This window comes from Gasterosteus aculeatus, chromosome 20 (genome assembly GCF_964276395.1).
Source record: "Gasterosteus aculeatus chromosome 20, fGasAcu3.hap1.1, whole genome shotgun sequence".
Taxonomy (NCBI): Eukaryota; Metazoa; Chordata; class Actinopteri; order Perciformes; family Gasterosteidae; genus Gasterosteus; species Gasterosteus aculeatus.
In genome coordinates, this window is record NC_135707.1 from 6,233,837 (window position 1) to 6,372,836 (window position 139,000).

The following is a 139,000-nucleotide window of genomic DNA, read 5'->3' on the forward strand; positions in this document are numbered from 1 at the left end:
GGTCAGATAACTGGTATTTACATACAAGTGACATAACAAAACTAAGGTGGCTTAATTTTGACTTGGTATCAGATGAGACACGATCAGCGGTCTCCTGGGTTTGGCCCGACCGGTCCTCCTCCGCTCCTTACGTAGAATTTATAACGTCTAATGATGACGCAGATGGCTTTGCGCCGGAGAGACTTGAGGGGGCGCTGAGTGGGAACGGGTCGTAACATTCAAGGAGACCTGATGTGTGTCCACATTCTGCGTTTGATTTGATTTTCCTCGAGGCAGTCCTCTCAGAATGGACAAATATTCTCCCGTCCTCTTCCGAGGCCGCTCTCAGGATGTCATGGAGTGTGGTGGGAGCGCCGGGAGGTCCGAGGGGTAATTGGCTCCGTAAAAACTTCAAATGCAAATCTGTGTCAACACTTTCGCAGGTGTTTCTGCTTTTACAGAATAGCTTGCAACAACCGTGTGGAAGAAACTGCAAAGTGTGTCAGGTCTATAAATAATAACCGTGTCTTGACAGCAAACCAGCTGATGGCAAACATGAATAACATTAATGAAGCTCTGCCAAATGTAGCTCTTGTTTGGAAAAAAAAGCATATAGCAAAGGGTCAGATCTCAAATCTCCCTCTCCCTGTGTCTCCTACTGTACCCATCAATCTTTTCCGTTACACGAAAATGTGAAATGACGTTAAACAAATAAATGAGCCAGTGATTAGCTCCGGATTCACTCTTCTGTGACAAATCTAATTAATTGTGAATAATAACAATTATTTACAAACAAATCACACACTGTAAATAATGCTGGGCCTTGATTAGATGATGCATTAATCAGTCATTTTCTCATCTCTCATCCTAAGGTATGCGCTCAGTTTATCACTTCTGTCTGAACACCATTAATCAGCATACCGTTTGTTACTTATGATCACAGCAATGGCAAAGCTTGAATTGAATATTTCAGGACTAAACATAAAAGTTGTCACAAGAGCTGGAGAGAATAATCTCAGACCTACAGTAAACATTGCAGCGAGTGGACCCGGTGGGCGTATCGTGAGCTTCTGACCGAGGAGGTTTGCTGACGTGATGGTTTTTCATGCCCGATGCAGCGTAACGGCTAACATGTTTATAAATGGCCCATTGGTGCTTCTGCATTTTATAAAGCGTCTCCCTGCATGGGTCCACGTCGGCACTGTGATAAACTCAGATGTGTGGGGGCTGGAGGGGGGGGGGGGGGGGGGGCTTCCATCAGTGCTGTCACGATCTGCTCTGCACACTCTGGTGTAACTTCTCCTCTGGTCTGACAGAATTCGTTTCCAGCAAATTGAGTAGCATCTGCTTATCTGCAGCACATCCTGTCGTTGCACCTCGTTCTGTTGCCATCTATCGTCTCCAAAAAGCCCACGCGGCTCCACACCTGCCCCTCACTCACCCTTTAGTTATTATTCCCTCCTGTTCCCCCCAGTGGAATGTTTTCTCGGAGTACTGCAGCAACCCCGAACTGGCTATAAATCACATTGCATTATCACCGCGCTGTGCATCCTCCTCCCCCTCCTCCTCCTCCCCCTCCTCCTCCCTCAACCGCGCAGCTCCGATTGGCCGGTCAGCCTCCTCGAGCCGGCCTCTCCGAGCGGGACGTCGGAGCGATCGTAAATCCCGCCCCCTTCCTCGGGGCCGGTGATTGGTGAGAAGCGGGTCTCTACCTTGAAGCGTCAATCAAGCCGCTTCTCCGTGCTGCCGCGCGCTCTCTGCTGCTCCCCGCGACGCGCAGCATACCGACGGACACACGCGGGAGCTAATTAAGCTCTCCAGCGACGAGCGGCCGGGACGCGCGCAGACGTTTCTCGTTCTCTGACAAACAAGATTATTACAAAAAATATATATATTGTCGCGTCATTGGGCAGTTTATTAACAATATTGTTCAAAATTCTTCCCATGCGTTTTCAGAAATATTTTCCCTCCAAGCCGCTGAGAGCCGAACTAAGTATTGGGGGACATTGTTTTTTTTTTTTCTTTTTTCTGCTGTGATTTTTTTTTTCCGCTCGGGAGAAGACGAACATCCATCTCTCTCTCTCTCTCTCTCTCCCCCTCTCTCTCTCCTCTCTCCCCCCCCCACCCCTCTCTCTCTTTCTCTCTCCGGCCATCAGAAGGAAAAGTCCAGTGGATACAACTGATGCCTCCGTCCTGTTCCACGTAGAAGCGTCGGACTATTGCCGTTGACATTCATCCACTGGTTCGGGCTGGGTTCTTCCTTATTTATTTATTTGTATTAAAAGGAACCATATTTCCCCGCAAAGCACCGCAGAAAGGGGGAATACCGAGGCACCCATCCGGCTGCAGAAAACAAGCGGAGAACCCGTCGGAACTCCATCATGGGCTGCCCCCTGCTGCGGAACGCGTTCGCCGGTGTCCTCCTGGTTCTGCTGTCTCAAGGTAAGTTCTCCCGAGCCGCACTCCAGCCCCGCGCGCTGCTGCTGCTGCTGCGCCACGACGCGTGCACGTTCGCCTTTCATTTTGTGGAAGCGGGCCGTGGAGGTGAATACTAATGACCTACCTGCCTGCGAGTCACGCGTGTCTGCCGTGCCACTGCGTTGCTGCACGCGGGCGTGCGTGCGTGCACGTCCCTGCGTCCCTGCGTGCGTGCGAGCGCAGCGCCAGGTTCATCTCCAAGCCAACCTCGTGTGGTTCGGTGTGATGCATGTTGAGCGCATTTCAATGAGACGTGTAATACATATTTAAAAGAAGAAGAAGAAGAAGAAGAAAGACTTGCATCCCCGGGCTTGTGTGAACATTCCTTTACGTGACTTGCGTGGCCTGGTGCCCCACGCACACGACGTGCGCCAGTGGCGCAACGAGGGAGGGGTGGATGGGGGGCTTGTTGGTGGGGTTGAAGTACGGGTAAGAGGCAATGCAGAGAGACTCCGGAGAGAAAGACGGTGTTTTGTTCTCTCTCTCTCTTTCTCTCTCCATCTCTCTTCAAAACCAAGGTCGAGAGAGACGCGGGCAGAGAGACGAGCAGTGAGCAAAACACGCAGTCGGTAGTGGAGCTTAAATTAAATCCTCTTCCCCCCTCAAAACATCAACAATTAAAGACAAACACACTTCATTTGTCCACTCGCGCCAACTGTCAGATGACAGAAACCCCCGAATTAGAAATACAGTGCTTTTATTTTGTAGTTTCCCCAAAGGGAATGCTGACCTGCACTTCTCACTCACCCCAATATGCTCACCATGTTATGGGATGTCCCAGCATGCATTAGTTTTGATAGCATTCTCACTAATTTCCCAGAGCATGAACACACACACACACACACACACACACACACACACACACACACACACACACACACACACACACACACATATACACACCTGGCTCAATTAGTCCTGCCTTCATCCTGTGAGAAATCATCATATAAATAAATCACTCTGGCCCTTGATAACAATAACTGATGTGTCAGTGCAATAAGATGTGGGGTTAACAACGCACACATGCAGACGGGCCGCAGCCTCTTGGCCCCGCCCCCCCCCCCACCCCTCCTCAATCCCCCGTGTCCACTGTGGGCAGGAGAAGCCCAGCTGGTCACGGTGGGCTTGCCACATCGAGCCCCCCCCACCCCCCTCTCTCCCCAGACAGACGGGCGGCCCTGCAGGACGTGCACAGCCCACCGACACGAGGGGGTTCAGACCCCGTTCTCCTTCGCTGATTCCCGTGACGCTGTAACCTGTGGGTTTTCCTTTCCTTGAAGTAGTCACCAATCATGCAAGCCGCAGTGGGGGAATGATTGGATATTGACGGGAATTGTGCCCATTGCAGCACGTGTGAGGCTGATCCGATCCGATCAGACCCCGGGGAGAGAGGCTTCGTGCATTCGGCCTCGAGCTGCTGTCGGCCCACAACAGGTTCCCATCTTTTGAAAGTACAAACCGTGCATTACAAAGTAGAAAGGACGTGGCTGTTGAAAGGGCGCCGTCCGCCACTCGATAAATGCTACAACTGCGAAATAACACCTTGCATGTTGCCTCCGGGAGGAAGGCCGTGCCGTGGTCGCTCGAGTTCTTACCGCCGTTGTTTAGCGGATTGCGCGCGAGTTATTATTTCCTGGTTAACGAGGAATGAGACGCATCCCCTCGAAAGGCGACAGTATTTCATTAGCCGGAAGATGTTTCTCCTCGACAGAGATTACCGCTCATCTAGCAGCCTCACAAAGTGCACGACACACATTAATTAGCAGGGAGCAGCAATATATTTGCCATGTGCGCGTGTTTGTGACCTGGGCCCACGGCAAGCAAGCCGGGTGGAAAAATGTCATTTTCTTTTACCTTTTTCTACAAAACACAATTAGGCTTTTCAAAGGTTTGGTACTGGCTTTGGGGTGCGAATGTGCAAACCAATGGCATTCCACCTTTTTAGTCTGGAAAGGTTGAATGTCCAACCCCCCCCCCCCCCCCCCCCCTCGTACGTACGATTAAACCATCACCGTATTTCTGGCACACGAGCTGTCTGCATGAACCAAAACCTGTTTAATCTACGAGACCAGGCCTCATGAAACATTTAGTCTGTGAGTGCATCCTCACACACCTCCACACAAAATCAAACAATTTACCCTCCAAAGGATTTCTGTTGTGACAGAAACCTGCAAGATGTGATAATGAGAATAATGCCGTCATTGATTCAGGGAAAAGTGAAGATGACAAGAGAAATTGCTTCTACCTTTGTGGGCCAGATAAGTCACAGCAGAGGACGTTTAAGGTTGTTTATCAAATATTCTGCAATAGAAGTGTATATTTCTGCCGTACAGATATCAAGTGATGCAATTATTGCAGTGAATCACGGCCCCTCACACTGTGGCGTGCGCCGTACATGTTGCTCACTAATGTTGAAACGCTGTGCAGATGGCTCTTCCCACCAACGTGCATCACCGCGATGGAGGTTCTGGTTGCAGGAAGTGCTCGGGGGCAAGAACACGGGGGGCGGGAACAGGTGGGGTCGCGTTGTTCCCTCGCCATCCTTTTTGTTTCAGCAACATATGGGGGGCCAAGTGGGGTCAATGCACATTGGACATTTTAGCATGTAGCCACCCTCCGACGTCCCTGCCCCCTCTCACACACACACTGCCTCACACACACACACACACACACACACACACACACACACACGCACACTCAACTGGATCCCCAGGCTTGGCTTGGGGATGAAGAGAATAGGGATGCCAGCATCAACAGATGCCTCGCGCTCCTATTCTGGAGGGGGAATCTGCTCTTTCTCCCTCTCTTTGAAATCCATGGTTTCTGTGTGCTGCTGTTTTTCCGCGTATTGGGCTTAGAAACGCTCGGCCCCATTTTGGCGGGTTTCATATCCCTGCAAGTGTTGGAGCGAGAGGGGCTGGGTTTGGTCTCGAGAGCCAGGCGGGGGGGGTGGGGGGGGGGGGGGGGGGGGGGACCAGAGCTGGAGGTTTAACCAGCCTCGAGTGGGTTTGCTCTGCGGTCGGAAGGGTTTTCCTTTCGGGTTTTCACTCGTTTCTATTCGTCTTGCTGCTGTGTGGTGGCCTGTGGTGCTGAATCTATTACTTCTATTACGTCGTGGATCCAAGATCGTAACCTTTTGAGAAAGTCTTGGCTGCGTTTTGACCGGCTGCTGCTGTGACGTAAAAACAAATTGGTGCTGAATTGAAATGTAATTTGAAATAATGGTCCATCCATCGTCAAACCGCTTATCCTGCACACAGGGTCGCGGGGGGGCTGGAGTCCATCCCAGCCAACCTCGGGCGATAGACAGGGTGATAGACGTGGTTAGGAATTGATAAATCAAAAACCCAAACAGGTTGTCAAATGGACAAAGGCGGCAGTTTAGGATAAAGTAGTGGTGGGCTGAAACAGAGTTGTGAGACATGTTTAAAGTTTGGTTTATTATGGATGTATTTCGGATGGAAAATGTAGTTCTTGAGAAGAGCTTACAAAGCCAGATTCAGTGGAAGAATGTTTCTTTATCTGGCTTAAATTAGCACGCTGACTAACAAAGGAGTGAAACGTCTGTAGCACCATGGAGCTCTTCCGATGCATTGCAGACATTCATGTAGATTCATTGGATTTCAAAGTGTTAACGATCCCCATAAGAACAAATAAAATACTACATTATATCAAGTGTTCTGGGAAACTCTTCTACTCCGTAGAGTGTGTCCCTCCACCCTAAAGGGAGCAGCTCAAACCGCCTCATTTAACGGGTGGCAACACGAAGCAAACCGGGGGGGGGGTTGAATTTTATTCATTACCGTGCCCTCACTTTGTGGATTTCGCAGCGTTTCCAATTACAGGCTAGACGGAGATGAATAACCCCAGCCGGTGACCCCGCGACCTTCCGGGCATAAGCTCAACTCTGCACCTCACAGTGTAAGCGGCTATCTGGCTCCGGCGTGCTGAGAGGTCACCGGTTTAGATCCTCTGAGGGCGGAGGCCCAGCTCGGCGAACGGCGCGCCATCTCGCCGCCCTTGAGATTTCCGCTGTCGCGTTTGATAAACACTTCACCGGGCCTCACATATTGGTTCGAGGGGTTTGCCAATTACACATAGCGTCAGTGTCATAAATAATGATTACAGCATGGCCTGTTTGCAATTTTAATTACAGTTCTAATATACGGAGTTTGGTGTAATGGAACTAGGACGGCACTCGGCTCGGGACAGGTACTGTGTTTAATCACTGTGGTAATTTGCTTCCTTACAACGCCGCCGCCGCCGCGTCCCATCTCAAAGACAAGCGGCGGTCCGGGTGTGCGGATATGGACGCTAGCTCTGGGTTATCGCTTTAACAAATGGAAAAAAATGTTTTATTTAGTGCAGAGGAAGGATCATTCAAGAGGGAGCTGAGTGGCTGTAGAAGCAGGAATAAGTAGGGGCTCGTGTACTCGCATCAACGGGCGCCCACGCACACAGACACACACACACACACACACACACACAGCTCTCACATAGAAATAAACCTATGCATTCATACACTGTGCAATCGCTCCTTTACTGGAAAGATGAATTTCAACAGTTCCCCCTCCAAAGGTGTGAGCGGTAAATCAATGGAAAGCCGATAGAGCGATAGAGCACGAAGTAGTCGAGGGGATCTGAATATTTATATACAGTATATCGTACATGCATACATATATGCACACTATCATGGATATTAAAAACTCTCATTCAATTTCCCCCCCCCCCATTTAGAAGGTTTGGAGAGGTCAATAAGTCTCTGGCTCCCTCTGGTTTCAGGCTTCGGTCCACGCTGCAGGCAGAAGTACAGATGTTCTCTTGTTGCCTGATGTGCAGATGTTACGAGGGCGAGAGAGAGAGAGAGAGAGAGAGAGAGCGCCGTATGCTTTCTTTGTGTCTCGGTGTGCGCACGGGTCCATGTGTGTGACCCTTTCCTTTTGTGCGGAGGTTTAATCATTTGAGCTGTACAACAGCAGGCTGGGGAAAAACGTTTCAGACGAGCGCTGAACCTGAGAACTCCCGGTTAAACCGCGGCGATGATGACCGCGGGGACGCACGGGGGCCCCTTAATGAAGCCGAGATAACGTCAGATTCATCCAAGAATCCATTAAGGCCGGTGCCAACACTGTTACCATTGTAATTCTAATTGCTCCGGGTATTGTCGCCATGACAACTAGCTGCATCAATAGCCTCCAGTTGTGTACAACTTCCTTGATGCTGAAAAAAACAAACAAAAACAGCATCAATGAAAACGTTGTTGTCCTCACAATTACCGCCACGCCGCCCCTCGCGCCTCTTCTTCACGTGTCCACGCAGGTAATTCCACCGGGCGCCACAGATGTTAAATCGCGCTTCTCGCTCGGGCCTCCTGCAGCGCGTCTGGAGCTGGAAGTGTTTCTGGGTCTGCGTGGGAAGAGGGGGGCTGAGAGAGAGAGGGGGGGGGGGGGGGGGGGGAATATATAAAACTGTGGAAAACAGATCGATAAATATTTCAGCAGCTGCTCCCTTCACAGACTTCTCCCGAAGCCATAAGAGGCAGAGAGAGGGACGGATGGATACAGTGTTAGAAAGGAGAGTGGGGGGGGGGGACAACAGGGGTAATTGTGTTCCAGACTCTCATTCACAGTGGGCGAGAGAGAGAGAGAGAGAGAGAGAGAGAGAGAGAGAGAGAGAGAGAGAGAGAGAGAGAGAGAGAGAGAATGGGGATAATTGTGTGCGAGACTTAAATAGAAGGCGAGAGCAGGAGGCGACACGCGGACGCGCTAACGAGCTGCGCACGCTCTCGCTGTGTGCTATGGGAACACAAAAGGAAACACGAGAGGCTGACGGGTCCCCGGACTTCGGCACTACACTGACCAAAGGAATCTCTCCCATCATTGTAATTCCTGTCAGCAGCCGGCGACATGCCGGGTGGGTGTAGCGTAGATCTAAATGATAATGAGCCGGTTCAGACACCGAGACGGCTCGCGGTGTCCGCGCCGCTCTGCCCCGGTCATTAGCCGACGCCTTCTCCCCGTGCCGCGTAATAACGCACGCAACACACACACACAGTGGCTCTTCACACACTGCGTGTATGTTTAATGCAGAGGGTGAGAAGCGCGGGAGGGAGGTGAGGAGGGGGGGGGGGGGGGGGGGCAGAGAGAGAGCACTTATGAGGGTGGAAGGGCTGGAAAGATGGAGGAGTTATGAAAAAAAAATGATTGAAGCGGTGCTGCTGCGACCGAGAAGAGGAGGAGGAGGAGGAGAGAGAGACAGATGGTGCGAGGGAGGAAGAGGAGGAGGAGGAGGATGGAAGAAAGACCCGCAACAGGCGGCGGTGATCAAGATGGATCGATTTCGCGGGCTGATGATTAGGTGCAATCAAAATAAAAGAAACATGGCTGCTTTATCCCGCCAACGCAGATCGTGTTTGGCTGGTGTCCCTGTGAGGGGGGAGGAGGATGCTGGGGGTCCTGGGGGGTGGGGGGGGGTTGCTGTAATGCTTTCAGGGTCACTCCTTGTGTGATGTTGCGGCATTTAGGGAGCCGGTGCTAATGTGATATGCCACTAATAAGAGGCTCATGTAGTGCGCCCACAGCCGAGTGGAGGGAAACCGCAGCTAGTGTAAAACATTACATGACACCCTTTAGAAGTGAAATCCAATGCGAAGGCCGGTTTGGGTTGTGTGTTTTTTCCCACGCATGCGCACGCTACGAGTGTCCCGTAATGAAGTGTCCGTATGAGCTTGACGGTGAGACTCGGTTAAGCAGAAGTCAAACATTTGGGCTGTGAGGGCCCACACAGGAGCCCGCCGGCTCCCATTTTGAAGCTGAATATAATGTTTGTGATATTGCCGCTCTAATCTAATCTAGTAATTGGGACGTTAGGTGTGATTTCATCAAACATTTGTGCAGCAATGGAGCATTAATTGGTTTTAGCGGAAGGCGCTGCTGCGTTATTGTGTTATGATATTTCACTAATGAGAGTTTGGGGAGAATAATGCTGAAAACCGGTGGTGCTTCTTCCTAGTTTTGTGAGGCAGTGAGCGCGTGGACCTGCACGCAAGGATAGTGTGCTTTTAAGTTGTGTTCGATCACATTGGGTTCCCGTTATTCATTGGAGGGATGTTGGTAAATAGTGAAATTCTAATTTGTTTTCAAATTTCAATGAGATTGCCCTCTTGCACATTATATACATTATTATATATAGTACAGTTATCCTGTTTGTTCTGTCAATTCAGGTAAGTTTTAAATGTTCTCAAGGTTGTTCGTGCCTGAGGTCCACGTCCTTTTTTTCTCTCTCACTACTTAGAGAGGGAATAAATACGAAAGAATTTGGCCAAAACGCACTGAAATGCAGAATATGGTTCCAGAGATCCAAGTCAAACTTCCAGTTAACGTTTCTCATTCAGCTCGCAGTTATTTCAATACTAGAGCGTATGATGTGAAATGATTGCCAAAATAGTTCTCATGTTTGATGTACTCAAAAATGTAGTGCTGCAGGAGCTTATCACAGAAACCAAAATATGTTTTGGATAATCTCCCCTCAGACTGTGTGAACACATTTCACTCTCTTTCCATCCAGGGCGCACTGAATGCATCAACGTGACCTTTATCTGGCCAGCAGACCTCCACTTCCATTAGGAAATAATGGGAGGGGGGGGGGGGGGTCGGAAAAGGGCAATTAGTTGCTTAATGTAGGGCAACAGTACCCTTATACAACATATCTGTGCTGACAAGTCAATAGCTGTACCTGGAAAATACTGCTGAGCTTTGAGACACAGGAGGAGTTATTGGAATTGTTGACATCATGGAAATAGATTTGTTGATTTATGTTCTGTTAAACCGCTTTCAAGACCCCTTTAACGACCCAACGCTCTCTGCTGCAGTTGACTTGATAGAGTGATAGAGATGCCTTTTATATGGTACTATGCAATACAAATATAGACATAGACTGAGTGATGATCTGACGAGCGGCCACCAATTCCATATTGAACGTGAAGAGGTTTCAGATCTGAAGGAAAACCAAAAATAGTTCAGCAAAGGAACACAAATTAAATCAGGCTGTCGTCCGAGCAAGACTTTATTGAAAGCTCGAATCACATCTGAAGCGTAGAAGATAAACAACCCAATTCAACACTTGTTCCATGTTGGCCTATTTATTGCAAATATCTGCTTTATCATGCTGCAAGTAGCCTTTGTTTGCTATTTAGGGTTTGACAGCCGTAATCAGAATTGATCTGCAGGCCGCAGCGAGGCAGCTAAATCAGACATGACAAATGTGGGGGACCGTGCAGGTGTTTTCTCAATCAGGCCGACGTCATTGATCCCCTCTCGAATCCATCAGGATCAAGCCTCATTGACGTTGGCCTTCTATTAAGGTTTTTTTTCTTTTTTAAGTTGACGGGTGGAGAGAAAATAAAGAAATCGGCTAGTGCAAAGAATTGCTTTTCAATTCGGCCGTAGAGAGCTTTTATTAATCCAAATATGTTGGGAGACTTCCACTGGTACGATTGTTTTTTCTTTTTAATTGCACTTTTTTAATGAACTGGTTTTGTGTGGTGAATTAATGAGGAGTTATGATAGCAGGGGGAGAGTTGCCTTCAATTACTTCATACAGCTAAAGCAGCGACATCGTATATTAATTGGATTGCTCTTGATTAAAGGCTGTTTTGCCTCTTAAACTTGGTATCGGGCTGAATAAGATGCACTTGAGCAAATATATATGTGATATCACGCACTGAATAGGAGACGCTTTTGCCGATGTGTGTCATTTAATGCCTCATTTACACTCCCTTCATCACAAAGGGGTTTTTTTTATTCTCGAGCATATAGATGGCTGTTGTCAGCACTTTGACAGGCCAGTTTGATGTAGCGCAGCGGCTTTTTTTTCTTTCCTCAGAAGCGGGGCTTCTAAATGAGCGGAGAATCTTTTTCTATAGACGTTCGCCGCTCTGGCTCAACACAAAGATGGCGGAACACAAGTTGTCAAACCACAGAGGCCGATCTGTGAAATACACAGTCTCTGGAACGGCGCAGGGCGGTAATTATCCAGACAGAAGCAAGTTATACTTATAATAATGTAAAACCCTGCCAACTAGTGATGTAAAAGTTATGCTTTGGTCTCCAGCCCTGAGGACCCCCCCCAAGACTCCAGACTTGTGGCTGTGCCCACTCGACCGTAGCAGGTCGCTGCTCTCAGCTCACACTTAAAGACACGAGCGCGCTTCTGCAGGCCATCTGTTTGCTGTTTCTGGGGCAACCGGCCGGCGACGTGGCCGCGTGTTTTAAAAAGCACCCTGGGAGTCGTCGACCCTTCCGCCCCGACTGTCCGGAGGGGGGGGGGGGGGGGACGCGGCATCGCCTCAACTTGTGAGGCAATGGGAGCCGATAGTAATTGGAACCTGATTCATGCCTCGCTCGTTAGAAGGTGGCACCGTCTAACAGTCTGCAGCTCACAGCAGGTGTTGGCGGATAAAGTACACGGGGCTAAAATTAACCTAGAGCACGGTAAATGTGGCTCAATGTCACAATAATATTAGAGAAACTCTCAAATAACTGGAAGCCTTTCTATAAACTGATTAAATTATATTCCCCTTCTATGCGCACAATCCCACAGAATGCCTCGCTAAAGGTAAGGCAAGTTTATTATAGCACATTTCAACAAGGGAAAGTGCTTTACATCAAACAATTACAGGAAAACCCTGTTATTTGCGTGGCTTAAATGGTTATTTAACAATTTGTTAGCTCAAAATGCAATGTAAAACATATTTTCAAGGTCCGATTCCAAAAGTTGCGATACAGTAACGTTGAATTCATGGCCAGCCTTCAGTCACTCACTGACAAAGCAGTGGCTGGATGGCTTCCCTACCAATCAGAACCAGGAACAAACCCCTTTTTAAAAAGATTTTACCTCATGCTTTGATAAAGCTTGGCGCATTTTTTTCAACGATCGGTATCAATGTTTATATTCCTGAGCAAAAGTATATGAAGTTGATGTTGACAATTGATGTGGTCTCATGATTATCATCACAGGCTTGATCCCTGAATGCGGCGATTCCAGCTTGGCTCTAATCTGAACATGTTTTAATATTGCTGATGAGAAGCCACTGAGGAATTGGGCGGAGGAGTCACATTGTGTACTTCTTACCAAGGACAAAATAGCGCTTTGGCAGCTGCAATAACTAACAGAACGAGGACAAAAACTGCATTGCTCAGATTCCTCATTTCATACATCTCAATAATTTGATTGGTTTCAAACCGCTGGTGTTGGGCCGTCATTCCAATGCATTCCAGGTAACTGATTAATCCTGTTTGAAAGGAGGTTTAGGTGGAGGCAGGACCTGTGATCACTCGTGCGTGTAAGGAAGAGCAAAGTGAGAACAATGCAGCATCACAGGAGGTAAACACTGGCAGGGCTTGAAAGGAAGAGCTGCTCCTGGGATGGGCCGTCCTCCACACAGAGGATGGAGCAGCCCGATGGAGGTGGGTTGACACAGAAACACACCATATGGAGGGCGGTGTCTGGCTGTGGTTGGTTGTTTTATTTATTAGCTCTGCCAGGTCGGTTGCCACGTTCATTTCATGCCTGTGTTACTCCACCTGCGACGTTGGTTGAAGCTGCAGGTTTTAAGTAGCTCCATAATCGGGAAATCTGCAACAACAACAAAAAAACAAAGTAAGCAGAGCTGGTGTAACATCTAAGGTAACTACAATCACTAATATGCCTATTTTTCAACAGTAATGCATTCATGTTTTTGATCTTGTGTGGATATTGAATACAGATTTGCCTAAAGAGCCACGACATCTCGACTTTTTTTTACAACATAAATAAAGTTGACGCATCAACTCAGCAGCAGAATACTATTAGCGTACATCATGTTTCTTTGCATATTTATTTTCACGCCAGCGTTCCTTAGTTACTTACTAGTTACTCATCATGTTGAACCATCTCTTAGTCACCGATTGTTTGAAGTCAAATTTGTTAGATAAAGAAGATAAAATACGACAGCCTTAAGTTTCCACAAAGAAAATATGTGGATGTTGAATCTCAGTCGTAAAATAAATCACACTCGCACATCTGTTGCGTCACCTTTTGGGAAAATGATAGATCAGGGCAAATTGGGCCAGAAAGGTGAGTTTGTAGATTGCCAGCTACAAACCAAGCTGATGGGAGGTGCAGTGTGGTGGCTGCAGAGAGCAAAGCAGCAAAGTGATGTGTGTGACCTCTTGGGCAATCAGTGAGGAGGGAGGCAGAGGCTCTCAGCGGAAAGCTCCTTTTCAAAACAAAGAAATACCACCATCCTCGAGCACCCGCAAACGAGAGCCGTCTTGAGATTCAATCTGGACCAGAAATCAGTCGTTTCTCCTTTGCAGGTTTCTATAAACAAAAAAGAAACCACATGAAGAGCGTCCTGAGGGACCTGATTCCCCTCTCGGCGTCTTTCTGTTTCGCATCAGGAGGACGGACCTGTTCCAGGTGCTCAAACCTTCAAGCCTCATCTCGCTCTCCTCTCCTTCTCCCCGTTATCAAACAGACAGCCACTGCTAAAAGATTCATGCATGTGGACTTTGGGTCATTAAAGAATGATCCACAGCAAAGCTGTTTCTTCACCCTCATAATGAAATCCAATATTCATGAAATGGATTTTCCTCTCCCACTCACTCTGTTCGCAGATGTGTGTGTCTGCTGGTGTACACAGTCTGTGTTTGCACAGCCTTGTTAGGCTAGCACGGGTTAATGGTGTCCTAAAAGGCGCATTTTCAGGCGAGCCAGTTAATTACACAGGGTTGACGGGTGACCTTGCCATACACATTACCTGTGTACGAACGCGGAGTCAGGGCATAGCTGAGCATTTCTAAGATTGGGGTCAGAGGAAAGACCACTTAATCAAAGTTGTGTTAATGCACGTGCGTTCCGTTAGAAGTAGCACGGCAACGTAACCAGAACGCTACACAGGTACTCAGGGATGCAAATTCTGGTATTAAAATAACAGAAAAGGATTATCGTACATGTTCGGTTTGTCTGTGATTGTGCTCGTCCACATTTTTAATTATGTACGATTTAATATATTGGATTAAAAGGAAAATGGATTATCGTTAATATTAGTAATACCGTTTTCCCCGAAGCACATTTCACCCAATCACACACACACACATACACACACACACAGTTTCCATTTTCAACCTCGGACGAAGACGGTTGAGAATAAAATGGAGGCCATGTCTGTGTTGGATGGTGTGATCCTCCGCAAGATGATCTTTAGTTTCTAAAGTTAATGTTCCTAAATGTGCGTCTACCCAAATAAACCTTTTATTAGGTGGAAATAAAACCAGACCTTTTAAATGTTTTTTCAGTTGTGAAAACTGTCTTACAGACTCTGACGTGTTACCAAGGGACCCGAGGAATCATCCTCCCTCTAATCAGCCTGTAATACTGCTCTGGCACTGGAGTTTTGGATGGATACGTATATAACTAGATGACACTATTTCGGGCCCTTGGGCAGAACTGAAACCAAAATGTGTGAAATTTTATTTTCACACGTTTACACGCGTTTTTATTTCATCTATTGATGTTGCAAATTTCAATATTTTTTTATGTCCCCCCCACCCAACCTCAGGCTACACGCCGGACAGCTCATCAGTAAAGACAAACCTCACCAACTGATGAGAAAGGATGGAAAAGCTTTATTGAAAAGTTTATTGAATCCAATGATTCTTCACTTCTGTAGGTATAAAATGCTCATGTAGTCTTAATTTAATTTGGAGGTTGGGCAGGAATACCAGATGTAAAATAAAGGCAAATGAATGACACCAGTGTTGATACCTCAGGGCAGCATTGGTGGCTGAATATTCATGAAGGAATACGGAGGAGTATGTTTTAAGGGAATTATTTGATGTAAAACAGCTTTTCGCTATAGCTCACCAGATTATGGCACAATGTGTAAAATCAAAAAATCTCTGATTAAAATTGCGCCCAACAAAACGCCGCTATCGTCGCTGGAATCACTAGCAATTTTAATCAAGTTATCTTCTTTTGCTCATATCATCAAGATATTATGCCACGTTTGATCCCCGGCACCTTCTTCATGATAACCACCAACACTGTTATCATCGACGCCGATAATCAGCCGAATCGTCCCTCCCCACCTCTCCCCGTTATCTTTATCGCCGCCGCATCGCACTCGGCTCTCTGCAGCACTATTGTGTTTTGTTGTCACGGCGAGTCACTGTGTCTTTAACCACAATTACATACTCCACTGAAGCACAGGAGGTAATCCTTTCTCTCACTGTCTTTGATTATATTTCCTCGCGCTCATTCTTTCTCCCCCCCTCCCGACCCTGCCTCCCCAGTCTCCTCCATCTGGCCTGACCTCCTTTTGTCGGTTGTTGACTCTGCATCGCCGCTTCATCCACGTCGCGCGTCTCCTCTGAAGCCCGTTTCCGCCTCCCCCTGGTTGCTCTTGTGAGGTCTGTTTCTCGCTCTCTGCCCATCTGCTTCCCCGTTTCTTTTATTTCAATTTGCCTCTTGTCTTTTTCATGTCTGGGACTTCAGCTTCTACTGCGTCATTAACGCTTTGCTGTGGAGCACGGGGCTCTGGGCATATCTCGTGGAACAGGCCTACTGGTATTTGAATGCCAGGGTGGTGTGTGTGTGTGTGTGTGTGTGTGTAGTTGTGTTTTGCCTTAAAGCACATGTGTACATGTGCCTGGGCCGATTCCCAGTGTGTATCTAAAGCCCCTTCCACACGCGCACCGCCACCCTGAAATCATCTCGACATTCCCCCGGAGGAGCTCCGTGCGAGAACGCAAATGTCACAATCGCTCGGACGGGCGTTAAACAGCGCGAGGGAGCGGGCGGTGTAAAGTCCCAGTCCGCGCGGCGTCCAACCGAGCTCAGGTGTGAACGGAGTTGCTCATTGTGTGGAGGCCTCGCAGCGAGCGAGTGGGCGCGCTGACGACGCTTCCAAGGAAAGATTAATCGCACAAGATGCCACCGAGAAAGTCCAGCTGGAGGCACCATGAGATTCAGGCAAAATCACGAAGAGATTCAAATCCAAGAGACTCGGTTGTTTGAGGCAAAAATCTGGACCAGAAATATTTCTGTAAATTATAAAAAAAAAAAAAACATCCAGGTGCTCATAGCTTCACGCCTCAAACCACCAAGCAGGACGGGCTCCCAACGTGCAGGCTTGATTATCCACAAGTTGTCCCATGATTTCAGATGAGAACGTGGCTTCACTGGAATGCTGGAAGAAGGGCTGCGCTGCCACGTGCACGCTGCATGTGCCCGTGTTCATGCGTGCGTGGGTGGGCGTGTTTTCGCGGCTGCGTGCCACGCGCGCCAGTGACCAGAAGAAGAGGGAAAAGGGTCACGCCTGCGACGCCCGAGGCTTTGAGCTCAGAAGGAGGCCGGGTTAAAAAAGGTCGACACAGGGCAAGCGCTCCCCCCGCTGTAAAGCGTGAGTCACCGCCCACCCCCCACACCCCCCCCATACCCTGACCGGGGGAACAAACGCCTCGTTATCCCCTCCATTGTTATCTCTGTTGCTGTCGTTCTCACCTGCGTGGCCGCGTCGCCACGGGGGAGAATGAAGTCATCACACCCACACACACACACACACACACACACACACACACCGTGCGGGGGAGAGGAGCGCTTGCTCCATTAACAAGTGTTTTCTAATTGGCCCTGAGCTCTGACTGACAGCCGCGCGGCGAACGGGAACAAGAGCTTTTTATAAATACGGGCTCGCTTCGCCCCGGCGTGAAGTGTAGCGAGAGTAATGCACACCTGCCGTCTGACACACACGTGTGCGCAAACACCGAGCGCGACTTAGACGAGTGAATCAAATCAGAGCCGCTATGAATCGAGGGATCTGGATATGTGGTATTTTTTTTCTTTTCTTTGCCTTTTTTGCCTCCTCTGCTTCCCGTCTGATCTTTCAGTCTCAACAGGGAAAGAGATATTGAATTAAAAAGCGCCTCTGATACCTCTTTCCTGCTGCGGATAAATGAAATGATCAAACTGTCAAAAGGACGACTTCCGCTCCTGTTTCACCCCCCCGCCCCCCTCCTCCCCCCTCCCCTTGCATCTCTTTGCCCCCACCTCCCACCCCTCCTCTCGCCTCTGATTGGAATCTGGAAACCCATTTGGTGTCGTACTCTCAGACCCAACTCGGGCCGTGTCAGGCAGTCTGTGCACGTCCCTCCCCCTCTCTCCCCCCTCTCTCCCCCCTTTCCCTTTTTTCCCTCTTATTGCTCTCTCCTTTCGTCTTTATCCCTGCGCCGTCTGCTGCAGGCTCTGTGGAGAATTTGCCCAAATTACCTGTCATACTGGCAGCTACGTGTAAATAAGCCCGGAAAGTGTGTCGCTTTCTCAGCCTCCCCCCCACCCCTCCCTCCCTCCCCCACCACACGCCTCCCCTTCCCTCCACCCACCTCGACGCTATCTCGACTCGCTTCAAACCGCCCTTCGCCTTCTTTTCAATCTATCACATCTTTCCCCTATTTTCTCCCTCTTCTTGCCCTCAACCTCAATTTCCCCTCTGTGTTTTTACCGACTTCTCGCTTTCTCGGCGCCCGTCTGCAAACAAAGGCGTTGTGGTTTTTTGCGGGAGGGAAAATGAGTTCGTTGCCGTCTCAGTGGAAGATTTGGCGGGCAAAGAACGAGGCCGTTGGCTACCCGGCGTCTGGCCGCGGGGGGATCCGTGAATTGGAAATTGCCGCGTTGGTCCACTTTGTGGCTGACTCCAAAGCACTTTGGGTGTTTGGTGGATCGGAGTCCTTATCAACGGTCGGGGAGCAGGTGTACGTCTGAGAACAGGGTGCTCAAGTCAAATGTTAATCCTATTTACTGTGCTTTTTTTTCAACCCTGCAGGTGCACGGTCCCGTTGAAGGGTTCTTGTTTTGGTGTTTCCGAGTCAGGCAGCTGAGGTGTACGTATGAGCTCAGGGGCCGACCTCTCAGTTCAAGTTCCGCTTTTGAAATGTGTAATCATCTCTCACCCGGGGGTTACAGGTACTAAGACTGTAATTTGGAGGGAGGGATGCGAACGCAAAAACCTGGAGGAGGATGTTGTAGAGAAGTGGAGAGAGCGGCGAGATGGTGGTGGAGGCGGAGGAGGACGTGGCGAGTGGGAGCTCTCAAACCTCGTACGGGTTACAGAGCCAAGCTCTCACCAGCCATCTTGTAGAGTTCCTCGAGCACCCGCTCCTCTCAAATGTAAGCCAAAAGAGATGTGTCATCCTGACATACCAAGAGGCTTCAGGGCTATTTCTGGGCTTTTAAAAAAAGAAAATGAGCCCGTCGGGAGAAAACACTCTTAACACTCGTCCTAATTCAAGGGCAGCAGTATTTCAAAGTTGTGGATTTCATTTCCTCAGAGTAATCTGCATGGACTCGAAGGTCTGCCTCCGCGAATCCAGAAAAGCATCCTTGCCTCTGATATTCAGCCCCTTTGCTTTGCTCTTTCACTGAAGTCCAGATCTCTCGATGACTTCACTCTGGGATTTCGCGCTGTGCCTCTCTTTGTGATCGAATAATTCATACATTTGTTCTTCCTTTGTGGGGACAATGAGCGCGCGCCGCCGACGGACGTTTGCAGAGATGATAGCACCTGTTAGCTAAGGAGGGCTCAATCATGAGCGGTCGCGTATCACCTCGCTGCCATCCCACCGTGAGAGGGGGAGATATCCGCACCGGGCTGTGCGGCTCCTCTAATTGGAGATTTGCCTGCAGCTCCTGCAAATATATAAGGAAGAGAAGGGGAGGATGGAATATATGCAGGTAGGACATCAAGACCTCAGAGCATTTTCTTTCTTTGAACTTAGGCAACACAGAGCTTCTGCATAAATATCGGAATGCAAAAGGACATACACACACATATTCTTGCACAGACTCCACCATGTGCAGCCGTGTAATATATGCATTCCAGGCCCCCTGTGGCGTGGCACACCCACGGGGAAAGAAAGCTAAGAGACAAATTCCTCCTTCGAGTGAATCTTATTAGCATACCTGTTGGAGCCGCGGACCTCAGGGCCCTTTTTTTTTTTCCACATATGCAGTTTTCTCAGAGGGAGAAAGGCGAGAGGTGGGCGAGCAGGGTGGAGGTACTTTTAAGAGAAAGCAGCAGGAGCTGGTTGCAGGGATGAATCCACCAGGTGTAGAAAAAAGGGTCTTACGACGCCGTAGAGAAGAGGCGGGCGGTCCGACGTGTATGAAAGCGATGTCAGAGTGCGATGTGAATGAAGCCGGAGATGTCGCTCTCGCACCTGCATTTCACACCTTGTCCTGCGGCGATGTCCTGAACCCGAATGAATCCACCTCAGCGCTTGTGACAGGCTCGCTAGCGGCCCGCTAGCGGCCGACCTCTTCACACAATGAGGAGCATTTCTTGAAAAGCCCGTCTTGAAAACGGCGCCCGCGCTGGCTGATTCGGAATGCCGTATATAGGGGCGGATCTCTTTCGCCCTGGCAACGCATGACACGCGGCGGCTGAAATGCCGGACGGGTAAAAGCTCGAGCATGAAGGCCCGGCCACTCCGAATCTCCACCTGAGGCTGGAAGCCGCGCAAAGCAGGAGGAGAGCCAGTAAACGAAACGACTGTGGGGAATAATCGATTACGTGTTAAAAATGAAATTGACATTCTGAGGATGTTCCTTAGAAGCCCTCGCCGGCTCCGCCCCCCCTCGACTGTAGAGGCGGGCTGCAGGACGCTGTGCAGCCGCTCCGTATTCCAGCCACACACATCTGGCTCCTGGGTGTGTGTGGACGCCCACCTCCACTAGTAGAAATACGGAAGGATCCCGGATGGACGCTGGCGGTTTATTTTGTTAAAGCGTGTTTTGCTTTCGTAAGATAGACCCGGTGTTGTGTGAGGGACAGATTAAACCTTAAATCCAAATATTACCCACCGCTTACGAGTGCCTCGTGATTACCACCAGCCGCCAACATCTTTTCATTCTGCAGACAAACATGTCTACATTTTAGATTTGTATGTTCCACTCGCATGACTAAAGCACTCAGTTAAGAAGGAAGCACACAAAAAAGCCCTTTGCTCGGAGAGTCAGTGACAATTCATTCGGACCAGAATTGTACTTTTATCTCAATTTCCCAGCTTTTCACTAATTCTTTTACTGGTTTTGACCTTGTCCTTGAATTGGTTTTCGTTTTGGAACATTTGGATTTATAATACCACTATTCAGCTATTTGTGTGCCACAACAATAAAATATTTTTGAGTTGAAATATCAACCATTATTTTTCAAGTGAAATTGTTTCAGCGCCGATATGCCACCCCATGATTTCTTTCTTTAGATTCGTCCCCAGCTTTAGAGTCCTGGACCATGTCTTACCTCTTTCTTTAAGCTGAAAAAGGACAACAGCAGCTCCTAAAAGGCAGCGCGGGGAGCAAAGCTTCACCTCCACTCACTCACTCACACACACACACACACACACACACACACACACACACACACACACACACACACACACACACACACACACACACACACACACACACTGTTGCAACACAACGTGCAATAGTGTGTCGCCTTCAGATGTCCTTTCGGGGGCCATCCTCCGGTCAGCCTGCCAGACTGGGCAGAGGAGCAGCAGAGAGGACACCAGAATCTGTGACAGCAGACAGAGAGCGAGGCCTTTGATCGGGGAGGGGGGGGGTCTCCGTGGCTCCACACAGGGCCTATTTACTCTGGTCCCCCCCGACACACAGCCGGCCCATTGTCACAGCAGAGCTCCGGAACCTCTTCCATGGTTTGACAAGTCAAAGCCCGGCTTGATTCCTCCCTGCAGGCCGGTAAAGCCAAAGAAAATCTGCAGAACAAAAGCCCAAATAAACATTCCCAGATATTTCCTATCAGCATATTACGGCGCATGAATAAGGAAACGTGCTTTTCCTAATGAGCTCAGGGTAAAATTCCCCACCATGCCGTGTTGGCTTTTCATGGCTTGATTTCACATCCATTTAGCCGCCCCCTCGCAGCAAATGGGCTTGAGAATTTATGCTTTTCCACAACAGCGGTGCTATCGAAGCAGAAAGCTGCCTTTGGATGGAAGAAGAGATAATAAAAAGAACCGTACAAGTGGATCAATACCACAGCACTCGCTGGTGTTCTGCCGACAGCATAAAGGTGTAACAAAGATTGAAACGATTAAGCCAGATGGCAGGAAAACATGGTCTTGTATGAAAAAACATATATATATATATACAGTAAGTGTTCCATTTAGATGCATGCAACCAGGACGACTGGCTTTTTTGAAAGGGCACCGCATTATATTTATGCTCTGCTGCAGTTTGGTTAAATGTTATTCGTTTTTTTTTTCTCCCTGTTTGATCTTTATTTTGTTAGTGTTCTTTTCACACGTGTACGCAGGACGGCGAGGCGAGGCTGGATCACACGCAGCTTTAGCTCTCCAAAGCTGATTGAATTCCTAAGCCCGTGTCGCTTCAAAAAGAGAGCGAGCGAACGTTTAAAACGATGCATCTCATGAGTGAAGGAATTTTTAGTTTAACTGTGTAACCGCGACCCGAGCTCAGATTGAGTAATACGACCTTTTTATCCGCTCTGCTGTTAAACTTAAAAATTAGCCGGAGCTCCTTCCCTAAAAAAACTAAACTTTCATTTGATTTTCCTCTGTAAACCTAATATGAACCTCAAGGCGAGGGAGGGAAAGGTTTTGAGTCATTGATTTCTGCATACATCCTCGAAGAGAATCCTCTGCCGCTGTGCAAATGAACACATAATAGGATGCCCACGATGCATTTTGATTGGATTACGGCGGCGTCCACCAAGGAGCTTGCTCAATGCGTTGGCGGTGCAGTGAGAGGCGAGTAAACGGACGTGCTCGGACCGGGATTGATTCCGAACGAACGCTAATGCGCCCGTAGAGGTTCGCCCGGCCGTGTTTGTGCAGCGACGCCGAACACACGTGTCACCCGTGGTTACCCGTTGCTCGTTGGCTGCACCGTTTAATGACAGCGAGTCTTCGACGGGAAGTCAAGGAATTATCGGCAATGCTACTTGCTGGTTTTATTATTCCAACGCAAATGACACACGACAGCAATTCCGTTTGATCCCCCCCGGCCCCTCCGGGAGGATCAGCGCTGCAGCTCAGAGGGAAACCGGAGCCGGTCCAACCGGAGACTTCCTACGCTGCTGAGAGGGGTCGTGGACGCGCCTCGGAGAATGGGGACAACCAACCAATGGATGGGGACGACCAGCGAAAAACAAACAGCGGGAGAAGGGAGGGGATCGGGCACAGACAGACGAATAATGGAGACAAGAAGTCATGCCAGTGGCATGGAGGGATAACGAGGTGGTCAGGGGGGCAAAGACAGCAGCACATTGTGCTGTGAGAGTGAGAGAGAATCAGAGACGGGAGAAGCGGCTGAGACACAGACGCGAGCTCCACTCATGTATTATTGCCGGCCGTATTGATTGAACTGCGAGGTGGAAGAAGTAGAAGAGAAAAAAGCGGCGGAACACTGGCAGTCTGTCTGGAAACTAATGGATAGGAGCGACGGATGGGAGGACAACGGCGTTATTTAGACGGATGGAGCCTTCTGGGCCGTGCGTATAGTTCATCCTCACGCCGCAGCCTCACATCAGAGAGTCGCTGTTATCCCTCCAGGTTTAGAGGCAAATGATCGACCAACACAACGACAGTCATCAACACGCCGAGGGATGGCGCGCTGCATGTTTACCACCGCTGATTGTTTTTTGAACAAATAGTACCGGCAAATACAAACTGGTTGTTGTTGTTGTTGTTGTTGTCGGCGCCACTCCCGTAAGCCACAACCTGTCGCAGCGGCAATTAGACCAGCTAGCAAGGCCGTGGACATGTGAATAAAGGGAATTGCAAGCCCCACCCTCCTACCCTTTCCTCCCCAGGGGGGGGGGGGGCGGGAAACCACTGTCTGTGACCTTGAGAGAGGTGCACCACTTTGAGGCCGGCGAGCACGTGCACGTGCGGCACTGAGCGTTCCCACGCCGACGGGAGTCGTCTCATCAGGCTGACATGCAGATAAGGACACGAGACGGAGTGTTTGTGTGGAAGGCTTTCAGCTCAGCGCGTCAGTCTGCCTGCCAGCTCTCGCCCTTCATCCCGGGAGGCGGGGGAGGGGGGCGCTCGCCTGTGGCATGCCGGGTGTGTGTGTGTGTGTGGGGGTGGGTGCCCCTGAACGGGTGAGCGATCCACGGCTGGAGCCGTCCCTCAGGTGTCTGATATCTGATCGCCCCCCCCCCCCCCACACTCCCCCGGATCGATGGGCCCAAGGAGAGCGTGACATTCAGATGGTATCGCGCCGCCGGCTCACCCGAATCGAGGCCTTGGAGCGTCGGTGGTTGAAGCCCTTTTGTCACAGAAAGTTAATTAGGGCCGCTCGAAAAACCACTTGGGTGAAGAAAACGGAGCGGAGAAGACCTGGTGGCCACCGAGGGGGGGGGGGGGGTTCCTCTGTCTGCTCTAAGGCGAGTTCCCCTGGGGACGCCATCTCCGTCTTCTGAAGAGACACGGGGGCTTTTAGTGGGGCTCCAGGCGGCGCAGGTGGTGCCCCCCCCCCCCCGCATGCATTGATCTCCCAGCGCTTTTACTAAAGAGATCGTCGGCGCTGGCGGTGGAACGACAACCAGGCGAGGCTCCGCGACTCGGCGCGCTACGGAGTGCACGCCATCGATGTCAATACAGCTTTGTGTCCGATGAATAGTTTGTGGGAAGCTGACTTTACTAATGGAATTAAATGGCTTACAGCTGTCTTTCACCGTAGTCAACGTCTCACGTCTCTTCCCCCGATTCCAGGATGGCAGGCGTTTTGCAGATACTACCATTTGGTTTTTGAGTAAGTAAAATCCTTTGGCGGGCTTTATTATATGATACTTGTAAAAAAAAGGGACCTCCTTTCTCTGAAATGATTTATCTCATTCCTCTAATTGAATTTGTGCTTTAAAAGCAATTTTGTTGGATTTCATCTTTTCTCCAAGCTCCTTGAAGGCACTTTGCATTCAAAATGCATTGCATTTCAAATTCTCTTGACCTTGCCTTATAAGGAAGTTCTGATTTAGTGTTATGGGATATAATGTTCCTCTATGTGAAGGCATTTAGGACGGTCGATTCAATGAATCTTTTCTCATGTGCTCCACATCTATTCTCCCATTTTCTTTCTATTCCTATGAGATCCCTCCGACAGACAGAACGCTTCCTTCTCAGCTCACATCATCAGACAATTGTACTATGAAAAGTATTGAAAATATTTTTTAAAAGAGTTGAATTGTATTTAAGAGGAATTAATAATCGCAGATATACGCCGCTCCAAAGTGGGGCCAGAAGTCGAATCCCCCGGATTTATATCAAGAGTCCCTCTAGTGGAGGATCCCAGTAGACATCATTAACATTATCTTGGCTGACTGGGTGGAGGGACATATTCTTTCTCTCTAATTCCACAGCAACGTCCTGAGTAATCTCCAACCGACAAGCCCTCTTTAAGATGTGCAACCAAAGAGAGCTCAAACCCGAGGCCAGGAGAAGCAGACAAAAAGCATTCCGTGGATAATTGATGAGACGTTGTCCATCGCTGGTCTGTTGTGGTGCCAGTAAGGACTGATTCTGCTCACAGCTCCATCGTCACGGGGCACCTCGCGCGTTCGGTCCGGCCAGCAGCCGTGGTCATCAGAGGCAGTTATGCCCGTCTTTGATCATCAGCTGGGAGGGACGAGCCTCACACATCACAGCACCTGGTAGCCTCTCACGCCCCCCCCCCCCCCCACCCGCATACTGTACACCTACCGTCCCTGTACGCCCCCTGCAGTCTGGCGTGTCCTTCCAACCTCGGTTAGAACTCCAGATGGAAGACAGGACGGAGGCCGTTGTGGAAATGTTGTGAAAACAGTCGGTCGTTATTTGCCACCACGACACAGCCCACAAGATGCTTGTGCTCCAAATTATTTCCTGAAAACCTGAAAATTATTTTCCTGTGAAAAGACTATGAACAATTCAGGTGGAAACAGCGTGTGCCTTGAACCTGTCCTTCCTCTGGTTGCAAAATGAAATGTATAGTTTAAATGTCTCCCTTTCACGTGATTTGTTAGCTGTGTAAAGACAAATCTACCTTGATACCTCAAAGGTTTTTGTTTTTTTCCCTCTTTCTTTAACCTCTTCTCACCTCTTGTGTTGCTTCTGGGTGCAAAAAAAGATGTCCTCAGTATTGAATTGAGACCAGCTAAAAAGTTCCCCACGGCAACATTAATTTGTGTATTTTTTGCCGGTGATACGTCCCTTTCTCAGCAGTCGTTTTAAGCAAGGCAACCACCAGACCTTTTCTTAATTTGATAATACAGCTCTTCGGTTCTGAGGTCAGCCATAATGACGCATTCCTCCGCTTCATCGGGACTTTTTGCTCGGAAAGCACTAATAATGTTCCATTCCAATTTGTTATTGGTAAACACTGTGAAATTGCACGAGTCAACAGCCTCACTGTGGACCTGATTTGCATGAGTTTTCCTTTCGAAACCACATCCTCCCTCTTAAAGTATGTTTTAGTCTGCGCCATCTGGTCCTCAGTTCAGTGCCGTATCGAGCGCTGAATAGTCGCCCTCCCACCGAGAACGCAAGGTTTCAATTTAGCTCTCACTATGGCCGCCTGCGTCAAAGACCGGAGTAAATTATATGACATAAGACTGTATTTAATGTGCTGAGGAAATCCCAATGACTATTTTGTGGAATGGGCCGACATCCGCTTTCTCTGTAGATCTTCTGATTTCTTCTGTCCTTTAAGATTTCGCCGCGAAGAGTGTTCATTTTAGAGCGTTAACTTTAGAGGCCATGAAATGCTCTGCTTCATAGCAGTGGCACTGAACGCACCTAATGTGTATTTTCATCACGCCTTTGAAAATGGGTGGCTGCCAAGTGCAAGGATAATAAGATGTGGAACGTGCGGATGAATTTTAAAACAATTCCAATTTTGCCCTCCGTTCCCATTATCATAATCTTCAAAGATGCTTGTCTTGTTCATTTTGCTCATGACCCCGGCAAGCAAGGCATCGGATTTCCTGAAATAACTGCAAATAAGAGAGCCATCATTAAGATCCCCAGCGTGTAAGAGTGATAGGACAGCAGAGACTTGGGATATGAAAGGACAGCCAGTTGATGGCTTTGCAAATGATCTGAACTCCACCCCTGCCAGGAATGCAAATCCGTCAAGTTCTCCTCTTCCTCGTGCAGTGCCGACTGACCCCTATAATTAGATGAGTGCTGGGAGACGTTCTCAGACTGAGGCAGTGCTAATGTGAAAGTGTTTTTCATACACGGCTTAAAGGTTGTAAGACACAGGGCTACTGTGGTAGGTTACATTGTACCTCCAGTTGACTCAGCACAGCTGTTCCCATCTCAAAGGACGATTTCATTAATAGGAAACGTTGGACTTATATTGTTCTACTCTCAGGCTGGTAGGAACCGCTGTTCTGCCTGAGAAAAAAGACAGGGGCGACAGAGTTGACACACATACAAGTCATGCGCCAAGCCTGCTCAAAGGTTTTCATCTTTGGAGCAGGAATATGTACTGCAGGTATGGCATCAAAACACAGGGATGGTTACGCACGTACATTGTTTACCCTCATGGGACGGAACGTCCGTCCCGAGGCCAGCGCCCCTAATCTCGGCTGACAAGATGTCTGCCAGCTGAGGGAAGGAAAAACCTTGAGTAGTACAGCCTTATTGATATCATGACCCACATCCTTTGCAGTTTTTCCAACAATACATATATGCATATATATATATATATATATTTCAGTGCAAACAACACTCAAACATTACTCTAAATGAATGCTAAAGTATGTTTTACTATAAACTACTACTACTACTACTACCTTGACATTTGACATCAAAGAGTAAGTAAATGCAACAAAGAATCTGAATGGCAAGAATTCTGAAATTGTTTTTTTCTCAGGAGACTCAGATGCATATTAGGTAAATCTACAAAGAGGGTTTCTTGGCAAAAGCTCCGAAAACGGGACAGCAGCCGACATCCCGTCAGGACGAAGACGCATAAGGGGGTGGAAGTACTTAGTCCGGTGGGGGTGGATGAGAGGTCGAGTGGCTGGGGGATGCTGGGAGGATCAGGTGGGCAGGCCGGGGGCTGAGATCAGGTGACTGCTAAGTTCTGAGACCTTTTGGTGGATATAGCGAGGTTGAATAGCTCAATTAAAAAGGTCTTGAAGCAGAAGGGAGGAGAGAAGAAACAGGATGTTAAAAGGTCCTCATGGTCACAATGTGCGTTTATCATTTTCACATTAAACCCTGAAATAGAGAATTCATCTCGTTAGGCTTTAACAAATCCCCTCCTCGTGTGCATTTTAAAAACCTCCTCGTAAATAAACTCTACATAACACAACAAAACAAGCTAAGCATTCTTACGTCCATATTCATGTGGCTTATGGTTAATTTTCTATGTAAAATATCTGCTGGTGCACAGGAAGTCTTCTGGAGGCCTTTTATGGAATGTGACGCAGAGTAAGGAGGAGCTGTGTGATACAAGGAGGCCACTCAGACTTTTGTATCCAGCCACACACCCAGTGTCGTCACGACAATGGAGCATGCGTGTGTTTTCTTTTTTTTAAATGCCAGCGTGCAGGATTGAGCTGGTGGCAGCCGGATAACTAGCTTTGCCTTTCGGATCATTACGAGGGGATCATTAGGAAAGGATCATCTCTGATCATCAAGGGGAACCGGCCAATGAGCTAAAGCCGCCCCACTTGGGAATAAATGAATGATCACACTCAACTCTGTGTCATTGTGTTCTGTTTAATCAGCAGATAGTGTTGTCTACGGGCGGGACTTTGGCGTCAGATGAATGGGCGGATGTGCGATTTGATGAACTACTTTTTGTACAAATGTTGACTCGGTTGATTCGGTACTTTTAAACCGGTAATAACATATTTAGAGAATGTTATCAGAAAGTAAATATTGGAATAAAACCGCATGATAACCACTGCGGAAGCATCGGAGAATATGATCATGGGAATCCGATTATGGTAATTGCATTGTTTGCTTTTGGTGAAAACCTTTGGCAAATTATTCAGAATTAAAGATACGGCAGTGTTTATTCGGAGGTCATTACCCAGCCACGTTGCTCTTGACGTGTCACACACATGTTTCTGGTTTTTCCTCTGATCTTTGGCAGACACACACACACAGGAAGCCCCGAGGTGAGCTGGAGCGTCCACGCTCGGCCTACTTAACGCAACTTTCCTCCTCCAGCGCTGCTCTCGCCAACACTTCTCTCCCTCAACGTCTCCGTTCCCCCTCGCGACTCCTCGCGCCTTTTAACTTTTAATCATCAAACGGAACCGAGTGATCAGAACTCGCGGGTGGCTGTTTTGTCTCAGGAGTTTAGGACTAATATTTAAATGTTGCCCTCTGAACTGCTTTCCTCTTCAGCCTCTTTAGATGGATGTAAAGCACATTGCAAGCTATGAAGGCAAACAGTCTGATTCTGGTTCCAAATGAAGACATGGGAATTAGTGACGCCTCATTTGTTGATTAAATTGGGGATCTGCGCTAATGAGTGTACCTACTACTCTCTGTTTTCAGAATTATATTTCTCAGTCGTAGGCCGCTTAAAACGTGAAACTAGATATTAAACCCCCACACAGGCGTCTCCAGTTATTCCAAGCGATCAGACCTCTGCTCAGGTGAAGACAACAATGTCAAGACGTCACTCAATTACAATCCTGAGAAGAGTTTTAAATCAGCTGTCCAGGTAAAGTGTTTCACGTTGTCCTTCATTGACAGAGGCGATGGCGACGTGACCGTCCTCAGTCTTCACATCCGTGCTGTACGACCGTCTCGGCACATTTGATTTGTTTGCTCTTATTTAAAACCCGCTCATGCTGACACTGCGCTAATGAAGTCTCGCTGTAACCCGTCTGCAGCTCCGACGGTGGAGTGGAATTTGTCCCGCGGCTTTTCCTCCGTGGAGCATGTGCGACGACACAGAGGTGACACAGATAACAACAACGTCTGTGAATTCTAACACGCGTTTTGTATGAAGTGATTTTAACCAATAAGTGGACCAACGACTTTGTGCGGGGGTCTAGAACGGACTGCTCTTGCCCTCGGGGTCCCCGCCTGTTATACTTGGTGCATAGCGGCTGGAGATCAGGGGACGGAGTCGGCTGGGATTTGCTGTGTTATGTGCATACCGAGCACAGTTCTCACTAGCGCAGCGGAAAAAACAAAAGCGATTGGGGGGGGGAAGAAAAACCTGCGATACAGCACTTTGATCCATTTTCAGGTGTGTCGCGCCTCTGTGATATAAATTGCCACCGAGGCACAGCAAATAAATAAAGAACAGAGTCGCTAGAGCACGGGGAGGGTTCTGGGATTGTAATCCAACTGAATATTCACACAGAGGACAAGGTAACAAGCATGAAATCCCCGACACCTGGTGGCGGCGCGTGTCCGACCGGCTGCCGGCAGCAGCAGGCCCGGGGACTAGAGCGACACGCCACATGCTGCTGTTACTCCCATTGAGAGTTATTGTTTTATTCTGACAGTTATTCGCTTCACGGCCGCCTTAATCTAATGCAATTTAAGCCACTTACATTTCTCATACAGTGCACATTAGCGAGTTAGTACTGCCTGAGCGGGCCAGGTTAAGGACCTTCCTGAAGGGCATTGTCACCGTTCCACACTCCCTCATCCTGGGTCTTATTCGCTGTCTTATGCACTTTCTACCCCCATGGCGCGGTGGATGAAAGGCCTACTTAACGCCGAGGCTCCTCAATAGGTGGCTCAAAACTCATTTGCAGGCTTGAATGGTTCTACTCCAAAACACAGTCCTATGATTTCAGGACCTTTTCCCGTCTATTGACTGGACAGTGTATTGCTCTGTGGGGGGGGGGGGGGGGCAGTGAGGTGGTCCTGGAAATGGAGACAGACGTAAATCTCTCCGTGACTCCCAAGAACCACAACGCATAATGGCAGCTCGTAAACGCCAATAGTTGTGGCTAAACATTAGCATCGCATAAACAGTATCCGTCAGAGCAGAGATTAGGAATTGCGAGGGTCTATTGGCGTGCGTTCACGAGCGCGATCGCCCCCCCCGATGAGCACGCAGAGACACGCGCTCACATAATACAGCTTGTTAACTCCGGGGCTGGCAGTCCAAGGCCGGGCTTTACTTTACATCCAGGACTCAGGAGTTAATAGTCGAGCTTTGCTTACGCGCCCAGGTGAGATTCATCCATCAGGAAGAGGACACGGATCATGAAGCAGACGCGAGCTTGACTTTTAATCGTTAGCGCATTAAGTGCATTTCGCATTAGGCAGTCAATTGATTAAGATAATGAATCGACACTAATTGAATGATTGGCTCTGGTTATTTGATCAGTTGTTATACTAAATGTACCTTTTTAACAAGAGATTTGTCAAGTATTTACCTTTTTACAGCTGACATCATCAATGATGTGCCAGTAGTCTCAACCAGCCTATTGCAGCTTTAAACTGTTGAGTATCAAAAACAGAATTTATATTCCATCAGCAGACTACTGCACAAAGTTATCAAACATACAAACACTAGTCTGATCAAAAATACTTTTATTTTAGGGCCAATTTTGAATCTCATTAAATGCAAAACTCAAAGTCTGTCCTTGTTATTATTTTTTTACATGAACAATGTTGATGTCTGAAATCAGAAATATACCGTGTGCATCTGCCGAAATTGCCTCTTGAGGGATCAATAAAGTATCTATCTATCTAAACATCGGCCTACTTGCTATGACGTCATCGCCTTTTTGTAAAAGTGGGAACAAAAATGAATTTAGGTTATTTAGATGATTAATTTCCCACCGGCTCTGCATTTTATAAGATCTCATGTGAAACACATCATCATTTACGTGAACTCACCGCGATGTAACTGAGCAGAGCCTCCATCCGTCGCCCCCCCCCGTTGGCTGTTTACGATGTCACATTATCAGAGATCCTTAATTCATCTATGGTGTACATGCATGCAGAACAGTGGTCCGGTACGCCTCTGGTATTTTTTAACCCTTTTTTACCGAGGGGGGTTTATGGGTGTTGCACTCCATCAATCTTTTCCTCACCTTTTGCTGCATCCATCCTTCTCCTCCACCCCATTGGCCTATTACGCCTTCACGATGGTTGTCAGAGATGGAAGAGAGTCTTCCGGCTATTGAAACTCGCATCGATCCGCTCGCCCGCAGTCCACACCCAAACCTGCTGACTGTGGGCAGAAAATAAAGAAATAAAAAAAGCAAACCATCAGCTCTTTTCCCTCCAGTCCCCGGGCCTACGTTATCGCAGCCATCCACTGTGCCGGTTGCTCCGCCCTCTCTTTGGTCCCGCTTCCTTCCCCGTGATGATACCTGCCATTTTCCATCCCACACTTTTCTCATTCGACAACACTTACGCGACATCAGATACGACTTCCTCCCCTTGTTCAGCATTTCTTTTTCCCCGAGATCCAATTTTCCAATTTCCCTTTCCAATCCCTCACATTTCCACATCCGCCCATCTGTCTTTCACGCCGTCCTCTTTGCATCGGCTTCTTTTATGCTTCGCTCTGCACATCTATTGGCCAGTGTACACCGACGCAGACAATCAAACACACACACACACACCCACAGGGCCGGGGCGGGGCGGGGCATTAGGATGCAACGAATGCCCTACATCAACCTCCAAAGAAAATTCCATTTCCAAGTAAAAAAAAACAATTTGACAGATTAGAAGTTGTTTCATTTATTGAAATGTATGAAAATTCACCTTAGGTATTAATGGAAATTTTCCCCGGCTGCTGTTGATTGATGCCCCATGCACGTACGAGGAGGGGTGGGGGGGCACATTGCCTTCTATCCATAACACCCCACCTCTGCCTGTCCCTGTCCGTTATTTTGACTGCTAAGAGCAGCTCAAGCCTCCCAGATGGTTTCTTGAAGTATTGTGTAGTGTCTATAGCTTTATTGATCTGTTGTGGCAGGAGGGTTCGGAACAGATTCAGTCAGCATGAATAAAACATGGCAGAAGTGTGTTGCTAAAGGTGCTCTTTGGCGTGGTGGCCGCGCTGTGTAGGTGGTGGGACTTGTCATCCACGAACGGCTGAATTACAAATGCACTGCATGCAGGGACTAAGAAGATCCCATTGCATCGGAAATACACTGGGAGTTTTGCATAAGTATCCCAATACAAACAGCTTTGCACAAAATGAAATTAACTTCATCAATTCGTCCCTGAATTGAATGGAATATATGAATAAAAGGGCCCGCCTGGGGTTTAGAGACACACACACATTTCTCACTTGTTCCTCCTGCTGTTTGTAGCTCGTATCGGAGCCTCAGTCATGAGGAATTAACCGCAGACCTGATGAAAGTCTCTGCGTTGGCCACGGTTGAGTCTGCAGGATGAAGATTCGCTTAATGACACAGATGTTTGGGTCTTAAGCCTGATGTGTGTAACGTCAGCGTCATGGGGCTGGCAGTGCTGCTCTATCCTTAAAGTGTCCTTTATTTAACACATTTAAGTAGTGAGAAACCAGCACATCAAAATTCAAGAGGTTCTGTCATTTGCCAATTATCTGATCCCATCATCTTCCCTCCAGTTTTCGCGTAATTCAAGTCGGTAGATATCTCAAACCTCTAAATAAAGATCCAATTCATTTTGAAAAAGAGACACCTGCTTGTACAAGTAAACAAGTATTTTTGAAGATCATCATCTGAACTTCTTAACTTAGCATTTCTAGATACTAGGTAATCATACGTTTCAGATCATATTTGCTTATTCAAAAAAGGTAAAACTTTGGAATAGAACAAATGAAATATAACAGAACGAAGGAACGATAATGCATGAATCATTTTTCATGATGGATGAAGAGCCAAACCACTACTTAGCAATGTTGGATCTTGCGCCCTGGAATATCGAACATTACTTATGCCTGCTGCAAAGACAGCCGTGATATACACCTTTTTTCTTACCAACCTTTAAGAATTACCCCACCGGCCCTGTGATTCAATGCATAGTCACTCTCCATTAACCAAGGCCTTCAGTTTTCCATCATACACTCCAAATTTATAGGACATTTTCATCAAAGCCTGTGCCAAGCTGTGAGATTAATGGGCGTCATGTCTCCTGATATGGCTTGATACCGGACGGCAGTAGAATCGATAACAATTCAGCTGGCGTCTGTTTACAATTTGGTATGCAGCCATGCTATTATGATACAAAGGCTGCCAATGAGTTGACAGTCAGGCTAAGAGCTTCCCTTCTCCCAACTGCGATAAGACAGATCTGATCTGCTTCTCCGCTTGGCTGATGTCAGCAGTATCATTAGAATAAATGAATGAATCACCATATTGCACCGTCTCTCCTTCCCCTGCTGCATGCATAGAGGAGGAGGCGTCTATTGGCAGAAAACCTGTGTTGTTCTGTCTTTCATTTATTGACCCCTTTTTCGTAACAACAGACATACTTGAGGTCTCCAACTGCCATCGGATGGGAAAAACAAAAAAAATCCCTGTTTATTTACACAAATGAGTGTCCGTGTTCCTCGTTAAGCCTCCAAACGAGGGCTTAATTAGTTAATTGGCTTATTACGCCGATTGCTCCCAGGGCCGCCGGTGTGGGCTGGCTGTCATTCATCGTAGGGCCTCTGCAGGCACCGAAAGAAGGGGGGAGTTGCCCGGACCAATGAGAGACACGGAAGGGAAAGTGGGTGGCGGGTGGAGGGTGAGAGTAAATGTGGGCAGTTGCCGGTTGATTTAATAAACCGTGGCAGTTCAGCGGCTCTGCGTTCCAGAGTGGGACGGTCGCAATCTCTCAGCGATGCCCTCGGTCTCGCAGCGGAAACAGCGGGTGAGGGGTGACTCTCAATTAGCGCAACGAGCCTAATTAATCAGCGGAGGAGGAGATATCCGTAATGGGAACCAGCAGCAAGCGGCGGGGCCCCGTCACCGTGACGGGGGTGAGAGGTTTCCGCCGGCCTCGCTGTAACCTTCAGCGCTGCAGATGGGCACACTTGAGAGCCCAGAATCCCCCATCGCCCCCTCATTACCCGGCAGTACGCTCCAGGTTTACTCCGTTGGCGCACGTGTTGTGCGGGTGACCCGTGCCGGATGTCGGCGGCGAGGTTTGGAGCTTGAAAAGGAACGTTTCCAAGGCAACCTCTGCGATTTATATTGACTCATCGAAATGGACGGATCTGACACCTGCAACGGGGTTTTCCCCAAAAGATGATACCGGCTCTCAAAATATTGCAAACATGTTTTAACGAGAGCAGGTGAAGGGTGCAGCATGTTTTCGCTGTTTCACTCATTCAACCGGTCCCGCAGAGGACTGAAGGAGATTTATGTTGATTTGAGGAGGCGTCAGGGAGCGAAGGCTCGACTGTCAGAGCCGGAGAGTTTATTACAAATCTCAGAAGAAATAGATGTTGTCATCATAATCCAAAAGGGCTGACTTAAAAATAAATAGGATGCTCAAGGTCCACCTATGATTGGAAAACAACCACATGGGGGATTTATTGAAATGGAAATCTAAACTTTACGTTTGTCTGTCTGTTGTAGCTGACGGGGAGCCAGCAGGTGCGTCTCCAAGCGTTTTCGTCGGCACTCTTGTTCTTCTCATCTAAATCAAACAGCAGATAATGTTCATCTCCAGTTTTCTGAGGAGCAACCACTCAACCCTGACCCGGCAAATGCAGATTACTCAAGGAACCCGAGGTGGATACGTCCAACAGTCACGGGGACTTTCACAGGGGACACCGCTGTGTCCGTCTCACAGAGACGTAAAAGTGAACATTGAACCATTTTAGTCGTTGTTCAGATCAGTTAAACACCACATGCTTTTACTGAACCTTACGAAGCTGAAACCATCATTAAAATAAACTGATGAAATCCATTTATTGCCCAGCTGTAAACACAACATATATACAGATATATTAACACTGTGTTTTTTGAAACACAGTGATCTTCTCCCATCAACAGAAATGCTAACGCAGGATGGAGTTTTCTGAGGAGAGCATTAGTTTTTCAAATGTACTTAGAGATCACAAGGACGTATCAAATAGGAGGATCAAACTCATTGAAAAGTATTAAATCTATTAGTTGCATTAAGAAATCAAAGGGAAAGTTTGATGCAGTGTTTGTCTCTCTGTTAGCTCATAGTTAAAAAATATCAATATGTTTTTAGTCTACAATTTATATCTTTCCCCCAAAATTGCTTTGTACTGTATGCTGTGATTTCACATTACCCTGATTACATGTTTACACAATGTGGGAATTCACACAGTGGTAAACACAGAGAGCTTGTTTGACGCTGGTGTCGCCGTGCTCTTCGTCTGTATGACGTGTGTGTTTGAGGTGGCGGGAACGGCGTGGGAGTCCATGCCGCATTCATGTTGCTAGTGGACGCCGGCAGATCTCCCTCTTAAGGCTAAAATGTTTGCACTCGACTAAAAGCAGAACACCCACACGCGCCCCGGCTTTTCATAACTCGCTGGCTGTTACACAAGTGGAATGCTGATGCTAGCAGCACCGTGGCGCCGGCTTTTTCCTTTCTGCTTCTACTTCTTTCTCCCCGCTGTGAAAACAGCCATCGTAAATCGCTGCGGAAATGGAAGTTCACCAAATTGGCTAGAAGGGCGAAAGTGATCCATTTGCGTTTAATTCATCCCCTTTAGCGTCGGGTTTTGTCTATTTAACTGTGGATGAATCACGCAACTTGCATGCGCTGCAGCGTGATGCCTTCAGGGCCACGGTGGGATGACGCCCCTTGATGGACAGCTGGAAAAGATGAACAACAAAAAAACGACATGTTTGTGAGGTGATCTGATGGCGACATCACGTCTTCCCTCACGGGATCGCTGCTCCTCTTCCCTTTATTCTGCTCAACACTTCAATTTACAGAACAAAACACAGCCTTTCTTTTTTTCAGCCCGTTGCTTTTCAAAATCGGGCTCTGAAAGACTCGTGACGTGGAAATGAATTTGCAAAGCCTCCGAGTGCGAGGGTTGGGAGACGATGAGCGAGGGAGGAAACACACTGTGCGAGTCACTGCAGATGCTCAGGATTTCCTTGATTTGACTGTGGCCCCCAGTGAATCCCGGGGATCCTTAAGAGTCTCTGAGTATCTCTGAAAAGGCAACCAGTGACACGGAGTGGCAGTGAGGTCACAGGTCACTGGGTTTGATCCCAAGGCCACACTGCTCTACTTGACTCGGTCAATATGTTCGTACGTGTGTGTGTGTGTGTGTGTGTGTGTGTGTGTGTGTGTGTGTGTGTGTGTGTGTGTGTGTGTGTGTGTGTGAGAGAGAACGACAGCAAGGCGGAAAATAAGTGCAGTTTTCTTCTGACCTACTCTCTGTTTTAACCCTGAACCAGTCAAATGTCCTATCATGTTATCATCAGTCCGTCCACGACGCAACTCCGGGGGGCTGTTTCATTAGCCGCTTCTTTCAGCTGCAGCGTAATTTAACTTCCTTAAATCATATTAGTTATGAGTTATGATCCAGCCAACGTCAAGATTCCTGTCAGGATCTCAGTCTCGTTTGACCCTTTCCCCAGAAGGTGGCCTGCGCAGTGCAATCATGCGTCCACTCCGGCTTGCCGGCTGTCACTCATGTTGACAGTTGTTTTTTTTTAATGTCCTCACACTATGTGGCGGCCCACTGTGCATTTTTATACCTCCTTCAGATATAAATGAGCGTTGATTCAGGCATCTGAATGGTATGAGAAGTGTCCCGAGCCAGCAGGGTGGACGCACTAAAAGGCGGCTTAGAACCTCTTTGGACAGTGACGGGACGCGACCTCTTTGTGCTTTCGGGGAGCCGTGGAAGTGGCCTTTGCTGTTCAGATAATTAGCAAATGGAGTGGTTTCTTCATATCATCCCATCACGTTTGCCTCCTGGCGAGCTGATACTGACGGGCGTGCATTTAATAACTATAATTAGCAATGTCCCCTTCTCCCTCATTCTGACGAGAGATCTTCTGCTCACAGGACGATGTGTTGTTGTCCGAGCTAATCCCCATTATCCATAAAGGGTATGGCAGAACTGTGATATCATTCCATCATTAATCTTATTACAAATCATCAACACTATGACAACAATTTAGAGAGCCGCAAACTGCCAAAACATTTATACCCAGGTGATGATTCCTGACTCATATCTCTTATGTCATTAGGAATCCCCAGGATACCACTCAAGTATTGTTCTTTAAGTGTTGCACACAACCATATATTTGAAGTTCCTCGCAGCCTAATCTCAATTCAAACTAAACCGAGTCATTAAATTTCATTTGTCAACACAGCTGGTTGGGATTATTCCCAGACAACCATATTCAAGTTGTTTTTTTCCACTGAGCAATGCACCACCTGGCCAGAAAGTCCGATACCAGATCGTCTTGCATCAGGCCGAGCTCTGCCAAAAGCTCATTAGATCCTCCACCGGGCAGAAATGGGTGTCCCGGGACGGAGGGAGCAGGGAGACACGTGAGACACGATTGACTTTCATTGATTTGAGCGAGTGGAGCCCACACGTCCATACAGAACCAGAATATATATATATATATTTTTTTTTTTTCATCACATGTGGAATTGGATCAGTCACTTTGAATCGGAGAAGCAGTTCACAAGGGAGCGCGTTAGCGCGGTGGTGTCGGGCTTAGCGGGCAGCACCAGAGACCGGGAGCACCGTGAGACACCAGCTTTGATGGATGAGCTTTAAACCCCACGCTAATGCTAACTCCTGGCAGAGCGGCACGGCCAGTCCAACGGCCGCCCCCAGCTGCACGGGGGGGGGGTGTGTCAGCGGTTAGAGGAAGGAATCTCGACGAAGCTCGTCTCCACGCGTCCTGCAAATCCAAGCCAGCCGCTCACTGGCTCTGCCCGTCCAGCGCATGTATAATGAGTCAGCTGCGGTAGGAAGCGCAGTGACACACGCTTGGGTGGACTAATTAAAGGGATCACTGTGAATCACCTCCGTGGATGCCGGAGGCGGACCTCTGACCTTCAACCTTTAGCCAGCCAACTCCGTTCACTTCAGAAGGCCGCTGACTGCTCCGTTGTATCCGGGCTAACGAGCTATTAGACCAGCCAGATGGTCACATGCTCAAAACAAGGTGGCTCCGTTGTGCGCGAGATGTCTGCAGCCACTTTGCCTCACCGGAAGCCGTCTCATCCTCACAGACGCCGGCCGACGCGAAGTGGAAAAAAAGACAACTCCTCGCGGTTTTTTTGGCCTTGATGTCACTTCACAGGCACTTAGAATCTCCGTAGAGGGAGGAAGAAGAAAGCTGCTGCTCCTTTTTGTTTCCCCCCCTCTTCCCCATCAGAAGAGTTCTGGAAAGAAAGCAAACTGGAACAAAGAGACGACGGGGACCAACACAGAAATATAACTCTGCCGATTTAATCGCGCTGTCTCTGCAGCGAGAGGGTTTACTCCCCGTCTCCGAGACGTCAGGGAGCTGTCGCGGCGACAACCAGCATCTCGCTGAGATAACGTCACGCAAGTTGGGGTGCTGTTTAATTTCCAGCTCATTAGGGCATGTCTGCGAGACTATAAAAACTGGATGAAACAGCCGGGGTGAGATATTACCCAAATGACCGTTTGAATTCGATGATTAAGGGCGGTGGTGGAGAGGAGATGAGCGAGCCAGTTGGACCTCTCAGAGGGATGTCGGACCACACCTGGTGCTTGGCTAAGCTGCGAGATGCCCGAGCCCACGGAGCCTCAACATGCTCCCACAGCTGCAGTCCCAGTAGGGGATCCCGGCACTAGAAGACCAATTTAGAGCCAAGTTGGATGATTGAATCAATGAAATAATAAGACCGGCTGAGCATATGAAACACATCATTTCTTGCCATTCCTACTCCCTGATCTCATCATGAAATCCTGCAGGAGGGAAACTGGGTCTCCATGTGCTATGCAAGCACTCCAACGGCGCCTTGATGTAAATGCATGTTGGGTAATAAGGGGGAGGAACACAACAGAGCCAAACAGGAGGCGCGTTTTCCAGCCTGCGGGGAAATCGCAGCGACAAGCGTGCAGCGTAGAAGCCCTCAAATCCATCGACGAGGCTGGGGTACTTAGGCGGAAACGGAGAGCCGGGGGCTTTGATTTAATCTGCATCAATGTCAGACACTTTGAGACAGCTGATGGGGAGATATACAGTGGACTGTGTACCGTTTAACCCGCGTGACATACGGCCCCCCCCCGATTCACGCCGGCGGTCTGACAGACAACCGAGTGAGCAGACTGACACAGTGACTCACAGCAGCACAAAGTCTCATTACAGGGGGTCGGGAGGGGAGGGGAGGGGAGGGGCGTGAGGAGACCCAGGAGGCTATTCCTGGAGACACCTACTCTCCCCGCACTTCTGGAGGCCAGGGTGCCACGGCTCAGACAGAGAAGTCAGTGCGAAAGGATCGCCCGTCCCCGGTCGAGAGGGGAGGCGATCGCAGTGAAGGAGCGAGGGTGAGCGGCGACATCGCCAATGGAGGCAACCAGCGGCTGTCTCCCCCCCTGACCAGGGGGGGGATGTGTTTGTCTCTTTTAGATCAATAGTCACCCACGATGATGCCCTGAAAGACAATTTTTGAGGCATAAAGGACGGACACGTTGGTTCGGCTCCAACTGCCCGCCCCCGGAGATTTTCAGATTTGGATCTTTTTTTTTTTTTACCCTTTCGCCTGTGATTTTCCCTCATTGTTATTTGGTTTGCTCTTTCTTTGCTTATTTCCTCATTTGCCAGTCCCGTTGTCCAACTACCGCCTCATCTTCTCGTCATTTTCTTCTTTTCACGCTTCATCTTGAAAAGTCCCACATTTATCCCTCCACGGTTACATCTCTCTGGTCATTCTCTCTCTCTCTCTCTCTCTCTGTGTCTCTCTCCCCCTCTCTCCCCCTCTCTCCGTGCCAGCTGTGTGATGAGCCAGGGGCTGATAAGCGGTGGTCAGCCTCTCTCCAGATGGCAGGCTGAGCAGCAGCTGCCCGGGGGTCGGGATAGTGTGTGGTGACGGGGTGGAGGGTGGAGGGTGGGGCTGTCGGGTAGGAAGATGGGCAGCATGGGGATGATTACAATTTTGTTGCATTTCCAGGTGAAAGTGGGCACACGCAAAATAAAATCAATTGTCGGCAGCGAGATAAGGGCTGCCTGCTGAGCCGTAGGGTGACACACACACACACACACACACACTGCTGTGTGGTTTCCGCTCCGTCGCCGGAGGTGCTGTGATGATGATTTGGCTTTGTGGACGTCGCTGGAGAGCGCCGCCTCTGGTCCTGGAAGCGGCAAGCATGCCTTCCCATGTGACATCCCTTTGCCATGGGAGCCCCGGTGGAAAGTCTCAATGGGGAATCGCCTCCAGATGGGGGAGAGGCAGCGCGCAACGCCAATTCGTTCAGGTTAAGGGGACTTGTTATGCAACCGCACAAAAACAAACGTCTGCAACAAAAAAAAGCAACAACATCCTCCCACAATATTTGTGTCGATGTGAGTCACCGACGTGCCATTATACCCTGGTATGTGATGTAACTCTAATTCCTTTCATCTGCAAAGCCGGATATGAAATCAGCGGGCTTTTGTTCTAGCCGGTGTGCTCGGTCACGTCTGTGGGGATTCACAGTGTGGGACTGAGTGAGGGGCCGTAGCAGGGGAAGAACACTTAAAACAGTCAATACTTTTTAGCAGTTTCAGCAAAGCCTAAGTAGAATTACTCACATTACTCACATTACTCACTTTTGCAATCAATAAACTCATACATCTTTAAAATAAAAAGGAAAATTCAATAGAAACTCTAGTGTAGGCAGTCTTTTACTACCTACCACAACTTATCACACGTTCTTTATTTCTCACGCACACTTGTGCATTTTCACCTCACTCGCTCTGTTAAACCATTTCCTTCAAATCCTTCACTTTCCTCAGACCCTGAAATTTGGATCCAAACAGGGGCTAAACTCTCCCAGCAGCTCCTCCATCCACTTCAAACAAGGCTTGTTTTCTTAGAGCTGTCGGTGGGAAAAGCCAGCGCCAAGGATGGAGGGTCTCCAAGGGACTTGTATGAGAGGCATACAAGAGAAGAGGGGATGGGAGAATCAGATTGGAAAGGGAAGGATTGGGAGGGAAACGGAGTGAATGGAGATACTCCCACTGCATGACAATGAGGAGACCATTCAATTAGCATCGCTTTATGGCCCCTGATGTTGATTACCTCAGACAGGCCAGCAAGTTCCGTCCTTTTCCTGATTAAAACCAAGAGCACAGCAACAAGACACTTGCAGGGATCGGTGGGACAGCGGAGGCTTTCTAATTTTGGGTTTCATAAGCAAGGAGAATCAAGGTCAATGTATCATTGCAAACAAAGCCCACTTATGTGTGTGTGTGTGTGTGTCTCTCTCTCTCCCACCACCTCGTAATTGGATGTAAATGGAACACAAGCTGGCAGTCACTAGGTGTCTTTTTTTTTTTTGTGTACGTATGTCTCGCATGATTCACATCTGCCAGGGAAAGTGGCGCTTGATGCGTGATTGATTACACTCAGAAATGTCATTACCCCCTGCGGGGTAATCAGGCCGGCCTCCAGAGGAGCGCTGTGCTGATTGCCAAATGTGTCAACAGTGACAGCCTTTGATGAGGGTCCGGTTGTGCGTTGCGCCACGGACGATGATTCTCAATTTCGATGCCGTCGGCGGCTCTGTGAATCCTCCATCCACCATCATCTTGTTTATCCTTGCAATGGGTCTTTTTTTGTTGGTGTACTGTACTCGGTGTTTAGCATGAGTGCCATTTTCCTTCCTGTGCATGAACAGTGATGTGATAATTGGTTCCGTCGTGTTTTATTTTGCCAGAAAAACAATGTCAGGGGCCATAAAGCTGTGGATGTGTGACCGTTGGAAGAGCGGCGACACTGTTGTCTTGTTCGGAGTTTTGCTGCATCAGTCAGGAGGCATCCGACGGCAGCAGGTAAATCAGGGAGACATTCATTCACCCCAACGTCTTGCCTGTGACTAAAAATATGCAGTATTTGTTTGATTCATCACTGGCTTTCATGTTTGAAACCACTCCCGTTTTTTTTTTTTTAAGAGGCGTAACTCAAGGTGACGGCGTCAACAAATATTGTGCGCCACAATCGTGGGCGCAGATGAAATAAACACTGACATTAGCGCCGCAAAAGGCCACTTGCAGTGAAGTCGGTGTCTTGTCTGCCTGCTGAAAAGAACTCTGACGGACGGCCGTGACATCCCATGTGGGGAACGGGGGGGGGGGGGGGGGGGGGGGGTGAGAAGCAGGGGGTGGATGCAGAGGGAGCGTGTGATGTTTTTAATCACAAATTTACCAGTGCGGGTCGCCTGCATGTCAGCGATGTTTGTTGCTTATTTAATAATTCATCCTAACGCCACTGACCCACTCAATTAAATCCCCCTCCATTCCCGCCGTACTTCTTCTCTTTCCTCCAAGAATATGAAGTGGAGAAGACAAATAAATATTGCAATTGCAATATTCAAAGAGTTGCGGGGAGGGATAAACAAGGGAGGGAGGTTGGGGAGGGGAGGGGGGGGGGGTTGGTAAATATGATTGCCTCGGTAATTAAAGAAAGACAGCCAGAAAGGAGTGGAAGAAAAGAGAGTGGATGGGAGGATGTGTTAGTCATATCTGAAACGAGTTAGCGACACGATTACAGAGAGGGAAAATAGGGGCGGATTAAAGATGGCCGAGGGGAGAAGGAAATGGGAGAAGGAAGAGGCAGGAATTGGATGAGGTCTCGGAGGCCCCGAGGTGTCGACTTAGACCGCTGTGACCTCACCGCCGAAGCCCAGCCGGGGGCCCTGTGTGTGTGTGTGTGTGTTTTTGTGTATTTGGATTTGCGCGCTGAGGAATTTGTGGATGCTCGTGTGAAACAAAGAGATGAAATGGAATAAAGGTGAAATATGAAGGCGTGTGTACAGAGAGTGGTAATGAATATCTTGTGATTTCATCTAAAGGTTTGATTGAGTGTGACACAGTTTTTAGTCTTCAAAATGAAATACCTCACCAATGAATCCCCGGTGGCCTTTGCTGACACAGCTTTGATGGGGGGCATATGGCTGCGTTTGTGTGTGTGCTGTGGGTTTGCCCGTGCATTTTGTGTGTTTTATGTTGCGGTGGTGGGGGGGGGGGGGGCACCGTGGTTCACCGCTCCTCTGAACCCCATTCAGTGGGTGGACGTCTGGCTCGAGGGAGAAGGAAAAGGACGGAGAGAGAGTGGATCGGTGGGTCTGTCTGTTTTGTGTATGACGCTGACAGCGGTGCAATAATAGTTGGGGGGCGCATAGGATGAGGAGCCGCAGAGCAAGCGGCGATCCTGATCAATGACCTGGCGGGCGCGGTGAGAACAAAGTGCTCCGGCCCCGTGTGTTGATGTGGTGGAAATTGCATCTTCAAGGAAACAGGCTAGATGAGATGGGGGATCAATATGGGCCGGGGGGCGGAGGTGGGGGGGGGGGGGGGGTTACTTACCAGGCTACTGAGCCCTGGAAAGGCAAAGGAGAACGAGGCTGAGCCTGAATGAGAATAGGGGTGGGCGCACACCGAGGCTCCGTAACCTTCCTGTGATGTTTTAAAACATTATGTCACCTCAGTTACAAGAGGGGCAGTGACAGAAAAGTAAGGGGAGGGGCCTAACAGAGAGGGCTATTAAGGTCTTTGGGATCCTCAAGCAAATGGAACAGATTGAATTCCACCAAAGCAATTCTTGGAGAGGCTTTAATCGGGCCATGGCGCTTAATGAGCCTGCCGCGCATGCAGCGAATGTGATGTCACCTGTCTCATTTACAGTAATGATGTACATTAATGGGCTGGGTACGGGACCGGTTACACACACTTACATGTTTATGGATGCGCGCACACGCACAAACACGCAGCATGCAAAGTGGGTTGATGGTTTGACTTCGCCCCCCCGTTTCTGTCTGTCTGTTTCCCTCAAATAGCCGAACATAAACACACAGCATCCCGTCCCTACAAGTGCCTGATTCATCGGGTCTCTATCAGAGAAACACACTCACTCATCCAGGTCGAGCAATGCGGCAGAGATTTTTTTTTACCCCCCCACCCCCTCCCTCCTTCAATACAAGGCTGTTTCTATGGCAACAAGCTGCAGTTTCTGGCACTGAAAAGTGGAAACTTACAGGAAGTACGAGCGGCCTCCAGGGGGCGGGCAGGGGGTTGTTTTTTTGGGGAAGTGGAGTGGAAGAGTTGGGGGTTCCAGAGGGTGTCTGCAGGGGGGTAGGTCTTAGGAAGTCAGATGCATGCTAGTTAATTGTACAGTCACAATAGCGACCAATTATTCCCACTTCCTTCCACGCATTAAATTACACCTCCCTAGTGCTCTCTGTTTATCCGTCTCCCTGGCTTGTGCTCCTCATTCAATATAACCAGTTTATTTAAATGAATCGAGTACAGCCGATTGACATCAAACCATCTGCTGCCAAAATGTATTGCCATGCAAATGAGGGCGGTGGGGGGGCTTCGTGGCTCAGCATCAAGGCCTGACATGTAGGTTAAGGGTGCCTGGCGACAGATAGCTCGCTCATTTCTTCCAGTGGTTCTGTTTTCCATCCCTCGCCCCCTTTTGCAACTCCTGTCTTTGGGGTTGTATCATTATTCTGCTCATTTTTCTGCTGGTTTCATGGAATATTGATCAATGTCTCACCTGCAGTACCATGTTGACAGAGTAGTGACCAAGGCTGCGTTACTGTTTCAGCATCCTCGGGTCCTGAATTATAACCCTAAACAGGGAAAAACCCATAACAAATGCAGCACCATGCAACTGCAGCTTGATTATCTGCTGCAAGAAACAGGAGAATTCCTTCCATACGGGTGTCTGTTTTTGTTTTGGATGGTTTGCCTGAAGGGGATACCCTGATAACCCCGCAGTTGAACTGGCAAAACAAACTGGAGGCCTTTTTCGCACCATGCGCTGGTTGACTTGTGCAATATTAATGACTGTCATCACTATCCTCTCCTCACCTCCCTTTTCCTCTGGAGAGATTTGCAATGTGACTGCGACAAACATCTGAGCTTCCCTTTTCCTCCCGTCTCGTTGCTTCTGCTTGTGTCTCTCTCTCTTTTTCACCCCCTCTTTTTGTTCGCGTTCCCCTTCATCGCCGTCTCCGTACTCTTACTCTACGCGGGGGGCTTTCTTTCTCCAGCTACTCTTCGAAATTTTGATTGACGTCGCCAAGAGGAGATCCACAGCACATACGACTTTAAGTAATGAAGTTTTGTACATTAAAGCACACGTCTGAAGACATTTCGTTCACAGCTCCTACACTTGATCCCGGTGGATTCACAGGTCGGCGCACTTATCTGCCGGCTCACAAGGTGAAGTATAGAGCGTGTGGGGGTGAGCCGATTGTATTTGTGAAGGTTGAACTCAAACATCTCACGAAGGTAGACGTTTGGGACGCTTGATAAAGCTGCTCGCTGACAGTTCACGCAAGCGTTGCACATTGAGGAAAGACTGCAGACGCACGAGGCCGGGCCGATGGAGGGGAGGGGAGCTTTTTTCCATCATTGACCTCAATCTTCATCACACAGAAAGACCCTCCTACAGCACTCCAATTCCTTAAGGCCCTGGGGGAAAAAGTCCAACAAGCTCCTGGCCCTTTCCTGCTTAAAAAATGTCAACGCTGTGCTGTACTATTTGGAGGGAGGAAAGATTGGGGTGAATTGGACTCGAAAATGCGCCGCCGCTGTCTGAGTCAACAGAATGCAAAGAGGCATCTTTCTCTCAGTGGACCAGTATTGGGAGTGAGCTTTCTGAAATACGGCTGGCGAGTCGGAAGTTCTTAGATGGTCTCCAAAACGTTGAAGAGGTCTCTGACCGGCTTCTGGATTATTATTCCCCTTACTCTCCTCCATCAGCACACTTCCTCTACCACTCTCTCTCTCTCTCTCAAGCTCCGTGTTCTTCTCTCCTTACACGCCCAATTCTTCTGACCCTTCTTCTTCTCTGTACCCTGTCCGGCCTACATCCCTTCCACAGGATTAAACGAATCACATTGTTCCCACAAACCTGTCACCTGTCCCCACCCTCAATCTATTCCCATCCCCTTCCTCCGTTTCTATCACCTTTAATTACCCACGGTTACCAAAGTTCCCCTTCCTGCAGCGCGAGGACCGTCTGTTGTCTTACACCTCCAGCAGCTCCATCATTACTCCAGCACCGGAGTACCTTTCCAAGTTAGTTTTTTTTTTCTCTCAATCCAATTTTTTCTCGATATTTTTCATCTCTTTCCTCTGATCCCGTCCAACCAAAGTCCCCGCTGATCCCGCTCCCTGGTCTTCTAGATGTTTCCCGCTCTGCTCTAATTAAAGGCTCTCTGATATGAACACCACTTTCTGTTCCTCTGTCCTCATCCTTGAGCGCGTGGCAGCCATGCAGTGTGATCTAATTAAATACGTATCCGTTGCATAATGAGTGCCTCCTGCTTGCTAACGGGTATCTCTGTCATTTAGTCTTAGTTTAGTCTTATTGTACAACACTGGAGCAATATTTTCCTGCTCAGCTAAATTACTTGCATTTTAATTTTCTTAATCCAACTGTTAGAAGTTAGCCCAAATTGTGTTTCCTTTGAATGTATATGTTACAACGCTAAGTGGTTTGGAAATCCGGGGGCTGAGAGTTTTTCTTTCAGCAGGTTTGTCTAGACGGACCAAATCAATCTGGTCTTTTTTCCTAATCCTCTCCTTACCTTCCACTGTGGCATCTCATTATATAAGAAATATTTTTGTACTAGCTTTTCCACTGCAGCTTTCAGTTGGGGGCCTCCAGTCACTCTCCTGGTTTATCGCCTAATTTGTTTGGCCTAGTGTATTTGGGTTGGACCTGCCAATCTACTACCAGGCACCGTGAGCCACAAGGTCATCGGTTAACAGCTCCCAAGAAACTATCCTGCCTTCTCCCCGAGTACACATTGTTCATTTGAAAGGTGTATTAAAAGCTTGAGGAGACCCACGGGCTTCGAGGTTAAGGCCGTGTCAACCAGTTGGAGTTGTTTACACTGGAGCGAGCCTTCAGGAGAGCAGGCAGCTTGCACAGTGAGGTCTGCACGGACGCCCATCACAACTCCCAAAGAAAGAGAGGAGAAGGCCGAAATGCCGCCCCCTTTTCTGCTCATTATCCGCGTCGGGAGACTTTCTTGCTAGTTATTTCCCCGCGAAGGTGCCACCACTTTACGTTATTACTCATCATGAAAAGGAAGAGGGTAATGCTGTTTCGTGGCAGGTAATCAAAGTGTATCACACAGAGCAGAACAAATGCAGCGGTGGGGGAATGCTGTTCAGCCCGAGGGCGGTTTGTCTCTCGCTGGAAATCCCTTGTAGGAGGTTGGGAACGTTTTGTTTCTATGAAAACAATTTATTGACAATACCTTACCAGTCTAACCGCTCCGTATATAGTGGACTTGCATCGCCCCTTTGCTTTTTAAATTCAATTTGGGCTGCTATCCAAGAGCCTGACAGTGCACCAACCGACCAAGCGCTCAGTGTGACATCGGTGGAGGAAGAAGGAGGTGGAGGGACACCGACGCAGCCAATATCTCTGCTTCCTTCAAGAGCTGCTGTTAAACGGAGCCCGGCCCCCGGGCCAAACCATGCATTCGTTTTCAGTGCTTACCACTTTGTAGCAAAATTGTTTCTTGATTACAGTGTTTTCTCTAGACGCACCGTGGATGAGTGTAAAAAATGAAAAACAATAAACACACGAAAAAAACAAATCATTCTTGGTAATACATGATAAAGCAAAACAAATTATGATTCCAAAAATCCTACTTCCATTCTAATCTTGTTTGACGAACCTCTGTTCAGAGAGTAATAAAACCGCCGTGTCGAACAGCAATTAGCCTCCTGCGCGTTGCGTTAGAAGCACACAACTCGAATGTCCCACTCGTATCCTCCATCCATCGGCCTGCATTCTCCCCGCTGTCTCTTCACCTCAATTTGACGCCTTGCGTCCACAAGGCCGAGGCTTCAAAGTCCTCGGGACGGGTCCGTCAGTCTTCTTCCCCGTTTCACAAAATCCCTTTGAAGTAAAAGTTCAGACCGGAGCATTTCACGACCAACTTATTTTCCGTCTGTTTCCTTGATTTTCTATTGATTCCCATCTGCCTCGGTCGGGTGGAGAAGGAGAAGAAAAAGAGAAAATGAAGAAAGACGGGGAAGGAGGCGGCTGGATCGATGTTCGCTTGACCTCCCGTGGGGGGAGGGGTCGGATGCATTAAGGATGAAAGTCATTAACCATTGCTGCTTTTCCAACCTCAGCTCAAGGAACAAAAAAAAAACCTACCGTTTTCCCTTTAATTCCAAAAGCGGCCTTAATCACCTCAGTGTCGTCATGGTTTAGTCAGAAATGATGAAGGCTGTGTTGATCTCCTCTGCCAATACAGTACAACAGTGACGTGGAATCTACCACTCAGAATCACTGAGGTTAACCCTCGACAAGCTGTTAAGGCCCACGTAACCAGGAAAGCCACTCACTAACTACGGGGGGTGCGGTAGACCTCAAAACCTCGATGCGCAAATGGCTGTGCCGTATGCGGCGGCCTCCTATGTTCACTCCATCTGCACACTGTATTCCTGGAGGGACTCCGTCCGTGCAGCAGTCGTCCTCCGCGTGGCTCTGGTCAAGCGTGCAAATGGCAAATGGACAGCGGGCTCCCCGGCAGCCCTCTCGCCCGATGTCTTATTCATGAGTGGGGGGGTGGGGGGGTCGTCGCACGCCATGGCGGAGAGACATTCTTCCACTTGCCACCCCCTCTTCAGACCCCCTCCCCAACCCTCTGGAACCCCCTGGGACATTTTTCACTTTCTGTGCCACCGCGCTCCCATCCTGCCAAGCACGAGAGGTGATAATAGGAATAGACGACACGCTGCTGAAATGCAATCCAACGCAATGTCCAGCTCGCAGCCCTCACAGATGCTGCGTCGAGGTAATAATTGCTGATGGCAATTACGTCAGCGAGAGTAACGAACAAACGTAGCGTTGAAGAGCAGTGGAGCAAAGCGGTGGAGGTGGAGTTGAGGGGGGGGGTTGGATCACGGGCGTTGCTCTACGGTTTCATGAAGCTGGCTCCAGCGATTATGACATCAGCAATCTGACATTCGGGATGAAGTGTCTACTGGCACTACCGGCCCGGTCAAGTCAATGAAGTAATAAAGCCGTATCGAGCAGGAGGCTTTGCTTAAAGGTCGGGTCACTTCTGGTTGCCAGGTGAAGGTGTTGGGAGGTTGCTGGCATTATTAACAATGATGTCAGAGTTCCAAAATGGACTACAACACTAATTGGATTCATTTTCAGGGAAATGCACATACAGAGATCTGTCTCACTCTGAGCTGTTGCTAAATCAAAAATAATAGCGTACAAGAGATGAGGAGGTTTCCCCTTAAGATCATCCTCAGATGAAGGGGGGCAGAATTTAATCTTTTTTTAAGATCCGGCAGCTTCATCAAGGACCAACGGATCAATTAAAATTCCACAAATGATGGGCTTTCTTCGTGGTTTAAACATCCAATCCATCATGGCCAGGGGCCCCTTTTTTACTTTCCACTCAGGTGTATCCATTTATTACTTTTAACCGGTTTTGGGGAAGGGTTTATTATCTCTTGATTGAAATTTAATTAAAATCCCTTTCACTTTTTCTTATACTCCTTAACCTCCTTTTACAGACGCAACTTTTCCCTCCGGATGAGGAGCCTCTCATTTTGGTGGCTGAGAAACCCCTCAACACTGATTATTTCGCAGTTTATTTTATTGTTCCTATATATCAAGACAATTAAAGTCCTAAAAAGGTGCTAGGGAACGTTTTTTCCCCCCATGGCCACCTTTTGCCATAGAAAAACAACCACTGGTGGTCTAAATGAAGATCTACTGCCTCACCAATTATACACGGTTATCTTCATCCTGTTGCATTATCCTGTTCACGCTACCGTTTGAGTCCAAGTCCACAGGAGCAGAAATCAGCTCTGATCCACTTATCTCATCGATTCATACAGCTGTGACTAGGCGTGGGAATCTCTTGGCACCTCACGATTCGATTCCGATTCAGAGGTCAACGATTCGATCCTAAACCAATTATCGATTCTAAACTGATAAAACGATTATCGATGCATCTTGATTTACTAAATTTTCTCAAATCTGAGTTTGAGTTTTTTTTAATTAATATTAAATATAATTTTCTATCAACAATGCAAGAACCAATGCAGGTTGCATTTCAACACAATATGGTAATGGTATGGTAAGTAGCCTATGTAAAAAAATATTAAACAGATTCATTTTTCTTTTAAATTATTAAAGAAAAAGCCTTCAAACACAAAATGCCCCTTTTATTATGGGTAATAAGCAGCATATCCCTGAGACAGAAATTAAGTTATGCTACACAATAATACGCTACTTTATGGCGTTTGCATTTCAACACGTTGTACAGCGTTGGTAAAGCTGTGTCGGTGAAGTATCGCCGAGAAGGTATTTTGTACTTCGGCTCCAGTGTATTCACCATTCCCCGAAAACTCACGTTCTCCACAACTGAATATGGCCTTAAATCCACTGCAATAAATCTGGCAATTTAGTTTAGTAATCCGTTTTGCCCTCTCTGAGTTGTGTGGCAGTTGTACCAGTGCCGGTTCAATCGTCACTGCCATCAGGAACGGGTGCCTTTTTTCCTCCCAACTCTGAGTGGCGTTGGGAAATGTGGCTCTGCAGATTTGTTGTATTTCCAAAGTATTTTATTTTACTTCTACAGACCTTACAAATGGTGTAAGTCTTGTCCATCTTGCCGTCAATCTCATAAAATCCAAAATGCTGCCATACGGCAGCTTTTAAAGATGCCGGTGCAGGTCGTGTACGTCTCTCCGTTGCAGCCATTTTGGTGCCGCTTCAACTTTGTTTATAAACATTCGCGCATGTGCGTTCGGTGCGTTTGGTGCGCATGCGAGCTGGGCGCAGTCGACGTGCATGCGTGCATAGCGGGCGAACAAAATGTTGCAGCAGGCAAACTAATTTCATTTTTTAAATTCCGATTATTGACTTTTCTGAATCGATTCCGAATCGTTCTGGAGAGAGAAATCGAAAAATGTAACCCTCCTCGCTTTGACTCTGGTCACATCTGGGGCCCCGTCCCGAAGCCGCCTGCGCGGCCTCAGTGACATGCCGTGGCAGGGGTCGGGATTTACATCGCCGCCCGGCTCCCAGCGAGGATCAAGTCATCTCGATTAGCCTCCACCTGCGTCTCCCGAGGGCCTCTGGGTCTGTGGATTTAATTTAGTAATTGAATAGATGATTCCTGTTTGGCTGGCTCTCCCTGTGGATATCACATGCGGTTAAAGGGGACTGGAGAGATAGATACGTACAACAAACAGAAAATATTTGTGCGCTGATGTGTGCCAGTGTGCTCGATCGTGTGTGTGTGTGTGTGGGGGGGGGGTCATCCTCCGGCTGTGCTGCTGCTCCTTAATGGCCCGTGCAGCGCCTGGGAGCTCGGGGTGTCACAGCGTCGTGACTAACAGCTGGGGCAGATTGGCTGCCGTCGAAGCCCCGGCCCCAGCCGAGCCCCGTGCGCACAACCCGCACACACACACACACACACACACGGCGGTTTCTGTTGCTGTGGATGGCTGCCTTAAGACATTTTCATGAATGTATTTGTCTGCAGGGCAGCGATGCGTGTGCGAGTGCAGCCAACGTGTGTGTGTGTTGAGTTTATCTCTCTATGAAACGGGGAGATCGATTGTGCAGCTGGGAAATAAATCTAAAGCAAAGACCATTTATTCTAAATCAGGGGCTGTAATACCTGCAGGGGGGCCCTGGGACAGAAATGAGGTATTCAGCCCCCGTTATGACCCCCCGCATAGCCTGCATCCTGTTCCCTTTGAATATCCAGCAGGTACAGCGAGCATAGCAGACTACAGCAGATGAAACTCACGGCTGTACTCTGGTGGAAGGATCGACCGCCTCTGGTTTACTTTGTGTCAGGTAGTTTGTAATTTGACACAAATACAAATATTTGCATGTGCTTGTGGGATTAACATCCTCTGATGCAGTATTTGTACCTGAGTGGGATATTTTAATAGTGGTTTGTATTCAAACAGCGTGTTTGGCGTTACTACTTAAGCGAAAGTACTTATTCAAAGTGTAGAAATAAGTAAAAGTCTGTTAAGACTTCCGTCCCGGGAATAAATAGGGCTAATAATAAGGCTTATCTTAACCTTTAGTATATATTCAGCATTTATTTGTTGATGTAATATTCATTTTTATTGATGTCAATCTGCAAAATTGAAAAGAAGCTAACTTGTTAAAATAAATGTAGAAGAGAGAAAAAGTCTATATTTGCTTCTGAGTTGCAGCGTAGTCGAGGCACACATTAATCTGCATTTTCCCGGTTTGTGTCTGGGGGACGAACATCTGTAAAACCCGCTCAGCCCTAAATTGTCCTGGCGTAGGCGTGTGTGTTATTACATCCCTCTCTGGGTTCACGTACCCGTGTGTTGTTCGCATGCCGGGCCGCTGAAGGATGAGCACTGCATTGCTTTGGCACGAGAGCGTGTGGTTAGAAATCACCGGGGAACACAAGTGACTGCGTCTCATATAGATGCCCTCCCCCCCCTTCACCCCCCACCACCCCCCCCCCACACACACACACCTCTGAGGATACAAGAAAAGAGAGAGAGGTGACGGGAAGAGAGACCCCTCACATCCTTTTAACCGTGTCTCATAAATCACAGACAGCAGCATGGCAGGATTACGTTGTCGAGTGAATATGTGAAGTGTGTGTGTGTGTGTGTGTGTGTGTGTGTGTGTGTGTGTGTGTGTGTGTGTGTGTGTGCGTGTCCTGTGCCTAAGGTAGGACAGGTGGCGCGGCATTGACACAGCATTTTTCAGTTGCTGTTTGTTGAAAAGGGGACACATAAAGCCACCTCCCAAGACGGAGACAGCTGAGCGACTCGAGAAGGCTCATCTGAAAAACTGAACAGGTGGATGAGAAGCTGAAAAAGAGATGAGGAGGTTTCACAGCGGGAGAGGGGTGAGGGCGGGAGGAGAGGGGAGGGAGGGGAGGGCACAGAGTGTGTGTCTGTGTGCGCAAGAGAACGAAATAAAGAATTAGGATGGTTCAGTAGATTCATCAACAGAGAGAGAATGAAGAAAAATGCTTGAAAGATGCCTTTGCAGAGCACGGGGGGGAGAGGCGGGTGAGAAAAGATGGAACGAATGAGAGGGAGGGGAGAGAGTCCATCGTAGATCCAACTTCAATCAATTATTAACGCCGTGCAGATTAGCACCCGAGCCGACAAAAACGATGCGTCGACGGCTGTCGACGCCCCCCCCCTCCCTCCTCCCTCCTCCCTCCTCCCTCCTCCCCGCACCGCCGGCCACCTCGGGATGATGGAGAGAGCGGAAACGACAGCAGAGGGAAGGTGGGGGCGGGGCGGGGGTGAAAACTTGTTTGCGGTTTGTTTGTTGCTGCGGGAGCGAGGAAGGACGCGGCCTGCGTGTGAGTGGCGAGCGTTTCCTCCGTCTTCTGCTCTCAGGGTGCGAAGAAGCGGCGATTAAGTTCAGAGTCGAGAGACGCGACCACAGAAATCCGGAGGCCACGTGCCAGAACACATTATGTTTCATCGCGTCCCATCAATGCAAAGGGAATATGGTTGGGGTTTTGGGAGTTCTGACGATTGTCATCCTCACAGAGAATACAGAGAAAATGATTTATTTATTTATTGATTGAAAACATTTGAATAGTTAAAGGTTCGTTCAGCTGTTCGTTCAAAGCGATGGAGGCCATTTAAGTATATTTGTTTTAACTGTCTCTTGTAACTTGTTTTGAAATGGGCAACGTAGATTATTCCTTCGGGTTGGCTTATTATCTTTACTTATTTATTCACCTCATCACACAAAAATGTTTTCTGATTAAAAGAAAGCACCTCAAGACAAGAGGTGCAAAAACTTGTGGGACAAATTCAATAATAAAATAAATTTGTTCAATGTACAATGTTTGCCATTGTTCCAGAACAGCATCCACACCCTCTTTAATCACACCTGCTCCGTCTGAAGTGTGCAAAGATTCAAAAGAACGGCGAGGTGAAGCTTCCCCCGAAAAGTTTCAGTCGGCGGGCAGCTTGAACCGAACGCAACCATCTCAGTCAAAGGAAACGATGGTGATGACTGAGCGGTATGTTTGCTGACAGGAGGAACAGGAGGGGAGCTGGGGGGGGAAGATGGGCGGGGGTTAAAATGTTTCATGGTAGTCCTCCGTAGTGCACCTGCTGGGACGCTCTCGAGTTGGAACAATGAACCTGTGCACCCGTTGGTGCTATACACAGCTCCCCGTAGAGGCTACCAGGTACCGCTCCTGCTTGTTAAATCGTCCAGAAATCATTCAGTGTTACCACAGGATGTGCCGACCATATACGGACGGACACACAGGAAGTGCACACGGCCCGCTCGCCGCTGCGCTTGCATACAGGACTCTCAGTATGAGGGTCGGGCCGCAGGGCGTGTTTCTTAATGAGGGACCATTTTGGTTCCTAGGGGCCATTTTGTTTTCTGTCAACTCAAGTCAGGCACTGAGGGGCTTTTCTACCTGAAAGTGCTCCCATTTAACCATTATGCCAATGTGGTTTGGATTTGAGGTGGCCCCCAAAACTTTGAAACAACAATAATATACTTTCTAGAGACACGTACGTACGCACACAGGCGTACTCATGTCACTTGTTGACGTTTGCATTTGTCCCAAATAACCTTAGTAAGAGAAATATTACAGAAAATCAGATTGAAGCTGCAGTAGATAGTAATAATGCCGAGGATTTCTCGGAGACCTCGGATGTTTCTACATCGACGGGGTAATTGTTCCAAACTCGCTCCCTCCGTCATCTTGCAGGGAGAAAACTTTCTGGTTCATCCGCTATGACTCTCTTGTTTTTGGACTGGGATAAACAGGACCTGAGAGGTGCTGCTGTGGAAAGATGTGGAAAGAGGCAGGACTTCAGAGTTGTTTTTTTGCCCCAAGGCTCGCTCGGAGAGAAAGAGGTTACCGGCTTGCCAGAAAGAAACAAGGTTTTACACTTAATCAGAACGCCTGAGAGATAGGCAGCGGGCAAAAGAGCAAAAAGAGGAAGTACATTAAAACAGAGGATGCGGCCTGTGGGCTCTCGGTGGCGGTCTGGCTAAAGCCCGTGTTTCCGTATTTCCATGCAACCTGGAGGAAGTGGGGTTTGGTCGTTATGCGGCGATGTGTTGGTTTCCATCATCTATTTAAAAAAAAAAAGAGGTAGCAGCAGAAGGTTCAGCGCTCTCATTCTCCAACTCTCCCTTTCCCTCTTTGTCAAGGCCGGGTCCCTGCCGCCAGCGGCCGCCTGCTGCACCATCTGTGACAGCAAAGTGCCCAAAATTCATTAGTGGAAGGGGAGACACGGACGAATCCAGCAGGAGAGTCACGCGACGGGAGGCAGGGGGGACGGACGGACGGACAGACAGACAGGCGGCCGAGAGGGCAGCGGAATCGCACTTCTGAAGCTTTCTCACGAAGCACTGCGCTCAAAAAAGGAACGCAGAGCAAGTTCGAGGAGGTGGAGGTGAAAAAAAATGAATGGAGTGAAGCAAACGGAGAAATGAGGCGGGAAATGAGAGGAATTGACAACAGCGAGAAGCTTGTTGGGGAGGTGAATATGGGGGAGGACTAATGGAGGGAAAGGGGGTGAGACACATCTCATCCCTCCATTGTTTTTTAGTTTGTATTAACCATGCGGCACATCTGCCGTAGTCGGCACAATCTGCAGGCCGCTGCGTTTACCTTGTGCCGCCCATTTCTACTATTTTATTTCACACTTCTCATATTTGTATCACCTTCACCCTCCGCGCTGCACTTACATCTTCCCTCGCCTCCCACACCGCCATCTTCCCGGCTCACGATGGCCTGCGCCAGGCTGCGAGGTGGCGGGTGTCACGGCGCTCTGTGGAACTCGCATGCCCCCCCGATAAGTGGCTGAATTAAGAGAGTGGAGACGATCAGCTGTGGCGTCGCAGGGGAGAGGAGACGAGACGAGCGAGCAGCCGAGGAGATAAGGCGGGAAGGTGCATGGAAGAGAGGAGGCGATAGAGACAGGAGGAGGAGGGGGGAACAGCGGCCGGGTTGGGATGAGTCAAGTACCTGGAAGGGAGATGCGGTCGCTACGCGTGTCGAAGCTCCACGATAAACGCTGGCAAATTTCTCTCAAAATGTCATTTTTGAAAGCCGGCCATGATTTCTCCGGTAAAAAGGCTGGCTGCTCCGTTCCAGCCAGCTACGTTGAGTTTGTGGGTTGGAATCTGAAATGATTGTTAAGTTAAGGTTTAGTAATTCCAATTGGTTTTAAATGTTTTCTCCTGGCGTCTAATCTTGCTAACGGGTTCTTAAATGCGCACTTCATTTCTCTCTAATGGCGCTAAAAGGCTGCGGTTAAGCTAACAACCAAAAGTCCAATTACATGTTTTCATTCGTTCTAATAAAAGCCAGTTTGGCTGCTTAGCTTACGTGCTTTTCTTTGTATTTAAGTATACGTATTTTTTTGCATTTAACAAGAGGAGAAGTCATCGATGCTTTGCAGATGTAATGATACCTCACGTAGCGCTGGACTGACCTTTGACGTTCTGAAAAACTTCCCGATGTTCTCACTCCATCCCCAATTACACGGCCTCAAGGTGTGGAGAAATACAGTTCAATTCATGAAGTCAGATAAAGAAAAGGATCATTGTTTATTGTTAGCGGATGATACATCATTATACATTCTTGACCTGCAGATTTGCAAAAAAAAAGCTGATGGACATTTGAAGACATTTGGCTTAAATAGACTGTGAAACGTATCACGCTATTTTCTGCGGCTGTGAAAATAACACATGTGCAATACGTGGGGGACGTGATCGTTCCCACCAAATGATCCATGCAAGTTTGACGTTAAAGTAGTCAATTCAATTCCCCCTCTGGTAACATTGATGGCATCTTTTTTTTCGCAAAAGCAAAGCTCAATAAATGTAATAGAGATGGATTAATCAGGTTAAGTCAGGGTCAATGCATTTTTAAAGAAATTATAGACTGCAGCAAAGAAGCTTCTTGTGTTGCAGCACTTTATAAATATATTTGAACATTTGTAGTATATTGGTGGAATAGTATTAGGCAGCCGTTTTATTGTGTGGACTATTGGAGTTTAGTTTTTACTTCATCAGATCCTCAAATTGCCGACATGCTCCAAGGCCAACTAAATCTAAAGGGAGAAGTTCTGTACGGCGTATTTCTCTACTCACAGTAGCTTAGATAGGAATAATACTAAATCAGTTTAAAAGAATGTTAAGATTCAAGGACATATTGTATTTTGAGTAATACTTTCTCAGTCGGACATCTCACGCTCTTGCTCTGACAGAACAATTCCAGGAACCACATTAATAAAAGTGGATGAGGCGTATTGCGGTAGAGTTGGTACACCAAACAAAGAAGTAAATTACATTACAACAGAATAACTCCGTGAACACGTCGGACATCACAGATTGATGATAAGTTACCTTACAAGAGAATCCAGGGGAGGATTTTTCATTGAAAATATGCGCCCAATCTTCTACATTCAATCATGCTCGTACTGAGTCGGGCACAATGACGCACAATGACGTCCTGTCAGAGGTTAACTGATGTCTTTGGGAGGTTGATTTCAACCTTTTTTGCTCAGAACAAACATCTGGCTCACGTTTTACCGGGTCTTTGGCAGACGAGGTCGGTGCCGATGCAGTAAAGTGTGAGTAAAGATAATTAGACAGCTCGTTAAAAAAGGTTAAAAACAATGTGCTAAAAAGCAACACTATCGCTTTCTCACTGGTCTAAATTGAGGAAGCTGATGTTTTTGTGTGTTTCACACCACCGTAACATGAGCGTCCGCATACAGCTTTTTACACCCAATAACCTTTATGTTTATTTTGTACACAGAAAAAAAACGTTCCCCTGTGCAAGACTTATTTCCATGCACATTTACATTTTCAATAAATCCTGGTAGCTGTGCTTGTTATTATATTATTATAATTATTCATATATCTCTGGAAGATGTTTGCGTCGTAGTGTGTTGTGTGCAAAGGGTGGAGACACCTCTACGTTTTATAACGGCCTGCGGTTTTAGGAATAAAATACTTCATGAGCGTATGTGTAATATTATGTGTCTGTATCTTCATTGCACTTCTTGGTTTGAACATCAATGCTGCAATTAGGTACAACTAGTTGACCTGAATTGAATAATAGTGGATAAAAACATTTATCATTGGATTGGATTGGATTTAACATCTGCGTAAAATGCTTGAAATGAAAAAGATTCTCCCGGTTTTCTCAAGTGGGAATGAAGGTGCATACAGACAGTCTGTGTCTATATTTTGATGTGTTTGTATGCAAATGCGTCGTAAAGTCTGCAGTCTTTGCGTGCTTGTTGCACCGTCACATTTCCGCAGCTCCTTCTCACAGGAGAGATAAAGGAGCCTGGGATCGTTTTCAGCGCTCCACATGAAGGCGCATTAATCCCACTCAAACAGCTCCGAGGAGAAGGGCCCCTAATAACTTACGTTGGGTTAGAATTGTGTGTATGTTTGTTACCGAGCACCGAAAGATTAATAACCCTACACAATATGAGTCATGCAGCCCTTCCTACGAGAAAACATAAAAGAAACAGCAGAGAAACTGATGTGTAGCGATAGATGAAAAGCAAATGAGCTAGTGGCATTGTATTTAATTACACATTACTCCTATCACCGATTTAGTTATGCCCCTAATTTCCTCAATGGCCTCAGGCTTTAGTGAAACAGCTTTATCAGTAAGATGAGCCAGCAGATTCATCAGTGGCTCAGTCCACCAGGAGTGACATGAGCACACCGCTCAGCTTCGCCCCGAGCACCTGGCTGCATGCTTGTTTCCTCCTCAAACAGACTGAGACACTTTAATTCACCTTTTTAACTTTCTTCTCATATCTGTTTTCTTGCTTCTCTGTATTTGTCTTCTGCATTGTCATACAAGAAACCCTTCTCAGTCGTGCTCAGCTGCAAAGATTAAATGGGCTCTCCATCGATTGCTTTTTAATACACCGGCCTCTCTTGCGCCGAAAAAAAAAACAAAAAAGCAAAAGCGTGTCATCACCCAGGCGGAAAGGAGGGGTTGGAGGGGGGAAAAGGGGAGGGGGGGGGGCTGGTGTACCAAGTTGAGGAATATGTTTTACTCAACAAGATGAGCAGGGAGCATGCGGGCAAGACCATCCGACTGTTGAGGGAGCGGGTGGCTCGCGGCTTACCTCCGAATGAGGAACGGCAGCCGAAAGCTAGCCGGGGCGTCATCTGCCCTCCATCTGGTGTGAGAAAGCCACAGGGACACAGAGGAAATGAGTGCATGTTGGAGAAGACGGCCCTCCTGGCCAACCAGCAACAGCCCACAAAGAAACGAACCCCCCCCCCTCCAAACTCCCTCCGACTTCACCAGTCGGAGGCCCCGAAACGCGGCGGGGTGGTTGTGCTATCGGTTTGAATGCCTGCCACGAGCTCTCCAGCGCCGGCTGTAGCCAAACACAACTGGCACGGCGACTCTGTGAGGTATGCAAACACAAAAACACAGTGAAACGCACACACACACACACATTCACAAACACGCACGCAGCAAATGGATTTACACAAGCTTGCAGACGCACATTCACTCACCCTTTCTGCACACACAGTCACACACACACACACACACACACTGATGCTTGCCTTCATCTCTCCTTGCCAGTATCTCAGTGCACGGCACCGTGCCTCTCTGCTTTATCCCCCCCACCTCCCTCCCCGTCTCCCATTCGGTCCCTCCGGAGCTTCCTCCTAAGCAGGTGTTAGCGGATTTCTGTTCCCTCAGGTAGTTCTGTTTTGTTCTTCTCAGCGAGTACCGCTGCTGTGAATTATCCTGACAGCACCTCACCCTCTGGCCCTCACCGCCACTCGTCTGCCTCCAACTTTGTTCCCTATCTTTGCCTGCACCCTGCTCCCCTCCTCCATGTCTAGATCTCCTCGTCCTCCTCCCAACCCCCCTCTCCCCAACACACACACACACACACACACACACAGTCGTGGTGCAGGTAGCGAGACCCCTGGACGAGCTGCCCAGTGGTGCTGAACAACACATAACAAAAAGGCCAACCAACACGTACAAGCATGCTGAGATGGTCCTTCACACACACACACACACACACAATAACCCCCCCCACACACACACACACGAGCACGTGGATGCCCACATGCCGAGATGTAACCCAGGTGCAGTTCAGTCCGCCCCGTTCCAGCAGTACGCCGCCTGCTTTCGTTCAGATGCAGAGTGTTGATATGAAAATGTTCCAGCTCCCCTGAAGCCAGAATGTTGCTCCCTTTTGTTTTGCTGCTTGCAAAATGCACAGACAAAGAAGGACTTATTTTAGATTGCTCATTAGCACGGCGGCTTCAGACAGCAGCAAATTGCCCCTCATTCAGTCATCACAATTATCTGCTCTTATTACTCTGTTTGAGTATATTATATATTCTGCATATTTCCAGAGAAATGTGTCATTATCAGTATGAAACAAATTCTGGAGGGGGGGGGGGGGGGGTTAATAGGCAGTCAGTGTTGATGCCGTAAAGGCTTATGTATACACACAAAAAAACACCAAAACCACAAAATTTGATCTTTTATTCAGCCCCATATTGAGTAAAAAAGTATTCAAAATTCACTGAATTTTTCTTTCGGGCACATGGTGTTTTGGCTTATTTTTGTTTTGTGAATGAATGTCCAGTAATTCTCAAGCTCTGTTTTTTATTTTTCCCCATTAGTTCTACTTTTCAAGTGTGTCATGGACGTCCGTGGCCTGCTCAGCTATTTCTCTCACACACACACACACACACACACACACACACACACACACACACACACACACACACACACACACACACACACACACACACACACACACTACCCAACACTCAACAGACTTGATCCCTCATTCTTTTTGACTCCCCTTTCGATCCTGTGGTCCTATCGAAATCACTGCTCCTGTGCTATTACACTCCTTTGTCTCCTGTCACTGTTGTCCAGTAATTGCTGTTTTTATTGTGGCCTCTTAGAGGCTTGAGTGTAAACTATAGGGTAAGCCTGCGCTGGAAGCTTAACCGCATGGCTGGAAACATTTGTTCAGTCTCACAGCATCTGACGGAGCTCTTCTGGCGCACCAGAACGTATACACAGTTTAATTACAGTTTTATTTATTTATTTTGAAAAATGACACAATCAGTTGTTTTAGCAAATGCCAGAAAACTGTACAATTTGTGCAAAAGCGCTCTGTAATAGTTATATAAAAGACACTAATGCATTTTGCAGTCCCACATGTCTGATCAAACACTTTGTTTCGTTCAGAGTTTTGGCAATTTGTTTTGTTTTTTTTCATTCTGCCATATGTCCCATTTATCGGGTCCTCGGGCCAAAAATGGTCTCGATCGAATGCCAAATATCCGCAACGTGGTCATGAGATGGATGGCCATATGGTTGACGTTGCCACGGTAGCAGTCCAGTTAACCACAACATATTAATGGAATGCATGTGTCTGCACCAGTTCCGATCACATCAGCCACACAGGGACGACCTTTCCGAGGACAAATACTACTCTACAACCGCCTTTTGTTATTTATGTGTAAATGATTTCCCTTCACTTTGGACATGGGAGAAATTAGCTTGAGGGCTTTCTGCCGGCTTTAGTATACCGAGGGACAGAGGTTCATGTTGACAACTGTCTTTTTGGATCTATATTTGGACCAAAACAGGGACGTGGCAATATGGAGCAAACATTAGAAGAGCAGGTCCCAGCTGTGTTTGTATCTTGTTGTTTTCTAGGAGCCGCACAAGCTTCCAAAACATGCTCCTGCCGAATATTTCACTGTTATTTAGCTGTTATTTAGCTATTGAGCGGCCTGTTGCAGTTTGGCAACAAGAAGTGTTTGATTGCACCAGAAAGCGCAAGAGGGGAGAAGAATTGGCGGCATTCAGACACGTATGTAAACTATAGGCCATCTTAAAAACATCAATGCAAAGGTTCTCCAGGGAGAGGAAATTAAATAGAGATGTTCGTCAGACCTTAAAGGATGAACAAAACAGCATTTGGGCGGAGACACTTGAGTATGAACATAATCTTGTATGTAACATCTCTCCTTACGAACCCTCAAGAGGACCTTCAATACAATACATGATTTCCAATAGTACAATAGACACGATAGTGAAGGGACAAACAATATTTGTCCGTATTTACATTTCTGAATGATTGGACTTCAGAGGCAAAGTTACAAACAATCTTTTTAAGATTTGTCAGCACCGAGAGCCCCTGACATTTAGTGGAGGTTTTAGAGGAAGCGTCATTCAAGTATGAGCCTTCATATTTCACACACTGCTTTTTTTATGCCACAGCATTAATATGTGAAGTCAGTTACCTTTATCACTCAAGACCCGCCGCTGCTGTTAAATCACCCACCTCTCGTTCCGATGCTTAACAGGTGTTATTGTCCGAGGATGTTATAGATGCTACAAGCTCTGCTGTTTAAAGCTCCACTTTCAAAACAGTGACAGCACTCGCTCGCAAATCTGTCAAATTACCCGTGCAGGGGGGGGTATTTAGGGATGTCTGCAGGGCCTCGTGTAAGGCCGGCGTGTGGATATACTCACTGGGAAAGGAAGTAACAGTTTAACTACTTTATCGATTTCAGGAGTGCTAAGGGGGTTAGGCGTCAGTCCAAGGAAAGTGTGGGGGGGGGAGGGGGGGTAAAAGAAAGCGGACCGGGGCTCGCCCCCTGGTTTTGGCGCGCTCGGCTTTTCTCCCCAGCCACACTCGATTCAATGGTAAAGATCTGTGGCCGCCCATTGAAGTTGTACAACCGCTGCATCGAGTACTGTATGGCTCCGTGCACTCTGCAGTGCTCTATTGATTGATGTGTGAAGAGGGATTAGTGAGTGGGAGGGAGGGGGTAGAGCCATGGGCTCGGCGACCAGAGGCAGAATTGTGGATTCAGCATGTCTGCAACAAATAAAAAAAAAAAGGGGGGCAGATGTCACATCGGTGGCACGGGCCAAGTCAGACACCCGAGGGCGGCGCTTTTCTGTAAATGCTGATGGTTTCGACACGCTTCTCAGATCAAGCTGTGATTGCACTCGTGTCAGACTAGTCGGTAAACGAGTGCCAAGAATACTGGCTGGATTTGTTTATGACCTCGAGTGACGAGCGGCGAAATGTGCAATCGATCCTCGACTCGTTCCACCCCGTTCCTCCAACCTCTTCGCTCTGAAAAAAAATGACCTTACCGAACAGATTCAAAACAATTCCTTCGCCGTGACCCCTCTGACATTTCTTAGATTTTCTGTCGAGAGGGATCCCGCTGACATCCATTTGGCTGCGGCAGCGCTTGGTGGAAAGCGGGCAACCTGTGGATCCATCGCGTCGTGCTGCTTTTTCCGAGAGCGAAGGCGCCCAGATGCTTTCTCACTCGCTCCCGTTGCTCCGTCCCTGACAGGTGGTGCCGAGGGTGGAAGGAGCCAGGAGAGGGGGGGGGGGTCGAGGGATTTTCATCAACACAGTGTAAGGGGGGGGGGGGGGGGGGGGGGGGGCAGAATGAGTAGCGGAGAGGATGGGGAGGAAGATGAGGCTCCGGGGAGGTGGACACAAGGTTGGGTTTGGGCCAGCCAGAGTTAATGGGATCAGACGAGGAAGAGGAAGGGATATCTGTGCCGGTTAATGTTTAATCCCACACCCCCAACCCCTTGTCTCCCGCCTCAGGCTCCCTGAGTCTGATAATCCTTGGGCTGCCTCTGTTCGTCATCAAGGTGTCGGGAGGAAGGTGCCTGTGTAAATATTTAATTGGTTGCAGCATGCCGGTGTTAATTATGTGGGTGTGTCTTTCCTTCTGCTCTGCGCTTTGCCCCAGCGTAACTGACTGTGTCCTTGCCCCCCCCCCCCTCTCCCCTCTACATTTTGAAGCCACTTCCGTCTCGCTACTATTAACGCCATTGCCGCCATTATCACCTCACATCACTGCTGCTGCTACTAACTACCTCTAACTGTCGCAGCATCATTTATAGTTCCATATTCCACCACAGGTCCCAAAGCGCTTTCTCTTCAGGACCTCAACTCGCCCCGTTTTTTATACCTCCACCTTCCAACCTTGTGCTGTGCCTCTCTCCTTTTCCTTTCAATTTCAATAACAGATTGTTGTTACGGCTGTCATTACGGCCTCCGCCGTTATCCGCCTTGACGCCATTCGTGCTCTCTGAAGTAGCTTTGCCTCCTCTCTGTGTATTTGATCGTCAAGGGCAATGCAAGAATAGACGAACGGTACAAAAACCCGCCGTGCGAGAGGACGACGCAGGCTACGGTTGTACAGCTCGGAGCGCAGCCCGTGAGTATCTGCCAGTGGCAAGTGCAATTACAAACAAGCAAAGTCAAGAGACAAAAAAAAAAATCCCATAACAGATGTCTCATGGGTGCGGAGTAGACAGCCTTGCAATGCTGTAGAGACACACAATGCAGGAGAGCACAAACAATGAAGCGCCGTTGGCGAGGGTTTTCTACCGACGTCCACCTCCAGCAACATATGAAGGCTTATCCAGGGATGAGTAAAAACAGATTCCTGCCTCTGCAGTAAAAACTGACTGACGGAACAGTTCCAGTAGCTGTGGCGTTATGGTGTGCGAGCGCACTCTTTTCCTCCGTGTGTTCCCTCAGGCGTGGCCATCAAATTTCATTTCTCTTAAAAATACGGGATAAATCTAGCCCCGAGGCTCAGTGCTGTGTGCAGACAAAGGCTGCAAGGGGGGTCATTTGGACAGAATACAAGCACGTGCATTTGTGTGTGCGCGTGTGTGTGTGTGTGTGTGTGTGTGTGTGTTATGGAGACAGGGTGTCCTTTTATGTGCCAAAACAGCCGGTCGCAGCAAGGACAAGAGATAGGGGGAGCCATGGCGGACTGTATCAACTGTAGACAAGAGTAGGACAGGTAATACGTAGGGGGGCGGGGGGGAGGGGGGGGGGCACGGCAGTATTCAACACCAGTACTGTTCTCATGCACGGTTATTTATCGGCCCCACTCTATTCATACTCTGCTCACCCGCGGTCTTATAAAGGCTCAGAATTCGTGTGTCTCCTCCACAAATGCATCTTTGTTTTTGTAAAGTGGGCTACTGAAGCACCGAAGAGGAAAAGCTCCCTTTTTGGGATTCACATTGTGTCTCCACATTTAGAGTCGGCGGGGTAGTCGCTGGTTTGTTGGCAGGCAAACTGACGTTTCTCGAGTGTCAACGGGCGAGACTTATGAAACCTCCCGATGAGCCCCAGGAGGGAGCAAAGACAAAAAAAAAACACAAAATTGAGATCGAGATCAATAAAACCAAAGTGGCCGAGGACTTGGTTGTGATGTCGGAGGATTCTGGATGCAGTGCGGACTCATTATTGCTCCGTTTGATCGCGTCCGCTGTGTTGGGACGACGGCTTTTGAAATAATTTCTTGAATAGGGACGAATCACGTGGATTACATCAAAGGCTTGGCGACGCGCCGTCATTCAGCCAGATGAGGTTCACACCCAGAACACTCCCTGTCCGGTTAGTGGGGCACAATTTGTACTCATTCATCTGTAGAAGCAATGACCATTATAGTATTTGATTTGACTGCTGTGGCCAATTTTGAACAAACAGAACATCCAATGTGAAAAACCCTTCACTCCCAAATTCTGTGCCGGAAACACGTGGGGTTAACAACAGGTGCATTGGATGTAGGAATACACGGTGTTCCTATTCCTATTTCATTTCACCCAAAAGAAAATTAGCCTGTCAAACGAATCTTTGTCCAAATAGTAGAAAAAATACTTTATCGTTTGCAAGTACAGTGCTGCTGCTTTTTAGTATTTTCTAAACATGACTCATTACATTGCACTCATATATAATGAGTGAGTCTCTTTGATCCTAAGTAGAGCCAAAGCAATCATAAAATACCATATGGAGATTGTTCTGTTCCCATCGATGTGCATCTTTTCACGACTGTTGTTATTGTCATCAACCTTAGTAATTCTGCAGGCAGTTCACAGCCAGCCCACATTTCTCTGGCAGCATTCTGTTGTACGCGTCGGGGTCCGCTTTAGATTTTCTTTAGTGGCGAGTACAAGACAGTTTAGTTGTCAAGCAAATATTGAAATATCATATAAAACAAGGAGGGTGAATGCCGGCTCTCTTGTCTCAAGTCTGTCTCTCATCTCTGGAACACACATCCCGCTCATGATTATCGCTTCTATTTACAGGAAGCTGCTTTTTTCGCGGCGCGCCGAGCATTCGCCATGACTGAGGGGTCACAAAAGGTTCCAGGAAGAGTGAACGCTGGGTATCTGGGTATCTGTGTCTCCTGGGTCTTTGCTCAGATTGTTGTCCCGACTCGCCTGTCAATGAGTGCCCAGGCCCGCGATCCGTCCCGCGCCGCGGCGCGCGGGAGGAAGTATCGACCGTCTGCGTGGGCCTAGTTATCGTGCTGCGCGGCGCGTGGAAGCGGAGGCGGGGTGATACTCGTTTTTAGAACGCAAGGTGACAATCAAGCTGTGAAAATGGGATTCGAGGAGGGAAATGGGAATTGCTCCCCGCTGGTTTGTGACCTTCGCCGTGTTGTTCAGCGCCATCATTCATTCAATCAAAATGTGTGCGGCGCGCCTGAGTCCCATTGGTTACATTATGCGATGGCGCGAGAGAGAGAGAGAGAGAGACAGCGCCTCTTCACTGCTGGTGTGTGTGTGTCTGCATTCATGACGCCGTGTCACACCCGTCTCCGAGCCCCCGAGCCCTGCAACTGAATTTAATTGACCTAAATAAAGTCTGGTATGTAGAGTACAGAGCACTTGAAAGGGAACAGCTGAGCTCTTGAGCCGAGGACAGTGAGTCTAAGACGGCGAGCATTAGCACAGCGATGCAACATTACTCCGGGATAAAAGCCACAGATGAACAAAAGCTGGTGAAAGTTGTTCAACATTGGGCACAATGGTGCTATGCCCCTCCCCCCGAGGCTTTTACAGAGGGAGAGAGAGAGAAATGCGACCAGTTCTGTCATCCTTGGCCGGCCTAGATAGCAGCAGCAGCAGCAGCAGCAGCAGCACCCATTAATGCGATTACAGCTTTTAGCCGGAGATTTTCAGGGACACTTTTCTTTTGAGGCGTCGTTAGTTTGTCCTCCTTTCTTGTTCTCCTCCGGCATGGCAGCAAACAAAACGCACACATTCACAGAAATGAGCGGCGGACTGCTACTGTGCGTGCTGAGCAACACACACACACACACACATGAATATATGACTGAACAACGTAGCCTATATTCGCTGTGAAACGCTAAACTCCACTGTATGCACAAACACTCATGCATGATTGGTCTTCATTTAAAGGATGATTCATTATTATTTAGGGATGTTGGCAGTTCTCGGGACTTTTGGCTGTGAAGTTTGGAGACCTTTTGATTAGGAAACGCACGCGAGTGCATCGTAATTCCGAAGCCTCTGTAATTATTCTCTGTAATCAATCCATGATTCCACAAAGGCCCTCCTTTAATTCAAAGCCCACGTCCTTCTTGTAGTGCTGCATCGCCCTCGCCTCGGGTTCCATCTCTTCCCGGGTCTCCTCATCGACATGCTTAACATGTCCTCGTGCGGTTATTCGACAAACCTCGAGGTGCTTCTAAGCGGTTCAGCGCACTGGCTTTATTTCATAAAGTCACCATTTATTAAACCTCTGGGCGAGAACACGGCAAAGGCCTGCTGGAGATATTGAGGTCATTCTGCAGGTGCGGGGAGAAAGAGGCTGTCCGAGATGGCGGGGAGACGCAGGCCGAGGTTCCTGGCGTCGTGCTGTGTGAGTCGGGATGGGCGGAGCCACCCAGTCGCCGTACGCAGAATCCCGGCCTGCATATAAAAGGTCTTTGTTTGCAGTCCAAGCAAGTTGACGGAAAATGACTTGAAACTTCTTTAAAGTGACCCACCTGGAGCACATCTCGCAGATGCCAGGCTGGAATCTCCTCTTCAACTAATGGCACCCACTATGTGTGTGTGTGTGTGTGTGTGTGTGTGTGTGTGTGTGTGTGTGTGTGTGTGTGTGTGTGTGTGTGTGTGTGTGAATTGGTAGGCAGGATGAGCATTCCTTCTGTTACTCTCGCTGTCCCTTCATTTCACGCTCCGGCGGCTCCGCGTGATCCTCTTCCCTCGGCTCATTATCAGCGCTGTTTGACGAGTGCGCATCCCGGCAGGATGCAGGGGGAAAACCAAATCATTATTCAAGTACGGGGGGTCAGCGCAGACGTTGTGACTCTTTTGTTTAGTGTATGCATTACTTTCCCTTCAGGATACAGAGCCCGACCGGATTGGGCCGATGCCGCCGCCTCCAAACAGCAACTGACCCCGAGATGGATGGAAGCCGCCATGATTGGATGCTTAATGTTCTCCGTTTTCCTTTCGCAGCGTCCAGCGCGCACGGAGGAGAGTTCGGACACCTGCCGGACAACATTACAGTGTTGGAGGGAGATGGAGTCACTTTGAGGTAACTCCTGCACCTACTAATTGCACGAAATTCATGTTTGCGTTCCCTCCCCCCCCTGCCCCCCCACACACCTGTCGTGCCAATTTAATTGCCAATTCTCCGTCACATAACTTCAATTAGGCTCCTGATATTGTGCCATATTTTTCAACTCCGTCTGTCCCGCAGCTAATGAGAATGCTAATAACTGTCACATGTCGCTGGAGTTCCCCCGTCTGTGAGCGATCACCTTTCACCAGGTGCAGCGGTAACGGATAAAAGGAGAAATCACAGGCAGAGGAATAGACAACTTGCTCCCCCCGTCTTGTGGATGTGACCGGGCTCGCCGGTGCATTTAGCAGCGGGAAAAAATAAATCCAAAAGTCAACATGACTTTCATCACGTTTAAGGCTACACAGCCCTTCAGGTCTCTTTGAGTTTCATCTCTCTCCTGCAGGAAGAGGGGGGCCTTCCACGCAGGTCAAACAGATCTACAAAAGGGTCTGTCAATATTTGTCAACATCCACGAGTCTCTCAAAGTTTGGATTCAAGCAACCGCGAAGGCCGATCCGTAACGATGTCAACGTGTAGCTCGAGGCTCTTCTATTGACACAGTAGAGAAATCAGAAACTGGGTGTGGAGCACCTGGGATTCAGAAAACATGCGCGTTCAATGTCTCTATTTTATTCCTTTAGGGTTTGGTTATCTGGGAGCTGTGCGTTGGCAGATTTAACATGTTTGTGTAAACTGGTGGTAATCCCTTTCTGTTCTTTAAACCGGCCTTTTCTAACCTTTTGGACTATTCGGTGTAAAAACAAAAGCTGTACTTAATGTTGTTTAAGTGCACACTTGACCACTTCAAACAAAAGGCAGATAAATCCTTCAGCGCGTGTTTTGTTTGAATGCTTAAATAAAGAATTATCGACTGACTCGCAGGACAAAAAACACCCACAAAGATGAGATCAAAGTCCGAACGACTAATCCTGTATTTAATCCTGTATGCCAGGAACATGTTTTCTTGAGTTTCCTTCTTGTCGACAGTCTCCCGATCCCTCAGGTTTCGGGCCTTCCTCTCTGTCCAACCATCGCTTTAAAACTGTACCTGCTGCTCTCCAGACGTTATCCTGGAGGTTAGATTTCACGCTATTAGACGAACGCTCATTTTGCAATCAAGAGTTTAGTTAAACAGCAGACTAAACAGCTCCATGAATAATAACCATGTTTATGTAAAACCCCCTTTGCCCAAACGGCACAAATACTTGTGTTGCGCTTGAGAGAAAGCTGTTGTGCTGCCGTTGATGCGGCCCATTAAGACAACGCACATTTGATGCTATTATGGTGCTTATTTCCTCCGGGTTCACAGTCCTGCAGCAACATCATCAGCGCCGAAGTGATTTGTTTTAAAAACAGATTATTAGTTTGTACACAGATAATAACCTCTTTTTTCATGGTGGCTTTTCTTGCTTTAACGTCTCTCTGCCTAAATCAACGTGAGGCATCTTCTTCTTCTTCCTGTTTGGCCCTCGGGTCACTTGACCACCTGAGCATCATCGGCGCGGTGCCTCGTAGCTCGTCGAAGGCTCGTCTGCACTGTGGCTCTTATGCGTCGCAGTGTCACTGGCACTGGGGGATCTAAGATCCACCTTAACCTTGATGTTTGTCCAGGTCACATCGATTAAACATGAGGACAATGGAGGCCGGTGCTCGTTGAAGCTGGGTAAGGACATCTAGTGGCCAAGCCAAGAAATTAAGAGCCACCCTTTAGATAGATGGTGGTTCCTGTTACCAAACGGGCCACTTCCTCTTGAGAACAATGTCAGGGATTTAATGCCCTTGGATCACACTCGCTCATATCCTCATATCTGAAAGACAAAAACCAAGCTGTGGAGACAATAACAATTTACAGCCACTTCTAATGCAACGCTTTGCTCACAACCTCTTGGATTTTCCTTTAACTGACCTCTGCCGTATTATTTATGAATCCGACCCATTTCTCTCAACCTGTGTAAGTGATGGGAAATCATTAGTGCAATGTTACCAAAGCGGTTTGTCTATAACATCTTGACCTCCTAATGATGAAGAGACAAATATAGGAGAAGTGAGATTAAATGAGTAGAGAGACATAATTAATGGAAGATGCTTAATTCAGGGCCTGCATGCAGGGACTTTTGATTAATAGAAAAGGAAGTGAATCTTGTGCTTTGACCTTTGCAGTCTCTGCATTTCCATGTATTTGAATACTTGTGGGAGATTTTGGATGAGTAACAGAGAGCGGTCTGGTGTATTTCCCGCTCCATTGAAGCCCATCACCTGTATGCAACACTTTACTGGTCCACTTTGATTTTGACATTTCACCCGTTTGTAGATCTGTATGTAACGATGGGAACACCTCTCAGCCTTATGTAGCGTGTCTCTCCCCCTCCGGTCCTCCCAGATGTCGGATCGATGAGGAGGTGACCCACAAGGCCTGGCTGAACCGCTCCAACATCCTGTTCACGGGGACGGATAAGTGGTCGCTTGACAAGCGCGTGACGCTGGCAAACAGCAACAACAGCGACTTCTCCATCCACATCGAGAAGGTGCAAGTAACCGACGAGGGACCCTACACCTGCAGCTTCCAGGCCAACAACAAGCCCCGCATTGCCCATGTCTACCTCATTGTCCAAGGTGAGCAGCCGAGTCCGGACCCAACAGGGACCTCTCAGAAGACACTTATGAACTGTTTCCTGGAAAGATGCCGATGTAATGCAAAGAAAATGGTAGTAATTCAGATATTCCATGGTTACGTTTTACTGTTTCTTTCCGTTAAATGTATCATTGAATTGTAGTTATTATTATCAGAGTTCTTATGATGTTTGAGCATACACGGTTAGTATTTATTCTTTATTTGGAAGCTTAGTTGGCCTTCAGGAAAGCAAGCCAATGCAGGTGACACGAAGTCCGTTTCAAAATGAAGGCCAAGTCCAACCTGTTATTTGTGTGTAGATGTGTGTTGAGGAAATGTGGTGCACAGGGGAGAAGGGGAGGATGGAGGGGACGGGGGGGTCTCCAACTGCCTGACTTAACAACTGACAGTGCAGAACCACCACTGCGGCTCAGTTATCAGGTCAGCAACTAAGTGATTGAGAGTCTGACTGATTCGGAGTGACATGATGTGTTGGTGCGAACCTTCCAGACGATGGATCTCAGACGTGTCCCCCCCCTCCACCTCCCCCTGGATGTGTCCATTTTTATGCATGTTTTGGATAGTGCGGAAAGCAGATTTCACCAATACGTCACCGACAGGATGAAAAATGCTGCATTCTGCTGGAAGGGAAACAGCAGGTCACGGCGGCAGGGACGGTGTCCGCTTTGTACCAAGAGTTTTCACACCGTACTGCAGCCAGACAAACAACTCCTTTCTGCGGGGTGCAGTGCTTGGCGAGGATGGCCACACATACCTAATTCCAAGTCCCCTGCAATTCCAGCCTTAGCTTGATATAACACTAAATAATTACACCCTCTAGTCAGTACGTCAAGCAGGAGCGGCTTCACCTCCACTCCAATCTGTGCTGCAAGTGTTCAACTGCAGCAAGATTGAAAAAAATGAGCTACTCGGTGGATGTCTCGGTGAAAAAAGAAGCAATCTCAGGCCCGGGCTCATTAAAAGCAGTGATAATGGGCCATTTAAATTCAAGGGGCCATCTTATTATCAAACTAAATACATGCATAGCGCTCTAACCCCCTTTGAGTTTGGAGCAAAACAATATCCAGGAGTGGTCATTCTCCCTAAAGAGTAACCGTCTGACAACCACTTGTTTTTTCTCTTCTTTTCTTTAAAATGTGTTAGATGCAAAAAGAAGGATATTTTTATTCCCATTTGCCGCAAATTGAAAATTCAGTGCGTTTCAAGCATATTACTCCATAGTTGAGTGAGCACAGAGCATTAATCAGCTGATTGCCCCTCTGTCTTAGGAGCACGGATTTGCATCATACCTCAAGCACCTTAATAAGCAGAGGCCATACCTCATCAATAATTTATGAAAAAAAAAAAAGAGATTTTGGGGTCATATTTTAATGGCGTGATCTTGTTTTTCAGTGGCGGCGAGGATTGTCAACATCTCCAAAAACGTGTCGGTGAACGAAGGGGAGAACGTGAACCTGTTCTGCCTGGCGGTGGGTCGCCCCGAGCCCACCGTCACCTGGAAAGACCAGAAATGTGAGCTACGCCTTCCGCCCGCTTGTCACCCGATCCACAGATATCCTGTTCACCGCTTCGCCTTTATCTCCCAGACTTCCCATTCATCCCGATCCTCTTTTATGCCCCCCACCACCCCCAACCCATTTACTTCCTAAACGCTTATCAGCATTCAGCTCATGTCTTTATCCTACATTCCTGTGTCATCACTCTTAAACCCAGCTGTTAAGTCTGTCCACATCTTAAATTCAACACTCTCCCCATGTTGCAGTGTTTTCTCCCAAATGACCCCACATTATACGTAATTATTCCCACCGTGCCACATGTAATCATCAGCATCCGTCTTCATCCACCCCATCAACCAGTGTCACGATGCCAGCCCACGCCATCGGCCCCTCAAATACACTATTTTTAGCACGCATCGTGGTTTGAGACCAGGATGCAGGCGCGCTGCATCAAAGTGCAGAATATTTGGGGTTATCATTCACGGATAGATGCTCATCTCGAAAACATCTTTCATCTTTGATGCTGCCAGGACCGTATCGATACTGCCAACGTTGCCGCTGGCCATCTGGTTGCTCGGAGCGTAATTGCATGAATGATGTTATTGTAGTGTAGCACATCAGCTGGTTTATCAGGACAATGACACTATGATATGGGTATGTGCTTACAATGGACCAACCCACTTATGCAGTGGGCCAACCGCGAAGCGGGATGCCACTCCGTGGCCATTGAATGCCTGAAAGAATTATATACATTAATTAAAATATTCTTCCAGAAATGGCTTCGGCAGCGTTGCGGTCGGACCGTTCCGGTGTCCCTCTGGCACTCGGTGACCTACAGCTCAATGTAAAACACACACAGCCGGCTGCTTCGCCACGGACGGTTATTCCAGCCTTTCCATTGGGCGTCGACCTCACGTTTAACGTGCAAATATTGAAAAGAGAAAAACTGAAGCCTAAATATTTGCTCGATGCTGTGATCACGCCTGTGAGACGGAGTCCAGACGTGCACCGGCACAGAGCCAGTGCAAACATCTGCATGGAATCAAAACGGGGGATCTGCCATGCGAGACGTGGCGGGGAGAAGAAGTGTGATACTTGCAGTCCTGGTGGAGGGTTTGTACTTTGACCGACAACAGCAGTGGTTGTTGCAGCCGCACTCAGTGGAACTCACCACGCCACTAATTCTAATAATCTAATTCTAATACTTGAAATATTTTAAATTGTAATATTCTTAATGTAACTTATTACAATAAGAATCTGTGTTCAAGCAAAGAATGTCTTTTTTGACTTATATTTTACTGTTGTTTCTATTGTCTAACATAAGTATCATACTTGTGTTGTACACATTACCACCTCCGCCTTACGTATAGTGTTTTTATATTCTATATATCTTTCTAATGTTTTTTCCTAGCTGTTGACTCTGACGTAGTCCTGCAACAGATTTGTCTGGACTGTTGGTCCAGGGACAATAAGCAAATAAAAAACAACCTTGAACTTCATGAGCTCCTTGTTGAAATATGAATGGAGTTTGTTCTGAGAGCTGAATGCTAAAAAGCTCCAGCTTCACTTTTGAAGGAGGTATTTCATAAAGGTGAAAGATACACTAAGTCAATGTTTGTGAACACAACCTCAGAAAGGGTGAGTCAAGTGGTCATAGGCACCTAAAAAAATTAATGAACGCACATGGACACGTGCGTCCCTACATCACGGACCACGCGGTGGTCCTCACTTGCGAGCCGACACCATTTGTCCACCGTCAGCAGTAATCCTCCATCTCCAGCCCACCCCAACATCTCCCACCGCCTCCTCTCCCCCAATAACCCCCTCAGCTCGCAGCGATAGGGGCTGCATCGCGATTCCGTGGCAGTGTGCGACCAGGGGCACCGGAGGAAGAGGTGGGGGCCGACTAGCCAGAAGAAACAGCGAGAAGCTGCCAGCCATCTGTCTCCCCCATTTGGCTGCATGGAGGAGGTGGGGGGGGAGGGTGACGTGGAGAGCAGTGTAGGTTGAGTGGGAAAGATGGAGAGTTGCAACACCTTATAGACCTGCCTGGTCCTCGCCCCCCCCCCCCCTTCCCACCGTGTAACCTGAACACACACACACACACACACTTAGCGACTTGCTACGTACAGAGAGCGAAGGCGCCGCCTCCTTCATCTGCACCGAGGCACAGACACGATGTGTCACTCTCCCTGGCATCCGTCGTCCCGTACGGTTGACTACACCGGCGCATCGGGGCCTTATCGTTTGACATCCCGTCCATTAAAACACTCGCGGGCAAAGCTTCGGGCGACTGAACGCTTGGTTGCTTCCTTCTGCGGGCGGGCAGAAGGAAGCATGCACTTTTCACTAAGAAGTAAGGAACACGAGCCAGCGGTGAGCATATATTTAACGGGGAATTCAGTTTTTTTTATTTTTTTTATGGTTATTAAACCTTTTGGGTGTTGCGTGGAACAGAAGTGGGGTTGAAAGGGAGGAGGTGGAAATCAGCAAGAGACAAACAAATCCAAAATAGAACATGTGTAAAAAGACGCAAAACAAGAGAAAGTGACATGAATCGTGAACAGTGACTCAAATGCTTTGCTCCAGTTATGGCGCCCAGGCCTGATGTTTTGTTACTGGGTGTTTACACTGAGTGGAGACGACGAGGGACGGGCGTGTCGAATCATGAGATAATGAATAGCAGGTGTACCGGGTGAGTGTGGAAGTCGTTTGAGTGGAAAAGGAAGGCAAGTTTTGCTAGAGAGCGCTCGCAAGTTTATTTTTGGACAGTAAAACGTCCAGCTCAGTACGCATCACAATTAACCAAATACAAAATGTAATGGGTCCCAATGTTCATGTGCCTCAAGTTGAAGGTCGGCCATATTCTATATATTTTGGACACGGTTAACAATCCTCTGAAAAGAACAACAGTGCGTTAATCCGTGTCTGAAACTTTTCTCCCCTTTGGGTTTCCTCAGCCTCAAGCCCATTTCACACTTTGAAATACACAACTTTTTAAAAACGACAAATGATTACAGTCAGGCAGTGTAGTTTCAGCAAAATGTTACTGAAGCAGTAAGTAATGTGTTTCTTGAGAACAGTTTTTCCTGACGTGTATCAAGACAAATTACTGCTGCAGGAAGGTGGATGGTGGATTTAGTTTATGATGGAAATAAACCGGTGTGCATGTTTATGGAGACGAAGAAGCCATTAACAATGCATGTGTGGAAGGTGTGGCTCATTGGTGGGTTTTTCTGGATTTTAATGGATGTCTATGGCCAGACTCAGTCAGAAATATGACTTTAGAAGTGACTTTATAAAAAAGAGATTTGAAACAGCAATGCCCTGAGACATCGCTTGGATTTAAACCTTAAAGTTTGCAAACAATCATTGTGTTTTTTATTCCCTGAAGCTCTCTGGGTGGGAGACTGTAGACTCATTTCAGCTGTAGTTTGTGCGTTGGGAGCACTGGGGCAGTTCATCATTCTGCTGTAGTTCCGTTTAGCTCGACTTATCCACCCTTCAGCGCGCGGCCTTTCAGGTGTTTTTAGCCTGTCAGACTGTCCGTCCTGCTCTGCTTTAACCCGACATCAGACCTCTCTGCCTGGATGGTGGTTTTTTTTTTTTGTTTTAAACGGAAATGGATCAGAGGAGCAGAGGAATCAAGCGCGCTGATGATCTAGACAGGCTCAAAGGGCTGCTGGGGAAATAGAGCACAGTTTGACTGCAGGGCAGGACGGAGCCCCTGATCCCCCCCCCGCCCACACACACACCTTCCTCCCATTCAACCACCCAACCTCCCCGCTTTGCCTCTCTCAGGTGCAATCCAACTATCTCTGGTGGTCGGGAGTCAGGCTCCTTCAAAAGCCATAAGTGGTTGATGGAGATGTCTTTTACAGGCCATTGCAGGAGTGCCAGGGGCCGACTGCAGTCAGATATGATCTCCCACCAGAGTGTAGAGAGGTGTGCAATGCCCATCCAGAGATCTCAGGGGACAAAGAGGGAGGGGGGGGGAGGGAGTGTGAGAAGGCTGCCCGGCACTGTCATATTACATCAAGTGCCGAGGACGAGAAGTCCATGAAAGAACGAAGCACAGATACTCGACGTGACGCCTCAATGTTTATGTGTCTGTTTCTTTCTTTTTGCTCCATCTTCATGTCTGTGTATCTCGTTCAGTGTCTTTAATAAACTCTCCAGCACTCGATTGTTCTCCTCCTTTTAGTTCCTGGAAGTCATCTTCACCAGTGCCGGTTGTCTGATTATATCTTTCTCCCCCTCTACCACCTCCGAGATACCGGCTCAGCCCCCCCCCCCCTCCCTCCCTCCCTCCCTCTCTTCTCTTCCCTTCGGGCAAAGTTGGGTGCTCTGCTGGCTTGACAGAGATGTCGCAAGAAAGCTTTATTTATAAAACCAACAGAGTGAGCGAACGCCATTGTACCCCCCCCTCTCGGCTGGCACAAGCAGCCGTCAACCGCAGCCGCCACCGCTGCAAATAATCGTCTCCAGCTCAGTAGCCACACTAATAATCCGCCAGCATAATCTTCAATTAGAACCGCCGTGCTAATCTCTGACAGGAATACTCGCAGAGTTTAGCGCCTTTGTAGTGTGTTTTGTGTGTGTGTGTGCGCCATTCGTGTGCTTGCGAGGGCACGTAAAGGTCCACTGATTGACTGACAGGGGCTGTGTGTGCATGTTTAGGAGCGCTTTGCAGGGGGAAACTGAGCGGCAATGCAAGAGCAGGATTTCCTTGTTAGTGGTGAGATTATGTATTGTGTCGTGTTCCACAGTCTGACTTCTTTAATGGGGTAAAGGGGGAGAAAAAAAAGGGCCTAATGGATCCGGAGGCTGTGAGACATCTGGCTGCTAAGACTCAGGGAGGAGAGAGGGGGGGGGGTGCAACCCTTATCCGCGTTGTTCTTCTTCTCCGTCGATCCACTCCCAACATCCATTCCCTCACATGATGGAGCAATAACTTGTGTCCCGTCTCCTCGACTCTCGCCTCCGAAGACGCTGCGTGGTTGTTTGTCGCTCCGGGGGGAGAGTGTGAGACAAACTAATACGGTTTTGGTGCACCTGGGAGTTTGTCCACATCAAATAAGAGGCGGATATTCTTCTCGGTGCGTAACGTAGAGAGGAGGCCATCGCCCCGGTGTGTCCGATCCCTGAAGAGAAGCTCACAAGTCCCCCTGACACATTAAGAGTAATGGGGTCACTGGTGCCGAATCATATTTTTCATTTACACCAAAATTCACCATCCGACCCTTAATGAAAAACAGTTTGAGGCACCAAGCCAAGGTCATAGGGGAAAAGTGTTTAAAATGTAATACATTATTCTTACAGATAATAGACTCATTTTCTGAGGGTTTGTTGATGACTCAGGGTCATTTTATTTGATTATTTAATGGTGTTTTCTGCTATGCAACTAACGAATAATGAATCGCACACGCAATGTAGAAAATCTAATGAATATCATGATGAGGATTCCCGTTGTATATCTGCTGCCTCCCCCGTTCTCGTAAATCCTCTGATCCATGAGTTTGTTGTCAGTCCACCTCGAGCGGTGACCCTTATTACCGGCGTCCCGAGTCCCAGTGACCCATCTGCCTGGTGTCCACAGACGGGTTGGTGAGCGACGGTGAGTTCTTGGACATCACGGAGATCAAGAGGCAGCAGGCCGAGGACTACGAATGCATCACCAACAACGGAGTGGCTTCCCCCGATCAGCGCAAGGTCAAGGTCACCGTCAACTGTAAGCAACCCCCCCCCCCAGCCCAATGGGGATAATTCAGTGATGCATAAACCATTTATGTTAATACTAAAGATGCATTATTATGTATGAATTAATCCATGTTAATGTTGCTCGCTCGGTGGTGGGGGGGCGGGGGGGTTACCTGACTCGACATCTCTGTGAATGCACATGTGTACTGATGGATGGATGCCCTCTCCTCCCTTGTCTTTCTGTGCCAGACCCTCCCATGATCACCGACATGAAGAACATGCCGGCCCATTTGGGGAAGACGGCCATCCTGCGCTGCGAAGCCATGGCGGTCCCGCCAGCCTCCTTCGAGTGGTACAAAGACGACCACAGGTGAGACCCCTGAAGGGGGCCACTGCTCCGCACGTTATGCCAGCAACATCTAAAAATGTTTTTTTTTCCTCTCTCCCTGGCCTTTCAGTCCTCACTGAGCTGATACGTTTTACACGGATTTAGGCTTTTTGAAAAATGCACTTCAGACTGGAACAATCGATAAACACCGGCCTTTACGGTTGTGTAATAGCGAGCTTCTGGGACAATGCTGTGCACGTGGTGCAGGTGCTGTAGAGGTTTGGACCATTTACCAATTTACAATGTCAATGACAATTGCTGAACTGAGTGAGTTCAACGATGTGACAAAAACAACTCGAGGTGGTGACAGAGACAAGGAGGGAACGGGACTGATACCAAAATGGATTTATTAGTGGGAACATGAATCAATCTGAAAAAACAGGTCATTTCCAACACGATTTCCATGTGTGGTCTTGGCTGCCTTCCAGTCACCTAACCTCTGACATTAGTAAAGGTTTCGGATAATTAAATAAATGTTTTCACCATCTCTGGGGAAATATCAGCTTGTTGGAACCATATTTGCTCTCTGTAACCCACACGTAATCTGTCTTTTCAAGTTTGTAAAAAGGTGCTAGAGAGCCTAGATGAGTTCAAATGATTTGGCATCCGCCACAATAACACGCAGAAGTACTTAGACGAGCCTTTGCCAGCCGAGAGAGAGCTGTTAATGGAGTATAATGGGCCCCAGCAGGGGGTTTCTGTTATTTATGGGCTGTTAGATTTCACTATTAGGATGAGGTGAGACAGAGCCTGCGTGGGGTGGGACGGCGTCGCACAGCCGTCTCTGGAGAGTCGTAGAAACAAAAAGCCTCTTGGGGCGAAACGCTATGTTGTGTTACCTCACCCGCTTCTGACACGCTCTTCTCCTCCCGCTTTCCTTCCCTCCTGCCTTTTCGCTGCTCCCCCCCCCCACACCGCTGCTACCACCCAGGCCGGTGGAGAGTGACAACACCCTGAGGATCAAAAACGAGAAGACGCGCTCACTGCTGCTCTTCACCAACGTGACGGAGAAACACTTTGGCAACTACACTTGCTTCGCCTCCAACCGCCTGGGGGCCTCCAACGCCAGCATGCTGCTGTTCCGTAAGTCCTCACACAGAGGTGCACGTGCACGGTGCGCACGGCGTGCACGGTGCGCGCGTGGGTGCGAGGACGAGCCAGTTTGCAGAAAAAGAAGGAAGAGAAAATACATGGCGTTTTTTCCCTTGCTTGCGTTTTCTCAGCCCTCTCCGCCCTCCTTTCTCCCCATTTCCGTTTTTCTCCACCCCATTAAAGCTTCGCTTTCCTATATTACTCTCCCTCTCTCTCTCTCTTTCTCTCCCACTCCCTCTCTCTCTCACCCTGCATCTCTCGTCCAAATGCATTCCCGTATGCACACACACACACGCGCGCTCTGCTCTTCCGTTACCCGAGAAGTTGTCATTTCTCTCCATGCACAATTCACATTAAGCGTCCCCAATGAGCGATTTCCTTCCCTTCCACCCTCCCCACCCTCCTCCCCTCCCCCCTCTAGTGCATTCAGCATTACCATCTTAAGTGAGTCCTTCATCTATCCCCTTTCTTCTTTCATTGCTTTGCCCATTATCCCAGCCGGTCTCCCTTCAATGACTCACTCTCTCGTCAGACCCATACATCTTCCTGCTCTCTTTCCCCCCGCCGCTGACACTTCTGTCAGCCTGTCTCTCCGTCATCTGTCCTTTCGCCTCCTCTTTCCTTCCTAATCTCCCCCCCCCCGCCCGCTCGCCATCATTAGAACACAACAAATCCTTCTCCGTTGTGGAGCGGGCGTGGAAAATCTGACCGTAATCGTCTGCTTTTATTTCTATTGATGCACTGCTTGTCCCTGCCCGCTTTGTTTTCATGCTTTTGTCCTTTTACACCTCACCGTTTTAAGAAGGTGCAACATTTTTTAATATTCACAATTCCGCCGTCACATCAGAATTGATGGTGAGCCTATTACCAGAGCCACTGGCAGGCGGCACCAGCTTTCCCTACAATGTTCAATTATAAGACGCCCGGATGCTGTTCTACCAGATTGCCAAATGGCACGAAACAGGAGGAGAGAATCCAATTCAATTGTGTTTCTCTTGCAGTTTTTCTCGCAAATAGGATATTCTTCATTTCGACTTTTGTTTTTTCTTGTTGGAGAAGCATGATCCATTATTTTTCCAGGAGTTAAATGAAGTGCACGAACACGCGGACACTTTGACCTGCACTGAGTAATGACACTAACGAGGGTGCTTGTGATGCGTTTTTGCCGCCTGGGCTGGTTGGGATTTTCTGGCACACGCAAATGGAGCAGCGCCATTATAAATGTTATTAGTTTCGCCTGTTGGACAAGTCAGGGTGTGATCCCTGACCCACACATGGGTTTCTGAATAAAGTGACAAACAGGCAGAACTATTACCATCGGGAAAACACGTCACGGCTTCTCCGACTTGAGATTTGACCACGTTAACGTGTTACTAAAGTCAAATATCTCTCACCGTGCTTATTGAGATGCGTCAACGTCTTGGAAATAATTGTATTATTAACTCCAGCCCCCCCGCGACCCTGTGTGCAGGATAAGCGGTTTGACAATGGATGGATGGATTGTAATATTAATATTTTATCACCTTTCCTCGCCCCTCCAGGACCGGGGGCCATACAGGGGCGAGGGGCCGGTCTACACGCTGGGATGAGTGTCTGGGTTTCCCTCTCTGCTGTTCTTCTGCTGAAGCTGTAAAGATGAAGATCCACTTTCGGAATTGTCCCTAAACACCGCCGCCCCCCCCCTCCCCAACTCCCGCCCTCTTCCTCCCTTTCTCCCCCTTGACGGAAGGAAGAAGGAAATGAAATTCTTTAATTACGAACCCATCACTGTGAACAAAAAGAATATGCATTATTCTAGGAGCCATCGCATCAACCACACAACCCCCCCCCCCCCCCCCCAAAAAAAAGAAACCCCGCCGCCTCGATTCAATCTGGAGGTCAAAGCGTCGTCATCATCTCTCTCGCACACACTCTCTCTTTTTGTCCCCCAGCATGCCTTGCAGATTCGTCTGACTCGGCGCCCCCCCCTTCCCCACCTCACCTGGTTTGCCCCTCATTATTGCCACCGAGCTGATGTTGATGGAGAGTGTATATTAACAATTATTGTGTCGGTGATCAATGAGAAAGTAGATAGTCTAACAACTGGACGATCATATATGTATTATACATAGACTAATGACTGACCTACAATGTTTGCCTTATGGAAATGATATATCAAATATCAATATCACGGTTGATATTTATAGAATTATAGTAATAACGTGTTAAAGACGGTCATTGTACCTTTTGAAAGTTGTTCAATTGGTCGCCATGTGGAGTGTCGCCCTCTGATCACACACACACACACACACGTATGGCTTTTGGATTTTAACCGTGTAGCAGTGAAGCTGCTATGAATGATGTCAAAATGTATTTAAAAAAAAAAAAGGGTGGGTGGTGACGGCGTCACTCTTAACTCCCCCTTTATGTAACTTTGGGGGTTTATACCAAGGTTTCGCATGTGGACCCCTTCACCGCCCAAACCTTTTTACCCCCCTCGCCCCCCATGTTCAACGTGCTCTGTCTAGTTGCCCTTCACATCGCTTTAGTGTTCTCCGTGTCACCCCTCCCCCCCCCCCCCTCCTCTTCTTCCGCAGTGTAAATATATACAGGCCGAACGACAACCCTTCCTGACCCCCACCCTCGACCCCACCCGCTCCGGCTGTGCGAAGCGGCGAGAGACTGTCCCGCCACAAAGATATCCTCTGCTTCCAGGCTGCGATGCCGTCCTCTTTGTCGCTTGTTGATAGCATGTACCGGTTAGAGATGTTCCTGTTGTGAGTCCACACTCCCTTCACCACCACCACCACCTCCACCCCCGAGCCAACCCCACCTTTCCCTGCACTGTGTCTGTTTTACTCTGCAAGGTTACCTGCTTTTACTTTATTGGTGTTAATAATAGTACAGATGATGATGATGTTAATTAGTATTTGAATAACTATGAATAGTATTTCCATGTGAGAAAAAGAAGATGAAAACATTCTGATGGTAATGAGCCGTGCTTGGGGAAAAAAACTTTTTTTTGTACTTAACTCTCAGAAAGTCACACATTGAACAACCACAAATGGGGGAAAAAAGAGACATGTAAGTTTTTTGAAGTGATGTGCTCTTTTTTGCCGTGACGAGCTTTTTAAAAAAAAACATTCGAAACCGTACAATTATCTCATCCGAGGCCAGAAGCAGTAAATGATGATGCTATATATAATTTGTAACAGTTTATGTATTGGACTTTTTACTTTTCCATGCTTATAACGGCACCACAGATTAACGGCGTGTTTGTCCAGTTGTCATCGCGTGTCTCTCTCCAACCAGACCGATAGATGAATTGTGGCTGTAAGGTGGTTCTTGTTGGGTCAAACTACAGGGAGATAAAGATGTAATTAGCCAATTCCCGTGGCTGGCTAAGTGAAGGAGTCTTGGCTCCACCTGTGCCCCCCCCCCCCCCTCCCCAGCTGGGGATGGCGCCCATAAATCAAGCTCATACCTGCCACTGACAGGAATCCTCTTCAAGGACAAACCCCGCCTCGGTGCACCGGTCCCCCCCCCCCCGCCGATGTGTACCTGTGACATGCAGACATGGGCCCTGCGATACCCCCGTGGCACAATTATCCATCCTCTGCCCCCCACCCCTCCCGCCCCCCTCAACCCCCACGCACAGCAGCACAAACAGTGGGGAGGAAAACCCACATTTCTCCTGAAACACTGTTTCCTCTCACATGCAGCGACTATATGCAAATTTGCCATAACAAGCTTGCACGGAGAGATGAGTTTGTGCCCCCCTTTCCCCCCCCGCCGGACTCGGACCACTGCGACCTTAAAGGGGAATTACACCGTATTGAATCAACTGCCTGAATGTGTTTTGTTTGATTTTGTTTCAAACCAGCAATAACCCCCCTAACTCTACTGAGAGGTATCCGATGTGGTTAGAGCTGTGGTGTAATATCCGAAGAGGACATTAACAAGGTATATCAAATAAGTTTATTGCCGTACTTTTACCGTGTACAGTACTCTGAAATGATTGTGAAGCTCCGTTTAAATGGTCCTTAATCTAAAGCAGTTAATGTTGTGCTCAAAAAGTCTTGCCCTCTGCGATGTAGTCGGGTCGTCTGTGTGACGGAACGCAGTGTTTGTGCATCTTGTTGCTCCAAAAAGTTATGACGGATTCCACTTCAAGCACAAGAGAAGGTTGTCTGCTCAGTGCTTCTTTTTTCTGTCTCGGCCCCTTTTTCATCCTCTCAGTATCTCTGTCTTTCATGCCGGGTTTTTTATATTTTCATTTATTTCAGTTTCCTACTCAAGTACTGTACACTGTTCCATGTCAGCCTACCACTGGGTTTGTCAGTGGCATATAACATCTCTATGTACATAATCTGTCCTTGATGATGAAAAAGAACAAAAAATTCCCTGGAAAAAAAAGGCACGGACAAAAAAGAAAAAAAAAAGGGAGGATAATAACGTCATGTTTCTCAATGTGGGATCGAAAAAAAAGCACGTCAATGTTGGTGTATGGGTGGATTTTGAAAAAAAGAAAAGAAAACAAACAAACAAACAAACTGTATGTTGTGTTCAGCTTCATGGGTAAAGGGTCCAGATTGCGGGAGGGGGGTGGAGTGGTGGGGGTGGAGGGGGGGCAATTCAAGCAATATTGCTGGAAACTCGTGATGACAAGCAGAATGTGTGCATTTGTACAAGCAAACAACTAAAGAATCACGAGTCACGACGTGTGTAAATGAATCAAGCTTCTTCTGGTACGAGTGAGGAGGACCTGGGGGGCGCGGAGGGGTTGTCTGGGGGGGGGGGGGGGGGGGGAGCAGAGTGTAGGAGAAACCCTGACAATGCAAATCCAAAAGCTGAGAGCACAGGGGGGGAGACGGGACAACCACAACCCAAATGTGAACGCCTCCAAGCCCTCGCATTTTCCACACTTTAGCGCGGTGGTCTTTCCCCGGGGAAGGTGCACCACAGACTATTTATGGCGCCACTGTGTAATATGAACAGCATTAACATAGCATTGATCGCAAAACGCAGTCTGGCCTACTTCAAGTGTATAAATAACCCCCCCAGCCGGGGTTCAATGAGTTTACAGCGGGATAAACAAGACGTCTGCTCGGCCTCTAATTACATCTGGTGCCCCCCCGAGGAGAAGGTTTTGATTGGCTCCTGCCTGCCGGAGGTTATGATGTGTTTACACAGGATCGGGGTCGATTAGATGGCACGACGCTTTTATTTCGAGCTCGCAAAAGCAGCACGTCGCGCCAGACGAGAGTGCGCGGCGTTGTGTTGCACTTTAAAAGCTGTTCTTTTGTTTGCGGTCAGATTGCAGTAATGGATTTACACCTCTGGAAAAAAGGGGAGGTGATTGCACATGGCTGTAGATTAAAGGCCCTTTGTGCTTTTGTTAAGATATCAGTGCAGTGTTTACACGAGGGCTTGAGAACGTGGTTTGTGAAATACCTGTAGCAGTTTCAGAGCGCCGCGCCTTTGCTGAAAGGAGTAATTAAGCTTGTGTGAGCAACGCTGCGGCACATCGTTCCCCTGTACTGTAAACTGTAACATAATTACGGGGCTTCGAAGCCGTAGAACGGCGGAAGGCGGTTTGCGAACCCCGGGAAGGTTTGTGAGCGGCGCTGCGGGCTCCGTTTTGTATGCGGAACACCCTCCCATACGTGCAACGGATCCCGGACAGACTTTCAATTCCGAAGGCAATGGCAAATCAATACATTGGACCAAATGGCTTTGGAATGGAGTCATTCCTCCCGGGCCGGCCCTCACCGACGCCCCAGAAGCTGAATTGATCAAGTGTCCGTAGAAGCGCCTCGGAACCGAGAGCATAATTCATCACGCCTGATACAAGACACCCCTAATTGCACATTGATTTTAAACCCTTCTCTGAAACCATTTATGCTTGGCTGTAACGTCAGCTCGGTAAACTATGTGTTTTAAAGCTGGATGGAACGAAGAGTGAATCGGTTGTTTCTCAAGTCAAGCCGGGCTGGTATTTGTTGGGCTTTTACGCGCTAAGCGCAGTTCAGTTGGTGCTGCATTGTATTTTATAAGCAATGACAGCGATGTGACCTGGATCGACGGCAGCAGCCGTTGACGCTGTGTATCGAGAGGCTTATTTCTGTATGTAAAACAGTTAAGATGTACGCCTGCAGTACAATCGTAATTTAAACGCAACAGATCATAATTTAATGATGTGAGAAATTGCATTGCTGCACCACAGTCGGTGTCCCAAAAGGCTGTATGCGCAGAGTGACGATTGTATATAAGTGATTATCGATGCTCACGTCCTTCACAGCAAAGCCCGGCTAATTCCCATACATTATCCTAATCATCCATTGTTCGCCAACTATCTACAGGCTCATTGGGTTATCACGGGCAAAGTCCACGTTGAAAGTCTATTTGTGCCCAGTACTTTTCCATTACCGCAGCTAATGACTACATTAGTGCACAGCACGCTGGACGGGATTGTGACGACGGAAGGTCTCGGCGAGCAAGAGCACACTTCAGGTGTTTGAAACATCAGAAACATCATTAAAGAGTCGCATGATGAGGATATCGGGTTAATTTATTGGGCGGAATGGATGGCCGGAGAGGCGGGAGGATAGATGTTATACTGCAGTGTTTAGTGGTAGTATTTTGTAATAAATAGGTGTCCTGTATATATTTCAAACCTCAGCTTGCAGCAGAGACGCCGGGTCACATGAGACGCCTTCCTCACCGCAGATGGCATCTTATCAAATCGCTCACCTCACGGAGAAAACGGCAGCGTCTGGCTAATCATCAGCGCGCCGCAACGCGCCCGTGGACCAGGCAACAACACAATGGAGGCGTCTCGCCCACCGCGTCTCCCCTAGTCATTAAGTCGCCCACCTCACATCTCCAGCATGGGAGGAATCCCATTACTCGGCCTCTCTGAATCACCCGCCCACGCCTGGCCTTTCGCCTGTCAATCAACCGCGGGGTAAATATTGGTTGTGGTGCCGAAAACTGACACGAGAAGCTTTGATTTTTTGAAAAAAAAAAGTTTTTTGACAGCTCCAACTGGTGTTTTATTGCGCTGATTTACGTCGACAATTCATCGATGCGAGCTGCATGCGTCTCATTAGGGCGTTCGGTGCGCTGGCGGCCGGGGTACATAACAGGATGTATAATAGGGGGGGGGAGTGGGGGCAGGCGGGGTCTGGCCTCTTGCTTTGCCTCAAGAGAACAATCCCAGCCAAACGGACCGCAGCAAGTCCCACCGCAGAGTAATGCAAAACGTCCCATTTGAAAACTAATCACACGTTTTACCAGGAGAGAACCAACCGTGTGTAATTGGGGGGGATGAGTTGTCTGGTTGAATGAGGAGCCTAACCTGCTCTCAACCTTTCACCTAACACACACATTGCTGTCATTCCCCCTGTCCTCCATCACTTTTCGAGTGGTGACAACCTGTGAGACGTCCTGCTGTCCCACCTCGCAGTGCTCCTCGTTCGTGCAGTCTGCCGGTTCTGTTGTAAATGATGTGTTGGTTGTTTTTTCTTTTTGTGTTTGTCTCGTCTGTTTTGGTTTGGCCGGATTACGAGGACGTTTCGATGGTCTACCCGCTTGCTCTGTGAGGACATCGTGGACTTGTGAGGACAAAGGACAGGCCCCTACCAAGGTGAAGAGTGTAGAAGCGTGTGTGTTTTGTATTATGTGAACAGGGCTGACGTGGTTGTTTACTTCCCAAACACAGGCCTGAATTACAGACTATTCATTTTCTCCAGATCTCATCAGTCCAAACACACAAAAAAAAAACAATGAAAAGGAGCAAAACATTTGCCTTCCACCGTGACAGGTGTTCAGTGATGATTGTACTTCTTCTTTTGGATCCGTTCGGTGGCTGAACGGCTCTCCTTTGACTTTGTGCTATTTCTCTTTTTTTTTTTTCAAAATCCGAGAAGTGGAGTTAAAAATCCTATCATGTGGAGGGAGACAAAAAAATAAATCTGTTTTGTTTCTACCAGGACTCGCTGTGTGTGCTTTGTTGCTCTGTGAGAGGACGGGAGGTCAGGAGAGCGGCTTCCTGCTGAGGAAAGAGCTTCTGCCTTTGTTCAGTCTGCAGGTTCTTTGAGAAAGTTTTTTTTTTTTTTTTTAATCAAAATGTCTGAATGTTCAGTTTGATAAAACTGTCAGAATAAATGGTTCATACCAAAACCACTTGACAACCAATGATTGGAATTCATTGAGTGGGTGATAACTCCACAATAGGAGTGAGCTATGAAAAGTGAATATGTTAACTAATTTATCCATTTTGACGGGTTGCAACGGGCTGTTGTCATTCTGTTCATGCTCATTTCTTACAAGCAGGAGGAAACTTTCCGCTTATTCGCTTATCGTCAATCAGAGTGATCATAATTCTGCTATTTTTTATAAATTTATAAAAATGTATAAAATTATAAATTTTGCGCTAATTCATTTTGTTCAGGTTTTTAAATCCTTACTGACCCACACAGAACGCGTTCAGTAGGAGGGACAGGAGATCTTTAGGGGAGATAGCAGGTCATGCTTGAGCCACTCGGAACTGTTACATCATCTGAAAGCTGGAAGCCTGAAGATGAATTTGAGATGCAGCTCATCAGTTTGCATATGACAAAAATAACATGAAATAATCAATTGTTCATTAAAATGTGAATAGGGGTTTACAAGACCCTGATGGATGGGTGTGATGCCTGATCACATGCTCACGCGTCTCTTTTAGGGTTTATTCCGTCATTCAGATTTGGTGCTTTATTTAACAATTTCTTGAAAATTGTTTAAAAAATAAGAATCCGAAAGAGTATTCAATTTTTATAGTGTGTGTATCCTTGGTGAGGACACAATTAAATGATACTTGCTAAGTCTTTCATCACACTGTAGGTCAGTTGAATGTTTTATTTGGGTAGAACATGAAATTGGGGATGTGTTCTTTGGATATGTTGGACCAAAAAAGGTGACTTCCACCATTAATGTGACCACAAATATTGGCATTTTAAAGTAATGAAATGCTTTCTTCACTGCTGACCTATTTGGAATAATGATATTTGTCCCTGTTTTTAGACCCCCTTCACTAGTAATTAGTTCAATGGATCAATTAATGGATCATCTGTCTTTTTCAATTCACAACTAAAAGTTTTAGACTGTTTTTCCTCAAGTTGAACTACTTTTTTTAAACTTGCGTGTCTGGCTTTGATGATGATGATGATTACACCTAGTACCACATCTCTTCTCACCCTCGGGGGACGCAGATCTGAATTTATTACGCTCATTATGCTCATTAGGCCACTCAGGAAATTCATATTTACAGCTATTGCACAGAAAATACTCATACAGCACAAATCAAAACAAGCGTTTTTGAATACATCAACATATCCAGTTACGTGCTGCAAAGCCTCTGAACTAGAAGACAGAAGTTGTTGCTACTTGTAAAAGCTTTATTACTTGACAAATTGAAGATACTCAATCATTACTTCTTCCAGTCTCAAGTGTTCTTTGCGTTGTGTTTTTTTGTAAGTAATAAGCAATTATATCTGAGGTAACTTGCTGTAAATCCAAGTCCTTTTGGGTAAATATTAGAAATGTAACTCATTCCAAATGACGGTGAAAATCGAAATAATTCACTGCAGCAGAAGGAAACACAAACCTTCAGAATCAGCGATTGCTCGTGGGTTTCATTCAGGATGCAGGAAGCGTCTATTTGTTCTTTTCTTTCTTTTTTTCCAGTAAGAATCAGGTCTCTTCTGAAGAGTGACCTATTATTGAACCATCACCTCAAACCGCACAGCGCAACAACAAAAACAAGCTGACACCATCGCGTGGTAAAGCACAGCGAGCTCCGGTCCTCGGAGTGCCTGAGGAGTTATTTCAGGGTTGGAAAGGGGGAACAGCGTCACCGTGGCAACGATGTCTCACTTATGTCTGCAGCAGGTCAGTCTATGTGTTTGTTTTGTATCAACTGCCTCCCCCTTTTCATGCTTCTTCTTTTTTTGTCGTTGTCTTTGATATGCATTTGTTACCACATTTTTTATTATTTGCATCAAGCAGACGATTGAAGTGTGACAATAGAAGTAGGAGGCAGATGGAGGTTTTTTGTGTGTTTGCTGTTCTTCTTTCCCATCTGCCGATCGCGTGCGTCTTGAGTGTTTTGCTTTTCTCATCTGCAGTATTTCATCATCGCACTATTATAATCACTTCATAACACTTTGCCAGACATGCCACAATCAAACAGATCCGTTTACGAGCTGTTGAAATCTTTTTTCCTTGAGAGTGCAAAAGTTTTCTTTGGAGAGAAAAAAAAAAAAAAACATCTGGTGTTGGCTGAAGTTCTAATCCTTGGGAGACATTGGATACGTGTTTGGTGCATTATAAAACAGATGAATTGACATCCCATTCATCTGATTGAGTTCTGCGACCTTCCCTCCGCCCAGGAATACTAAGCAGACCTTTGGAGCATTTGTAGTCGACTTGCCGGTCCGCTCTCTGCTCCTCAAAAGCTCTTAGCAGGGCACGTTTTATTAATGGCTCTGTCTTTAACCCTGACAGCGGCTCCCGACGGACTGAGGGTCACGCGACCCCCCGCGCATGACGGTGACACGGCCACCCTGTCATTTCAAAGCTGAATCCCTCAAGTTCAGGGTTCCAGTGGTTCAGGCTGCAGTCAGGAAAAAAAAAGAACGGCTCATCCCCAAGTCGCCCAAGTCGCCCAGGATGTCCGTGGTGGCGCTGGAGGATTCTGGACCGGGACCAAGCTGCTCGTCTGGGGTGAGAAGAAGAAGAAGAAGAAGAAGAAGAAGAAGAAGAAGAAGAAGAAGAAGACGACTGGTTTTATTAGGGTGGGCTTTGCTGCTGATCGTGTCTCATTTGCAGAGAGCCGCGGTGTTCAGTGCGAGGCAGCTCGATACAGGACCACGATCCACCATAACAGGTCCAATCTATAAAGAAATCAAACCATGCGCAATTCTCTCAGAGGTAATCTTTTTGCCTGAGCAGTTTCATGACAGATCCAGAAATAATCACCCCGGCACCACGTGCAGGGGCCTTGTATCGATCTTGCCCAGGGAATTGAAACTCACCTGAAAACAAGGCATGGAAGGATGGCCGAATGATTATGTGGGAATCATTCATGCGGAAGAAAAGCTTCCCTTGAGTTTCTTTCAATGCATTGAAGGCTCCACGGGTCCAAAATGCTGGTTCATACCTGCGTTGTTGTTTTTTAATAGTTTTATTTCAATTCTACATTTTTTTATGCCAATTCAATATTAACTTTATAATTTTTCTATAAATGGTACAAAAAGTGCAAAAGGGTGCAAAAGGCAATTATGGTCATTTGTAACAACAACCAATCAACATATGTGATGATATTTGATTTCTGTGGGCGTCCCCGCATATCATTATTTGTTTCTGCACTGCTCCAATTTACAGTCTGTATCATCTGACGTTTTTAGTTTGTGTCAAACAAACTGGCCTGTTGTTGGGTGTTGATCAGAAAAAAATCATAAAATAGGAAAATGTAGGCGTCTAATTGTTCAGACTAATTGTTCACTTCGTGAAGCAACAGGAAATAGACTCGTTTCCTTTGACTTCAGTCAGAGTTTCTGAGAAATTTGGGGGTGCGGGTACTTTTTGAAGTTTAAGGACTTCTCTCTTAAGGTTTCGCAAAGTTTACATTTTGTGTTACTATTTTGCTGACTAGCATGGTTCATCTCTTGAGTTGGTTCCTGTCTGCCGATTAAAAAAGGTCCCGGCTCAGGCTCCCCTCCCTGCGTTGAGCCTCGGTGGCAACACGGCTGCACACCTTGATGGCGGCGCCCCGCTGTCCTCTGATTGGTCGCTGAACTCTGTGCCTCCACGAGCCACGAGAATCAATACATTTCATAAATACAGTCTGAAATTTGCCTTTAAGGCATCAGTTGAAAAGTTTCCTTATCTGACATTTTGAATATCTTGCAGCATAAAAGAATCTGAGTATAATATTGAACTATATCATGTCAACTAGTTTTAAATATTCAACTATTTACCTAAATACTTGTTTTTATACATTTTGGGGGGTGAGGATGCATTGCACAGATATAACGTTTAGCTTTAACAATATATAAAATAATAATAATAAAATAAATTCTGAATCTTTTGTCTGAAAAAGTAAATAGCTGAAAGAAAAGGTGCAGGAAAATGACATATTTCAGTATTGTGTGTTGGTTTATTACTCCATCACATGCAGTCATTTAATCTATTCATTATAGATGTTCACTCACACATGCAGCCGGTCAACTCTTGAACTCTTGAAGGCGTTCTTGCCCTCGAAGCCCTCCAACTACAATTCTCCTCGTAGAAAGTGAACCAGATTTGGACCCTTTCCTCTCTGCGAGTCTACAGGCCACTTCCTTCCTAAAATCTGTGCCGACACAGAGCTACGGGAGCAGCGGCACGTACCAAAAGTGGCGTGTTCGGTGTTTGCCCTACTTCACTGTTAATTTGGGTCAGACATCGATCATTTCTAAGGCGACAGATTGCCTGCAATACTGCATACTTGAACAAATCAATGATTTATCTAATCAATCCTTAAACACCTCTCTCCTCCCAGCGAGGAGGCGGGTGTCCATCAACCGAAGCCTGTTCAACCTTCCAGATTTAATTCCGTCGTGCTCAATAACGCGATAAGTCAGTACTAATCAGTGTTTGCCTTTTTTTTTTGCTCTAATTTCCAGATGCTTCCCCTAACGAAGCTGATTGTGCACTTGAACATTCTGAAGATGCGTCTCCTCTCTGCGATGACCGTCGTCTTTTTATTTGAAGGTAAATGTGAGTAGAAACTCCCAGCTAGAGTTAGAGGGAGTGGTTTAAAGGCTATATTTAATTTAGGTTATCCTGCTCCAAACAGCCGTCAAACATTTCAGCGTGTAGTGGAAATTATGTCTACCTGGTGAGTACAATTTTCTCCTCTGCCTTTGGCAAACAAGTCATGTACACAAACACACACACACACACACACACACAGGGATGTTTTTCTTATTGCCTTTCCCCTGTAACCTATCAAACATTGTTTGGAAAAAGTCAACACTGACGCAAAGACCAATTATTGTCTTCCAGGAAAAACAAAATGAAGCGGGAGGAAAAAAAACAAAAAAAGGGGCTGCTGGGAGTTCGGTGAGACTCTCAGCAGACCGACCTTCTACAAATAAAAAGTCACGGTTCACAAAATGAGATTCAACCGACTGAACCGTTAATTCTGCACCATGAGTAACTGTATAATCCCCCCCCTCTCATATTTGATATTTTAAAGCCTCGGCCCTTTTTAAACCTCTTTCTTTATATTCTGCTTGGCTTTTCAGCCTCCGTACGCCCTCTGAACACTGATTTCTTTTTGCATGATAAATAATTTTTTTGCTTTGACTCCTTATTGCCACGGTAACCCAGACTAGCATGTTGTTAGATCAGCTCAAAGGCCGGTTTGCAGGTCTCAGTGGTTTATTGGGCTCCGTGTGTCAGAGCGAATGATGATCCATCAAACAGACACTTGACCTCACAGGCCTGCCGCTCGCTAAACGCGCTTTCTGATATCATTTTATGACATAGTTTGGGGGGGTGGAGGGTTTGGCTGACTACATTTACCAATAGCACCAAATACTGCCAGTAATAATGACCTTTACATTTTCACTAAGATATACGTCTACAGAACAACCAGATTTGTGGTGTGAAAAAAAAAAAAAAATCTGTTGAATAAACTTAAAACGATTGCATATTGTTTGTTTTATTTTTTTCACTAGTACCGTACATAGATATTTGAATAAACATATTCATAGGTATATATATCTGTTGCCTTACATATATGCACACACATATATATGTGTTTTTTTTTAAAAAGGTACACACATTCAGGTAGATGTTTATAAGTACGATTCACATTCTTTCAAAAGAATTTATTTTTTATGTGATTTGTTTATGAAAGCAGCGGTTATGTTATCACTTTATATTCCTCGCCTCGGCTACAGTGACTCATGTATCACCCATTATATGACGACAATGTATTTAGCAAAATATATATTTACATGATTTTTTTATGAAGATTGTACTTCCGTGAAAAAGTCCTTATCTTTCAGACGTATATTCTAAGCATTCATCCTCTGATATTAAAACATTCATTCTATGTGTTTGCTACATTTAGTTTTGATATAATAAACATCTGTGATAGAAATAACATAATCTAAAATCTCCATGAAAATGATCACAGGTTAAATAAGCAAATCCATGTTTACAAGTCAGCAGACTGCATATTAGCTGCATGTGTGTTTGTAAGGTCGTACAAAGTCATGTCATTTTCAACACAGTTCAATCCTCTTAAAGACTCTTTAGGAGCTCTGAGGAAAACACCCCAATGCATTGAGTTCTTCAAATCCTTCATCTCACTTCACTTAGAAGTCTTTCTCATTTGAATACGACTGGTCAAAGTCTCCGTAGCTTGCTCATTACAATGCAAACGGCTGTGCTTTCTTCTCTGGTTTCCCAACAGGAAGTTCCTCAAAAAGTCCGACCGTGTGCCGCGCACAGGGCGCCACGCAGCTTCTACACCTAAAAAACCCCATTAAACGTGACTTCTTCCTGCTTCCACCGGCGAAGAATGAACAAATTAGCGGAGGCAGCTGCTGGCGGCTTTCTTCCAGTCTCTCCTCAGATAGCATTGATCTCCTCTTGTTTGCGTTCCTTATCTCTTGCGGGCTTGTTCGTCCCCCCACACAAGGCCTGGAGCACGTGACAGGACCTGTCGAGGTGACTCCTAACCCCTCCTATCACGCCACCCACCGTCTTTCTCACCGCCGAGGAGGAGAAGTAGAAAATGAGAGGGTCCAGACAAGCGTTGAAGGTGCTGCAGAGCAGCGCCTTGTCCCGCCAGCTGGGGCTCCTCCACGTGACGAACCCGACGATGTGCGACACGTTGTACGGGCCGAAGCACAACGCGTACACCAGCAGGGTTCCCAGGGCCATGCCGATGGCCCGGAGACGCCGGCGCCGCCCGATGTGCTGCAGCTTGGACAGGATTCGGATGAAGTTGATGTAGCAGTAGCTGCTGATCAGGAAGGGGATGCAGAAGAGCACCACGCAGATCTCCAGGCGCACGGGCAGCAGCACCCGCAGCTGGCTCTCCGTGAAGTTCGTGTAGCACACGTCCCACTTGTCGGCGACGGCGTGTTCCGAGGTGCCGTTCGGGGAGCGCTGAGGGCCGATAAAGGGCACGATGACCACGATGCTCAGGTGGATGAAGGAGAAGATCCAGAAGAAGACGCTGGCGGCGCTGGCGTACGCCGGTCGCCTCTTCAGCGTGTGCTGGATGGGGAAGGCCACGCCCAGGTAGCGCTCCACGCTGACCGCGGTGAGGAAGAAGGTGCTGTTGTAGATGGTCATGTAGAAGACGAAGCCCGACAGCGGGCAGAGGATATAGGGCATGTCCCAGCGCATGCCGTTCCTCACTTCCTGCATCTTGAAGGGCAGAAAGACGAGGAAGAGGAGGTCGGAGATGGTCAGGTTGAGGAGCAGGATGTCGATGGGGGTGGGTTTCCGCCTCACCTTCTTGAAAAAGGTGTAGAAGGCGAGGACGTTGGCCGGGAAGCCCAGCACGAAGGTGAATATGTAGACAGACAGACACAGTCCGGTGTGGCACTGCTGCATGGTGGCGCCCCTCCGGATGTAAGACAGAAGGGGACGGAGATGTGTCACATTACATCCACCGCTCCGCAGGGGGAATGGATACACTGCGGCGCGGGCGGGCGGGCGGGGGGGGGGGGAGAGGTTTCGGCGAGACGAGGGCTCCTTCTCGGGTCAGCGGCCTGGAACAAACCCGGTGAGACAGCGTGGTCCTCCTGTCCCAACCGATAAACCAACGCTCATCGCTTCCTCGAGGGTTTTGAGCCGCGCTGATAAGAAAGAATGGAAGGAGATTACGGCTCCGCAGAGCACCAACTGTCCCTCAGTTTAAGAGCGCGCTGCTCGACTTTCACATTTTTAGCCTCCCAGCCGAAAGACCACAGGAAGAAGAGAGATAAGCTCTAATTCATTTTTGTTCAGATTCCCTCTTAATTTGCTTCTATAACCGTACTTCAGTTTATTGTGAAGCTCAATTATGTGTTAATGGGGAGCTGGTGTTTTGGTCTGGCGCATGGTTTTGTGTACAAACCATAATGCCGTTTTATTGCTTCCTCCCTGTCGTAAATACAGAACAATGATGCTTTTATCATTAACTTCCAGCCCCTGTTTTCAGGATATGCACATTTACAAGACATGTTGAGTTAATGATGACCCTCATAAACGTAACGACTTAACGGAGCGTCTCAATGCTTCAGCTTGCCCATCGAAAACAACATCTACAATCTAATTCCAGCATCTCTTGCATGCATTTAGAAAAAAAACAGAATTAAGACAGAATGAAAATAACTAACTCGGGAGAAAAGCTGGTTTCTTACCTTTATGCAGCGAGCAGCATCACACCAAAGTGAGCAGTGAAAAAGACAGAGGGTCTTATATAGAACTCTCACCCACCAAAAGGGAAGTCTTTATTTAAATGCTTTACGGGGAAGTGTGAAGCAACTCAAGAATTGCCACCTATCTAAGCAACTTCCTCTTCTGCGGTTGTGGCTTTTACAAAAACTCCACAAACGTATGTTGAGCCTTTTTGAAAAGAAGCCATCGCTGCTCACCTTGTTCCGCCGCGTGTATCTCGGCACACCTTCGCATGGTGCTCGCTCGACTGTTTTATTTGATGTCCCCTATTCACCAGCCTCCAGCTCCTGCCTGCTGTCGGCCGGCACGTCCCCTAATTTGCATGATAATCTAAACATCCAGCGTAGATAATAGAAATTATTATTAGGGAGATACTGCTGCAATTCACCCCCCCCCCCCGCGCTTGCCAAACACGGTTACTGTGGAAACAAATGTCCCTCTTTTGCAATACGAATGACGGCCTGTGCAAGCCTGGATGATCACAGGTTATTAAGTCATATTTAGTTATCCGCGGCCAACGCTTCTATAGAGGCCTCTTTATTCTGGGAAGAAAACAAAAAGCCAGTTTGACACAAAAAGCCACAGCCTGAAGAACCTCTGCCACCTGCGATGCTTTATAGGGCCAAAAGCCATGAACTGTAGACAATGATAGAGAATCCATGTGCTGTAGACAATGATAGAGAATCCATGTACTGTAGACAATGATAGAGAATCCATGTACTGTAGACAATGATAGAGAATCCATGTACTGTAGACAATGATAGAGAATCCATGTACTGTAGACAATGATAGAGAATCCATGTACTGTAGACAATGATAGAGAATGTCGTAGGCAAACAAATAGAAGGCGCGGTCTGTGGCTTCTCAGACTTCAGATCAGTGGACTTTTCATATCCACCTCCTGGCATCACAGCCAGGTCAAGTTCCCATTAAACAGGTGAAGGCGCAGATAGTCACGGCTAATTCCACAAAGTGGGAGAAACGTCCGTTTGAAGTAATAAAAGGACTCAGAGGTGCACAAAGAGTCTTTTTGATGTCGGCTAATGTATGTAAATCACTCCGAGGAACCTTCTCCACGGCTAAGTCCTTAAACACTCGATCGCTCTGTGTGAGAGAGTTTTGGGATATTTTGTTACACGTCTGACAAAAGTTATTACTAAGCGCTTGTTCCCTTATGACGTCAGTCGCTTCCTCTCACTCAGAAACCTTCTTTACAAGGAAACGTTTCAGTTTGAAATCCTCATATTTGTATTACAAATGCTTTTGGACGATCACTTTGCATTATGCAAGCTGGCTTGTTCCACTGTAAGAGCAGATTGTACAGAGTGACATGGGGGGGGGGAGAGATGCTGTTTGAGCTCAAGCTTCCCGGTAACGCTTAGAAATGTTTCATCATTTCAGGAAAACCTTCTTCGCCAAGGAGCAAAAATAGTGTTTACTCCCCTGGCAAGAGACACGGGAGGAGGGCTGGAGACGAGCTCCCACTTTGTACTTCCACTTTCCATATTTTGCTTTTTTTTTTTTCCATCGTCTTCTAAAATCATATCAGGGGCAGAAAATCATTTTTCCAAAGGAGGATTACGCAGCATGCACAGAGCTGAATTCAAGCAATGGTTCGATGAGTAACGATTTCCTCATTTAGTTAATAGCTTTAAATTAAATCATTATTCATAGTGTATTTTTTATTATGAGTGCAAGCAGGAGGATGTGGAGCAGGGCCACGAAAATGTCCCCACCTCCAAACCCAGACAAGATTTAGATTTCTCATATTCGCTTAACTTACATGAAAACTGCAAATCCAAGTTGGACCTTGATGACCTTCAGTCTAAAAACAGTGCTTTCATTTAGCGGACACGTCGATTCACACCGATGCACGTTGTGTAGGTTTTAGGAAACAAACATGGCTGATTAATTCCTCCCCACTCATTATAAATTCCACAAATAAACAAAGGAAGTTGCAGGCCGGTGTTGTGTAGGTGTGTGTGTGTGTGTGTGTTTAAGCGGTCAAGGAGGGACTTTCCCCTGCAGCGTCGGACAGGTTGGGCATTGTGAAAACATCTGGTGAATGGCTGCAGAAATAACCCTACTCCACCCCCCCACCAAGATGCTTTTCCGATGTTTGTGACGCTGCGGGGAAAAAAAGGTTGGAGCTGATGCAACAGAGCGATAGTTGTGAAAGAGCACACAAAGTGTAACAATGACGCGGCTGAGACGCGCGGCGTCGAGGTACAAAGGAAAGCCTGCAGAAGTCTGTGGTTACTGAAGCAGCAGGAATAGAATCACGCATTATCAAATCAGCAAAAAGGTTTATTATTGTGCCGAAGCATCAGGTGCATCAGAAACAAGCTCTACGCATCGGAGAAATCCATAAAGGAGCTTTTATTCTTATTTCTCCTGTATACCACAATAGATCAGAGCAGTACTTTGTTGTCCTCTCTATTCGTCATAGTGCTTTAACGCTTAACTAGACCAGTTGCATGGTGAATATTTTCATGGAGTGTTTTACTGTCCCAATGAGTACTTCATTGAGGGGTAGAATGTGGCAGGAGCTGCAATTGTTTTTCTGTTAATTAGCCTCAGACTCCAAAATGAATTGACTGAATTATACGGGCAGGAAGTGTCGGCCTTCTCAAGCACCAGCTCAGAGCTCTGATGCGAGCCCCCCGGCTCCGGACCGCCACATTAGCCAGAAAAATACATTTGTCGGCGACGTCTGCGTCCCTCCGCTTTGTGCCGCCTAGGAAAGGCCACCCTGAAGTTCAATTGACACGGCTGTTATGAGCAGAGTGTCAGAGCGCTCGCGCCGCTAAAGAGCACAAACATGGTCCGCACGTCATCAGAGGCCTTTTGGAGAGGAGGAGGAGGAGGAGGAAGAGGAAGAGGCCCGACGCGATGTGCCGGCTGAAGGAGCGGACGTTTATTCTGCTCCTCCTTGACTTACTCTAAATGGTTTATGAAATACAAAAGAAAAAAAAAACTTCTCAGTCTGGTTACGGACTTATGAGAAAGAGGAAGGAAGACCGAGAAGAAAAGAGTTTGTGATGAGGTAACTACCTATATGCTCTATTTAAAGGAAACACAGAACTCGCTGCTATTAAGTTCTGCTACTGTATTAAATACAAATATGACGTGTAAGTGGTAGTATTCAGGTACTTTACTGAAGTAACCAAATCACAAGACAAAAATTACAGGCGCATGTGGGGAAGTTGTGTTGTAACATTGTTTAAAAAAATCATGAATCAGGACATTGACCTGAATCTTATCACCAATAGAAAAAGGATACTTTCTACTTTCAACTAACTATTGCGTTACCGAATACAGAGCATTAATACTGCAGCAAACAACTGATGGGGAGCAATGTTGTGGTTGTTGTTTCGTGGAGGCAATCCTGACTTTGAATTCTGGTTCCAGCTTCTTCATCATTTTAAAAAGATTATTCATGGGAAAGGAACAAAAACCAGAAAAACTTTCAGAGGATTTTCTCGAAATATTGATTTTTCCTTTGAGTTTTGAGGGAAAATTCTCTTTTATGGCCATCAAATAATCTGAAACACCATAAACATGCTGCTTTGTTTAGAAGAAGTTGGACGTTTGAATGGTCTAACAATGAGCTTTAATTCTAGGACAGTAATTTGTTTTCACGATAAATCTTTATCAGGCAGGTAACTACTGGATTGTTGTGGAGACAAAAAAAAACGGTAAAAAAGAAGCAGACAGCAGTAGTACTCAAGCAGGGGAAGTACACTTGCATTCGTACCCGTGTGCAGTACTACTCCGGTGCTCTCTCCTAATGACTTCACAGAGCGTTGATTTGTTGTTGGCCTGCCGTATGCATTCCACCGAGCTGAGCGCCAATGAACTGTGTCAATGTCAATGTGTTGAACACCTGTCGTCGAACTGTATTTCCATTCAGTTGACCACAGAGAGTGTGTGTATGTGTGTGTGTGTGTGTGTGCGTGCGCAGCTCCGCGCAGCTGATTTGTCCGTCATCACAGCGACATGTCATCAGGGCCGCGTGCACGGCCACGAAAAGGCCGATGACACACACGGATGCAACTGAAATCCACTTCCACCTCGCCTCTTTAGAGCCAGGATGCATTTTAAATACATAGTTAATTGTGTTACCTCAAGTAGACATCTCAACAATAAAGAGATTGTACAGCTGTGTGCTTCACGGACTTGAGCCTCCTTGCTAATCCCTCTGTTAATACCCGGAGCATGAACCCATAAGCTTCCTTATTTTTATGGCAGAGGAGGGTAGAAAAATAACAATATAATTCTCTCTAACCCGGCAGAAGAGTTCAGTGGCTGCTAAGCCACCATATTGCCATTTGGAGAGGGACTTTCCTTCCAATATACACCAACCGGACTTCTTTTATTCCAAGTGACACATTCATAACGTTGAAAAGATTATCTTGTACATTCGTCCGGCGGCCTTATCAAGTCTGACCTCAGTCCAAAGAACAGCTGTAATATGACTACAATAAATAAATACTAGAATAATGGATGGGTATGAAAGCCACGGAGGCAAAACAGGCTGCCCGCCCTCACCAGCTAATCAGTTTCATGATCATCAATTCCTTTTTAAGGGGGAAATCTCAAAAAAGGGTTCTATTCTATCCTGCTATAGCTCCTTTCCGAGAGCCGTGCAGTCTACTCTCATCGTATTTATATACCTGCCTTTGGAAACACGGAGACATGAGACGCGGAGTCCTACGCCGAAGCTCACCGTCGATCTGAGGATTTTTCAAACCTTCTCCCCCCTTCTGGGAACCAGGCCAAGTACACACCCCAGCCGGGGGCCCTTTGTCGGGTTATCTGGCGTTGCCGGGAAGTCGCGCGGTTGTTGTCGCACGGCGGATGTGGAGCCGGATGGATGTGTGGACTTGCTTTGAAAGTGTCCAGACATCACCGCAGGGTTAATGTGTGAGAAGCAACAACGCTCGTTGCGATCCCCGAAAATGATGAATATGCCCGACAGGAAGCAGCTTGCTGATTGTTGACGCAGCTCGTTCGGCTATCATGTCGCCATTATTTGAAAAGCGGCCGGTGCTATTTGTCTTCTTTTTTCTATTAACACAAACATCCTTGATTATCCAACATTTTACATTCACACCAGAATGTCTCCATTAGTTGGTGATGATTCAAGGCCTTGAATAAAAAAAAATGCTTGTGAGCCAGTTCAGAGAAAATATCATTTAGTTTATTCCACAAGTGCAGAAAGAAATAAACACATGAACTGAGATGCTGGGCTTCGTCAGACCAGAAGCTCAGATGTTAACATGTTCAAACATCAAAAAGAATATCACCCATGATGCATCTGATTATGGGAGCAGAAGAGAGTTGAATCCATGGTTTTGTCAAATCGTGGGTGATCGGCGAGATAACAGGACGCCGTCATCACACCCATTCCTGGAGGTCGGTGACACTTGAAAGTCGTGAATTAGAGCGTGAAATTGCCCAACAGGTGTACAGAATACACGTCTTTAATGTCTTCTTCAGGTGAGCTGAGCCTTTAAATGAACGCCACGGGGAACATTTGAGAGCATTTAGATGAAAAAGTCCGCCGCTTTGGCCGAAACACGCATCTCCTATACCAATAATTGCTCCTCCTGATTCCCTCTCTGACTTACTTATTACTTTTTAATTATAATTTTGTATTCACACAAAGTCAGAGGAGGGAGAACCGTGTGTTATTCCTGATGATAGCCAGAAACCAAACCGTCGTCCAGACCTTGTACATTAAGCTCAATGGTCCAGTCCAAGAGCATTCTTTTTCTTCAATAAGTACCATGTATGAAATCTCAAAATAGTTAGAATAGTGAGAAAAACACAAATGCAGACATTTTAAACTGTGTACCAGGTGCTCGTAACGGATTGATGGTGATGACGTTCCTTTACCGATCCATAAAATACCTTTATGCCCTGATTGAGATGAGTGCATTCTCTTGGCCTCTAATATCAAAATATACATTACAGCAGCTTTTAATGAATTCATAGATGGCTACTAAAGTATGTGGAAACTCAAAATGCAAAAAGCATAAATAATTTAAACCATTGAGGAATAGTATCTCGTGAGGTGTCCGGCTTTTAGGCCTCTATACATCAGCTTTTAAATATTTGCCACTGCATAATGGAAAGATTAATGGAGAATAATCTACATACAATGTTCCTTTGAAGGGAATTTCTTTTTGAAGGTCAACCAAAATGCATTTTCCTAAAGACCTTCAACGTCCCTTAGAAGCTATTTTATTTATCAAAAGCTGCTCAAAAATAAAACGACCCAGCCAAAGCATTTAGTAAATGTCATTGTTAACTCGCTGAGCGTGGGGGTCCATCTGAAGGGCAGAGACATTCCAAGACTCTCCGGGACACTTTTTGGTCAAGCAAGAAAAAAAAAAACATGTTGGTACTCACAGATGTTTCCTTTCAGTATCAACTCATTTGCTTTTCAAATGCCAGTGTTAATGAGAAAAGTCCATCAATTCAGCAAAGATTTTATTAAATGACTTGGGGGGAAAAAAAGGGGTTATGCAGTTTCTATGCACGACTAAAGCAATGAGGAGATTCTCAGAATGAAGCATTTTGAGGAGCAACTGATCATTCTGGTAAAGTTGAATGTTCATTGATGCAATTGTGCAAACGACGGCTCCTCCTGCAGAGACACCGTGATGTTGTATATAGACAGTAAATTAATGATTGCTGAATCAATATGATCCAGATCAATATGATTTAATAGTCTTTGGCACATCCTTTCAATCGTATATGTGTGTGTGTGTGTGTATGTGTCGTTTCAAATCATTTTACTTAAAAACTGTGAATGAAGCCAAAGAAAATACATTTGACTTCACGAGATACCATCAAAACTCCTGAATGGGTCACTAAAGCTCCGATTAATTCATTACCAATTGCAAATCTGTCACTCACATCCCCTCTCAATTCCTCCCGTGGGTGTCGAAAGACGTACTTTAAATTTGGAAAAAGTAGTCAGGCTGAGCTGCCCGGCCCCAATAAGTAGGGCAACACTCCCATATCGAATACCATTCACACATGCAAGAGGATGCCGGGACGTCCAGGAGAGCCGGACCAATACTATCGTCTGGTACCAGGCTCCTGGGATCGGTCCTGCAGGGCGGGAACGAGCATGTGAGCACATCGCTGCTGTGACCAGGACTTTGCAGTTTACAGCAGCGCAGCTGTGCAGATATGGATGCAGTTACACACAGTGGTTCAGCTGTAAAAACCACCTTCAGCACACACACACACACTGTACCTTTGTTATAACTGTGTGTGCTCTGCTTTATGGTCTCAAGAAAGTAGGCCAGTGGCATAAACCAGTCGGGGAGCGACTGAAATGGGAGTTAAGCTGGTCCAGCTAACAGCAGAGCTCTACACTTGAAGCACGGCAGGAGGGACGCGCATGCTTGTTTGATGCCATTGACACATGCAGCCCGATCATTTAGCCCGACAGGGCTGGGATGGATCCATCCCCTCCCTCATTAATCTACACAAACACATTCGGCCGAGCCCTCCGCCCCGTCCGCACAGCGACGCTTTCCTTCTGCATTCACCCTTTGATGTGTGTCACCTCGCGTTAATCGTGTCTACTTTTAGCTGTGTGGGTTGTTTCATGGCCTGTGGCGATGTTTGGTGTGGTGCAGAGTCTGGGCGAGGCTCTGCTATTACCGCGTGTTAATGCGAGTGTGTTGTGCCGGCATCGCACACTGAAAAATGCCACTTTTAGCAGAATAAATCAAGGGGGCTTCTTCTTGCAAATGGAAAGAAATGACAGCGATAGAAAAAAACGCTCTTCTTCAAATCGATACACTCAGGTTTTTTTGCTGCTAGACTGACTCACATCCGCTTTGACCGACACTAATGTGTCGCGCAGAAAGGTCGACCAATGCGGAATGAAATGCCATTTTATTAAACATGCCTTCTCTAAATGTTCCTTTGATGCTGCCACAAATGGCTTAATTATGACAGGAAGTATTTGCACTGCAAATTCGAAGAATTTTTTAACCTTCGCAAGACCTCATTTATCTTGAGGTGCACTCTGCATCTTCTTTCCGCTTGCTGTTTGTGGTTTAAGTTGTTTCCATTCAAACTTTGGTTAGTGGTTTGGTGTGTGATGCGTTTCATTTGCAGCAGGCGTTATCAATTGAGAAACATCTGTGAATATGAATGTGCACACTTTACTACTATCTGGGACAAAGCATATTTTAGAGCCAAAACATGTATCACAAAGGCTTTAAAGTGCTCAGTTTGTTTTAATGAGAAGTATCAGTGAATAAGCCCGTCTTTGTTCAAAAGGGGAAGCATGGTGACGATATGAAACGCGACATGGCGCGCTCAGCAGAAGATACGATGAGACACTGTTTGAAGTTCTTGGGTTTGATGCGTATCCCCGAAGGCAGCGGTTCACCTTTAAGCACCACATGCCAAATGACAACTGAGGATTTACTCGCTGCTACACACACAGCTATTTATTTTTCCTTGTCTTTTTGTTTGCGTGTGTGTGCCGGACAGAAATAACTTGGCTTGTGGCTGGTGTTTTTTATTTCAGCAGTCAGCATCAAAGTTGCACAGATGGTGAAGGCCTCGAGGGGGTGGATGGGGGGGAGTGATCAAGAGATAACCTGGACGGTCCTCTCTCGTGGCTCCCCCTGGTGGCGTGGGGATGCATGGAGTCCCTTGCTGCCACAGAGCTGATTTACATTTTTAACACTCCCATCCAGTGCGATTTACAGTCAGCGAACTGTTCAAGGACGCCGCGGCTCAGCCCGCAGCCATAAACCCAAGGTCACTTGTCACGCTCTAAAATGAAGAGGTTTTTTGTTTTTTTTGTTTGGAGTATGAAGTTGAATCATAAATTTGTTCCTGTGAGACTCATGTGGCATTTCACTAAAGGGGGGCAGGAGGGGGGTCAGTGCACAGAGGCAGACGTTCAGTGTCCTGGTCAAGGGCACTTTGACAGGGAGGGCACGTGGATGTCAAAGGGCTGATGACGTCACTGCAGTGAACAAAGGAACGGCGGCATTGCGACCTTTGCGCTTACAAGCGGATAGTTGATTTGACTTAATTCTGTTATTTTTAAACTACTGTTGTGTTCAAAATGAAGAAACGCTAGACGGACATCGCAGATCGAAAGGTTAAAAACAAAAGTATTTAATAAAAGAAAAGGTGTTGTGGTAAAAAGAGCATCTCAGCTTTGCAACCAACAGACCCCAGGGCCCTTTAACCCCCCATTGTGCCCGTCTGTTGCCTCCACCAGCGAACTCCAGAACAATGGTTGGGTATTTATACAGATGCGTAAAGGTGTGGAAGTTAGTGTCCACACCTCTGGGAGTGGTCCTCTGCTGAGATCAATGTCACTCGGATTTCGAACGTCTCCGTCAATAGTTATTGTGCAAATATTACATGCATGCATTCCAGCTGATTACATTACATACAATCACAGCTGTACATTGGTATTATTCTATGGATAACAGTTTCAAAATTACAGTGGTTTTACAATATTGTCATTACTTTATTGATTACACAGAATCATGGCTGTATTCTGGTGTTCACTATATGCCTTTTATTAATTTATGAACCGGGTCGTCAGTTTATTTCTAATATCCTACACGTCATCAGGTGAAGCCTGATTCTGATCTTATTGGCCATCTTGTTGTATTAAGTTTTAAGTTCAAATAGTCTCCAGAGTAAAAGCTCTCTGCTCCGGTTTGACACACACCAAAAGGAGCATCAATACTGAAAACATGTTTGCACGCAGCGCACTCCACTTGTGTTTAACGTTAATTCTTGCTTCCAAAAGCGACGCGTAGACAATTACAATTACTCGCGGCAGTCACAGTAAATCACGGAAAAGCATGACAATAAAACACCAGAAGATGTGCATTCAAATTGGCCGAGGAAAAAAGGGGCCACGTCAGCGTTTTTAGGGTCTGCTGAGTTCCAAGAAGCCACGCGGTCTTGCAGCTCCAGTTGTTCGGGCCACAAACAAACGCCCTTCACTTCCCAGACGGCATGGAGCGATATTTGCAAAACTTTTCATGAATCGCAGCTTTCATCCGGAGCAGGTGGAGGCAACGGCACAAACCTTTCCCGGCGCCAGGGTGCTCGAACGCACTCCCATCTCCACCTGACTTCAATGCAAGAGCAGCGGGACTGATCATCAGAGGAGACCGACTGAGCTGTGATCCAAACACACCCGCGTTCTGCGTCTCCACAACAAAAGCCCAAAGAGCGCGTGCGTATCGGAGGAGAACCAACGGCGGCGGCGCTCTGTGCGCACGGGCACCGTGCGTAATTAGCACTGTAGACGCACAGTGAGCGGGAATGTGCACTGCAAACGGCGCTGTGATGCGCAGGAGCAGCAGAAGAAGTGACGGTTTGTGTGGTCCGACTTTCTGTCAACATGCACGAGGTGGTCCTGGAAAAACAGATCCGAGTGTTTGAGGAGAATGAGCTCATTTTGAAAGCGGAGGCAGAATAAGGGATGATTGTGCATTGTGCTGTGAATAGTCTACACAAGTGACTTCCACGCTGGCAGAAATGTAACGATGCGCCGGATTTGTTTGAGCAGTACAGTTCGCCAAAGTTCTGCAAAAACTTTGTTATTATTGGAGGAAATATGATTTTGGTGCCATTCTGTGCAAATCCCTCCTGAGGAGCGAAGATACTGAATAAACGTGCTTGCAGCTTCTCGCATGAATATTCAACAAGTGTATTAACAACGTACATGCATTCGTTTTCTGAAAAACAAACTCATTTTCCTATGCAGTAGTGTTCCCGATGTTTGGGTGGAGTTGCCAGATGTGCTGTGTGTTTGTTCATGTTGGTTTTCAAAATGGAGGTTCAGTTTATGTCTTTTGATTTTAAAGGATTGTATCATACTGACTGCTGGAAATCTTAAGGAAGAATTCGAAATGCTGCAGCTTTTCAATGTGACTCTCAAAGCAGTAAATAGATTTTACAGCAGCAGGATGGCGCACGTGCAATCGCCTCCAACAAACCCCAGAGCTCACGTTCATGTTAATAATGTTCCACAGAGCAAATGTGTAGCTAAATGATGTGTTTTTATTAGATATCAATGGCGTTGTATGGCTCAGGGGAAATGAGATGTCACGTTTTAGTTGCTGCAGTTCCATCAGGATTTGTTGATACTAATAAACATTTAAAAAAAAACACACACACACACACACACACCAGTCTTATCCATGAAATTCCATATGAAAAGACGATTTATTGAATAATAATGGCATTGAAATTGATTGGTGTAACCCGAACAATCCATTAACACGTTTAAAATGAAGCACAAACATTCTAAATCAATAACTACAAAATCTGTAAAAGTAAGACCGGCGTCCCATTTTACAAACGTGCCGTCCACGACCCAGTGCGGACAGCACGTTGTTACATTGTGCTTTTTCCCCACAGAAAGCTTGGCGGATGAAGTCTTTGCGCTGACATCAGTCACGCGAGGGTTTGATTATTTCAATTAGAGCATTCCATTGATTTAAAGCTTTCCATTGATAAGCGCCTATATCCATTAGTGGGATCTCCCTCCCTAGTTAGCAGAGCCTTAAATCGGAGCGCCAACCTTTTTCCTAATCGAGAGGAAGTGTCGTAAAACGCCTCTGTAAACACGAGGCGCTGAATAAATACTTTCATGTACATAAAAGACCACCAATATGGATAATTTCTTCTTCTATAAATGTCACCTCCCCTGTCCGTCACCAACGGGTGAAACACAAATATAACGGCAGCACATCAATGGCCGCTTGTCAAGGTAGTGTTGATAACTTTTGATGATAAATGGAAGATGGGAGGTGAGCTTGGTCTGGAGCTATGGATCACTGAACCTGTCTACGCTGATGCATGACCACAGCTTCAGAAGTCACAGCAGCACAATACATGTGGGCTTAGTGTTTGGTGAGAGGAGGGGAGGGAGGGGGGGGGGGGGGTTTGATCATGAAAACATGCTTCAGTATCATCACGTAGGTTCTGTGATTATGCACATTGGCCCCCTCCCTTGAGATACATACTTCTTTCTAGTAAAGTAAGACATTTATAACATCCCCATAGGAGACATTTCGCTCATTTGAAGCGGACTGCATGAGGCGCTGGGGTACGGCAGCGCTGCTGGGAGTGACACTTTGTGCAGTCAGTCTTGCTCAACGGGGTGTTGGATCACGTCTGTCAGCTGTTTGCTTGTGTCAGTGGATCCATGCAAGACAGTCGCAGGCTGCAGTCTGTAGTATCTGCCATCATCTGGGTCTCCCTCTGGGTGCCTGATGCTGGAGAGACACAACAAGCCCTTCATTGCCAACGTGTCTCGCAGAAGAAGACAAAAGCCGACACGTACATTTTTTAAAAAGCAACCGTGTCTGAAACACTTGTGACTAAATACATATTTATGGCACCACGAAGACTGTCAATTGTAAAAAAAAAAAAGAAAAGAAAAGAAAAGAAAAATGCATCATCCGTTTACAAGAACCCGTCAAGCGTCCATCCAGAAAACTCACACTCCTGACAAAGAAACATATTGTCGAGGTGACACGAGAGCACAATGTACACATGAAGCATTACATTACATGACCCACCTTCTGTGGTTGGGGGCCGCGGGGTTGTTGCCCCCGTCCGCCATCCCCGGGACGGCGGTGTTGGTCGGCGGGCCGCGGACGGACTCGTGCGGGCCGCTGAGCCACCGGTACGTTAACAGGGGGTCTCGCGGGCTGAGCGCCTCTGGCAGGGGATCTGTGCTGGTTCTTCTTGGGGAGGGTCTGGAACTGCGCGAGGGGGATTGCCGGGGGAGGCGTCGGCGCGTGGCGAGCAGCGAGGACCCGTGCCTGCTCTTCGGAATGAAGCAGAGCCGCCTGGGTCTGTTGCCTCCGACTCTGAAACACTTGAGCCCCCTTGGTGTGGGCTGTGAGGGCAGCCTGGGTCAGCTCGCCCGGATTACGCCGGGCAGAGGAGTGCGGGACTGGAGCCGTGCCTCCTTGGCCGGGCCGATTGGCGCCGTTTGTGACAAGTTGTGTCTGTTTGCCCGGGCCTTGCGGTGCCGTTTGGACCGGCGCGGCTCTGTGTTGCTGGGCCATGTGTGCCTGTGCAAGGTGATTAGGATCAGCCAAAGCTCTTGAATCCGCAGCCCGCGGCGTAGTCGGCCCCTGTTGTGTCCCCGGTCCTTGTGGCAGAGCAGAGCGGCTCACGACGGGCAGCGCCTGGGGGTTATTGTCGTGCGTGGCTTCCTGCCCGGGGGCGCTCTGGCCACCAGACGAGCCTCTGATGTCTCGCTGAGCGCCCTCCCTTTGTGTGTGGCCGCCTCTCTGTGTGTGGTGCTCAGCCTCAAACCGCGTTACACCGCGGCCGCTCGGGCCTTGAACATCGGCCGAGCGGCTCCGCGTCCGTCTGTCCGTTGGCGGTGAACTGGGCGGAGCTCTGCTCCGGGAAGTGGTTCGGCTCTGAGGTGGAGGCTGGGATCGGTTTGGCGCGCTCAACTCTCGTATGGGTGGATGGGTGGTGTAGTCTGTGTAGTCAGAAGTGTACTCAGGCGCTGTCTGTCCTCTTTGAGGAGTGCCACTGGGATACGCTGGTGTCCCTCTCAGAAGATCCCATGAGTTCCTGTCGGCCCGGCGAGGAGGTTCTGGCTGCTGCCCGTACGTCTGCGTGTTGGCGTTTCGCTGAGATGTGTTATTTCCATTATAGTGTGTGTATCCAGTCTGGACTAGGCCAGGCTGATCCTGGTGACCATTCGCCCGGGGGTCACTGCGGTACGACTGTCCACTTTGCATTCTGGGATTTGATTGCCCTGTATGGGTCACGGTTTGTTGATTTCGCGAAGCGTTGCGATCGTTCGTGTCGGTCAACGGAAATGCGTTTTCTCCCTGAGCCTGCTGACCGGTGTTTGGGTACAAGGTGAGGTTGACATGAATGGTGGGCATTTGTGCACGGTTGTTTTGCTGCAGCGTGTTCAGGCTGACCTGGTGATCCCCGGCCCGGATGACAACGTCGGGGTTTTGTGGCTGCGCGGTGGCATTCGGAGCATCGGTGTGCGTGAAGGTCCGGTTGTCGATGCCGTTGCGCGGGTCCGAATTAGCATTCTGAGATGCGTTGTGTAGGAGCCCGCTTGTGCGCGTGCGACCGTTCTGCTGTTGTGTGTCGGCGTTTGGCACGCCGCTCAGCTGCTGCGGGTCGCCGCGATCTGCGCGCGGGTCTGTGTGCGCGCGGTCAGGCTGAAGGGTGTGCGTGTTCGAGTGATAGAGCGGGGGAGGGGGACCTTGGCCCAAATCCCTTGCACCATTAGGTAGTGGATCTGGAGGCTTAACGGGAGCAGATGAAAAATGACAAGAGGGCACAAGAAGGATGGAATGAGAAGGTTCATTTGGCAGAAGCCCTTTAGCACCATCACATGGACAAGATAAAGTCAAAATCAATGGTGAATCATATGTAAACTTTACTGTGGCTTACTACAGGCCTGAGATGTGGGTTGGTCTTCTGCACGGGCACGGCACTATCACTGTGTCTCTGTTGTGCTGTAGTAATCAACATGGCAAGAAGAAAATCACTGTGCTGCAATAACACGCGGCTGAGCTATTATCTGAAGCACAAACAGCAATATGGAACATATTTTTTACTTTTCTTTTTAAAAATGGGTGTTTGATTCAGTGTGATACACAAAAAAATAGTGGACAAACTGAATGTCCGTAATCCCACGCGCACACACACGCACACACACACACACTTACCCCTCCGCCTTCGTATGAGGAAGACAATGAGCACGACGAGGAGCACGATGATTAGGATCAGCAGCAAGCATCCAATCACAATCCCCACCACTTCCCCTACATCCAGACATGTGGCTGGAGCAGAAAGAGTCAAAGGGGGCGAATTAATAAAGATAATGAGTCTGGAGCAAAGGCAGACAAGGGGACAAAAACAATAAAAGAGAGGAGGGGGAGATTCTAAAAAAGGATTATGGAGGAATAACAGCGAGAGAGGAAAACAGAAGAGCGCGGTTGTGAAAGTCACCGAATGACCTTAACCACCCCTGATCAATTCCTCGGGATGCTTTACGTCGTCCTCCTGTCGCGCAGATACAGGAAGCAAAGCTCAAAACCAACCGCCATTACTATCGGTCACAGAGAGGCCGGCGTCCGCCGTGACTCACCTACGATGGTCAGGTCCGTGCCTTGCTGCGACATGCTGCCGATGAGGGCGTTTCTGGCCGTGCAGACGTAGCGCGCGCTCTCTTGGGTGGAGAAGGTCTGGACGGTGAGCACCCCGCTGTCCGGCTGTCCGGACGCCACCGCCTGCCCGCCACGCTGCCACGAGAAGAGGGCGGGGGGCAGCGAGTCGGACGTGCAGGTGAGACGCGCGGTCTGTCCCACCATCACGTCCCCGCCGCCGACACACACTTTCGGGGAAACCTTGGTCAGCACCGGCGTGTCCGGGCCATCTGCCGTGCCGGGAGTAAGAGGACATTGGAAGGTTATCGGCGTCAGAAAAACATTTGGTTCTAAAGTACAAACGGGGATAAATGTGTTCCCCAAAAAGCTGTCAGCATTCCAGGGATGATGTGTTCGGCTTGAGGGTTTATCATTTTGTCAAGCAAGGGTTTAAGCCATCTCGTCTGAGGAAAAGTATTTAAGTATTTTGATGGGTCCTCCTGGACGACGTGCAGCTCATTACTGAGATAATGAAGGAGCCGTGCACTTTTAGGATTCTGAAATCTAAAATCCCAACTGCGGCCCTTCTTGAATAAACATGCGGCTCAACGGTGGAGGCCGAGTGGAAGGCTTTGAGTGAGAAGAACCAACCAGAAAAAATATTTTGTTTAGGGAGTCTATCGCTTGTATTTCAAACTAGATGAGGCACTGTAGTTTTAGAAAAGGGGAATAATGCAACAAAGGAGAATTAGCATAATAAAGAATGAGCTTTAGATGTATCGAGGGGCGGTTCCAGTTATCTTTGGACAGAGACAGGTTTCCTCCCAACTTCTGGTCTCTATGCTAAGCTATGCTAACTTAACTTGCTATCGTTTCCAGCTTCATAACTGACTGAGAGTATCCATCTTCTGATTCCCGAAACCAAATGAGCGTATTACCCCAAAACCTAAAAGAAAATGTCACATGCTGTCTGAAATACATTTAATTCATCTTGCAAAAGGCAAAACGTTTGCAGATTTTTTACTTGTTCAAATGACAGTTAATCATCTTACCAAATGCCACCATGGCTTCCTTTAACTATTCGATGATAATTCATACACTGGGCAATTAAGAAATGAATCAATGGAAAATCATTTAGATTTCGATTTCACCCTAAATGGAACCATAATTTGCTAAATGAACATCCTGCTACAAAAACCTTGAAACTAGCAAAAACTGTGTTTACCGAGGTGGAATAAATCATCAATACGTTTCTGGTGGACTTCTAAACCCTCAGTGTTCTCTTTGCAACCAGAGTTGCCGTTCCATGATGGCCACTATAAAGAGAATGCGAGTTTAAGGCACTTCTTTATTGGCCTCACTTTTCAGACCTTGGTGGTTGCTCCCTTAAGTACGCCGTCAGGGTGATGGGATGTGTTGGGATACAGCCATAAAAAAAAAATTAAAAAAAAGACAAAGCTAGGAGCAGCAGAACAGGCTAATGGAAGGAGATCCTACGCGATCCGGGTGCAATCCAGGACCCTGAGCAGTGCAATGCCGACAGAGCAGATAAGCTCCTGCTGTTTGCAGTGGCCACGGCAGATTAAATGCCCCATGGTCTCGATCAGTGCAAACTCACAGTAAACAGTGAGCCGCTGGGTGGCGGTTTGGGCGCTGACGGGGTTGCTGGCGGTACACGAGTAGTCCCCGGCGTCCCCCCGTCTGGCCGGGTTTATGACCAGCGAGCCACCCGAGATGGTGATGCTGGGGTCGGAGGGGACGGACGCGCCTCCCTTGCCCCACTGGACCGTGATCTCTGTCCCGCTGGTCCACGTGCAGCTCAGAGACACGTTTCTCCCCTCCACCGCTATGGAGGGGACCTGCAGAGTCACCCCGGCAACCGCCTCTGCAGGGAGAGTAGAAAAAAAACACATTTTCACCACGGAGCTGCAAATGCAGTCTTAAAAAGGCTCCCTTACTGTGCGTATAGAGACATGAGTGTGAGAGAGTTCATTTCAAAAGTTGGAGCGACAGAACGATAGAGGGCAGCTTTATGTCTCTGTTGAGGATAATTTGCTGTAATCAAAGAAAGCGAGAGCCGAGAAGGGACAGGATTCAGATAGGAGGCACAGATGGCGCATGAGGGGGCAGGCGGTGTGAGTGGTAGCTGAGATGCCTCTTGGCGGGCAGCCTAAGTTAAATAATTGGAGAGGGAGAAGCGGGGGCGGGGGGGCGTGCAGACGGAGGCTGTGACTGAGAGAAAACTGCCGCAAAAACAAACAAACACTCAAGCAGACACCAAATACTTCTAAATCACTTGCATTCGTTGCTAACTTAGTGGCTGCATGGGTCTCAGCAGAAGCATTTTATATTTTAGGATTTTACTCCTTAGTTGTGGAGGGAGAAGGAGGTCGGGAGAAGTGCCGAAGCAGGCGGAGGATGTGACCTTTCAGCAATAATGGACCGGTGTTTCTAACAGGGTGTAGTTACCCTGACACCCTGCTAGCGCTGGTGGTTACAGGAAGGAGAGAGAGCGGAACGCGTGCGGGCTCTTGTCCGAAAATATTCAGGCTCCATTTCGGCACTGACTGTAATTTAATGCAAATGCTACTAGTGTATGTAAATGTGACACTACATATTTAGACGGCTACAATATCAAACATCTAAGAGCATGAACGCTGCATATCAAATGGGTTCCATTAGCATAAAGCCCTCAGCCACTCGCTCCATCCCCTCCTCCTCTTCCTCCTCTTTCATTCATTTTACCACGCCGTCTATGGGTCACTAATTTCATTACACCTCCCAGACTAATTCTCTTACTCCCCAAATCCTCCCTCTTCTCTCTTTACTCCCTTCTGTTCCTCCTCCTCCTCCTCCTCCTCCTCCTCCTCCTCCTCCTCCTCCTCCTCCTCCTCCTCCTCCTCCTCCTCCTCCTCCTCCTCCTCCTCCTCCTCCTCCTCCTCCTCCTCCTCCTCCTCCTCCTCACAGGCCCACTTATTTACTCCTTACCAAACACCCTCAGCTGAACAGATCCAGAGTTTGGTAGCAGGCCTGTTGTAGCAGCGGGCTCAACGGTCACGGTGAAGGCCCCCGCATCTCGGAGCTGGGCGCCTTTGATTCGGAGCTGGTTGGCCGTGACGGCGATCCTGCCCTCGAACTGGGTCCCCGCGTTGGTGGACGGGCCCGTTTGGCTCCACTGAGCCACGCCCACTCCTTGGTACTGCCACAGCACGTTGAAAACCTGGGGCGCCGTCAGCACCGTCAGCACCGTCAACACGATCTCTGAACCGGTTTGGACCAGCACCGGGTCAGTCTGGAACTTGATCTCGACCTGGTTCTGAGCCCGCGCGCTGGCCCAGAGGAGGACTGAACAGAAAAGAGAAAGCTTGTAGAGTGTCAACGTGCAATTTGGAGCCAATTGTGTAATGCGCCATTTACGAGACAAAAAAAAACACAAAATTCAAATCCAAAATTAAGGCCCCGAAAAATAATCATGCGAGCGTGATATGATCAGAATAATAACACATGGGTTCACAGCCCAACGGTGAGTTAAAGAGTGAGGAATAAACAACAAGTGGTTTCAATGACCACCAATAACCTCCGTACACTCAATTAACTTCTTATTAGAAGATGAGGAGAATATAATATAATTTAAAGCTACAGGTTAGTTAAATTTATTTCTTTACTAAAGGTACTTTTTTTAAGATAAATATTTAACCAAAGTTTTTATGTCTATTGAAATGAGAGAAGAGCATTTATTCATCACCGCTCCATTGTAACTACACACAAAAGAGCAAGGAGGCAGCTTCCATACTCAAGAAATTTAGGATTCACTTCTGTACAGTCGGAGGAAGGAGGGAATGCATAGTCCAGCAAGTCCCAATATCATACAATATTTCCAAATAATAAAAAGCTTAGAGGAAAAAAGACACTCTGCTCTCTCATCAAATTATAACAAATAAATCTATGATCACAACCTCTGAGATCGATCTTGTGACCTTCAGGTGGGGCTGGACATTTAACTGTAATGTTTCTGCAGGGTACACACATCTTTCTTTATACTAAGAACATTATTATGATTAATACTTTGGTACTTTCACTGGGGATTTGAAAGCAGGGCTTTCTTTTTTTTAATTGATGCATTGGTAGTTTTACTTAAGCAAAGGATGGGAATGCTTCTCTCACCACCACACAGAGGGAGAAATCTATAGATACACACAGGCTGGGCTGAGGAATCAGAAACCTATTAGTAAAGTACACACTCTTTTCTCCCCTTGTAGATTTCACACCATGTTTTTGGATTGTAAGTGATCCCGAGCTAAACATCTATTTTTTCTGTTTTTCTAGGGCTGACTTGAACTAAGCCGTGTCAAGAATCATATTTGCACTCTCTCCTCTCAAGAATAAGCAAAGCAATTCTTCAAAAGCCATGTTGGAAAAAAAAAACCTGAATTTTCAGGCATTGAACTACCGGATGCTATTTGACCATTTGTGAGTGAAGATTTGAAGAAAATGTTATATTTGGCTGCCAGTCTTCCCGCTTGTTTGGGTTGGTTTTACAAATTCAGACTCTGATTTCTCAGAACAGTTTTACTGGCATGTGGAGCGACCACACAGGAAGGCTCTGGCCAACCAACAAATCCATACGGTCCTGATCAGTCTCATCGGAGCAGAGTGTAAAACAAGCAGCCAAAAAGCGAGATGGATGCATTCAGGTTCCAAGACAAGAGTCCATATCAAAAAGACATCGCAGGAGGTTCGGTGCCCGATTAATGATATCACCGGCCTCGTTACCTTATCAGTAGAGACGGGAAGATAAAAAGACACACACGTCAGAAGGGTAAAACCTCCAATGAGTGACAGCGTTGTTTTGACTGCAACGGTCAATTTAACATTGATGTGGATCTATTGAAGTGATCTAGTTGGAGATCTGTACCGTGAGTGATCAATGGCCCACCAGCCATGCCGACCCCGACCACTGGTGATAAACCGGTGGGTCACTGCAAACGGTTCATTCTGACAACGGACGGCTGTTCCTGAAGATACAACATAAATCCCTTCTTGTGCACGAGAGACGTTTTCCACAGGCATTTAGAATATAAAAAGTAAAAAAAAGCTCTTATGAATTGTGTAGGGTGAATCCGTATTTTGAATCGCAGATAGCGAGCAGCAGAATTCATATCTAATTAAATTAAAATGTTGCCGATCATTACTTCAATTATTATCTTTCATGCATGAATAACATCCCCTGGTTAAATCGACAAATTAAAATATAATTCATATTCCTGGTTATAATTTTCTCTGCTCATCTTGCAGCACAAATATCTAAAGTGGATCATTTGTATACCTTCAACAGCATAGAATACCACAGGCGGGATCAGATCTGTAATCTGGCATCGGGACTTGACTCAATATTTATTTGAGACAAATAATCCTCGATCTTTGCAAACACACTCTTCGGTATGAAGGATGAAGGATTGAGTCACATTAGTCGCTCACATGTGGGTTTTTATGTGATATTTTCATGGGATTTGATGGCAATAATGAAAACATTATCACCAGCTCTTTAGATTGTTTATGTTGTGTGAATGACCAGACACTCTTCCAATCTATGTCGCCTGAGATTAAAAAAACTTTTGTAATTTTGACAGTTTTCAGTTTCTTCGTACAAAGTTGTTTGTTAATATTTTCATAACCAATAGCCAAGTATCTGTGTTGAGCAACAACTACTTACCGTCTTTAGTGGGAAACTACCGTACTGCCCATTCCTAAGCACACGTCGTCTACTGGCATAGAAATATGGAAAAAACATTGACCTCCTCGTCACCCTGGATCATCACAACATCTCAGATCTACCAGCTTGGGAGGAGGCCCTGAAGGCACCACGTCACTCAGCAGGGCTCTGTCGGGAATGCGGCCCCGCAGGTTGCGGCGGAGACGCGCTTTGTGTGCGAAATGAAACGGGTTTTTCCTTTTCTCTTCACAGCGTGCTCCGAATACCAGATCGTCCCCTCCCTGGACTCCCTTCCCCACCCCGCTTTTTTTTGGGGAGCTTGTTTGAACCATTTGAACGGTACGAGCGTGATTTGTGCGTGAGAGTGATTTAAAAGATGTTTTACCTGCCAGCGACAGACTGAGAAGCAGCAAAGGTTGTCTCATGTCTTCAGTCGGGCCGGTCTGTGGAGAGATCGGAGACTTTTATATGACATATAGCCCCTGTGTAATATGTTAAGCAGTTCTGCGGTCTGTGCGAGTGATCGCCGTGCTAATATTTGCGATTACATTTCGATAATAGCCGACAAAAAACAACGTCAACACGTTATCACCCGAGCAGCGATATGAGCTGTACGAAACATACCAAAGTGTTTCCCCCCGGTCTTAATGTCCATATTTGGGGCTGAAATAATAATAATAATCTGTGTTGGTTTGTGCTCCAGAATTTATGAGTGTACTTCCTGCTTCTCTTACATTACCTGCAAAAATACACCTGTTCTCTTAAAGGGCCCGCAGCCTGTGCTATGACCTGCATTCTTTCTAACAGCCAGCGGAGGGCGACTCCTCCAGTTATCAAAAATAAATCTGCTTGTATAGAAGTCGATGAGAAAATTATTACTTCTCACTTGTGTAATTACACTTATTCAACATTGTAAACATGAGTTTATGGCCTCAATATCTAGTTTATTCTTCATTGTGAAATTAAAATGCTTTAGGGCAGTCTGATTTTGTCTTACAAATTCAACCCTTTCACAGTCTGTTTTGAATTTGTGACAGTTTATTGTAAACATTTTTATTGGCTACACATGACTTATTTGGAGTTCTGTCGTATTAAGCTCCACCCTCCCATGTCACCTCTGGTTGAAAAGATACAAGATAGTAAAGTCCAAAGTGCAGGACTCAATACTTCAAAGACAAACATATTGGCCAGATAATAGATTGCTCCAGTGAAGTGCAGTTATTACCATCACCATTTCAGAAAATACAAACATTTCATTGTATTGGTTACGTTCTATAAAAAACTGATTTTCCGTTTGACTTACCTGAAGGTCATTTTTATTTTCCGAGGCTACGCTCTTTCAGGGCTGCTACGAAGCGGTAGATTAAATGGTATGGGGTAATATTACCATTATACGTTCAATTCATTGCTCCATTTACTCCCTTGTGCAGTGGTATGGGTTGATGATTAATAGTGACAATGTCTGCTGGAGAACAAGGGGCTAATGTTGAGGGCAAAGTGTTGATGTTTTGCAGCTGATGTATGAGTGCCACCCACTGGTTAATTCCAGCAAACAGCACTCTTGTGCAAAGAACTCAGTAGGGGAGCCACAGCTGTGATTCCCATGATTATTCATAAAACCCTCCGCAAATACAAATGGATTCATAATCGGATCTGAATCATTCGTTACATCTGTGCCCCGGGATGCGTTTCATGAAGCGAGCTCACCCCCGAATAACTGATGTCGTTACGTTCCACGTGCTCTATGGTTGAGTAAAAGAGGCAAAACGATCGCATCTCAAAGTCTGTTTAGGAGCTGTTACGCAGCTTTTCAATCCTATTACATTATCATGCTCGACAGATGTTTTTTTTGTTTCTTAGAGTTCACGCAAACAGCTGAGGTGTAAATGCAGATTCATAATAAGAACATTAGCACAGTTTGATTATGACTCCACTAAATTAGCATCTTTATTCTGAATAATCCCATGTGCAAGGAGCATCAAACCGTCGATATACGCTTTGCATGCTTGAGTGTTTTCTCAGTTTCATGTGAGTCGGATTATTTTTTTAAAAAGGGGAAGAAAAATAGAGTAATTCATACATGTCTTCCTCTTCCTGCAGTACAAAGGCCTTTTATGAAAAAATAGTTACGACATTGTTTCTGGTTTCCCTTGAAAAGAATACCTTTGCATGTTTCTCTGTGTGTGTGTGTGTGTGTGTGTGTGTGTGTGTGTGTGCGTGTACACACAGCTAAACAAAAGCAACAACAGCGGTGTGAAAAACCCGATCGTTTTGTTGTTTGGATTTGGTCGGGAAAGAGGCCGGGGCCGTTACAAGAGGAAAAGTTCCTTTATTCCAAGAAAATAGCTTTTACAAGGGGGCCGGGGCGGGGGGCGAGGGGCGAGGAGGGGGGGGGGGGGACTACTTCATAAACAAGGAGACGCCTACGCGACTCAGAGACCGGACCTGCCGGGCTGAGAGGAGACGCTTCCCGCCACGCTGCGCTCCTGTCTGGGAAGCGTCATCTTGAACTAAATCGATATATATATAAATATACATATACACATACATACATATTTATACATCTCGTGGTGCCATGGCCGCCGCTTTGTAAAGTCGTTTCGTTCCGTGCGGTAAGTCTACTCCCAGGGCGACTTGCGAGTGTGCACCTTGACCTCTGAGGAAGCCACGCTCGGCAGGCTCGAGACGCGTCGTGAGGTAGGTGAATCCCCCCCGCTCCGGGGCCTTCTGGTGGGGAGGACTTCCAGGTAAACAGCGAAGGGAACGCCAGGTTATGTTTAATGTATGGGGGGGGTGGGGGGGGGGGGGGGGGGGGGGGGGTCCTGCACTGCTCTGCCCCCCCCCTCCGTGTCTCGCTGCAGAAGCTGTGCTTCAGGGGCTTCATTTCACTTTTTGGCAGCAGTCCCGTCCACATTTTTGTTCCAAGTTCTGTGTGCGGCAGCAATACTGCTGTTCTCTGGGCCCCACATAAATAAATGAAGAGAAAAAGATTACCCTTAACATTTGAATTGCATATTCTAACGGGGCGGCGTGCCGCTTTAATTGCTTTTGCTCTCGTTTTACATTTACATTTCCTCTGGAGGTGAGGTTGTTATTCTTGCTGTGGTACAGAGGAAACGCTTTTCTCATGGACACATTCCTCGCTTTGTTCTCCGTCTACATCAGCAGGTGTCATGGATCTGCAGCGTTTCCTGTGTTGGAAAGCGGCCCTGCTGATTCTCTCGTGTAAGGATTTCTGTTTGAAACCACCGACCGAATGAGTAAAGAAAAAAAAGGTGTTTCATGACACTGCATTATTGACATCTCCTCCATCCTTTGCCTATCAAGTTAAGGATTGTGATTAATACTCCCTGTGGGGAATGCACAGGGGCTTACCAGGGCCGCTGCAGCCCTGATACAGGTTTTCGCATGTTTATGTGGTTTGATGGATATCACATTAGGCATGGCTGTCACGCGCCATAAATCATCACTTGACATTCTTTGACAGAAAGCAGCTATATGCATATTCATAAAGTCTCTGCTGGGAACAGAGATGAAGTATCATATTATTGTTTGATTTATCAGCTTCATATTTTGCTCAAGCAGCGAGACAAAAAATGTCACATCCGATGCGCAGGAACATAAACAGCATGTTTGACGCGTCACCAAACTGTCCCCCCCTCTGTCCTCAGTGCCCCGTGGGCTCCGGTGCATGTCGGTGCACATCCTCAACGAGGAGCCGGTGCACGTGATGCCGGACTCCAGTCTGGTGCTGAGGGCCCGGATCGAGCACGGGCCCCTGGAGGAGGTCTCCGCCGTGACCTGGGAACGGGAGCCCGAAAGCGGCGTCGGCCACGACAGAGTGACGCTGGCCCGCTGCCCCGCCGGAGGCCTCGAGTGCGCCGGCACCAGGCCCAGCGTGCACGTCCGCGTGGACCTGCGGGAGACGACGCTCCAGATGGACGGGTACAGCGGGGCGGAGAGCGGCGTGTACGCCGTGACCGTGACGGATCACAAGGGGGCCGAGACCACGGCGCGCTGCGTCGTCCGCAGCTATGGTACGGCCCCGTGCTCGGCTTGTGAGTGCATTATTGATGCGAGAGCACTTTGGTAACTTTGCAGACATGGCTGAAACATCCCTGGAGATTTATCAATTATTCAATTGATCAAAATGGAAAAAAGTGTTTTATCAGTAAGCATTTTTAGAGAGCCACTTGAGTCTGGGAATGATGAACGGCATGAACCAACGTCACCATGAATGAGCTTTTGGTGAGGCGTTAGTTTAAAGTATAAAAGAGGAGGCGTGATGATTCTCTTTCCTTATCCATTACATGAAGACAACTCATTTAAAAACAAAGCCGTCTCACCTCGAGCTCCATTTAGTGGCATCCAGTCGTATTACATTTCCGAGGTTCAAAGTTTATTTATTTTTTTACAATATAAAACAACAATGCCCGTTAAATCCCTTCGGCTTTTTTGACAGTTTCTCAGACAAAAATGACTAATTGAAAGAAGACAACACGGGCTTTTCATTTGTCCTCTTTTTACACATTTAATTAACTGAGACATTGATTAATTGCAAAAAAATATGCTGGGATGAATGCATAATGGCAGTAATCATTAATTGCAGCCCTTATAATCCTCCACCAGGATAGAAGAAACATACCAAAGTAGAAATATTTTAATATTTTCCAGCTGACGCTGTCCCGGCCTTTCTTGTGTTGACTCAAACAATTACCAACTGATTAATGCGTTTTAATTTCATGCCAGCAGGCAGTGTTTCCTTCAGATTGTGGATGTCTCATTTAATAATGAAAACACTTATTAAATGTGCATACAGGCTTTGCTCGGGTCCTCCTTTTGTCTCCCTGCTTCCAGGCGAGTCCGGAGGCGCCGTGAAGCTTCCACGGCTTTCTGTCAAAGCTTCCGAGCTTTAACGTTGATCCGTCCGCTATAAACGGTATCAATACAAATCTGCCCTCTCAGCCTCCAGCCCCCCCCATCATCCAGTTCTCCGACATTATGCCGCACTCACGGGCTTTCCTGTCGTCCGTGAAACTGAGCCAGTTACCCCCCCCCCCCCCCCCCCCCGTCCCCTCGTCTGCCCTCACAGAGGCGGTGCACCACGTGTCGGTCAGCATCAACGTGTCCCACGCCTCGCTGCTTTGCGGCGAGGCGTGGGGCACGGAGCCGCGCTTCAGCTGGTTCCACGAGAGGGTCGCCGTCACCGATGCCGTGGGGAGGGTCTCCGGAGACGGAACCACGTTGTTTGTGACCCGGACGCCCTTCTGCGGCCATTTCACCTGCGTGGTCAGCAACAAGCTGGGCCACAGCGCCGCCAGCTACACCGCGGGTACGAGTCCTCACTTTATCAGTCAGCAGTTCTTTAACAACAACAACAGGGAATACGGTGTTCTCAGAAGTGGAATCTCTAGACTAGTAAATTTGACCATTGTGTGGGTTTACGTACATTTGGGGGTCTGAAGGGTCCACAGACACACAAACTGAAATAAGACATGTTGATTCCTTTGTGGGTCGTCTGCATCAAAGAATATATAAATATAATTTGACAAGCTATTCAAATTTCACTGCCATTCTCATGTCGCATGCAGGTTTAGCAGTTGGTTGAGACCAAAACAGAGCAATAAAAAAAGAATGGCATTCACCAAGTAGCCAAAGACACAACTCAAAGTGAATGATAGTGCGGTGCAGCGTCTGCAGGACGGGAGAATAGGAGATAGGACGCCGTATCGGGGTTCCCCCCCCCCGTAGAGATAATATGTGCATGTTGTGTTTACACAAAATGATGTAATTTGCTTAAACCAGATGACTGGATAACAAGGCTGCTGTGCTAATTGGACTCCTCGTTTAAAGTCAGCTCGATGCAGACCATAGCCTCATTGTACTTTGTATCACTGGTGGTGTTTCAGTAATAAAAAGGATTTACCACAGTGCGATCAAGAAAACACCACTGATGCTAAACGGCGAGCCCACGGTTGGGGTTAGAGGCGTGATGTTTTAAGGATCCCTCCTGTCAGTCGGAGCCGTTCCATATGGTTTGCTGATTTAACAAAGTTGCCTCTGAGGAACTTTTGACCTTTTAGGGCGGCCATGTGCGATGATGTTTGGTTGTTTTTCTCCTGGCGGACAGCGCCTTGCAGGACAGAGGGCAGGGGGCCAACAGCAGCCGTCCTGTGTCCCGTCCTCCTCCTCCTGCTGCTGTTTGGAGGGGGGCTGGCGTTCCTGCTCTGGAGGTACAGTAATGCATCATTATTATTTTCAGGCTATGCGCTGATAATAAAGCCATATGCTGGGATAAAAACTACTTTACAATATGAAAACAGCGGAATGCTAGACGGCCAGCACAGTGACGCACAGGAAGCATGACATCACCGTTTCGTCTCGTTGGTTCGCGGCTGCTGTTTTGATCTCAGTTGGACGCTTTGTTTCTTTTCAGGCGACACAAGCACAGTTACAGAGGAGAGAGGCTGCAGGATCATTTGGATGACACCATCTAAAAACAAATAATAATCCCTCCAAAACCAGCCCGAGATACGACAGAGGAACGCAGCTGAGTGAAATGGGTTGTGAGGCTGGAACTTCCTGTCCTGTGAGCAGCATGACCTTACGCTGTACTGGAACAATGTGCTGAGTGAACTGCTCGCTCGCAAGTGGAGGAAATCTAAAAGTGGAAATGTAACTTGGAGGTGCCAGCAAGGTCTCTACACTGCCTCCTGACACTGTGTGTTTAATAAAGTAATCAGGTTTGTAAGCTTGAATCCACTTAACATTGTATTGAAATGTCAAATGATACCTTCGCAATAAAATCCATCTACAGAATGTGATAAATCTCTTCCTGCTATGTGAAAAATGGGAATTAAAAAAAGAATTGAGACAGTTACAAAATGTTTGAAATGGTGTTTCCGATCTGCTACTAGATGATTATATCAGTTAGATTTGCTTGAAGCGCTCATCTATGATGCTCCGGGTTGATTGGTGACTCTAAATTGCCCGTATGTGTGTGAATGAGAGTGAACGGTGGTTTGTCTCTTGCGTCGGCCCTGCGATTGACTGGCGACCAGTAAAGGGTGTCCCCAGTCTGTCGCCCATGTTAGCTGGGACTGACTGCAGCCCCCCTCTGACCCTGTATGAAGATGACTGACTCGTCTATGAAAGCCTCTCAAAACGAGAGAAAGGTTGACATTGGCCATTATGGAACTGGGATAACAGTATTAAATAACAAAATCTAATGATGGAGTAAAGGTCTGAAAAACATGAGTGTAAGAGACCAAGAGTAAGCACACAAAAAATGACAATTTAAAACTGAAAAGTGATTATTTCTTGCTATTATGGCTCATATTTTTCAAGTACGTTTTTGTGGAATCTTGCACAATACATCAAACTTAAATCCTCTTCATTGATCAGCTGCCGCCTGTCAGCTTGGTTCAGCTCAAAATGATCCCAGTGATTCGTCCTCTGGGACCACCCCCCCCTTCATTTATGTTGAAGTTAAACTCTTCTTGGTGCTCATCCAGGGACGGCAAAGTGCGTGTCAAAGATAACGCTCTGAACAAACCGTCGCGCTACACAAGACGTGAACCCTGCGACCTCCAGCAGTGTCATGGCTGTGCTGCGTGGATCTACACACGACCACGGGGAGGAAACCGGAGCAGAGGAGCAGGAGGCGAAGGACATGTCACGTTGGGCGGGGGAGGATGGAGCCATTGAACATCTGCCATGAGTTTTAGGTGCGCCCAAGAGTTTTCAGCCAAATGCCGTTTCCGTCTTCTACGATGGTAATTTGACAAAGAGACGACACTCTTTTTGCAGCTGCAAAAAGTCGTATTTCTATTATTATTGCCAGAAAAGCAGGAATGGGAGATACAGCTTTAAGCTCCCGGAGGCTACATCCCAAGGTGAGAAAGACAATGATGAAATATTATGAAAATGGAATGAAACTTGTGTGTGGAATACAGATCAGTCATTACCTCAGCTGAAGTTTGTATGAAACTTGCCCTTATATATGAAATACAGCCTTGTGGGTCTTTAAAAGTCGCAAATGCAGATGGAATGTAAAAAGGAGTACGCCATTGTTAACTACTAGAGGCGCCTCACCGGCCAACGTCATTGTAGTTTATTACCGCAGCAAACATGCGCTCAATCCATGTCCATAAATGAGTCTTTTAGAAATAGTTTTCAATAAGGACAAATAGATGCATGGCTCAGAGAGATTGGACGTATTGAGAGAATGGGCTTTGCTGACAGACTGCCTCTCTCATAAAAAGGTTTAAAAAGGTTAATAAAAAGTTTTTTTTAGTATTACCCCCCAAAAGTGTCTGAATTATCTTTACATGCCAGATCGGAGTGCAGCAGCAAAGACCAGCTGTCTGCAGAGAAAAATAAAAAGGTCAAAAGTATCATGCTTTTACTGCACTAAGCTGACGTCCGAACACAAATCTACTGGCGGCTCGGCCGAGGCACAGTGGTGCTTTGAGCTAAATACTAACAGCACGCCAACGATTCCAACAGACCGAAGTGTATTTTTAATTGAACTAAGTACAACTGATGCTGATGGATACGTCATTAATATTTTGGTCAGACAAGATTATGGCCCATGGTGATGGCAGATCAAGTAATAGGTTAGTCTGGACCCAAGAGATGGGCTAAGTATAGTGTGATGTCTGGGTTGAGAAAAGACTGGGCACTTTGTTCATTTATCTCCATCAAAATGATCCGTTAATAATCTAAACTGCAGACACGTTTCCCGACTGATGAAAAATGTCCGCGAAGGACCAAATGTTTGAATTGTCCATAATTCACACAGTCCATTGAACAGAAAGGACGCTGATCCCTGACAGCTCAATAATATCTTATCACCATCTCTGGTCACACACACACACACACAATAGCCGATTCATAGATTCAGATTGAGGGGTGCATTGTTCTCTGGGACTGTTAAGGAGCGCTGCACAGATTCACGGAGCATCCATGAGAAACATCAGTGGCCATTCTTCCCTCCTTTGACCCCCAATTATTCCATGTCTTTGTCCATTCCTGCCATGTAACCGTTATCGCAGCTGCATTTCCTCGCCAGAACTATACGTATTCATGTCCATAGAGATCGGTTGACAAAAAGAAGAATGGGAGGTCTGGTGTGGTTAGAGAAAAATGTGACCAGCTGTTAGAGAGACTCAGATGTTCATTTCACAACCAAGCATATTAATACGAGCATGGATCTCTGAGCAATAAGTCAGCATTTGGGCGGATTCTGAAGATAAATACGAGGTAAACACAAAGCTACCACAAAGGATACAGTTAGCTTTGGATTAACAGCAACGCTGCACACAAACACATCTTTACAATAAAATGCTCTACAGTCTGTGTCTGGAAGTAAAACAAAACCAGTCGTCAGGCAAGCTGGGGGGTTTGTGGGCTTTGTGCTAAGCTAAATTGAGCTAAGCTAATCAGCTGCATATGTCGCCACATGGGGGGGGGGGGAGGGGGGGGATTTTTATCATCCAACCAGCATTGGATAAGAGTTCAAATTTCACTCTAATTGTTGGAATGCATTAGATGCATTCCAAGTATTGTTCTTCGAATCTTTATTTGTTGGAATGCATTAACGATGCATTCCAAGTATTGTTCTTCGAATCTTTATTTCTTCATCTTCAACTTCTTCTATTTCTTCCGCGCCACCTTTCAACTCCTTCACACTTTCAGCTATTAAAACCGTTCAAATATTAAAATGTTCAGCTCCTTTCTGGCTTGAGGGCTATGACTTTTCAGCTTTCTACCTCTTATGCTTGAATTTATATAAATCAATAATCATTAATATTTTAACATGGTTTTCAAATGGAGTTTGCTTTCAAATCCTCCTAAACTTCTTCAACTTTCAGATTTTTCAGCTTCGCAAATCTTTCAGCTACAGACACCATTTCAACTTTCAAATGTTGACACAAGTCTTAACTATTTTATGAAAAAAACTGCTTCTTGATATCTATTGTACTTTTTTCATAATCACTGATTATGTTTCACTAGTTCTTCGCTCCGTTTCTGACTTTTACATGAGTGTGTATTGCGTCTGCTAGAGGGGGACCTCGACGGCTAGAGTGTGGGGCATCGCAGGAATCTGGTAAAAAAAATATGGAACTTCTGTCCTTGCAGCCAAAGTATACACTCTAGAGGCTTCATTTCTTCAGATTAATGAGGGTATGGTTGTGCTGATTGGATTAATGTGTTCATGGAATCCCAGAGTTCTTTAGTTTTGGCGCAAGGAGTGTTTGAGTGACACAACCTCTGCCAAAAGCCCCATAGGCTCCAATACAAATCTGCCGACATATTTCTCACAAAAATCCACAAGGTACACGTTTTGTCAACGGCCATAGGAGCCGTATTTATTACCGGACAGACATAAAAACACATCCACGCGTTCGGTAGAGTCTTGGGTCTCATACAAACGCCGTATTTTTTAGATAGCTGTTATAGTTTTGCGCTGGTTCTCATTTGTTTGAGGTGTGGATTCTGTGTAACTCGCTGTCCTGTGTCTGCCCTCTTGCAGCCGCACAGGTGCGTCGTTGTCGTGGTTACGAGCACTCACATGCTGCAGGATCTGTCTGTGACTCACAGCTGCTCCTATGACCTGATTAGTGGAGTCACATGACGCAGCTATGCTTTCTGTCAACAGACCAATATGATAAAGACACTAGCCCCCCTCCCCCCTCCACCCTGACCTCTACTTACTGTTAATCACTCTCAGTCAGTCAGTCTGTCTAATTCTCCTCCCCTCTCCCTCTCTTCCTCACCACCATTCCCTTCCTCACCCTCTCACCCTCCCTCCCTCTATCTACACCCCCCCACCCCACCCAATCCAATAGGTGCGCCGTTGCCGTGGTTACTCGTAAACACGCTGCAGTATCTCTGTGTGTGACTCACAGCTGCTCCAATGACGTGATTAGTGGAGTCACATGACGCAGCTATGCTTTCTGTCAACAGACCAATATGATAAAGACACTAGCCCCCCCTCCCCCCTCCCCCCTGACCTCTACTTACTGTTAATCACTCTCAGTCAGTCTAATTCTCCTCCCCTCTCCCTCTCTTCCTCACCACCATTCCCTTCCTCACCCTCTCACCCTCCCTCCCTCTATCTACACCCCCCCACCCCACCCAATGCAATAGGTGTGCCGTTGCCGTGGTTACTCGTAAACACGCTGCAGTATCTCTGTGTGTGACTCACAGCTGCTCCAATGACCTGATTAGTGGAGTCACATGACGCAGCTATGCTTTCTGTCAACAGACCAATATGATAAAGACACTCGCCCCCCCTCCCCCCTCCACCCTGACCTCTTCTTACTGTTAATCACTCAGTCAGTCAGTATGTCTGTCTATTTCTCCTCCTCTCTCTCTCCCTCTATCTCTTCCTCACCACCCCTCCCTTCCTCACCCTCTCACCCTCCCTCCCTCTATCTACACCCCCCCAACCCACCCAATCCAATAATTTCAAAATAAAAGCCACATGGAGGGAATTTTTACTGTAATGTTTGTGATGAGGCCTATTAATTAAAAACTTCTTAGTTTGAATAACAAACATTCTGTCTCCCACTACGAATATTACTCGTACTTCTAGTACTACAACTGATACTTCTACTACCATACTACTAGTATTTCTACTGCTATTAATACTACAACTACTACTAATGTTATTACAAATACGACTATGGCTAATAGTATTACAGCTGTTTCTACTGCTATTGATACTAAACCTACTATTACTGCTAGTACTACTAATACCACAATTATAACTAATACTACTACTAATATTACTACAAACAATTTTAAACAAATTTAAGCTCCTGCAACTTCTGTTTTTAGAAAATCTATTGAAATTCAGCTTCCCCACTTCCTGTATTTTCAGCAGTTCTTTAAAATAATTTCAGCTATTCTTATGCCTCTATCAACAGCAATTTTTCAATATTCATTTCTGTATTTTTTTGCAATATTTCAAATTTATTTCAGCTGTTTTCATTTCTGCTTTTTCAGCAAATCTATTGAAATTCCTTTCAGCTTCTCCCATTTCTGTATTTTCAGCAATTTCAAATTCATTTCAGCTTTTCTAATATCTATAATTTCAGCAAATGTATTCAAATTCCCTTCAACTTTCTGTATTTTCAGCTATTTTAAAAAGTTCATTTCAGCTTTCAGCTTTTTGCATTCCAACGCATTTTCAGCAGGAAATGCATTTTCTAGTTCCGACTTATTCTTCTATTTCTTCCGTGGCACCTTTCAACTCCTTCACACTTTCAGCTATTAAAATCCTTCAAATATTAAAATGTTCAGCTTCTTTCCGGCTTCCGGGCTATGACTTTTCAGCTTTCTACCTCTTAAGCTTGAATTTATATAAATCAATAATCATTAATATTTTAACATGGTTTTCAAATAGAGATTGTTTTCAAATCCTCCTTAAACTTCTTCAACTTCTTCAACTTTCAAATATTTCAGCTCCGCCAATCTTTCAGCTACAGACACCATTTCAACTTTCAAATGTTGACACAGGTCTCAACTATTTTATGAAAAAAACTGCTTCTTGATATCTATTGTACTTTTTTCATAATCACTGATTATGTTTCACTAGTTCTTCGCTCCGTTTCTGACTTTTACATGAGTGTGTATTGCGTCTGCTAGAGGGGGACCTCGCAGGCTAGAGTGTGGGGCATCGCAGGAATCTGGTTAAAAAAATATGGAACTTCTGTCCTTGCAGCCAAAGTATACACTCTAGAGGCTTCATTTCTTCAGATTAATGAGGGTATGGTTGTGCTGATTGGATTAATGTGTTCATGGAATCCCAGAGTTTTTTAGTTTTGGCGCAAGGAGTGTTTGAGTGACACAACCTCTGCCAAAAGCCCCATAGGCTCCAATACAAATCTGCCGACATATTTCTCACAAAAATCCACAAGGTACACGTTTTGTAAACGGCCATAGGAGCCGTATTTATTACCGGACAGACATAAAAACACATCCACGCGTTCGGTAGAGTCTTGGGTCTCATACAAACGCCGTATTTTTTAGATAGCTGTTATAGTTTTGCGCTGGTTCTCATTTGTTTGAGGTGTGGATTCTGTGTAACTTGCTGCCATGTCTCTGCATTTTGCAGCCGCACAGGTGCGGCGTTGTCGTGGTTACGAGCACTCACACGCTGCAGGATCTGTCTGTGGCTCACAGCTGCTCGCTCCTATGACCTGATTAGTGGAGTCACATGACGCAGCTATGCTTTCTGTCAACAGACCAATATGATAAAGACACTGGCCCCCCTCCCCCCTCCACCCTGACCTCTACTTACTGTTAATCACTCTCAGTCAGTCAGTCTGTCTAATTCTCCTCCCCTCTCCCTCTCTATCTCTTCCTCACCACCCCTCCATTCCTCACCCTCTCACCCTCTCACCCTCCCTCTATCTACACCCCCCCACCCCACCCAATCCAATAGGTGCGCCGTTGTCGTGGTTACTCGCTCACACGCTGCAGGATCTTTGTCTGTGGCTCAAAGCTGCTCCTATGACCTGATTAGTGGAGTCACATGACGCAGCTATGCTTTCTGTCAACAGACCAATATGATAAAGACACTCGCCCCCCTCCCCCCTCCACCCTGACCTCTTCTCACTGTTAATCACTCTCAGTCAGTCAGTATGTCTGTCTATTTCTCCTCTCTCTCTCTCCCTCTATCTCTTCCTCACCACCCCTCCCTTCCTCACCCTCTCACCCTCCCTCCCTCTATCTACACCCCCCCACCCCACCCAATCCAATAATTTCAAAATAAAAGCCCCATGGAGGGAATTTTTACTGTAATGTCTGTGATGAGGCCTATTAATTAAAAACTTTTAAGGGTGAATAACAAACATTCTGTCTCCCACTACGAATATTACTCGTACTTCAAGTACTACAACTGATACTTCTACTACCATACTACTAGTATTTCTACTGCTATTAATACAACTACTACTAATGTTATTAAAAATACTACTATGGCTAATAGTATCAGTATTCCAGCTGTTTCTACTGCTATTGATACTAAACCGACTTCTACTGCTAGTACTAATACCCAAATTACAACTAACATTACTACAAACAATTTTAAACCTCTTTTTATTCATCTCAGCTTTTGTTATTTCTGTACTTTTTAAAATTCATTTAAGCTCCTGCAACTTCTGTTTTGCAATATTTCACATTTATTTCAGCTGTTTTCATTTCTGCTTTTTCAGCAAATCTATTGAAATTCCTTTCAGCTTCTCCCATTTCTGTATTTTCAACTATTTCAAATTAATTTCAGCTTTTCTAATATCTTTTATTTCAGCAAATGTATTCAAATTCCCTTCAACTTTCTGTATTTTCAGCTATTTTCAAATATTCAGCAAATGTACTCAAATTCCCTTCAACTTTCTGTATTTTCAGCTATTTTTAAATATTCAGCAAATGTATTCAAATTCCCTTCAACTTTCTGTATTTTCAGCTATTTTTAAATATTCAGTGCAGCTTTCAGCTTTTTGCATTCCAACGCATTTTCAGCAGGAAATGCCTTTTCTAGTTAAACATGACGTCTTTCCTTCACAGAGCTCTAATTGAATAATAAAGACTAAAATAATGATCAAGCCAAATCAGTCAGTGATAGTTAGGCCACATTACAATAAAACTATACCCAACTCTCTGTATGTCAATAAAGCAGTGGATTGCTTTTCATACAGTCAAAATTATAAACCTGCTAAATTACAATGTGAGTGTAATTTAGTGAGTGTTTGTCATTTTGGCCGAATTGTTGTTGGTGCAACGGTAGCAGGTTAAAGGTCAAATTAAAAAGTAAAAAGACGTCCACATGCTGTGATGTTGATGGGAATCAAGTCAAAAAGACAGAGCTTTTCCTCTACGGTCTCCCTCAGGCCTCACCCCTCCAAAACACGCCCTTCACATGCCTGCCCCCCCCAGCACCTCATCCCTTCCTGAGCAGACTGGACTTCCTCTTGGGGAAGTGCTCCCTCTGGTGGTGAGACCGTGGTGGTGTTGAACCAGGTTGTAAAACCAGGACAGGCCAATATTCAATCTGTTAGTGTCCTCATTGTAACGGGACGATGCAGAAAGTACACGGTCTCTGTGCACAATACTGGGACGAATTATATAATTAATGTAGGCTGGAGATTTGCTGATGTTTCATGTTCCATCTAATTTGTGCTTGCTAAAAAACATTTGTGCTCTTTCAAAAAACAGGTCTTTCATGCTTGTGGGAAAATATCTTGATCTCCACAAAACTTTCCTGGAGCCTCTCATGATGGAAACCTCTTCACTGAATCCAAAACCCAAGCTCTGATTCAACTGTGAAGCCACAGCCCGTCACTCACAGAAATCACAGAAATGTGGCTTCCTGCTGCATGATGATATGAAAAGGCACTGCGCTTGTTGGATGTGTTTCTTTGTTGCAGCTACAAGCTTGTCAGCTGCTAAGTGACCTGTGAGCTCGTCATTTTAAATACAATATAACGTATTATATTTTGTGCAGGCAGCCACGACTCCCTTTTCCCCCAAATTCTTCCATTTCTTTTTTTTTTCTTTTTTTTTTCTTTTAGCTACTAGGTCCAGCTGTTTTATATGCAGCTGATCAACGACGCCCAATCAAGCGCAAGAGAAAAAGAACAAATGAAATGAACACTAAAAAACACCACATGTTGTATTCTTTGTATTTATTTATTTAGAATAAAAGTTCAAAGGCCAAAACATTGAACAGGAAATAAAAAAGTCAAAGTTTAAATATAGCTGCCGTTTAATCCACAGAATGAGAGTGAGAGACACCTGCGTGGCCGTCAGCCACGGCCTCGTTAACTCAGCTCTAAAAATGGTAATTCAGAGCCGTATTAAAGCTGACACATATTTGCAGTTGGTATTTATTTTAATTAGAACAGTTAAAGGAAACAGCTTTGGTAATTATGATAAAGTGTTGGCAGCCTGGATTGCTGGTGCATCAATATTTGACTTCCGCAGGATTATAAAATGTGGCGAGGGAGAAAAAAAATGACAGGAGGACGACACCCCCCCCGTCAGAAGTGATTGAATTTACATCCACCACGATTCTTTCCAAAATGGCAGCAGGGCTTGGCTCTGATTTTTATTTTGCTCATCCCTTGATGGAGCCTTACGCTGTTTGACAAGACAGCATGTTTGAACGAGTTGAGCTGGAAAAACTCATATTTACTGGCATTTTACCTGAAAAAAAAGAACTCCTCGTGTTTGGCTTGGCACTGGTTTGATTTTTGTTGTGCATCAATAATTTCAATAATAACAAGCAGGAAAAATGTGTGTTTGTACAGACTCCTTTAGCACTTTAGCACCTTTTAAGCTCGTTGTTTCGGTTTTCCGTCCAACTGATCGAAGCGGCTTCGGTCTGCAAGGCCCAAAAAGTCCATTTGATTCTACAGTTTGAATGCGGAATCACAGAGGAAGGTAACGTGCTGACCAAGCTAAGAGGAGTTTGAACACTGACTTAAATTCATCTTTCAGTTGTAATGTTGCCCAGTGTCTGCATGAAGCCTAAACCAGCCCACAGTTTGCTTTTAACCGTCATATTAACAAAGTGCTGCATGAACTCTTTTTTTTGTTGTTCACGTGGGGCCGAAACTCAGTCAATACAATAAAACTAAATCAGCTCAGTTGGTGAATTCACTTTCAAACTCCTGACAAGAATATTATAAGTTGGACGTATTTTTTAAAAGTTGCAACCAAGCGTCAGAAGAAAACCAACACAGGCGCAATGATGCATGAGGGGAGAAAACACACTTATATTTGTGTGTTTCACCTACAGCCTACAGTCCTGCTGCTATATTATATCATATTATATATCATATACTAACACTTTTTACTTGCTTTGCAGGAATGTAAGTAATGATGCAACCTTAACGCTTGTCTTTTAAAGTGGTTACATATCTTCAAATACAATATGCACTTTGTTGATGTTTTGGCTTCACTTTTGGAAAGCTTTGCTGTTTTACGTCTTCATAGACGGTCACAACTACACCAACGCGTCTTTATTATTATCCCTGTGTCCACCCGTCCGGCAGCTCAGCTTTTCAGATTTTTCCGCCCAATAAAAAATAAAGAATGATAAACCATAAAATGTTCCACATCTTGCACACATTGATTTCAAATTCCATAAAATATTGACTTTACTTATTTTTTTCCTGAGTACGTGAAGTTTGACCAATTAACCAATTACTTAGCAGTAACCATCACCGTGGCAACCCTTAATTGCCGCCAAATAGACACATCTGATTCAGATGAGTTAATTAGTACAGGTTGACAGAAGCACTCAGTATAAACAAGGGGAGAAAAAAGTCCTAACAGAAATTAAAAATAAACCTCACATTTTCTTCAACCTTTAAATCCAGCAATAGAACGCTCTGGCAAGTAAAAAGTATTTTTAAATGATTCCGACTTTTAAAAAATGTGTGAAAATAATATAAATGTGTATTTAGATCCCTAATATCAACCGACCATTTCACTACCCAGTGATTTGGAAGCCTAAATCATTCATTACATCAATATCAATTATATTGTTATTAATGAGACAGGAAACGTGTCTATCGAATGTGTTCCTAAATATTTGCCTGTGTGTAGTCAGTAACTCAGACTCAGTAAAGCATAGCATTTTATTGCAAGTATTAGTCAAAGCAACAATAAAAAGAACAACAACCAATGAGAGAGAGTTAGAAAAGAAAGTGACATTTGGAGTGGAGCTGTTGGTACAACATACAGAGGGACTGAGACATGGATCATCTGGGGGTGAAGGGTCACCGGTATACATCTGCTTGCTGGTGCGTCGCTCAGAGAGGTCTCAGAGTCCAACATGATTAGTTTGAAACAAGACCGACACAAGAGTAATGCTACATGAAAAGGAGAAAACCAATAGGAATCTGAACAATCAGCAGACCCAAATCCTTGGCCCACCGTCAGATTACCGGTCCTCAGAACCCCGATGTGTCTACGACGGCACCAGGAGCCTAATCTCATGTGCAATATTTGGTTCAAAGGCATTATTGGAACGCTAATGGAATGAAAACAGGTCAACCATTTGATAGCCATGGCAGTAAACATGGTTCAATTGAAAGTGAGTGGGCTCACAGGAAAGAGTGGGTCGGATTGACAGGAATATTCAAGAGCTCCATGTCTCTGATCCTCCAATGGGGGCGACCAACAAAGAAATTGAAATAAGAACAGCGGCCATCATAATGCGGTTCATTCATTAGAGGCCTCTGTCTCTGGGGAAAACCTCCTTGCTCACGTCAAACTGCATCCGAAAATAGTGCTTTGGAATGCCAATTAGTGTCAAAAGGTCATTTAGTGTCAAAAGGTCGTTCAAGTAATTTAGATCTTTTTATCGTTTTATTGTTTTATTGCACTGCTTATTCGGTTTGACCAAAAAACGCTCCAAGAATCGTTCTCCGCATGCAGTTTGACCAGAAGCGGGTTTCTGATCTGACACCAGTACGAACGGGGCCGAGAGTCCGGCTCCGTGTTAGTGGTTCACGTGAGAAGTGAGAAGAGGGCCAAGCACGTGGAGGCAAAAGTCACAGAAACCTGACCAGTGTGTAAGGCTGAGGCTTCTTTTCAGGGGGAATAAGATCTGCTCCTGCTGCCAGGAAAAAAGAGCCAATTCAACATCCTTATGATGTTCATCCACCCGCCCTCTCCACTGGCTCGCTGAATTTACACGGCTAACGTACCAATTAGCAGCTCGGGATCATAAAGACGTCAGCTAATGGTCACTCGGGTCAGTCTGGTTCAGAAACGCTGCCCTTCGTCAGAGATGAGCTGCAGCTAAGGGTGGGTGTGTGGGGGGGGCATTGGGCCTTCTCAGTGGAGGGTAAAGATGGCTGACCTGTAGGCATCAGCAGGTCAAGTCCACTTTTTCCCTTTCCTCCACCCACTCCATGTTGTTGTGCTTGCGTGTCTCAGACAATAAGGCGTCAACATGGAGGGGGAGGGGCTAAAGGCCTCGTCCTCCTTGCTCCGCCCCCACCATGCTGCAATATGATGCGGAGACTTCAGCTGCTTGAATGCACTCCCAATAAATACAACATAAAATATTCCGCATATATATATATTTTTATATATAAATTTAACGAACGACACGTTTAAATAAGACAACAAAATAAATCGGCTCAAGAACCATTTTTCAAAAATGAATAAGTGTTAAGACAAAAACAGAATATTATTTTTACAGCTATACTTATTTCGACTCTAAAATAGTTACCGTATAAGAATATCGCAATCAGGCATTACTCGAGCATTACATGTCATAATAAAAGCAATTCGCAGGGTTTTTTTCTTCTTCTCATGTAGAGCAGCATACCAAGGTAAGTGAGGTGCAGTGTTTCTTTTTTTTTTGTTTTCTCAGATCTCTTGTAATAGAAACATCTCCGCCCTCTGGACTGAAAAAGGTACCCACAGAACCACAGACCACCACCCTACCGGCTCAGGACAGCGAGGTTCCCTCCATCATGGGGGGACGGGACACATGGGCACTGAGATGAGAGAACTGGCGGGCCGCTGCAGCGCTGGCCGTCAGCCGCCAACGTTCAATAACCGACACTGGTTCTGTTCACTTCCTCTCTTTATACACCTGCAGCCCAATGAACCTTCACCAGGCAACAAAGTGAGCTGAATCAAGTCATTCCGTAAAAAATGCCCTTCAAGAACAAAACCTTCCATCCAATCGTAAAAACCTCTGGACCGCTCGTCCTGTTCGGAGGAACGAGGTGCTGACATCCCGAGACAGAGGTCGATACCGCTCGGCTGTGTGTCCGAGTGAGAGCGGCACTCTCTAAAGTGCTGTGCTATGTATCATACGTGTGCTGAGCTGTGTGACCCCCCCCCCCCCCCCCCCCCATCCCCACACTCCACCGTACCAACGAGACACCATTGATCGAAAGCTCAGTGACAAACATATACTTGGCATATATTCTATTTCTACATAGGCTTGGTGTCTAAATGCATGAAACACGAGTTTGCGTTGCCATTTCTTCAAAAAAACAACAACACCAACAACAACCGAATAATAGGGTCTAGAGTGAGTGAGTTTTTACTGCACTGTTACAACTTCTTGTAAAGGACATTCTCTTTCTTTGATTTGACATTTTGAATTTACAGCACCATTTAGAGGAAAGGCACTTTCAGTTGACTTCTTCTCCCTCCATTGCTACCTTCCACTGCTGAGAGAGCCACCAAGATCAGGGTCATCGATCGCTGACTCGGAACAGAATACGCCTTCATCTCAGACCGGACACAATTTAGCTATTTGGCTTCGTCGGACTGTGACTGGATACGATGTTTGATCTTTAGCTTCCATTAAAAAGACTTCCGTGTTTATTTGCAAACCAAAGGCCGCAGCTGGCTGGAGCCTTTAATTTCAAACAGGTCCAACGAGTCGAGTTTTTATCAAAACGGAAAGGACAAAGTCTGTTCCCCCCGATGTGCAACACGGGAGGACAAATCGACCGAAGGAATAATGTCCTCACACGCCTCCCAGCGTCTCCTCCACAGGCCCCCAAGTGCTCTTTACTCATCTCACTGACGCTGATATTTGCAAAGCGCAGCTGATGACATTTCACTTGTAGGCGAAGGCAAACACATCTGCTATGTAAACATGTGTTCAACCGCCTTCAAACCCAACATCCATTACTGACAGCGGAGAGGGGGGGGGGGGTTACAAATGGATTCTAATCCTCGCAATTAACTTCAATTAACTGCTTCAACTTCCAACAAGTTATCCTTGATCACAAGGAGGGGGGGGGGGGGGGGTGTTGTGTGGTGTGGTCCTCTGGCTCAAAGGGAGTAAATGTTCAGGAGCAAAAGGGGAGCTGACACTGAGGTCACAGGCTTTGTTACACCACAGATTTACCGGGGGGGGCTCGGGTACGGAGAGGAGTCAAAATCCAACGTAAACCCTCCGTAGTTTGATCACAGCCCGTCCTAAGACGGGATCAACGACACTCTTCTTCTATTCTACTGCTCCGAGAAGGCTTTGCATGCCACCGAGAACGGGCAAACTCAGGGGAAAAAGAGCAGATAAATGAGCACCCGATATCTTGCATCTTTTTCTTTCTTTTTTTTTTTTTGACCCAAACATCAAAGCAAGAGGCGGTTAAAGTCCACGTCAGTGTGGATAAAGGTATGACCAAACACACGTCACTAGTTTTAACAACCCCCACTGTTAACACAAACCGCACATCATACAGCGACAC

General features: G+C 46.9%; 4 protein-coding genes and 1 long non-coding RNA gene across 7 annotated transcripts; 3 read left to right on the forward strand and 2 right to left on the reverse strand.

The window, feature by feature from the left end:
- The first annotated feature begins 1,678 nt into the window (after positions 1 to 1,678).
- iglon5 (IgLON family member 5) lies at positions 1,679 to 82,247 on the forward strand. The gene is made up of 8 exons (XM_040165044.2): positions 1,679 to 2,421; positions 68,980 to 69,058; positions 71,469 to 71,701; positions 73,113 to 73,232; positions 78,816 to 78,947; positions 79,166 to 79,286; positions 80,236 to 80,387; positions 81,938 to 82,247. The coding sequence occupies exons 1-8, from the start codon at positions 2,361 to 2,363 to the stop codon at positions 82,027 to 82,029; spliced, it is 990 nt and encodes a 329-aa protein (XP_040020978.2). The 5' UTR covers positions 1,679 to 2,360; the 3' UTR covers positions 82,030 to 82,247.
- A 2,936-nt stretch (positions 82,248 to 85,183) lies between these two features.
- LOC144389525 (uncharacterized) lies at positions 85,184 to 88,562 on the forward strand. Its single transcript, XR_013453637.1, has 2 exons — positions 85,184 to 88,023; positions 88,370 to 88,562. It is a non-coding gene; the product is annotated as an uncharacterized LOC144389525 (long non-coding RNA).
- Positions 88,563 to 94,110: 5,548 nt separating this feature from the next.
- On the reverse strand, positions 94,111 to 96,964 carry LOC120811187 (free fatty acid receptor 2-like). The gene is made up of 2 exons (XM_040166399.2): positions 96,833 to 96,964; positions 94,111 to 96,286 (listed from the first exon to the last, which is right to left on the reverse strand). Exon 2 carries the CDS (start codon positions 96,039 to 96,041, stop codon positions 95,046 to 95,048), a length of 996 nt encoding a protein of 331 aa, XP_040022333.2. The 5' UTR covers positions 96,042 to 96,286; positions 96,833 to 96,964; the 3' UTR covers positions 94,111 to 95,045.
- Positions 96,965 to 108,097: 11,133 nt separating this feature from the next.
- Positions 108,098 to 118,495, reverse strand: LOC120811100 (uncharacterized). The gene is made up of 9 exons (XM_040166260.2): positions 118,377 to 118,495; positions 118,138 to 118,195; positions 115,028 to 115,384; positions 113,658 to 113,924; positions 112,042 to 112,329; positions 111,620 to 111,733; positions 111,342 to 111,406; positions 109,478 to 111,193; positions 108,098 to 109,171 (listed from the first exon to the last, which is right to left on the reverse strand). The coding sequence occupies exons 2-9, from the start codon at positions 118,175 to 118,177 to the stop codon at positions 109,142 to 109,144; spliced, it is 2,877 nt and encodes a 958-aa protein (XP_040022194.2). The 5' UTR covers positions 118,178 to 118,195; positions 118,377 to 118,495; the 3' UTR covers positions 108,098 to 109,141.
- LOC120811092 (uncharacterized) lies at positions 117,903 to 124,637 on the forward strand. Of its 3 annotated transcripts, none has more exons than XM_078094741.1 (6): positions 117,903 to 118,091; positions 120,921 to 120,977; positions 121,424 to 121,789; positions 122,845 to 123,084; positions 123,883 to 123,985; positions 124,189 to 124,637. In XM_078094741.1, exons 1-6 carry the CDS (start codon positions 117,974 to 117,976, stop codon positions 124,247 to 124,249), a joined length of 945 nt encoding a protein of 314 aa, XP_077950867.1. In that variant the 5' UTR covers positions 117,903 to 117,973; the 3' UTR covers positions 124,250 to 124,637. The 3 variants fall into 3 exon arrangements, with proteins under 3 accessions (XP_077950867.1, XP_040022186.2, XP_040022187.2); XM_040166252.2 differs by lacking the exon at positions 117,903 to 118,091 and adding an exon at positions 120,155 to 120,449 and having other exon boundaries at positions 120,918 to 120,977; XM_040166253.2 differs by lacking the exon at positions 117,903 to 118,091 and adding an exon at positions 120,160 to 120,449.
- Positions 124,638 to 139,000: the final 14,363 nt, after the last annotated feature.

What these genes read in the sequence shown, in the direction of transcription:
- iglon5 (XM_040165044.2), top strand. Translation starts at nt 2,361, where the DNA reads ATGGGCTGCCCCCTGCTGCGGAACGCGTTCGCCGGTGTCCTCCTGGTT. An exon ending in GGAGATGGAGTCACTTTGAG is followed by an intron (nt 69,059 to 71,468) that starts GTAACTCCTGCA and finishes CGGTCCTCCCAG; the next exon opens with ATGTCGGATCGATGAGGAGG. An exon ending in GGTCAAGGTCACCGTCAACT is followed by an intron (nt 78,948 to 79,165) that starts GTAAGCAACCCC and finishes TTTCTGTGCCAG; the next exon opens with ACCCTCCCATGATCACCGAC.
- LOC120811187 (XM_040166399.2), bottom strand. Translation starts at nt 96,041, where the DNA reads ATGCAGCAGTGCCACACCGGACTGTGTCTGTCTGTCTACATATTCACC.
- LOC120811092 (XM_078094741.1), top strand. Translation starts at nt 117,974, where the DNA reads ATGAAACGGGTTTTTCCTTTTCTCTTCACAGCGTGCTCCGAATACCAG. An exon ending in TTGTTTGAACCATTTGAACG is followed by an intron (nt 118,092 to 120,920) that starts GTACGAGCGTGA and finishes CTACATCAGCAG; the next exon opens with GTGTCATGGATCTGCAGCGT. An exon ending in CTGGCGTTCCTGCTCTGGAG is followed by an intron (nt 123,986 to 124,188) that starts GTACAGTAATGC and finishes GTTTCTTTTCAG; the next exon opens with GCGACACAAGCACAGTTACA.
- LOC120811100 (XM_040166260.2), bottom strand. Translation starts at nt 118,177, where the DNA reads ATGAGACAACCTTTGCTGCTTCTCAGTCTGTCGCTGGCAG. An exon ending in TGTTCAGCTGAGGGTGTTTG is followed by an intron (nt 113,925 to 115,027) that starts GTAAGGAGTAAA and finishes CTCTCCCTGCAG; the next exon opens with AGGCGGTTGCCGGGGTGACT. An exon ending in GCGGCCCCCAACCACAGAAG is followed by an intron (nt 109,172 to 109,477) that starts GTGGGTCATGTA and finishes GTGTCTCTCCAG; the next exon opens with CATCAGGCACCCAGAGGGAG.